Here is a 112,337-nt window from a genome sequence, read left to right on the forward strand (position 1 = left end):
GGTATGGAGATCCAAATTACGGAAAGACCCCTTATCCGGAATACCCTTGGTCCCGAGCATTCTGGATAATGGGTCCTATACCTGTAAATAGACATATTTACCCATTTTTAAATTGTCAGAATGTGTTTTTCCCAACAAAATGTATGTTTTTCTGGGATAAACCTGTGGGGTTTTGTTTGGCCTTAAGACCGTTATTTTTTTTCTCACCATTTTAGTTTTTTTGCACTTAAAATACAATTTTTTTTGTTTAAAAAAACATACATTTTTTACCATTTATTATGTGTCAAAACAGTGAAAACACGAATTTAAAAAGTCAATGGGAGTTTACCTTGAGGCATTCATATTTTTTTTAGGGGGAGCAATCCATGCTATTATGTGCTAAAGGTTTTTACTTTTTTATGCATTTTTGCTTCTACATCTTTTGGGTTTTTTTTTTAATAAACATGGAGACATCCATGCTTTTTTAAAAAGTGAGTGTATTCATTGTAGAAAAAACCCTCTAAAATTAGAATTTTGATAAATGGTCCTTCATGTATGCCGATTTCTGTACCAGTGCCTTGGGAATTTGGTAGTATACTGCTAGTCAGAAATTAGCATAGACTACACATATTAGATACTGAGATGTTTTAGAAACATGGGTCATTCCAAATATATTGTATTTTAGTGCAGAGAAAAAACTATGTAGATAATATAAGTGTTTAATTAGAATATATTTTCCTTTTTTTTGGGCAATTAATTTCAGCATCTTTTGAAAGCTTAGGTTTTCTTGAAAAAAATAATATTAGCGTAACTATTTATGCTCTTCTTTCAATGGACAGTAAACTTTACTACTATAACTATATTATAATTTTCTAATATATAACTTCAATCATTGGTTTTTGCTCCCTTTGCCTTGAAAATTATATGAGCTGTTTAAAAAATAATTTTGATGAAAATCCTGCATGTACAGTAGATGCAAAGGGGGACAGTAAAGAGTAAATTGATTGTTTTAGAAACAGTACATTATACTTAATTGAAAGTTTAATTAAATGTTTTTTAATTACCATGAGATGAAGATTATATAAAATGCTTGTTTTCATGATAGTTTCGCTTAAATAAAAAATTCCCACGAGTCCTAACACTAGTGCTTTACACACAGTTATAGCTTTATAGTCAGAGGAGATGGAATTCCATATAAAATAAGGCTTAGATGTATTTTCTCTTTATTTTTATTTACAAAATCTGATAGTTGACAATTTTATGCTTCCTTAATTATGCCTTGTAAAACCAACATGAATTTGCATATAATGGTTCTTGTATAATTTGTAATCATTGCTCACTTCACATCATATCATAAAGTGTCATTTATAGGGCTTAAAATGGGAGGTAAAGGTAATATCATTGTGCTAATTTGTTAGGCACGCAACAATTCGTTATTATAATTGCTAATCTGATACACAGGCTGGGGGGTGAGAATATAAATGGCAACCACTTGGGGCTTTTGAATGTTGAAAAAAGTTGCAGGTAAAATGTAGCCCTTTTGAAAAATGCATTATAAAATAGTAGAAAGCAAATAAGTCCTTTTAAGTCAGTGTAGGACAGGCTACAATAGGGATTACTGATGTAGTTGGCCAGCTTGAAAAGATATTTCAATACACGGACAACACTCCCTGTTTTGTTTAAAGGCGAAGAAATATAATAGTTAAATGAGAAAAATATCTTAATGTCATTGATATATTAAAAATGATTGCAGAGGGTTTTTTTCTATGTCTGTATAACTTTTGTGGTCATACCTCTAAAAATTATTTTTATTATTTTATTATTTTATTTTTAAACATCCACAAAAGTTGCAATAGAAAAATAAAGCATTTTAAACTAAATATGAATACATACATAGTAATGCAACACCTTTACTGTAAGGACATGTACAGTAGGTGGTGGAACTATTAAAAAAACTGGGCAAGGTACAAAGCACAGTCACCTGTTTTTCACAATATGCCCAGATCCAGTTCTGGCAAGATGGTAGTCTTAGGCATCATAAGAAAATCACAAGAGGGACATAAATGTGTATGTGTAAGACTACCATAGTTAGTAAAAATACTTATTTTATTCATGTATACTAATTATTCTGCTAGGTTTGCACAGCTTTTTACTTACTTACTTACATAATTAGTTGGGCCTAAATAACAAATATCACACAAGACATTTTTTAGTCAAGATCAAATGATTGTTACTTGCCTAAGGGTTGTTTGGTACTGACATAAATAAAAAGCACTGCAGATTTCCCTGGAAATAGGTGCACCTCTAAAAATGTGGCAACTACCCAGTCAACCTGTTGGGTTGTATGAGGTGTTTTGAACACTTCTAACATTACTGCTAAAGCCCTAATTTCATAGCATTATGAAAAGTGTTTAATGGGTTCATTAACAGATGTAAGTCATAAATAAATCAACTTCATTTTGAATGTATTCTGGAGGGGGGTGAACATTGTTTGCATCAAATGCATTTGTCATGTCCCAACCATTTACAAATCCAACATTTAGATCTTTAAAGATAAGTTCAAATACAAAGTAGTGAACAAGACCATGGAAATCGGAATTTAATTCATGAGTAATGCTTGAAGACATAAGGTTCTCTGCTTTAAGTATAACCTTAGTTTGAGGGCTTCGTCGGAAAAGACGCACCAATGCCTTTCGAATGTTGATGAGTCTCCTGATGAAGTGGTGAACTGGATAAGACCTAAAATGACAACCTATATTAAGGACAATTACAGTTTTATCATGTCCTCCAATTAAGTCGATTTCTCGTGGAATGGTGCGATCCTCTCTGCAAGACTGGTATGAACTGCTAATGAATGGGTTGCCATGTCTTTTCCAGCTTATTCTCATATTCCTCTTTACATCAATGCCCCAAATCTTTTGTGCCCAGCCACTTTCATAAAGGTTCAAAACTGTCAATTCTAAAATAAAAAAAAAAAGAAATAAAAAAGGTATGGCTATTGCATACATTTTTCAAGGAAAGTTGAAAAAATGTCTCTATAATAGCAGAATATAATCTATAAATGCTTATATAGCATCATTTACCATCTAAACAAAATTCATATTTGGTGCCATCTGCTGGCCACAAACTGCAGGGGTAGGTTTGCCACCTCAATCCATTAAATAAATACATATATTTAATTCACATGACATTGCGTATCAGCAATTAATTTAGATGCCTGCTGCAAATAGTATTGGTTTATATGCAGGTGTCTATCTAAACTGTGAATTATTTATATATATAGTAGGGATGTTACATGAGTAGAATTTTAAAGTGGTTTGGGAGGAAAATAGCAAATGAAGGAATGTGTAGTATTGAACTTAAGCAAGTGCCCTGTAGACCTTACCTTCAACATGTTGAGAAGTTACATAGCTCCATAGATACATATAGTTACATAGTTACATAGGGTTGAAAAAAGACCAGCGTCCATCAACTTCAACCTTTCCAAGTGAACAAACAAACAAACAAACCTATACTGACCTATCTATATACTCACATACATAAACCATACAGTATATACCGACATTAATACTACCTGTAGATTTTAGTATCACAATAGCCTTGAAAATTATGCTTGTTCAAGAAATCATCCACGTCCCTCTTAAAGGAATGAACAGAAGGGCATTCCCCAACCTCACTGCCCCACCTATGCTGCTTCAAATAAAAGTTCTGTTCCTCTAATCTAAAGGGGTGGCCTCTCGTGCGCTGCTTATTTTTATGGGTAAAAAAAACATCCCCTATCTGCCTATAATCCCTTCTAATGTGCTTGTACAGAGTAATCATTTCCCCGCACAAGTGCCTTTTTTCCCCAGAGAAAACAACCACAACCTTGACAGTCTAACCAACAAAAAGAAATCTTCAGCACGCCACTTACATACATACTCTCAGAGGGTGCTTGACTTCCTCAGCCACTCCCAAGCCTTTTTTTTATGTATCTTTGTAAAGGGAAGAAGCATATCAACATGTCGGCAATGCCTTTAACTCATTTATTGCAGAAACAAATAGCACAAGCCCCTTCTTCAGGTGCAGTACACACAAGTAAACATTTTGCTCATTAAATACCTTAACAGATCATGTGATGCTACCATGTGACCCATTAACCCCATCACGGTTGCAATATCAAACAGTCCCAGGCAGCCATTTTACCACTCAATTATATGTGAAATGGCAATCCATTTCAAAGGAGTCTTTATAATTCATAGTCTGTAAAAAATATAACCATTAATACAAAGTATCACATTAAAAAACAATTATTCAAAGTATCCCACAGAAAACAGTTTAACCTTGTAGAGAAAGAGAATCCAATTTTTAAATCCACACTGCCTCCCTTTTAATAGTTATTTAGTCAAATTTCCACCTCTGAGTAAGTGGACTTGTTCTAATACTGTCCATCTCATTTGTGCAACAGTATGCTTAGCAAAATAAAAATTTTGGCCACAGATAACTCAGATACATATTTCTTTCCACTTTCTTGTTCAGATTTTTCTTTTTCTCTCTCTGGGGTACAGTTTTTTTATATTGCTTTTATGTTAATTTAAACGCGTTCTTATTGTTCTAGCTGTCTGCCCCACATAGGAAAAACCACATTGGCATTTTATCATATAAAATACTCCAGAGCTATTGCATGTAAAATGTTCTTGAATTTGGACTGGTGTACCTTTAGTGGGATGGGCAATCGGATCACCTTGTATAATACCTGTGCAATACCCACAAACACCACACACAAAGGTACCTAATTTGAGGGCTGCTAATAACACACTTTTCTTTTCTTTTTGTAAAACCTTTTTGGATAAAACCTGTCTTATCGATTTCCCCCGCCTATAAGAAAATAGTGGGGTTTCTTTAAACAGTTTGCCTACCTCACGATTGCTTTGCAGCATGTTCCAATGTTTTAGGATTATTTAATTTATATTAGGGGGTGTAGCTACCAAAAGTTGACACAAAGGCCACTCTGTCAGATTTAGTTTTCTTAGGTTGCATTTTCTTAATTAGTAATTCCTAATATTTCACTCCTTTTAAATCTTGTTTAATTTGCTTCTCATTATAGCCAATTTTTTTAACCATACCTTGTGCTTCCACCTCACAAAGCTCCACACTAGATGTAATCCATCTCACTCTACTCAACTGCCTATATGAAAGGCCTTTAAATACACCAGGAGGGTGGCAACTATTGGGCAATAAAATAGTATTACAATCAGTGGGTTTATAATGCATGGTAGTCATTATTTCATTATTTACAATTTTGACCTTAACATCTAAGAATGATAGTTCCTGCTCAGATTGTTCCAATATAAATTTAATGTTACCATGCACCTGATTTAACTCTTGTACCATCAATCCGAACTGTTCTGATGTTCCATTCCAAAGCAAAAAAATGTCACCCACATAGCACAAATAATGTAGAATGTGCTCATTCCAGTTCTTATTTTAAAATGAATTTGTTCTCAAACATATACATGAACGCATTCGCATATATAGGTGCCATGTTTGCCCCCGTTGCACAAGCCATCCGCTGTACATAGTACATAGTAAGTAATTTTTAGTTAATATTAATTCCAAAACATCACATGCAAAATTAATTTCATACGTTTTTAAATTCAGCTTTCTAATGCATTCAGTTTCACCTCAGTAAGTCTATTAAAAAAATCTGTGGTGTCAGACAGGTATGAAGCAATTTAAAAATTGGCTGATATATATAACATCCAAATATATTGCTAATGGTTGAAATATAGATCCACACCCTGAGACTATTGGTCTCCCTGGTGGATTCTGCAAAGCTTTGTGGATCTTGGGCAAAAAATATATGTATGATATTTGTGGCCAATCAACCATCAGGACTGTAAATAATTATTGCCTAATAAAACCATCACGTAATGCTCCTTCTAGAAAATAATCCACTTCCTTTTCTAAATAATTCTGTAGAGTTAAAAGTAAGTTTTTTATATTGAGTTTTATTGTTCAACTGCCAATGGGCTTCATTTATATATGCTTCATGATCCAAAATTACTATAGCACCATCTTTATCTGCTGTTTGCACTATAACATCATTGTAAGATCTTAAATCCATCAGCGCTCTCTGTTCCTCCTTGGACATAAAACCATTATGAACCTTATTAGTTGGATTATTCATTAGTTTTGTTAAATCCTGTTTGACCATAAATTCAAACATCTCAATGCATTTGGGGGTATAGTTAGGGACAAAGGAAGATCTTACACCTAATTTCTTCTTTATCGCCTCCACATTCTTATGTGGATTGTGGATTAAAAAATTGGATTCTTTTTCTCTACAAGGTTTAAATGAAAGTTTTCGCCTGAAATATTTTTAATAGATTTTGCAACTGTTTTCTGGGGGATAATTTGTATAATTGTTTTTTAATGTGATACTTTGTATTTATGGTTATATTTTTTACAGACCATGAATTATAAAGACTCCTATGAATGGATTGTCATTTCACATATAATGGAGTGGTGAAATGGCTGCTTGGGACTGTCTGATATTGCAGCCATGATGGGGTTAATGGGTCACATGGTAGCATCACATGATCTGTTAAGGTATTTAATGAGCAAAATGTTCACTTGTGTGTACTGCACCTGAAGAAGGGGCTATCCCCCAAAAGCTTGTGCTATTTGTTTCTGCAATAAATGAGTTAAAGGCATTGCTGGCATATTGGTGTGCTTCATTCCTTTACAAACATACTTGCCAGTCTAACCTCATAGTTTAAATCTTCCATTCCACCAGTTTATTTGCACATCTCTGCACTCTCTCCAGCTCATTAATATCCTTCATAAGGACTGGAACCCAAAATTGCACCGCATACTCAAGGTGAGGGCTTACCAGTGACCTATAAAGAGGCAAAATTATGTTTTTATCCCATGAGTCAATGCCCTTTTCATGCAAGACAGCACTTTATTTGCTTTAGTAGCCACTGAATGACATTGCCTGGACAACTTGTTATGTATAAACACCCCAGATCCTTTTCAATTAAGAATCCCCCCAAAACACTACCATGTAGTGTATAACTTTTTAACATTTATATTATATATAATATTATTTATATTAACATTTATATTATTTCTACCAAAGTGCATAGTATTTTTCAACATTGAACCTGATTTTCCATTTTGCTGCCCAGTTTTCCAACTTTGTCAAATCGCTCTGGAAAGTGGCAGCATATTGCATGGAACTGATAGTTTTGCACAATTTAGTATAATCTTCAAAAATAGAAACAGTACTTTGTATACCCACCTTCAGGTCATTAATAAACAGCAAAAGGACCAAGGACTGACCCCTGCAGTACTCCACTAACAACACTGGCCCAATTAGAAAATGTTCCATTTACCACCACTCTTTGCAATCTAGCCTTCAGCCAGTTCTCTATCCAAGAACACAAATATTATGTTCTAGGCCAATATTCCTCAATTTTATCATTAAATTTCCATGTGGTACTGTATCAAATGCTTTAGCAAAGTCCAAGTAGATGACATCCACTGCCACTGAGGTTCCTGCTCACCTCCTCATAAAAGGCAATTAAATTAGTTAGTTATTAAATTAAGTTAGCTATGAGGGAAGGTGGAAAAATCATTAGGCAAGAAACTGTAGTTTGATTTCACTTTTGACAAATTATAATAAGTACAAAAACACTTGTTTTGTTGAAACAGTAAAATTTATGAGGAGTGGGATGGTGGGTTATGTTCCTCTCCCAGGATTACCACCTAAATCCTATTAAAGCAAATAAAATATTTGAATTCATTATGAGGGAAATGGAGCACCTTCCCTGGACTAAATGATTTTTCTTTAGGGTGAGCAAAAATTAGAAAATAAATAGTTTTCAGGTACAATAATATCCAAGTTTTAATTATGTGAATAGTAAAAAAATGAAGCAAGAATGGGTGGAAATCTTATTATCATGGGGGGGGGCTAAGTTGGTTGATGAGAACAGGGAAAAAGCAGAAATTTGGAACTCTTATTTTTCATCTGTATATACAACTGAGGAGCCAGCTAATGAAGGCTTCCCTTTTAACAAAAGCATACAAAAAAGAGAAGGGGATTGATCAATGCACATTCCCTGGTCCCCTGTTTCATAAGTAAATTATCTATGTTAGTGCATGTATTTACAAAAAACAGGGGTTTTTAGTTACAAAATCATGATCATAAGATTGGTAAACCACCATACCACCACGTATGGTGGTCCTATCTATTTACCTCTGGTCATATTTTTCAAAGGCTGGCACTCCCGTTCACAGTAGCCATTCTTGACCTGGGAGCTGCTTTGAGTCAGAGGGCTTAGTCCACCCCCATGCCTTTAGCTTTTATAGAGAGAGATTGCCAAGACCACTGCATTGGTTCTACAGGCTTAATCCTCCCCTGCTTGCAACTTGTAAAGTAGAAGACTGCCCATTAACCAACACCCATTAAAGGTGGTCTTGGCAATCTCTCTCTATAAGATTGCTTTTTAACTTGTTTATGGTGGGCATAGAAAGTACTGTTTCTATTTTTGCTGACAACACTAAATTGTGCAAAACTATAAGTTTCATGCAGGATGCTGCCAGTTTTACAGAGCGATTTGACAAAACTGGAAATCTGGGCAGCAAACTGGAAAATGAGGTTCAGTGTGGACAAGTGCAAAGTTATGCACTTTGGTAGAAATAATATAAATGTGAGCTATCAACTAAATGGTATTGTGTTGGGGGTATCCTTAATGGAGAAGGATTTGTTTTTTTTTATAGATAACAAGTTGTCTAATTCTAGGCATTGTCATTCTGTGGCTACTAAAGCAAATAAAGTGCTGACTTGTATACAAAAGGGCATTGACTCAAGGGATTAAAACATAATTTTGCCTTATTATGGATCTCTGGAAGGGTTGAAGTTGATGGACTCTGTTCTTTTTTCAACCCTATGTAACTATGTAACTATCTGTAAAATGTTTAATTGCCAATGCATATTGATACATTACTATTTTGTTGTTTTTATCTAGTTCTCATTTAATCTGTTCAGCCCCAAGTAATCTCTCTAGCATGGCTGCAAAGGATAGCATACAAAATTGTTCTGCTAACATTCAAAGCCCAGCTCCTTGCTACATTTCTTTATTGGTCTCCCTGTACGCTCCTGATCGTTTCCTCCATTTCTCTCACAGAGTCTGTCTTTTTTCACCATCCACACCCACTGCTCTCTCTCACCTTTCTATCTCGCTGCTCCTTTCCTCTGGAACTCTATCCCTGAATGCCTCCATAGGGAACACTTGCTCACTCTCTCAGATGCTACCTTCTGGAGCACTAAAACATTATTTTGTCTAGTCTTGCACTTAAGGGCAAATGCCCATGCCTTTTGCACTCTTACCTCTCAATTTGTGCCTGTATGTTACCCGACCACTTAGATTGTAAGCTCTATGGGGCAGGGACCTCCTTCCTACTGTGTCTCATACCACATGGCACTTAATCTCTCTGTATTTATACTTATTTTTTGTATTTATCATAACGTTTGTCCTCCCGGTGTGTAATTGTGTATATGGTAAGACTGTACAGCACTGTGTATCCTTGTAGTGCTTTATAAGTAAAGTTATACATACATACATATTTACATTTATTTAAGGGATTTCAGCAATTGATGAAATTGTTTGTGAAAATAGTTCTCTGCTCCAGAAAATCTCCAGCATCTTCCTCATTATGGAAAATGTTATAACATAATTGAAATGGTACAAAACAAAGTCAATTTTAGTTGCTTTTTAAAAATGGTATGGAATTTTAATTCTAATATCAGTTACTGTTATTCTTTCCTTTATTTTACTAAAACACTTTTCAATGCTTTATAAACTGGCAAGTCTATCCCTGCAACCCCTAACTTTGATTTTGACAGACTTCAATCATTTTATAAATAAAGCACAAAATATTTATTGAAGAAATGTTAAGAGTTAAAATACATTTGATGTTTTGGCACCACTCACCTAAATGTATTTACGAACCTCTGTTACAACAAAACATATACAGTATATATGCACCAATGAATACAACAGGAAATCTTAGACACAATGCCTACTCTTTATACTCTTTTACCCATCTCACTTAATATCTTTATTCTCCTAGTCTTTCCATATACTAAAATCTATCCTTCTGTCTATTTCTACCCTTTTTTCCATACAGAAATAGCCAATGCCCATAAAATAGGGCTAATAATTTGGAGCATTTTATATGCTTTATCTATAGATGAAATTTTAAATATTCAGTCCACACAACTTCCATGAAATATTATGAAATCTGTTATAGCAAGGAAAGTATTAGGCTATAAGGCTTCATTATAACTTGCTATATCCCTGAAAATTAGCACATATAGTATCAAATATCTTCATTTGCGTGTATACACACACACACACACACATACACACACTGGGGTTTATTAATGAACACCGGACACATTTGTACTTCATCATGTACCCATGACAGCCAATTAAATGTTTTGATTTATTGTTCTTACTGCATTTGCCTGAAAAAAAGCCAGTCACTTAATATGATTCTTGAAAATGCAGTACTCACCATTCAGTTTACTTTTAAAGTACAACATCCACTGTCGCAGGGTTGAATCTCCCAATATGTATATAACCTTTCCTTGCATGCATGTATTAAGTTCTTCCAAGTTGTGGTTAGTCTTCATGCTACATGCATGAGGTATCCAAACATTATTCATAGAATGACCACTGGGATATTCTAATTTCATTCCAATCCTACATCTTTCCTTGTTTTTGGTGTCTGAATTATCTTGAGGAAAAAAGGATTTTTATTAATGTAAAAGCAATAAATAACATACACACTAAAAGTGAAAACATTTATACCTATATAAACCTACCGTCTAAACAGTGGTCAGTAAAAAATGCACTTTATAAAGACCCCTTAAATTTAAAAGATGACTTGTCATCCACATGAAGGATATACAATTATTTTATAACAACTAGAAAGGGAAGTGTGAGAACAAACTTCATGTTGGTTTGAAAAACGTGAAGTCACTGCATGAAATCTGATCTGTTGTTGGCTCTGCCCACTTTTTCTAACCTTGGACCACAGTTATATAGTAAAAACCACTGTGCAAACTTTGAGACCCTGGTTTTAATAGTGTCTGAATGGCAGCAACTTAAATTTCCCCACTGAAAGTCAACAAGTGACATCTGGTTGGCGGTTGGTGGCTGCAAAGTTTAGGGACCATAGGATTAATAGTTAAAGAATGGCAGCAGTTTAAATTTAAACCAATAAAAGTCAATAGGTAAATTGTGATTGGCGGTTGTTGGGTGTGCTCACTTTTTCTAACCTTGAGTCGAAGTCACCCAGTGACAAACAATGGGCACCCTGGCATAAATAGTGTGAGAATGGCAGCATTTTAAATTTAAACCAATAAAATTCAAAGGATGAAATCTGATTGGCTCTTAGTGGCCCAAGCCACTTTTCCTATTTTTGAACTGCAGTTCCCCAGTGACCAACTTAAAAATTGTGAGACTGACAGAATTTTACACTTAACCATTCAAAGTAAATAGGTGAAATGTGATTGGCTGTTGGTGGTTCCGCCCACTTTTTTCTAACTTTGAATGGCAAACACCCAGTGACTAACTCTGGAAAGTTTAACAACCCTGGAATTAATTTTTAACTAATGGCATAAGTTTAAATATAAACCAATGAAATTTAATGGGAGGAAATGGATTGGCTGTTGGTGTCTCTGCCCACTTGTTCTAACCCTAAAAAAATTTAGTTAGCCAGTGACTGATTGTGTAACGTTTGGGAACCCTGACATAATAGTGTTAGAAAGGCAGAATTTTAAATTTAAATTAAAAAAAATCAATAGATAAAGTCTGATTGGCTGTTGGTGGCTCCGTCCACTTTTTAAAACCTAAAAATGCACTCCCCTAGTGACCCTGGTGTTAATACTGTAAGAATGGCAGCAGGTTGAATTTCCCCATTGAAAATCAATAGTTAAAATCTGATTGGCTGTTGGTGGCTCCACCCACTTTTTCTAACTCTGAACCGCAGTTACCTGGTGACAAGCTCTGCAAAGTTTGGTGACTTTAGTATTAATATTTAAAGAATGGCAGCAGTTAAAATTTAAAGATATGTAGTCTTTAGGTAAAATCTGATTGGCTGTTGTTGGCCCTACCCTAAACTTGTAACATAGTCACCCAGTGACTGACTGTGCAAAGTTTGGGAACCCTGACATCAAACCAATAAAATTCAATAGGTGATGTCTGATTGGCTGCTGGTGGCTCCACCCACTTTTCTAACCTTGAACTGCAGTTACCTGGTGCCTAATTCGGCAAAGTTTGGGGACCCTGGTGTTATTACTGTGAGAATGGCAGCAGGTTGAATTTCTGCCAAGTCAATAGGTAAAATCCGATTGGCTGTTCACAGCTCCACCCACTTTGGGGCAGCCAACAATCATCATATTTCTCACCCCATGAGTATGTGATTAAAGTTTGAGGAGTGTAGCCTCAAAGCTGTAAGATTTGCAGCAGTCCCAATTTTCCCATTAAAATCAATGGGCGAAATTTGATTGACTGTTGTTGGCCCTTCAAATTTTGCTTTTTTAAAGGTAACTTGAATGTGTAGTCACCCAATGACTGACTGTGCAAGTTTAGGAACTCTAGCATGAAACCAATAAAAATCAATAGGTGAAATTTGATTGGCTGTTGGTGGCTCCGCCCACTTTTCAAAACTAAAACTGCAGTCCCCTAGTGACCAACTGTGAAAAGTTTGGGGACCCTGGGGTTAATACTGTGAGAATGGCAGCAGGTTGAATTTCCTCATTGAAAGTCACTAGGTAAAATTTGATTGGCTGTTGTTGGCCCCGCCCTAAACTTGTAACATAGTCAGCCAGTGACTGACTGTGTAAAGTTTGGGAACCCTGGCATCAAACCAATAAAATTCAATATGTGAAATCTGATTGGCTGTTGGTGGCTCTTCCCACTTTTTCTAACCTTGATCCGCAGTTACAGTTACCTGGTGCCTAACTCAAAGGCAAAAGTTACCTGGTTTGGGGACCCTGGCATTATTACTGTGAGAATGGCACCAGGTTGAATTTTCGCCATGTCAATAGGTAAAATTTCATTGGCTGTTCACAGCTCCACCCACATTTGGGCATTCAACAATCATGATATTTTCATTCAGGCTGACCCCATGACTATGTGATTCAAGTTTGGGGAGTGTAGCCTCAAAGCTGTAAGATTGGCATCAGTTTCAATTTCCCCATAAAAGACAATTGGTGAAATTTGATTGGCTGTTGTTGGCCCCTCCCACTTTGGTGGTCATCCAACAAAGTTGCTGTTTCATTCAGGGTGACCCCATGATTATGTTATTCAAGATTAGGGGGTGTAGCTTCAAAGCTGTAAGTGTGGCAGCAGATTAAAAATCTTCCCTGTCAAAGTCAATGGAAAAATTGGGGTGTTCGGAGCAGCGCCACAAAACAATGGGGGTGGGATCACTTAGAAAAGCACAAGCAACCCACTCCGCTATAGGGTGAAGAAGTGTGGAGAGTTTGGGCGTTGCACCCCTAAAACTGTAGGAGGAGTAGCGTTTAGAAAATGGGGGCGCTAAGAAGAAGAAGAAGAAAAAGTGGAAGAATAAGCTGATGTTGAAGAACAGTATGTTGGGTTTCAAACCAACACAATAATCAATACTAGTGATGAGCAAATCTGTCCTGTTTCGCTTCGCCATAAAATTCACGAAACAGCAAGAAATTTTTCCGTTGTGAATTTTCACGGAAGTTTCGAGAAACAATTCGCCAATGACCAAATGCGGAAATTCGCTCATCACTAATCAATACTACAGAGAGCTGATAGACATGCATTTGCTTGCTTCTTTCTCCCCCCAGCACTGTGCAGAGGACCAGCTTCAGGACCCCTCCAGTGATATATAGCCTATATTTACAAATTTACAGATACTTACATACAGTTACACAAACATTTGTAGTAAAGATTCCTTATTTTTTAATTTACACACATTTTCACGCTTATACAGTAAACACAGTTATTCACTATTGCACAACTTTTAGAATTGTTCACAGATGTATACACAAACACTCAAAAACATGTTTTCTTTTACTTATTAATTTTACCGGTTTGTCATTTGTTTGACAGCAGGGCTGTCTGATAAGTTATTTGCCGGTTTTTCATTGATTTGCACAATTTGTGGTTTTACGCATTTTTATCACTGTAATAATGTACCTTATGTGTTTTTAGCATAGCTTTGCAGTTTGGTATTTTGGTGTAAAAAAAAAACATTATTTATGCATGTTTAATTTTTCAGAGTGTGCACTTACCAAAAATATATGGTTTTCTTAGGGTCTTTGTACAATTCGGGGGTCTTATGACACATAACCATGCTGCAGAGGCTCTGTTTGCAAAAACTGACTTGGCAGGCAAGAAAATTCATATGCACTATTTTCATCAGGGGTTCATACATACCACAGACTTTTGTATTTCTATGCATATTGGGCCTCAAACTTTTAAGTAGAGCTCTGACATTCATATTTATGGTGATTTTCCATTGTGTGTAAAAAATTGTGTGAGATTGTGTGAACTTTAGGAAAACTTTGCAGTTTGGTAATTTAGAGTAGAGAGACATGTAAATTTTGGGGAATGTGTACTAGTGATGAGCAAATTTTTTTGCCAGGCATGGATTTGCAGCAAATTTCTGTATTTCGCCATTGGCGAATTGTTCCACAAAACTTTTTATTTTTATTTTTAGACAATTAGAAGCTTATAGAAGCGGAATTACACCTCAATTCTAGCATATTTTGAAACTGTAGGTTGTCCTTGAAAAACAATATATTGTTTTCCTGGGTAAAACTAAAATGCACAAAATGTTCAAAAATTGTCTGGCATTAAATTTACAGCAAATTAAAAAGTGCTCACTGTAGGGCTATCACCTTACATTCATATGTGAAAGAATTATATTATGTCATATTAAGACATACCCTTAAATCCACTTGCCTCCTCCTCCCCTGTGGATAGCATAGCAACCCCCAGCATATAATTACATACCTTAAAAAACCATAAAATGACTATTTCTAGCCCTGCTAACTGCTAACAAACTACCAGAACAAACCCCTGCCAGGTTCACCTCCCACAGGAATCATAGGGCAGGCAGCATATGGCACACACAGGCAGAATAGGGCAGGCAGAGTATGGCACTCACAGGCAGCATGGGGCAGGCAAAGTACTGCCTGTGTGTGCCATACTCTGCGTGCCCTATCCTGCCTCTGTGCCATACTCTGTCTACCCTACCCTGCCTGTGTGCCATACTATGCCTGCAGGCAGTACATACAGTGACACAATCCTGGCTCTGCTCCTACAGTCTGGCTGAGGTATGAACAGGTGAAAAGTGTGGATGGTGTGAACAACACAGAGGTTTAAAGGTGCAAACAATACAGGGGATTACATGTATAAACAATACAGGGGTTTACCACCTGAATCTAAGATGTGAACAATGCAGTGGGTCAGTTAATTTCAGTACTTATACCATTTTAAGGTTACACAAAGGTAAGCAGTAAATGCAGCCAGATAGGTGGGGAGCCACACAGAGGGGGGTCGTGGGCTGCCAACTGGACAGCTCTGTACTAGTGGAACAGGCTTTACTTTGAAAAGTGTAAAAAAAAAAGAAAATAATGGTTGCACCTTCCACATACAAATATCAAATCCAATGATATGATTGCACCTTACACAGAAAAAGAAGGTGTCAGGTACAGTGAGGATAGGAGGGTGGTGTGCATGCAGAGTGTAAGGTAAGTAAATGCAACAAAATAAAAGAACACAGCTTGTGTGATCTTAATTAGACTTCGTTTATTTGCACCATTCCCAAAGACGAAATGCTAAAACTTAACTTTTATTTACAAAATAAAATAAAAAATTCACAATCTGACTACATTAAAATTAAAAACCATGTGGGGTGGAATAATTAATCATTAAGGGGTAGCCAGAGGTAATCAAGGGAAATAAGATAATCAACTCAGACCCTGCCTGCCTTCCATCGGAAACCAGTGAGACACAGGGAGGTGGCTAGTAAATCATGGGGAGAAAGAAGATATTACAACAGGATATCTCCAGCTCACACTTTTAACCCTTTCCCTGCCAAGCACGTAGCTCCTACGTGCTGGCATAAAAAGATGTTAAATGCCAAGCACGTAGGAGCTATGATTTCTTTATCTTGCGCTCATTCTCTGTGCTCCCTGCTTAATCCGAGTGCAGAGAGCGAGCGCAGGGTAAAGAACCCCCTAAGGAACGAGCAGAAGTGGGTAAATAGTGGCCCCTGGGGTGCGATTGCCCAGGGGCCCCATGGGGAAAGGCTGCTGCAGCTTTTGCTGCTCTCCCCCCCCTTCCTGTGCTCCCCCTCACTTCCTGTGCCGCCCATGCACTGGAGCGGACTGCTGCTGCTGTCCCTACGATCTTCTGTCTCCCTCCTGTGATCTCCAGCTGTTTGTGCCCAGGTTAGTGCCAGATACACACACAAATACACAATCACATACTTATTACACTAATACACACTTATTCTTACTCTTATACATACACACTACACACACACTTACATTTTGGGGGGTTGGGGGGTTTCACACATTCACAGCACTCACACTTACTTGCACACTCACACACTTGCACACAAAACACATTTTACCATGTGTTACACACACACTTACACACTTATGCAATTTAGTAATTTTTTATCGCATTGTTTTTTTTCTTGCCTGAAAAAAATGTTTTATTGCCATTGCGGATAGCATATTCACTAACCGCACTGCACAATACCTTTTGTGTATTATTTTTGTGTTTTTGTTAAATTTTCTGTGATTTTGGTGCATTTTTAGTCATTACATTATGCATAGTTGTTGTTCACTTGACTTTGTCTGTAAAACTAATTTGCCCAAGCCAAAATACTCAAACTGTGATTCTGACTGCAGATATCACTAGGAAGAAAAAAAACATTGATTTTAGTTTTTTTTTATTTTAGCAATTTTACGGCATTTCATATTGTTCTTTGTTACTTGTCTTTACACATGGACATTTTGTCTGCTGTATTTCAATTTGGCTTCCTCTGTACCTCACATAGTTTGGTAAATCTATGCATATAGGGCATCAAACTGTTCAGTAGACCCCTGGCTTTCATATTTGGAGTGTTTTATGTTGGTATGTTATGAAATGTGGGTACATAATGGGGCAAAATGCAAGCTTTGTGACAATTTCCAGAAATGTTATAAAAACCATTCTGTTTAGTATAGCTTTGTAGTTTGATAGTTTGCAGTAGAAAGATGTATTTACCCATTTTTGTTTTGTCAGAATGTGTACTTTCAGAAAATGTATGGTTTTCTAGGGTCTCCATACTGTTAGGGGGTCTTATGGCACATAATACACATACTGGGTGCAAAAACTGCACAAGCCGGAGCATCATTTGTGAAAATTCATATGCACGATTTTGATTTTGGTGCCCTTGTACTCCGCATAGTTTAGTAAATCTATGCATATAGGGCATCAAACTGTTCAGTAGACCCCTGGCATTGATATTTAGAGTGTTTTATGTTAATATGTTACAAATTGTGGGGGTACATAATGAGGTAAAATGCAAGCTTTGTGACAATTTCCAGAAATATTATAAAAACCGTTCTATTTAACATAACTTTGTAGTTTGCAGTAGAAAGATGTATTTGCCCATTTTTGTTTTGTCAGGATGTGTACTTTCAGAAAATGTATGGTTTTCTAGGGTCTCCATACTGTTAGGGGGTCTTATGGCACATAATACACATACCGGGTGCAAAAACTGCACAAGCCGGAGCGTCATATGTGAAAATTCATATGCACTATTTTTATTTGGGTGCCCCTGTACTCCGCATAGTTTAGTAAATCTATGCATATAGGGCATCAAGCTATTCAGTAGAACTCTAGTGTTCCTATTTGGGAGATTTTCCTTGTATGCAAGAAATTGTGTGAGATAAATGCGGCAAATTGCAACATTTTTAGGCGATTTTCTGAAATGTCATAGAAACCACTAACTTTAGGAAAGCTTTGCAGATTGGTACTTTGGTGTAGAAAGGACTCTTTACCCATATTGGTTTTGTCAGAATGTGTACTTTCCAAAAATATATGGTTTTCAGGGGTTACCATACATTTCTGAAGTTTCTATCCCACATAAAACTGCCATGTGTTTATGAATTAGGTAAAGGTAAGCCATGAAATTAGTATGCAAAAGCTATATTTTGGGGTCTCTAAGTGCCATGTGCTTTGATAAACTTATGTACAGTGGGCATCAAACTGTTCAGTAGACCCCTGGAGTTCATATTTAGGGTGTTTTATCTTGGTACCTAATGACCTATAGAAAATAAGATGCTGCATATTAAGTTTTGAGGTGATTTTTGAAAATGTCATAAACTTAGGACACCTTTGCGGCTTGGTACTTTGGAGTAGAAAGACATGGGTACCCATTTTAGATTTCGGGGAATGTGTACTTTCTGGGGTGAGTGTACTTTTTACTAACTTTATCCCACATAAAATGATGTAAATGTGTTGATTTTGCTGAAGCTGAAATGACAGAAATGATAGATCATATGGGGGTATGTTCACATTGGGGCTCCTACATGCCACATACTTAGGTAAACCTATACATATTGGGTATCAAACTGTTCAGTGGCCCCCTGGCGTTCAAATTCAGGGTACCTAATGATACGTGGGAGATAAGTTGCTGCAAACTGGAAGCTTTGAGAGGATTTTTGGAAATATTATAAAAATTGCGAATTTCGGAAAGCTTTGCGACTTGGTACTTTGGAGTAGAAAGACATGGATACCCATTTTAGATTCGGGGGAATATGTACTTTCCAAAAATATATGGCTTTCTGGGGTGAGTGTACTTTTTTTTGTAGCGTTGTCCCTCACAAAATGATGTAAATGTGTTGATTTTGCAGAAGCTGAAATGACAGAAATGGCAGATCACATGGGGTATGTTCACATTGGGGCCCCTACATGCCATATACTTATGTAAACCTATACATATTAGGCATCATACTGTTCAGTGGACCCCTGGCATTCAAATTCAGGGTGTTTTATCTTGGTACCTAATGATACATGGGAGATAAGATGCTGCAAACTGGAAGCTTTGAGAGGATTTTTGGAATTATTATCAAAATTGCTAAGTTTAGGAAAGCTTTGCGGCTTGGTACTTTGGAGTAGAAAGACATGGGTACCCATTTTGAATTCAGGAGAATGTGTACTTTCTAAAAATATATGGTTTTCTGGGGTGAGTGTACTTTTTGTAGCTTTATCCTACATAATATCATGTAAATGTGTTGATTTTGCAGAAGCTGGAATGACAGAAATGATAGATCATATGGGGATATGTTCACATTGGGGCTCCTACATGCCACATACTTAGGTAAACCTATACATATTGGGCATCAAACTATTCAGTGGACCCCTGGCGTTCATATTTAGGGTGTTTTATCTGGTTAATTTATGACCTGTAGGAGATAAGATACTATAGACAGGAAGCTTTGAAGCAATTTTTAAGAAATTTCACAAATTTTGATAAAAAACAATAACTTTAGGAAAGCATTGCAACTTGGCAGTTTGCAATAGACAGGCAGTTCTACCTATTCTGGATTCCCCAGAATCTGTTCTTTCTAAAAATGTATAATTTTCTTGGATAAACCTTCTGTTAGTGGAATTTTTTACCTTGAAATCTAAAGTATGCAGCTTTCTGGAGCAGTGCTTTGGAAATTTGGTAGTGTACTGCTGGGAGTTTTTAACCTGTACAAGTGAGAAATCTCCATAAAAATATATACATTTGGTATTGGCACATTCAGGAGACATGGGACTTTCCAAATCAGTTGTATTTTCATGCATAAAGTCACTTTTGTTTCTGGTGTATGTGTTTATATTATGGAAAATATTATTTTTTTCATTAGACATTTAGAAGCCTATATCTTGTTACAGAATTGGAATTACACAAAAATTCCACCATATTTTGAAAGCTTAGGTTGTCCTGAGAAAAACGATATATAGTTTTCCTAGGTAAACTAAAAGTCCCCCCAAGGAAAACCCCTAAAGTGAAACAGTGCAAAATGTTCAAAAACTGTCTGGCAGTAGAAGTTCCCCTTTGGTTGGCAGTGAAAGGGTTAAAAGAAATTAATGCTACTCTTATCGCCACCTTGTTTAGTAACAATTGTATCTGTTCGCTTAGAATTCCCCACCCATATAGCGAGTGTTACTAATGTCTCAAAACATAATCAGTAACAAATGTATCCAACTCATTACATCAAGTGTGGAAGTTAATAAATGTTGCCAAAGCGTCTCTCAGATAGGAAAGCCAGAAAATAGTCCACCCATCTAAATTCAGTGATGACGTATTCACCTGTCCTGGTGTTATCGAGTTGATCTGAATGGAATAGCGATCCCCCCTTGTATCACACACCCACCCTGATAATTCAGTACTTTCATAGGCAGCGTCCCCTTTCCCAACCTCATACCCCACAACTAAAGCCACCCACACCATTACAAAAGCCCAATAAACACCTTTCAACCTCCCACCTTCCCACAGATTGCACTGCCTGACATGCATTTTGCTCCACAACTGGGAGCTTTGTCAAAGACTTACACACGCCCCATCAGTCCTCTTCTTTTAAATCTATCTTAAGCCATTCATTGGCGCACCGTTCACACAGTCCGTCCACACCCACATTGCGCCATGCAGGAGTACGGACATCTCCTTATTGGTATCACAACGCCCTCCAGTGAATAAGAAGCTACTCATTACTAGCATCCAGCACTTTCCAATAGGTATAGGAGACACAAAGATAGAGGACGGGGGGCACCAAATCAATTATAAAATCTTTATAAATTCTTTTTGTAAAAGGGCTTTATCAAGGTTACCACCTCTCAGACCTAAATTAACACTGGAAAGACCTGATATCCTCAGCCCTGCACTGTTCCCATCATTTGATTCTAAAAAATGTCTCGCAATAGGGGTCAGTTTGTTGGTAACAAGGGCATCTTTCTTCGATTGTTCAATATTTCTTACATGTTCCAGAATTCTTTTTTTTATGATACGTGCGATTTGCCAACATAGAATTTACCACACGGGCATGTGAACAGGTATATGACACCTTCCATTCGACAGTTGAAATAATCATTGATCACATGTCTCAGATTGAATCTGCCCATTATATTAGATTGTAAATTCTAAATGTGTCCACAGGCTTTACATTTACCACATATATATGTTCCTTTCATCTTATTTTTACCTGCCCGAGCATTATATTGGAAATGGCTTGAGACCAATTTATCTTGTAATTTGGGGATCTTCTGCAGCAAGTTCTTGAAAAATCTCCCTCATATGTTTGCAAAGTTACATCAGTGCCAAGAATATGCCAATGTTTTCTCAGGATTGTAATAATAAAGATTAAGAGATAAAGAGATTGAGGATAAATTACAGGGACAGATTCAATCAGAGACATGTGATCAGTGATTATTTCAGCTGTCGAACAGAAGGTGTCATATACCTGATCACATGCCCGTTTGGTAAATTCTATGTTGGAAAATCAGTGCGTATGTTAAAAAACAGACTTCTGAAACACAAGCTTTGTTCTTTTCTTTTGTTGCATTCACTTAGAAAAATCTATCCAAAATCAAATACAAAAGAATCAAACAGCTCCAGGCAGCATTTCAAAACTGCAATGCTGTTTTTATTAGCAGTGTCAGCACACTATGGGGCAGATTTATCAAAACACAAGTTTGAATCCTGAATGGGAAAAAACGGATTGGAAACGAAAATTTCTGAAGATCACAAATATCCCGAAAATGCTTTCGAAAAAATCGTGTTAGTCACGATAATATCGTATTGGCGATCCAAAAGTCACAAAATTTTCATGCCGAATGATTGAAAACAACGGCAAAACGCTAAAAATATGGAAAAATCGTGCAATCATTGAAAAAGTTGCGCAAGGTACGAAAAAGTCGCGGAAAATACGATAAGACCGATCAAGCAAACGGTCGGAGTGTTTGTGGATAAGTAAATGTGCCCCTACATGTTTCGGGTAGAAGCCTTTTTCAAGTGTGTGTTGTGGGGCACTTTTAGTGAGTTTGCACTGCAGGAAACCTTAGATTTATAGTAAAGCACTGCAGAGCACATATTTCATCCCAAGATGGCTGCTGTATAATCATATGCACCGTCTGAGCAGTAACCATTTATTGTAGCAGCTTTACAATGTTTCTGTTTCCAGTTTAATGGGGGGCAGTATAAGTGTGGGGGGGCACATGCAAATTCAGGTATGATTGCTATTCTAAAATTTGTTTCCACATATTATATTTTTGCGTACTCAGGTGAAGTTGGGTTGACATGCGACAAAATTTTGAGCTGTGGGGAAGATGTTTTGAGTGTGCTGATATTTTTTTGCTGTATTTTTTTTTTGTGTTAGTGGGGGTTTGTGTGCTTCGAAATTCCGTTTGCTTTTTTTTTTTCCTCCAGAATTTTGAGGGGGTATTGTAAGGAAGAGCACTGGGGTCATCAAAAAAAAAGATGGCTTTTAAACTCTGAAAAAATTAGTGTTTAAACTAGACAAGGGAGGGGTGGGTGGGTGAGCTAGAGTTTTATGGGAAAGCTTGTGTAAAAGGGGCAGTGGGATTAGCAAAGGGTCGTGGGGGAGGAGTGAGGGGGGCATATAGTTTATCGAATAAGGAGATTCCGTTGTTACAAGGGAAACAGACTAATATTCACCTTAGCTCTAACTCTCCGTTAGCTAATGTAAATATCAGAGGGAGAAGTAGTAATCTCCACTGCATGCTGGCTAATGCACGGAGCTTGTTGGGTAAATTAGGGGAGCTGCAGGCTATTGCATGTGTTGAAAATTATGATTTAATTGGCATCACTGGGACCTGGTGGAATGAAAAATGCAACTAGGCTGTGAATTTAAATGGTTACACACTTTTTAGGAGGGACAAAGGGATTAAAAAGGGTGCAGGGGTTTGTCTTTATGTAAAGTCAGATTTAAAACCGTATAGTAAAGACATTACCAATTAAAATGTTGAATTTCTTTGGGTAGAAATTTCAGCAAGGCTAAAGGTTACAAAGAAAATGATAATTGGTGTATGCTATAAACCCTCGTCCCCCACATTAGTGTGGGGGATGAGGCCCAGTTACTATTGCAAATGGAGGAGGCTACACAACAAGGTCAAGTTGTTATTATGGGGGACTTTAATTATCCGGACATTGACTAGAGTAATGGGGTGGCTAAGTCAGAAAAGGCTAGTAGGTTTGTAAATATGCTAAATTACAACTTTTTATTTCAGGTGGTTCAAGAACCTACTAGGAATGACTCCATTTTGGATCTGGTTATATCTAATAATACTGAACTCATCTCTAACATTTGTGTGGGTGAGCATTTAGAGACCAGTGATCACAACATGGTCTCCTTTGAGATAATGCTGCAGAGACAGCTCTATAAGTTATTAACTAAAATGCTCAATTTTAAACATGCAGACTTTGCCAGTATAAGGGCATCTCTGCAATGTGTCAACTGGGAAAGGCTTTTCATAGGGTTAGACACAGAAGGAAAATGGAACATCTTTAAAACATTGCTTTGCAAGTATATGGATCAGTATATCCCCCTTGTAAGCAAGGAGAGGTATCGAAAAGCAAAACCTTTATGGTTGAATAAAAGTGTTAGTGTTCAGGTTGGTAAGAAAAAACGTGCTTTTAAAACATTAAAGTTAGCTGGGACAGTGGAAACTTTCATCAGGTACAAGGAAGCAAATGCAAAAGGCAAGCTAAAATAAAGATGGAAAGGGGTATTGCAGCTAGGAGTAAAAAGAATCCAAAATTATTTTTGAATTATGTGAATAGTAAAAAAAAATGAAGCAAGAAGGGGTGGGAACCTTATTATCACGTGGGGGGGGAGCGTAAGTTGGTTGATTAGAACAGGGAAAAAGCAGACATTTTGAACAATTATTTTTGATCTGTCTATGCATCTGAGGAGCCAGCTTATGAGGGCTTCCCTTTTAATATGCCAAGATCTAGTAATATACCTAATGATGCATGGGTCACTTGGGGGGGAATTCCAAAGAGACTTGAAAGGTAAACAAAGGTCCAGGGCCGGATGGTATTCTTCCCAGGGTATTAAACGAGCTTAGCGCTGTGATTGCCAAGCCTCTTCACTTAATTTTTCAGGATTTGTTGAGGTCTGGCATGGTGCCGAGAGACTGGCGAATTGCTAATGTGGTGCCATTATTTAAAAAGGGATCCCACTCTCATCCTGAAAACTATAGGCCTGTTAGTCTGACATCAGCAGTGGGAAAGTTTTTGGAAGGGGTAATAAGGGATAGGGTACTTGAATACATTGCAGTTCACAATATTATAAGTTTGTGCTAGCATGGTTTTATGCGTAACAGATCTTGCCAGACTGCCAGAGTGTTTGAAACAGTACCTCACAGAAGGTTAATGATAAAACTGAGAAATATTGGCCTAGAACATGATATTTGTAATTGGATAGAGAACTGGCTGAAGGATAGATTACAGAGAGTGGTGGTAAATGGAACACTTTCTAATTGGACCAGTGTGGTTAGTGGAGTACCACAGGGGTCAGTCCTTGGTCCTTTGCTTTTTAACTTGTTTATTAATGACCTGGAGGTGGGCATAGAAAGTACTGTTTCTAGTTTTGCTGATGATACTAAATTGTGCAAAACTATAAGTTCCATGGAGGATTCTGCCACTTTGCAGAGTGATTTGGAAAACTGCACAGCAAACTGGAAAATGAGGTTCAAAGTTATGAACTTACCAAAATTTTATCTTGCATGCATCTAGCCACCATCCACCTACTACTATCAGGGGTATACCATACTCTCAATTTTTGAGAGTTATTAAGAACAATAGCTCCAAAGAAACGGCCAGCCTAAAGCTCAATGAAATGTATGACAGGTTCCTGGAATGAGGATACAAAGAGCACCAATTACAGGAACAACTACAATGGGCCCTTAACCAAGAGGACTTGCTTAATAAATAGAACCCACAAGCCAGTCTACCCACTCCTCTAATTTTTACCATGACGTTTTCTTTAACATCTCAACTATTATCCAAAAGTATTAACAAAAACTGTCCAATGGTAAACCAGGATGAATTGCCCACACTAAACCAGGCTAATATACCAATATTAGGGTACAGAAGAGGCAGCAGTTAAAGAGATTTCCTGGTCAAGACGGATTTTAAAAAATCAGGAAGCGGTCAATGTGATTGGCTTTTTACATGGTAAAAACTTGGATGCTACAAATGCCCTGACTGTTACGTGCAGGTGTCTCCTCACCAGCCCAGATTAACTTCAGACTAAGTTGTCTTTCAACATATGTCATTTACAGATGAGGCAGTGGGACTAGTAAAGGGTTGTGAGGTAGGAGTGAGGGGGGCATATAGTTTATCAGATATGGAGCTGACATTGTTACAAGGGAAACAGACTAATTTTAACCTTAGCTCTAACTCTCCGTTAGCTAATGTAAACATCAGAGGGAGAAGTAATAATCTCTGCTGCATGCTGGCTAATAGGCAAATTAGGTGAGCTGCAGGCTATTGCATGTATTGAAAATGATGATTTAATTGGCATCACTGAGACTTTGTGGGATGAAAAATGCGACTGGCCATGAATTTAAATGGTTATACACTATTTAGGAGGGACAGAAGGATTAAAAAGGGTGGAGGGGTTTGTCTTTATGCAAAGTCAGATTTAAAGCTATGTAATAAAGACATTACCAATGAAAACGTCAAATCTCTTTGGGTAGAAATTTTAGTGGGGCTGAAGGTCACAAAGAAAATGATCATTGGTGTATGCTATAAACCACCCCGTATAGATGAGGGGGATGAGACCCAGCTACTGTTGCAAATGGAGGAGGCTTCACAACTGGGTCAAGTTGTTATTCCACACAACAGTATATTTCCCTTGTAAGCAAGGAGAGGCATCACAAAGCAAAACCTTTATGGCTGAATAAAAGTGTTAGTGTCCATGTTGGTAAGAAAAACATGCTTTTAAAGCATTCAAGTTAGCTGGGACAGCAGAAATTTTCATCAGGTACAATGAAGCAAATAAAGCATGCAAAAAAGCTATCAGGCAAGCTAAAATAGAGATGGAAAGGGATATTGCAGCTAGGAGTAAAAAGAATCCAAAATTATTTTTTAATTATGTGAATAGTAAAAAAATGAAGCAAGAAGGGGTGGGAACCTTATTATCACGGGGGGTAAGTTGGTTGATGAGAATGGGGAAAAAGCAGAAATTTTGAACTCTTATTTTTCATCTGTCTATACATCTGAGGAGCCAGCTAATGAAGGCTTCCCTTTTAATATGCCCAGTTCTAGTAATTACTACTGACGCATGGGTCACTCAGGATGAAATTCAAAAGAGACGTGAACATGTAAAGGTAAACAAAGGTCCAGGACTGGATGGGATTCATCCCAGGGTATTAAATGAGCTGAGCGCTGTGATTGCCAAACCTCTTCACTTAATTTTTCAGAATTTGTTGAGGTCTGGCATGGTGCCGAGAGACTGGCGAATTGCTAATGTGGTGCTGTTATTTAAAAAGGGATCCCGCTCTCAGCCTGAAAACTATAGGCCTGTTAGTCTGTTAGAGCTTTTGGAAGGGGTAATAAGGGATAGGGTACTTGAATACATTGCAGTTCACAATACTATTAGTTTGTGCCAGTGTGGTTTTATGGGTAACAGATCTTTCCAGACTAATTTAGTCGCATTTTATGAGGAGGTGAGCAGGAACCTAGATGCTGGAATGGCAGTTGATGTTATCTACTTGGACTTGAGGAATATTGGCCTAGAACATAATATTTGTAATTGGATAGAGAGCTGGCTGAAGGATAGATTACAAAGAGTGGTGGTAAATGCAACATTTTCTAATTGGACCAGTGTGGTTAGTGGAGTACCACAGGGGTCAGTCCTTGGTCCTTTATATTTTAACTTGTTTATTAATGACCTGGAGGTGGGCATAGAGAGTACTGTTTGCTAATGACACTAAATTGTGCAGGATGCTGCCGCTTTACAGAGTGATTTTGGAAAACTGGGCAGCAAACTGGAAAATGAGGTTCAATGTTGACAAGTGCAAAGTTATGCACTTTGGTAGAAATAATATAAACACAAACTATCTACTGAATGGTAGGGGGTATCCTTAATGGAGAAGGATCTAGGGGTTTCTGTAGATAACAAGTTGTCTAATTCCAGTCTTGTATAAAAAAGGGCATTGACTCAAGGGATAAAAACATTATTTTGCCTCTTTATAGTCCCTGGTAAGGCCTCACCTTGAGTATGCGGTGCAGTTTTGGGTTCCAGTCCTTAAGAAGGATATTAATGAGCTGGAGAGAGTGCAGAGACGTGCAACTAAACTGGTTAAGGGGATGAAAGATTTAAGCTATGAGGTTAGACTGTCACGGTTGGGGTTGTTTTCTCTAGAAAAGAGGCGCTTGCGAGGGGACATGATTACTCTGTACAAGTACATTAGAGGGAAATATAGGCAGATAGGGTTTTTTTTTTCCCATAAAAACGATCAATGCACCAGAGGCCATTCCTTTAGATTAGAGGAACGGAGCTTCCATTTGAAGCATCGTAGGTGCTTTTTCATAGTAAGGGAAGTGAGGCTGTGGAATGCCCTTCCTAGAGATGTGGTAATGGCAGATTCTGTTAATGCCTTTAACAGGGGCCTGGATAAGTTTTTGAACAAGCAGAATATCGAAGGCTATTGTGATACTAATATCTACAGTTAGTATTAGTGGTTGTATATATAGTTTATGTATGTGAGTGTATAGATAGGTCAGTATAGGTTTGTGTGTGCTAGTTTTACTTAGATGGGTTGAACTTGATGGCCTCTGGTCTTTTTCAACCCTATATAACTATGTAACTATCATCTCATGCCCATGCGTTTTATATTATGTTGGCAAGACTGTCACAACACTGCAAGAACGCATCAGAAACCATCTGCTATCAGCAAAGCTCTCAAAGAAGGTGATTCCATTCAACCAGTTGCCCAACATTTCCTTAAAATGTGCCATCGATTACCAGCACCCCTTGTCATGAGAAGGCAACAGAGGCTTGGACCTTATCCAGAAGAAATCCAGATGGATTTACAGACTTGACTGTGTGGCCCCAAGGGGCCTGAATGAAACACTACCCTTGGGCTGTTTTATTTAGCCACCCTGGTTACTCCGTGGCTTTCTCTGTATCATATTTTGTTTTCAACTAATGTGTCTTTTTCCCTAGGATTGCTGGATCAAGCAACCTAGATCACATTGTTTCTCTTACTGTTTATGATACTTTACTGCTTATGATACTTTGTTTCTTTTTTTTTTTTTCAAGAGTAAATTGCTTTGATTGGCTGATGGCTGCAGGTAAATGCGCTTAGGATATTAGCGCTGATCGGTACGTAGATAATGTATGAGGGGTGGGGGATTTGCCAGCACACTTGGACCTCCGTGGCCCGCACTGTAGGCAGGCCCAGATTTATGGAGAGGCCACAAAGGCCCGGGCCTAGGGCGGCATACCGCCCCTCCGCAACGGAATTTTAAAATTTTTTTTTTAATACGGAGCAGTGGGAACTTCTCCCCACTGCTCTGTATGGGGCTTTAAATGTATGCGCATGCGCACTCATGGGCAAACAGGGGGGACGAGCGGTTGATCGCTTGTTCGCGCATGCACATTGGGGGGGCCAGGCCATTTAACGGGGTGGCCTAGGGGCACCCAGAAAACAAATCCGGCCCTGACTGTAGGCTCCATAAAGTGCTTGCCTAATACCTAAAAATTAGAATACGGCATATGGGCTTTCTTGCTAACAAGAAGGATGGGGCTCTGAGTAAGCTGATTCCCTGCTGTTCCACTTGTCCTGCAATACAAGCATCTTTGTCATACTCTTCTCTAGGTAATATTTATTGGTGTGACATTATTCATTATATAGATTTTGTGTGTAGATATTTTTTATGCTATATATGTTACATAGCATACAACCTTTGTTTATAGTGGTTGCCTAGCAACAGCATTGGCGCCAAACACTTGTAATAAACCTGAATAACTTCTAAACTTTTTGTGTTTTGTGAAAACTCCTGTGAGTGCTGTCATAACTTACAAATGCCTACTACTTCCCAGCACTGGCATGCAGGTATTGTCTGAAGCTAAAGGTGTGCTGTTTAAAAATACTTTTTATATATATATTCAATCAACAGGCACCGCTACTCTCAGGTCTTGTGAAGTATAAACAAATTTAATTGCAACAAAGCCTTTCTCAACTTTGATATATTTAGTCCAAACATGGCGCAAACAGAGAACTTAAGATACTGCCTGGGTGCAAGGTTAGTAACACATAGGTAATAAGCAAAAAAAAAACACTCTTAGGACTCTTGTATTAAAGCAAAAAAATGGTACTTAAACTTAAGCCATCTTCAGGACACACAATTACATAAAGTAATGAAATATATATCTGAGAAGCACACCAAACAAACTGCGCAAAGCCCTGAAGTGTCCTGTGTCCTGAAGATGGCTTATGTTTTAGACGAAATGTTGCATTAAGCTAAATTTTTGGTGCTTTTTTTTGTTTTTTGCTTATATATATATATATATATATATATATATATATATATATATTGTGACATGCTGAATGCCTGTACACGCAATTTTGGGGGAATTAGCAATGGTAGGCAATAAGGCATGCAAAGGATCTGGAGCATAGAGACAGGGACACCAAGTCTTCAGGCAAAGCTCAGGTTTATTAAGGCAGTGTTTTTCAACCTTTTTTGGGCAAAGGCACACTTGTTTCATGAAAAAAATCACGAGGCACACCACCATTAGAAAATGTTAAAAAATTTAACTCTGTGCCTATATTGACTATATATAAAGTAATTCTCTTGAATAGGAATCAAATAAACACAAAGAAAGTAATTTCCGGGACATTTTCTCCACAAACCCACCCCCCCACTGATTTTTTTTTTTTTTTATACACACAAAAATTTTATATTATATATATATTATTATTAATTGTTTTCTTACATGTCAGGCTGCGGCATCCAGGGGTGTCCCGGGATTGTCCTCCAGTGGGGAGTAGGGCGGCTGTGCATGGGCCTGGCCCCTGGTGGATCTGGTCTGTCGGGGCAGGGCCTTGGCAGTTGCTCCCCCCGGTCGGGTTGTGCCAGGGCAGGATAGTGCTGCCTCTCCTCTCTGGTTGCTCCGCCCTCCTGGATCCGATGCCGGATGACGTCACAGGCAGTGACGATTTCCGGGCATCATGGAGCCAGGAAGTGGAAGGTGTCCCAGAGGGGACCGGGGGAGTCTTGTCTTCACCTACGGCACACCAGGCAACATCTCGCGGCACACTAGTGTGCCGCGGAACAGCGGTTGAAAAACGCTGTATTAAGGGCCCATTCTTCCCAACAGAAACATAAAGAGAATAGTTCATACACAGTTCAGGGTTTTGAGATGTCCCTTCTTCAGGGTTCTCACCTTCCAGGGTTATTTTCCACGCTCTGGAACCCTCAGGCTTCACACTAAGCCTTGCTGAGCCCTCTCAGCACTCATCCGTTCGGTCAGCACTCCCTCTGCTTCCTGGCAGTGGCAGGTGGCACCCCCAGCTCCTCTGGGAGTTCCTAACACAGGCAGCCCTCCTGCTCTGTGCCCTGCTCTGAGAGTGACCTTCACTCAGTCAGCGTTCAATTCCAACTCCCACCCCCTGTGTAAATCACACAGCCCTTTTATTGGCTGCTCACCTGCAGCCTAATCAGGCAGCTCCCTACAGCTGGCCAAATCAAAACCTTAATGGGAGATTTCCTCCAACACAGCATTACCTGCTGTAAAACCAGTTATTTTACCTTGGGCCATTTGCATCCCACCTTAAATACTGGTGGAAATACACCAAATAATGACCTTTCCCATTGCATCTCTCACAATATATATATATATAGACAGTCAAGGAAGCCACTCTCACAGGACTTATGAAAAAACACAGATTTTTTATTGTAGAGGTGAAACAACGTTTCGGCTGTCACACCAGCCTTTGTCAAAGTTACAAAGCCAAGTGAAAGTGAACCATAAATACTGCATATGGTGGGAAAAACAAACAGTGATGTGAACAAATGACGTAAAACATTGCAAACACCCCACACCCACGTATCCCAGGGAAGCACATCAACACTCAGGTGAGTAGTCAAGGATAACAGCATAAGAGACCCAAATTCTTTTTTTACAGCAAAAAGACAAAAAAAGAAAAAAGAAAAAAAATGAGCAGCTGTTCCTGACAAGTATTACGAGTAATGAAAATTGAAGTCAAGAATAGAAGAAGTACCCCACATCGAAGGTAGATGCATACAAGGAAAAATAGGAAATGTATGGCCAAAGACCATCACCCGTGTTAGAGCCTCAATATTCTGTGCCGCATCGACAAAGTAGAGTGTGGGGCTAGATATCGGCAAAGTACAGATAACGTGTCCCTATGTGGTAGACACTGGTTTAACATAAAACTGAAAACAATTTAGGGAAAATTTATGTACACTTTTTTTTTATTATACACTATTACAGCTTGGAATCAGAACATCATGTCCCTTGGTTTGTGCAGAGCGAAAGGTACAGGAGAAGGACACCTAGACGGCAGCATGAGATGGACCAGAACGACAAAGAAAGAAAATGAATATAAGAAAAAATAAAAAACAATAAACAAATGAAAAATAAAAAAATCTAAAATAAATAAATAACATGGCAACATCTCAAACTCACATATGTTTTTTGATCCAGTAAAAATGGCAACACCTCAAATTCATGTATGTTCATTTGATCAGGTAGATCATCAGAACCTGTGCTATATGAAATGCAGTATGCTGATGGTACAATACCGTGTCCAGCTTAGGATAAAGGGCTGTCAGTAAAGGCCATGAGCCCAGGCGCAAATATTAAATGTAGGAGACTGGTCCGCATATGTGGTATTGGTACCCTGCACGCGGGGAGGGACATAAAACCAACACATGGACCAGAACGACAAAGAAAGAAAATGAATTTAAGAAAAAATAAAAAACAATAAACAAATAAAAAATATAAAATAAAATAAACATGGCAACATCTCAAACTCACGTATGTTTTTTGATCCAGTAAAAATGGCAACACCTCAAATTCACATATGTTTATTTGATCAGGTAGATCATCAGAACCTGTGCTATATGAAAGGCAGTATGCTGATGGTACAATACCGTGTCCAGCTTAGGATAAAGGGCTGTCAGTAAAGGCCATGAGCCCAGGCGCAAATATTAGATGTAGGAGAGTGGTCCGCATATGTGGTATTGGTACCCTGCACGCGGGGAGGGACATAAAACCAACACATGGACCAGAACAACAAAGAAAAAAAATGAATATAAGAAAAAATGAAAAACAATAAACAAATAAAAAATATAAAATAAAATAAACATGGCAACATCTCAAACTCACGTATGTTTTTTGATCCAGTAAAAATGGCAACACCTCAAATTCACGTATGTTTATTTGATCAGGTAGATCATCAGAACCTGTGCTATATGAAATGCAGTATGCTGATGGTACAATACCGTGTCCAGCTTAGGATAAAGGGCTATCAGTAAAGGCCATGAGCCCAGGCGCAAATATTAAATGTAGGAGACTGGTCCGCATATGTGGTATTGGTACCCTGCACGCGGGGAGGGACATAAAACCAACACATGGACCAGAACGACAAAGAAAGAAAATGAATTTAAGAAAAAATAAAAAACAATAAACAAATAAAAAATATAAAATAAAATAAACATGGCAACATCTCAAACTCACGTATGTTTTTTGATCCAGTAAAAATGGCAACACCTCAAATTCACATATGTTTATTTGATCAGGTAGATCATCAGAACCTGTGCTATATGAAAGGCAGTATGCTGATGGTACAATACCGTGTCCAGCTTAGGATAAAGGGCTGTCAGTAAAGGCCATGAGCCCAGGCGCAAATATTAGATGTAGGAGAGTGGTCCGCATATGTGGTATTGGTACCCTGCACGCGGGGAGGGACATAAAACCAACACAGCATTCCTATTGTATCTCCTACTGTTCCAGACCAATGTTCAAGTAAATAGTGGTAACTGCATTGTTCCACAACTATTTTTGTAATGAGGGATACCAGTGCAAGGGAGAGAAAGGGACCAACAGATCCCGCTGCCAAGCTAAAGCTGCCATAGTCCAACGAAGAAAGATAATAGATATATAGTAACAATTAGAAAAATGTCGCTCTGTTGTAAGCAAGCCAAAAAAATACGAACAAAGTAGCAAAGTATCCACACCTTATCAAAATGTAGCCATTGCCCCTATGGCTAACAGAAAACACACATTCAAACAGAGGAGGTAACACCAACTACAGTAAATGAAAATTGGAAAGAACATTTACGGAGAGCACCAGACAATGTGAAGGTAAGTAGTGTAACACAATGAGCAGCGCAGAACAGAGCACATGAAGAGCAAGCCTAGCGCCGAGGGAATATATATATATATATATATATATATATATATATATAAACAGTTCAAAAGCTGCACACCAAAAGTTTGGAACGCTACCTGGGTGCCTGGACAGTGGAGCAATGTACAAAGCACTCACAGGAAATTTTTCACACTGGAGACATCAAATGGTTTTATCAGTAGTGAGGTTCTTTATTAGTTCGACGTTTCAGTTCCTACAGGAACTTTCATCAGGGACAACAGTATTGTAGTGCAAAGGAACGCTATTTAAGCCCAAAAGGGTGCCAAAGTGGTTGCTAGGCAACAAAAAACATACAATCTTAATGTGAAAATATAGACATACACCATAGATTAGACAAACAGTATGAGGAGCATGGACTCCTTCGGTATGACCTCCTGAGCATTTAATAGCGCTATTATAGTAGCGCTCAGGAGAATGTGCTGTCTGATTTTATGTACCCTCTGTATTGTTATTTTTGTTTGCCTCGCTCAGGAGGTCATACCGAAGGAGTCCATGCTCCTCATACTGCTTGTCTAATCTATGGTGTATGTCTATATTTTCACATTAAGTTTGTATGTTTTTTTGTTGCCTAGCAACCACTTTGTCGCCCTTTTGGGCTTAAATAGCGTTCACTGTGCACTACAATACTGTTGTCCCTGACTAAAGTTCCTGTAGGAACTGAACGTCAGACTAATAAAGAACCTCACTACTGATAAAACTATTTGATGTCTCCAGTGTGAAAAATTTCCTGTGAGTGCCGTTCTTCTCTGCTGCTTTATATATATTGTGAAGAATGCAAGGATGACATGGTGGTTTCTTTCCTTGAAGAACTTCAATTTTACGGTAGAACACCGAGCAGGCCAACTGCAAGGTAATGCAGATGCATTATCAAGGTCCTACTGTATGGTGGTAATCAGTGTCCGAACCCACGGGCTCGAACAGAGGGGGGAGGTATGTTACAAAAAGGCTTGTCTCAGTGAGACTTGGCTGTTGGATGGCAGATATATAACACCCAGGCTGAGGTACTGGCTCCTTTAAATCTCCAGGGCAGGAGAGGCTAGGACCCTGAAGTATGGCTAGGGATTGCTGGAGCCAATTAGGGAATGCTGGAGCCAATTAGGCAACAGCTGAATCATTTAAGGTGAGCCTGGCAGCAAGGGGTTCAGTTGCTGAGAGACTTGGAGGTTGATCCTTGTCTGATTGAAGGTCACGCTCAGAGCAGGGCACAGAGCAGGAGGGCTGCCTGTGTTAGGGACTCCCAGAGGAGCTGGGGGTGCCACCTGCCACTGCGAAGGAGCAGTGGGAGTCGTGACCAGATAGTTCAATTTCTGAGAGAGACTGAGAGGGGCAGGCTGGACTGATGACAAGCTCCCCTGATTCTGGGACTCCAGAAAAGGACTGCCGGGCATTGGCAGTGAGGATTTGGGTATCCCGTTTGTTGAAACTACAGTCTGGTGAGACTTATGTTTTCTTGAACTGTTTACTTGCAAATACCAAGTTGTGATATATACTGCTTTACTGTGGAAAATAAAGCACAGGCAGGAGCCTGATCATTTTGGTTGCAAACCCGAGTTGTCTGTCTCATCTGTGAAGCCCAGATTTCCATCCGCTACCGGCTGCTACCAGCTAAATCCCCACAATATATATATATATATATATATATATATATTTATATAAATATATATCACCCTCAAATCTGTTCTGTTGTTTTCCTTTTTTCTTTTCAAAATATATTTTTCTAATTTTTTTCCCTCACGTTTGAACTCTTTTGAACCATTCCATATAAGACATGAATGTACGATGCTTGTAAGTTTGTAAAATTGGATAAAAAAAATCCCTGATAAACAATGAGTGCAACAAACTATTGTTAGCAATTGACAGTAATTTTGGGTAAAAGAATATTTTCTTTTTAGTTCTAGATATTTCGAATAATACTTTCAGCTCGAAAAATTTGGGATTTTCGAATGTTAACTCAACATTTTATGAATACAACATTGATTTGGTTTAATTCAAATCTATACAATGTCAAGTTTATGAACTTTAAAGGCCAGAAAAAAATAAATTCTAGTAAATCAGTATTAAGTAGTTTACCATGTACTTACTCTTACAGTTGGTTACAGTAACACTCTCAAAGTCTTTTAGTATTTCCACTCTGAGGCTGGACCTTCAAACAGGAAAATAATTTAAGTAATATGAATATTGAAATGTAAATGATGATCAAGAACCTCTTGTTTTTAAAAAGAGTACAGCATCATACTGACACAAGCTAAAAAAGCTAGTAATGTGCTTTTTAAGGTTGAAAAGACAAACAAAATCATTAATCAACAAACACAAAATATAGGACATAAATATTAAATATAAAAAGAGAAAACAAAACATGAAGGCACATTAGTGCTTTAATAATACCGGTATTAATATTTAAGTTCTTCTTTCCTATAGTAGCTACTCCAGGACCACTGGCTACCCCTTATAGCCTGTGTTGGCTGTGGCATTAAGAATTTAATGGATGGAGGGGACCTTCTCTGATGTTCTATACTGTATAACTATATGTCTCACATATATTAAAATACCTAATAACCTTTACTAACATTTAATTGAAACAAATCCTTTTGCCAATATAGTACTTATATCAGCAGGCTCAAGCATTCCATCTAGTGGACCTAAAAGAGATCTTTTATTTGCTACTTCTTCCACCATTGTACAAATATTAGGAACTGACTTAAGCAGTGGTGGGCTAATCTAGCAGGGCGCCCTAGGCAACCCAGGTGGCAACCTTTCCCCCCCCCATATATGCAGTGATGTTGCGGATTAAATTGATCACCATCTTATGCAGTGGTGAACAACTTCATTCTTCTTAAGTATTCAATGCTTCACTTAGATATAGCATTTTGCCAAAATAGAGTAAAGCCTTCTTCTTTTGCTTTTTAGATTACTTCTCCCTCCCATCTTTAAGCATATAATTAGTGATTATCCAGGCATAGATTCACAGTTAATTTTCCACATTTCGCCATTGGTAAGTTGCTTTGTGAATTTTCTGTGAAAATTTGGCAGAAAAACATTTGTTGCATGTCAAAAAAAAGTTGTGGTCACATCAAAATAAGTGTGATCACGGCAAAATGGGCGTGGTCCTGTAAAAATTGGGCGCAGTTGTGTCCGAATGGACGAGGTTGCATAAAAAAAAGCAGTGTTTGACAAAACAGTTGTGAACACCAGCGTTTCATGAATTTTCACCATTTCGTGAATTCTTCCTGTAGTTTTGTGAATTTTTCACCGAAACAAAATGGTACAGGTTTGCTCATCACTACATATAATGTGTAACCTTGTTCTACATAATTTAATTTAGTTGAGACTGTTAGAAATATAGGTTTAGAGAGCAACAGGTATTTATTTGGTACAATATTTTATTATATAAATACTAAAATAGTTTGTTCCCACATATTAGATAGCTCCCTCTCTACACACAATTTAAGCATGGCTAAAAAATGCGTGGCATTTCATGGCACATAGCCACTTCCTCAGAAGCTATATGGTTACAATTGAAGGAGGTTCTTGTGTGGGTATTTAACCCTACTTGAATTGTAATCATATATCTTCTGAGGAAGTGGCTATGTGCAATGAAATGCTTCAAGCCAAGCTTGTGTTTTTTTTTAGGGTGAAGCCTGCTACATTTCCCTGATGTTTTTATGTGAACAATAAAATTCTTTATTTTAATCCATCTGGCTGGTGCTGCATGCTAAGGACCAGGGGCAGGCTGAGCTGACCGGGCGCCCTAGGCAACCCTTACCTCTTACATAGTTACATAGGGTTGAAAAAAGACCAGAGTCCATCAATTTCAACCCTTCCAAGTAAACTCAGCACACACAAACCTATACTCCCCAATCTTTACACTCACATACATATATACAACCATTAATACTGACTGTAGATATTAGTATCACAATAGCCTTGGATACTATGCTTGTTCAAGAACTCATCCAGGCCCCTCTTAAAGGCATTAAGAGAATCTGCCATTACAACATCATTAGGAAGGGCATTCCACAACCTCACTGCCCTCACCATGAAAAAGCACCTATGCTGCTTCAAATGGAAGCTCCATTCCTCTAATCTAAAGGGGTGGCCTCTTGTGCGTTGATTGTTTTTATGGGAAAAAAGAACACCCCCATCTGCCTATAAACCCCTCTAATGTACTTGTACAGAGTAATCATGTCCCCTCACAAGCCCCTCTTTTCCAGAGAAAACAACCCCAACCTCGACAGTCTAACCTTATAGCTTAAATCTTCCATCCCTTTTACTAGTTTAGTTGCATGTCTCTGCACTATCTCCAGCTCATTAATATTCTTCTTAAGGACTGGAGTCAAAAACTGCACTGTATACTCAAGGTGAGGCCTTACCAGGGACTATAAAGAGGCAAAATCATGTTTTCATCCCTTGAGTCAATGCCCTTTTTTAGACAGCACTGCCTGGAATTAGACAACTTGTTATCTACAGAAACCCCTAGATCCTTCTCCATTAAGGATACCCCAACAAACTACCATTCAGTATATAGTTTGTGTTTATATTATTTCTACCCAAGTGCATAACTTTGCACTTGTCAACATTGAGTCTCATTTTCCAGTTTGCTGCCCAGTTTTCCAATTTTGTCAAATCGCTCTGCAAAGTGGCAGCATCCTGCATGGAACTTATAGTTTTGCACAATTTAGTGTCATCAGCAAAAATAGAAACAGTACTTTCTATGCCCACCTTCAGGTCATTAATAAACAAGTTAAAAAGCAAAGGACCAAGGACTGACCCCTGCGGTACTCCACTAACCACACTGGTCCAATTAGAAAATGTTCCATTTACCACCACTCTTTGTAATCTATCCTTCAGCCAGTTCTCTATCCAATTACAAATATTATGTTCTAGGCCAATATTCCTCAATTTGATCATTAACCTTCTGTAAGTTACTGTATCAAATGCTTTAGCAAAGTCCAAGTAGATGACATCAACTGCCATTCCAGCATCTAGGTTCTTGTTCACCTCCTCATAACAGGTGACTAAATTAGTCTGGCAAGATCTGTTACACATAAAACCATGCTGGCACAATCTTATATTATTATGAACTGCAATGTATTCAAGTACCCTATCCCTTATTACCCTTTCCAAAAGCTTTCCTACTACTAACAGGCCTATAGTTTTCAGGCTGAGAACTGGATCCCTTTTTAAATAATGGCACCACATTAGCAATCCGCCAGTCTCTCGGCACCATGCCAGACCTCAACAAATCCAGAAAAATTAAGTGAAGAGTCTTGGCAATCACAACACTAAGCTCATTTAATACCCTGGGATGAATCCCATCCACCCCTGGACCTTTGTTTACCTTTACATGTTCAAGTCTCTTTTGAATTCCCTCCTGAGTGACCCATGCATCAGTAGCTAAATTACTAGAACTGGGCATATTAAAAGGCCATCATTAGCTGGCTCCTCAGATGTATAGATTGATGAAAATTAAGAGTTCAAAATTTCTGCTTTTTCCCCGTTCTCTTCGACTAACTTACCCCCCTGTGATAATAAGGTTCCCACCCCTTCTTGCTTCATTTTTTTACTATTCACATAATTACAAAATAATTTTGGATTATTTTTACTCCTAGCTGCAATATCCCTTTCCATCTCTATTTTAGAATGCCTGATAGTTTTTTTGCATACTTTATTTGCTTCCTTGTACCTGATGAAAGTTTACACTGACCCAGCTAACTTGTATGCTTTAAAAGCACATTTTTTTCTTACCAACATGGACACTAACACTTTTATTCAGCCATAAAGGTTTTGCTTTGCGATGCCTCTCCTTGCTTACAAGGGGAATATACTGTTGTGAAAACCTGCAAACCAACAATTTAAACATGTTCCATTTTCCTTCTGTGTCTAACCCCATGAAAAGCCTTTCCCAGTTGACACAATGCAGAGATGCCCATATACTGGCAAAGCACGTCTAAAATCGAGCATTTTAGTTACTCCCTTATAGAGCTGTCTCTGCAGCATTATCTCAAAGGAGACCATTTTGTAATCACTGTTCCCCAAATGCTCAACCACACAAATGTTAGAGATGAGTTCAGTGTAATTAGATATTACTAGGTCCAAAATAGAGTCATTCCTAGTAGGTTCTTGAACCGCCTGAAATAAAATGTTGTCATTTAGCATAGTTATAAACCTACTAGCTTTTTCTGACCCCGTTACTCCATGTCTGGATAATTAAAGTCCCCCATAATAACAACTTGACCCAGCTGTGAAGCCTCCTCCATTTGCAACAGTAGCTGGGTCTCATCCCACTCATCTATACGGGGTGGTTTATAGCATACACCATTGATTATTTTCTTTGTAACCTTCAGCCCTACTGTAATTTCTACCCAAAGAGATTCAACGTTTTCATTGGTAATGTCTTCATTACATGGCTTTAAATCTGACTTTCCATAAAGACAAACCCCTCCACCCTTTTTAATTTCTCTGTTCCTCCTAAAAAGCATGTAACCATTTAAATTCATGGCCCAGTCGCATTTTTCACCCCACCAGGTCTCAGTGATACCAATTAAATCATAATTTTCAATACATGCAAAAGCCTGCAGCTCCCCTAATTTACCTGACAAGCTTCACACATTAGCCAGCATGCAGCGGGGATGACTACTTCTCCCTCTGATTAGCTAACTGTCAGGATCAGATCACTGCTTGTTGTGTTGCTTGCAACATGCATTTACCTCTTGAGCCACTGGAGGCATTTTGGGCTGATCCTGACTAATTCTCCTGTCTGTCTTTTACTATTCTGTCTGCTCCCTTTCCTTCACCCACCTCATTATCCTCATGTGTTTCCCATCTTCTAATCTTGACCCTTTATAAGCCTGTCCCTGACCATTGCACCTTGCTTGGTCATCAAGCTGTTCCTGTGACCCTGCCACTGTTTCCTTTGTTCCTGTATTTATTCTCGTGACCCCCTTCAGGTTACAAGCTCCAGATTCTGTGTCTTGTTCCTGCTCTCTGCCCTGTTCCTGTTCTCTGGTGCCCTTCCTTGTTCTGTTCTGATTCCCCGGTCCTGACCTTGGCCTGTCCTTGACTTCACTTGTTTGCTGCTACCCCTGACCTTTGGTCTGAATTGGATAACATCTCTGCCTGCTGTTTCAACTATTTAAGTGTGTGTATATCCATAGTGTGCACTGTTACCTACTTCACTACGTTCATTAAAGTTCCTTTCACTAATCATCATGGCCTCTGACACCAGTTCTGTTGTATACGGTTACACTCCGGGTTACCCAGTCTTTAGGAACCCAACTTCCTAGTACTCCACAGCATTTCCTCAGGGAGATTGTGACACTAGCGTATAGTTAGAGCTAAGGTAAATATTAGACGGTTTCCGTTGTAACAACGGAAGCTCCTTATCTGATAAACTATATGCCCCCTCACTCCTCCCCCACAACCCTTTGCTAATCCCACTGCCTTATCTATATTAGCTTTCCCATAAAACTCTAGCTCACCCACCCCCCCTTGTCTAGTTTAAACACTCCTCCAGCCTCTTAACCATTCTCTCCCCTGTCTTAGCTTCTAAATGATCCTTCTGCATCTTTTTTTTTATACATGTCTTTTTTTTTATGCGACTGCACCTATTGGTGAAATGGTGAATGGTGAAAATTTGTCGCACGCCAAAAAAAGTCACCTCATATTGGTCCAGTCACATCAAAAAATCTTTTTAATGATTAGCAATAAAGGTTAAGTTTTATTATCATTTTACTATAACTGACTCTGTATCTGATCTGCCTGATATTAATTGGGTTAATGGTGCAGTAATTTGAAGTCTTGATTGCGACCACCTGCTGTGGTGTTTCCTTTTCCCTTTTCCTTTCATTTGTCTATACTTCATTTACACATTATCCCTTGGTCCTCATTCCAACCCATCCAATACCAGGAGGGGAATACTGATGATTCCTTTTTGATTTATGTAACTGGTGTGGACGGTGCAAGCTTTTCCTTTTTTTCTTCTTTGTGAATTTTGACTATGATACTATTGTTGATTGCCTTTTGCCTACCTGACTACTCTCTTGGATCATCCTTATATTGTACTTCACTTGTGCCTTTGTTTACCTTTGCTGACCCCTGGCCTGATTGTTACTCTCCTGAATCATCCTTGTACTTCACTTGTGCCTCTGAATACTGTTGCTGACTCATGGCCTGATTCTGGATTTGATTGTTGTTACTGCCCAGTGTGCTCACTCACCTAGTCTTCATTACTGACCTTGGCTTGTTCGACTACTTCTGCCACTGTTAACCCTACTTGAGCCTCCACCTCCAACTACTCCACTCCATTTAGATCCTCATTGGATCATTATCTGGGCTCTCATACCTCACCCCACTTCTCTCTCTCACCCTCAGCCTAGAGATTACCAGTGGGGAGCTGTAAGGGCAGTCCTCCTCGGCATTCAGGATCCTGTACTTGTTAAGCCTGACAACTGCACTCTGTTATAGTTAGCAAGGGCAGGCATAGTTGTCCATCTATGGACTCTACTTAGCCAGATGCTTTTCTGCCTGCTGTGTCAATAACTCCTGCACAAGTCTTTAGGGAGTAAATACATCAAAGAAGGCTGGACAGGCTAGAGATCCATTGCACTGATCATCCATGATTGCGAGTCTAATGGCTTTATCCCTTTGGCCTGTTGAGTATATTTTGACTAAGCAAATTTTAGAGCAGGATCTGCCACCTATGGCTTCTTTGCAGACATCTGTGCCTTCTGTGACCTCTTGGGTAGTTGTAATGCCATGCTCGCAAGCACTCTTGGTGTGAGGTAATTCCATGGGGCTGGACCAGTGTGTAAAGCTGTGTGTTATGTGTGCTTTCACATTCTGTGCATTTTAAACTGACAATCCTTGGTGAGGTGAGCTGTAAAGGAGCAGCATTGTAGTAGATGCCATTTTCCTTAAGGAAGGCTTTGCGGTCCTCTATGGATTTGCTCTGAAGGCTCTGTATTTCAGAAGAGGGTGAGGCTTTTGGGGTAAGGGACACTGCTTACCATAGCCTTTGTTCCTTGTCTTCTCCTGAGAGCTGTCAGCAGATCTGTGGTAAGAACCTGTAGAGTAAATATTAGTATTGTGAACTGTTACTGCTTTGCGAGTATTAGATACTGTAGCGTCACCATGTGGCAGAGTGAGATCATTCCTCATCTTGGCTTGGTGGTATACAAAGTCCACACAGTGATGGGAGGAAACGTGGCATTGTATGCTTGTTTAAATTTAGACCCATGTGCCATCCACCTTCCTCTCAAGTTGTAGGGTAGCTTTTGCACTATGCGGTTAACACCTCTGGCTGTGTCACCCCTGCTGAGCCATAACACTCAAGTCTGTTCCAGATCATTTTAAAACCAGTCTCTGGGTGGTTTATGTTGATCACCCTGATCCTTTCGGCATGCTCTGCAGACTTAGTCTAGTATTTGAGGAGTAAATAATCACTCCTAAACCCAGCGCTTCTTGATGACAAAATCCGTGTATATCAATCTTCAAAATGGTGAAAATAAATGTGAATCACGTGCTGCTTTCTCCTGATGTCAGCTCACCTTTAGATGAGCCTCAAAATATATGTGCCGTGGTGTAGATGGAAGCGCATAAAGTTGAGAAAACAAAGTAAAAGTGTACACTTTATTTTGCTCCTGAGGAAGCGTGCAGAGAGCACGCGAAACGCGTTGAGCTACCATTGATTCTGTTTTCATACTACTACTATATTGTAAGTAGCCTGTATTGTGCAGGATTTTATTACATTAAACGTTTTTACACTATATTTGCCTCATCTTCTATCCTACATATATTGTGATACTGGGTTCCTCTTCAATCAATGCCCGGCTGGGATTCACCTATATGCCTCCTACTAAGTTGATCTGGTGAGCAGTTATAACATCTAAATTGGGGTCACCTTACCTAGCATTGGTGTCTTATTTAACATACACGTTCTTAATTTGTTTTGATCGTTTTATCCCATTGATCTGCACTATATTTTTACTTTGTTTTCTCAACTTTATGCGCTTCCATCTACACCACGGCACATATATTCTGCAGACTTAGTGCCTAAGTATCTGATTAGGAGGTCTATCTCCTCACTGTATGAGAGGTCTAAGTCTATGATAGTGTTTTGAAAGGAGGATCACCAGGCTCCACTCCGGGTGGTTATTAAACTTTACAAGTCCTTTGGTGATTAGCTCACGCCGGGCAAAGAACTTGGCAAAGTCCATTGTGGCCTGGTTGGTACCAGGGTAGGTAGGTGGATGAGTGTTATTGTGAGAAGATGTTGTGTAATCATACCAGTCTGGAGGTTCTCCTTTAGGCTGATTTGTGACATACTGCTTTAACATAGCAGAGAAAGTGGTTGTAGGGTTACCAGTAAGCTTGGGTAATGACTGATGTGGGATCCATAAGCAGGATAATTTTGCTCTGTGTTGTCTTTTTGGTGCACTTGTGACTTGCTGCTGACTTGGTTTGGCTCATGTGTAGTGTGTTGACCTGGTTCTTGCGCTGAAAGAGAATCTGTGTTTTGTTTGGAGTGCTGGTGGACATACTCAAATGTCCGCTGCAGCGGGTTTTGAGTTTTAAACTTCAGATCCAGTGCCCTGCTGTGTCTTTGAGTTTCAAACTTCAGATCCAGTGCCCTGCTGTGTCTTTCACTGTCAGGGTATATAATTGTCTCTAGAGATTAAGCTTCAGCAAAAAATGCTGCACTATTTCTGCTTCCCTCTCTATGGCCAGCTTTTCCAAAGATGCTTCTAAGCATGCATTCTCTGCATCTAGGCGTGCTTTCTCTATTTTTGCTTCTATCTCCCTTTCTGCGAAGGAGGCTCAGGCCTTGGCTGCTTCTTCACAGGCAATGGCAGCCGCATTGATGACAGAAGAGTGCTGTGAGAAACCCAAAACTTGGGACCTGGTAACTAGTAAAGGTGTCCCCTCCTGTGACATTATGCAGTGGTGGATAAGCCTTTTGCCTGATGTAGCTGTATTTAAATCACTGGACTGCTTGAAAGCTGCTGTTTGGCATGCTTGCAGTGTGGCTCCAAACGTGCTCTGCCCACTGTGCAGCCATTGTTTCACTGTTCTGTTCTCACTAAGTATTACCCTGAGGCAGTGTATTGTTTGACATACAGCTAAACTCCTTGCTTCATCAATTCACTGAGACATATTTATAGGCTTTAGTTTATTAACAAAGGGGAAGGTGTGAAACTGGGAGGAACAGAAAATATTGCAGCATTTTCTATACAGCATAACAAAGTATAGTAAACAAAACATAGTGGTTCATATAATGTAAATAAAGCATAAAGGAAAAGAGACATCTGAATAGGAGGCCTAGATGCCTGGGCAAGAACAGATGTGCCATGAGGTGACTGCACAGAAACAGTCACAAACATGAATTAAGTCATAAATAAAAAAAAATCTGTTTGTATTAATGATCTAGGGGCTAGGAGTAGATAATACCTACCAACGATGCTTCCACGGGGATGGATGGGGTACGATTAATGTAGATTGACTATTAAGCTGTTAACACTGCTAAAATGGTAGCTATAAAGATCCTTTTCCTGTATTACACATGGTCACATGCTAAAGTATGGTAAGCTGAAAAGGACATTTTTTAAAGCAATCACAATTTAAGCATTAAGAAACCACTAGGTGGGGAAAAAAACAATAAAACAGTGCTGGAAGCATAACACTCAATCATGCAGGATTACTGCACTTTTTGATTTTTATTATATATGGGTTTATGTGAGCTATGTAGTAGGTCCTAGCCACCAGGTAGCCTAGGCATTAGATGTTATGTGTCAAACATTTGGCTTAATCACAAACAGATTCTTGGATTAAGGAATGCCTACCATATACTACTGCTATTATGAAATAGGAGAAAATGTATATTTCTTTTGGTAAAATTATATATATTGTCATTTTTAGTGATGAGTGAATGTGTCCTATTTCACTTCTCTTAAAAACGTGCAAAACTGAAGAAAAATTAATGAAAAGCTGGTACCACGTGATTTTTTTTTACGTGACCTGGATTTTTTTTTCGCAAAACAATTTGCCAATGGTGAAATGCGGAATTTTGCAGTGAATCCATGCCCGTTAAAAAAATTTGCCCATCACTAATCATTTTACCTAATGTTTATAAAATGTCCTGCTTAACCAAAGTCACTAGCTGTAATGGTAGCTCTCAAATAAGGAAATTTTAAGATGAAGATTGTCTTTATATTAATTTTAATGTTATATATAAAGACTTATTCTAAGGAACTTTTTAATAAGTATAACATTTTATTTTGAATAGTTTTTGACATATTAGCTTGCTTATTCATCTTTTTTCAGCCAGAAACTGAAAATGAAATCTATTTGTCACTGACCCTGAAAACCAAAAAACAGACTAACTTCAGCTGAAAACAGACTTCAGTTTTGTTATTCATATTCTTAATTGCTCATCTTTTTATCCAGACCCTATCCCATTTATGTTATATTCCAACTTCCTACTTGCTGCCTGTTAAGTGATATATGCTGTGGCTGTTCTGTATTATGTATGCATCCATAATGTCTCTAACAATAGAAGATAGATGAAATGCAAGAGCATATACAAACATTGTCATAAGTGAAACCACCAGTCAAAAAAGTAAAGGGTGTTTTTATCAAAGAGTGAAGTTAGAGCTCCCTACAGTCCACTATAATGAAGTGTCTCCACTTTCCATTATTTTTATAGCATTTTTAAAGAAATATTTATCAAAGGGTGAACTTTCACTTTCACTCATTGATAAAAACTCTTTTAAAAATCCCATAGAAATGGAAATGAATTCTAGGAAAAAAAATTATACCAACCCACATTCAACATACTCATGTATTAATCACATCTGGGTACAACAAATTTTACTTTACCGTTTGGTCGGATTATTCATTACTTTCTTTGACCCTGCGAGACCTTTACTACACATCCCCAATGAGAAGACTTTCTAAAACTCCCACAGACTCTACAAGTAATACAAAATCACTTAGATCAGCTAAAGCAGCTGCCACATTACAATGGAGAACCCCAAAATATTATTCAACAAGTAATAACCCCACCACATTACTAGCTAAACAACAAAAAAAACCTTCAACCCCACACACAGCTCTATATACAATTAGAACCTCTCAAGGAGAGATTTCAGGGAGCCTAGGTAAAATCATAGAAAAGTTCAGCAAGTTTTAAAAATCTTTATTTTCCTCAGGCACACCGTTCCCCAGGGAAAAAGCAGATAGTTTTTTAAACTCCGCATGCCTCCAAAGCCTGGCGGAATTTCAAGCTAATCTACTGGAAAACATAACCCGGGAAGAAGACCAAAAAGCGATAAAGCAATTAAAAATATCAAAAGCACATGGCCCAGCCTTATATTATAAAAAATACAGACCCAATAAATTGTGCCAACTATAGGCCAATCTCAATTATGAATATAGATGTAAAAATGTTATCAAAAATACTGGCCGAACATCAGGGGCGGGCCGTGATGACCGGGCACCCTAAGCAACCCAGTCGGCCACCTCGCCCCTGCACCTGCGTCACGCAGCACCTCCGACCCCCCCCCCGTGTATTTTGGTGCTCATGCGCAGATGGAACACGGGGGGAGGGGGGGCGGCGATGTGCGATAAGAAGTGATGCGAAACAGATCGCAGAAGCGGCGCTAGGCAAAACTGATTGCTTACTAGGGGTAGGCAGGAGAGGCTCCTGCCTGCCGCCCCCCAGTCGTTGCGCCCTAGTCAGCTGCCTCTTCTGCCTACCCCTAGTTCCGACCCTGCCGAACACTTGAATACTTTCTTACCCACAATAATTGACAGAGATTAAGTGGGCTTTGTCCCCAAACACCAGGCATCAGACAACATAAGTTGTCTAATTCCAGGCAGTGTCATTCTGTGGCTACTAAAGCAAATAAAGTGCTGTCTTGTATAAAAAAGGGCATTGACTCAAGGGATGAGAACATAATTTTGCCCCTTTATAGGTCCTTGGTAAGGCCTCACCTTGAGTATGCAGTGCAGTTTTGGGTTCCAGTCCTTAAGAAGGATATTAATGAGCTGGAGAGAGTGCAGAGACGTGCAACTAAACTGGTTAAGGGGATGGAAGATTTAAACTATGAGGTTTGACTGTCGAGGTTGGGGTTGTTTTCTCTGGAAAAGAGGCGCTTGCGAGGGGACATAATTACTCTGTACAAGTACATTAGAGGGGATTATAGGCAGATGGGGGTGTTCTTTTTCCCTATAAAAACAATCAACGCACCAGAGGTCACCCCTTTAGATTAGAGGAACGGAGCTTCCATTTGAAGCAGCGTAGGTGTTTTTTTTTCATGGTGAGGGCAGTGAGGTTGTGGAATGCCCTTCCTAGAGATGTGGTAATGACAGATTCTGTTAATGCCTTTAAGAGGGGCCTGGATGAGTTCTTGAACAATCAGATTATCCAAGTGATACTAATATCTACAGTTAGTATTAGTGGTTGTATATATAGTTAATGTATGTGACTGTATAGATTGGTAGGTGTGGGTTGTGTGTGCTGAGTTTACTTGGATGGGTTGAACTTGATGGACAATGGTCTTTTTTCAACCCTATGTAACTATGTAACTATAAGAAGGGCCTTGACCTTCATACACATGATTAAATCCAAGGCTATACCTGGGCTACTATTATCCATTGACATAAGTAAAGTCTTTGATTCAGTCTCATGGCTATATCTGCATACTAGATAAATGGGGTTTTAAACAGAAATTCCAACATGTTATCAAAGCTTTATATAACCGCCCCCAAGCTGATGGTCGGTGGGGTCCATACTTTACAGACACCTTCCCACTATCAGGAGGCATGAGGCAATTATGCCCATCATTCCCTATTTTGTTTCTTTTAGCCCTTGAACCATTGGCTGCACAAATCTGAAATAACATAAATATTATGGGTCTAAAAATAGATTCAGTATTAATAACCAGGTCATTCATCACCCTACCTAACTTGATTAACATATTACATAAATTTGCAAAACTATCAGGACTCAAGATAAATTATGCTAAAACTTATGCAATGAGTATTAATCTTTCCCTCCCACAAATCAAGCTTCTTAAACTGAATTTAGGGTTAGATAAGGTGCCCTTCAGGTGGTGGGAAGCTAAAAGTCTTACAGCACTAAGACACCTGTATTGAAGATCTGCTCCCTTAAAGTGGGACAGACAACTTTACTCTCCTCCGCCCAGATAACTATTGAGATTCATGCAGGTGCAACACTACATAAGATCTAAATTTAAAGATACAAATGTACCACCTTCCATGTATCTAGAATCAATATGCACAAAGTATCCAAATTCAAAAGGAGTGCTATCAAGACTATATCATATCCTATTTGAGACTAGCCTCCCACCAACCATACCTTATGTAAAAACCTGGGAAAAAGACCTTGGTCAATCATTAGAGGAAAATAAATGGTTTTAAAGAGGGGGCCAAGTAGCACATAGTTCAATTAACACCTCCCTGCTGGAAGCAGGATACAAAGTTTTACTACATTGGTACTTGGTCCCAACTAGACTTCATAAAATAAATCAATACAACCCACAATGCTTTAAAAATTGTGGAGGGGAAGGCATGATTTATCACAAATGGTGGCAATGTCCCAGGGTACAAAGATTCTGGACTGGACTAAAATGATATTCTCAGTCACAGGTATAAACCTGTCTAAATCTCCAGATTGCATTACTGGGGAAAAAATCTCTAATGTAAACAAATAGGCAAGGATTTTAAGAAACCAAATTGCCATACTGCAATTAAAACAATATCAATTGGATCTTCATTAATGAAAAAATAACCAGCTTAATGACAGGCAAGAGGGGGTTCAAAAAGGGTGGGTCCCTGGGTACAATATTCCACCCCCTTAACTTGAACCATGCCCTCTCCTCACATAAGACAAAAGAAGAAAAAGAAAAAAAAGGGAAAGGGAAACTGAGGTGAGTAATGCTACCGAAAGTCCCAAGGGGCACTTGGATGATGGCAGAACTGAAACAGAAAATGTAACCTTTTAGGTAGAACCTGGATCCCGGGGAGAACAGAGGCACCCCACCCTGCTATGTATGGTTTTGGTTTGATTAGTTACAATACCATTATTTCCCTCTTTTCTTAACTTTTTATTTCCTGTTATGCTGGGACTCTGAGAAAGCTAGACCCCGACTTGCACATTCCCCTTGCTACCCTCCCTTACCTATTCTTCCCTTCCACAAAGAATAATATGCAAGAATTATTTTTGGTTAATAACTTACAGTTTATTGATGCAATTATATATAACTTTATGTACCGTTGGTAACATTGTTATGTAACATGTCATTCTCAAAAAAAAAGTTAAAGCTAAAAAAAAAATCCCAACGACATAATAGAAAGTGGCAGAATTTCACTCTAGTGAACCGTGGTGGGCTCTAACTTCACTCTTTGATAAATATACCCCTAAGTCTCCCAGATTGATTTAGCCATTTTCTTACAGAACTTTGGGAAATGATAAACCATTTTGTTTTAATATTAAAGAAAACAACTTTTTGGCTTACTTGTCAAAGAGGCTTGCTTCATGCTCTGTCAGTTTCGAACGACCAGTAATCCAACTTTTCATCTCTGTAAGCATGTCACACTCAAAGTTCGGAGGTTTCATACAGTAAAAATATTCTTCATCTCTATGGTCATTATATTCACAAAGTTCCTCTGATTTATTGAGATCAAATCCACACTTTGCTTCAGTTTGCTTATTTTGATTTGTAAATTTGCCACTGTAATCTACATTACCATACCAAGAGTTTCGTATATTCCAAAGTACTGATATTGCTTCACTTGGGTGTATGAGAAGAATAGACAAATCAATTTTACCTTCCCAATAGAGAGTGAAATGAACATGGTAAGTTCCATTATGAAAATCTTCAATCCTTCCACTTGCTCCTGCATTAAGAACTTTTGTAAAGATTCTTGCTCTTAGGTAGTCTCCTCCATATTTTTTTCTGTTACCCAAATAGTCAAACATGTCAATTTGTACAACCAGATTGTCCCCGACACAGTAACTGTTTTTAGGATTTACAATGGTGGCTTTGCTTTTTTCAGCACATGTGGTGTTGTCCTTATGCAATAAAGTAACCTTTGTTATCATGTTCTCTATTTGGCTTAAAATTCCATCAACCTTCCTCTGGATTTCTGAAGTTTTTGGGGGATTTTCTGTTGGGATCTTCATTGTCTTTCAAATAGAAAATAGAATTATAGTTAGTTTGTGTGTTTGCAACTATAATATATTAAAATTAATATAATTGATATATTTCTTACCCTGATATCAACTGATGTGGACAGAAGAAGTAACCTTACAAAATGAAAGCAAGGTTTAAAAGACAAGGAAAAGGCTTTGTCTATATATTGTATTCAGTTCATTCTTCTGAGATGTTATATTTTATCCCTTAAATTGCTTCCAGTAAGATTTACCTCTGCACTAAGTGATCTTTCCTTTTAATGCAAGTGCTTTCTGCTGTCATCTTGGTGCTGTCTGTAAATGCTACACCCTATTGTGATTCAGGCCTCATTTCAACTACACCCTCAGTTTGGCCCATTACTGCCTTAGTCTCAGGCCTTTCAATGGCCAGGGTAAAACTTCATTTGGTTGCAAACTATAGGAAGAAGGTGACTGGGCTGTTACTGTTGGAGACCAGGAAAGGGGGGGACCCAAAAACCATGGTACCAAGTAGTCATCTGTTAACCTTCTATAGCAGTGTTACTTATAGAAATTTTGCAAAATTACAGCTGTAATTATGTAAACCCTCTATAAAATTTTAACATTGTGCCTCATAAATCACCAAGATAGGGGCCAGTAGAGTGAAAAGCCAAACTTCAACAAAGAATCTATCTTTTTCACTCTACTGTGCATGTGCTGGCCCCTGGATTCAAAAGATAAATGAGAGAAGAAAGAGGATCCCTTATTCGCAGCTACCACAGGCTGGTGCATGTTTCGCCTAACATGAGAACCAACCTAGGGTATAAGGTAAGTGATTACAATTACTGGGGTGTGCCTAACATTTTTGCATCCCCCAATGATTTTACCTTTCTTTCTCCGTTAACCAGACTGTTAATTTGTTGATTTCCCATTTGCCTGCTTCCTTAAGATATTCTAGATTATTTCAGATGACTTTTTTCCAGTATTAATAAATTAGCCCCTAAACTAAAAGCACTTTCATTTAATCCAAATCTTTTTAATGAGATCATTGAACCTCAGTGACATGTAGTGCCACCTAATAACCTAATAATTACAGTATGTGGTATATTATATTTTATACAGTTCTAAACTTTGTTTACAGTGTAATTGTAGCAGACAAACATTTCTCAGTAATCTCATTTTGTTACATAGCAAAAAGGTCAATAATGTTGTGCTAGTAGGGATAATTCTTAATGTGAAAGACTCATAGACTCTATATCTATAATTAAATGAACATTTTTGTTTTTTTCTACAGTGTTGTTAGGGTAAAGACAGAAAAAGCCTTTTGTTGCCTGCAAAAAAGTGCACAAAAATAAGTCCCCCTTTGGATCATTTAAAATCACTGCATATCACTTGCCTTCTTCCACACTTTTGCATAATTATTTAGGATCAGTAAATAGTTTACATGAGGCATGATTTCAATTAATCTGGATGGGAATCTGCAGGAGAGAAGATTTCAAGTGGGAGGCTAAGCACCAGATCTGTCTTTGGCCTTATACAGGATGCTTCCTGATTTAGATTGTCATAACCGCCTATTTGCAAGTTTAAAAACAGATAAAAAATATATGATTTGTGATAAATTCTCACAGTGGATACTTATGGAATATTTATACTTGGTGAGAAAACATTTCTTAAGCCTTTTCATGCAAGAGAAAATGATTGCCTTCAAAACTAAATGCCTTAAAACTAAAGATTTTTTTTCTATATATTAGATTTTTAAATTGATACATAGATATAAAGTTTTCTTGTCTACATCATTATAATGGTTTAGCAAAGTTTGCGACTAGTCCAGTCACCAACGGTACCAGGAAGCATTTACTGGTGACCTATTTAAAAGCAAACAACATGTTGGTTGATATGTGTTACTTGCATCTGGACAAACATAGTGCCTTTTATTACAAATGGGGGTAAAGATTTTACACCTGGTAGGAAAATCTGACCAGATAAGGTAAAGTTAATGAAAAACACATTCTAACTTTTCTCTTTAATGAATACGGCTAAAAATAAAGTGCTAGGTAGAATAAAAAAAGAGCAGTATTAGTGATTTGTAAGAAAAAAACAGTGTCTACTGTAAAATACAGTGTAGAAAAATATGTCCCACATATACATCTCCTGTACTTCTGTAAACTGATTACCTGCTCTAAACACTACAGACCACTGTTTTAGCAATAAGTGCATATAAAAATGGGACAATGAACTAATGAAACCCTTGTCTGCCCATATTTGCTCCATGGTGTAAGTACACGAAAAGGCTCAATGTAGGCCTGTCGTATGTATGTATGTATCTATCTATCTATCCTTTAATTAAGCTTCTATTATTTTACCTTATATTCCTTGGACACTAAGAAATAGACATTGTTGCATCAGTCTATTCAAAACTAAAATGTAATTCTATTTTTTTAGTGCTAACACATTTTAGGTCCCTGGTAAGGCCTCATCTTGAGTATGCAGTGCAGTTTTGGGCTCCTTAAAGGCATATTAATGAGCTGGAAAAAGTTCAGAGATGTATGACTATACTGGTAAAAAGAATGAAATAATTAAACTATGATGAAAGTTGGGGTTGTTTTCTCTCAAGAAAAGAGGCTTATGAGTGGACAATTACTCTTTACAAGTACAGTATATTAGAGGACATTATAAACAAATAGCGGTAATCCCTATTTAGACAACAAAGAACAAGAAGAGGCCACTGCTTTAGACTTTAGCAACTGAACTTTTCCTAGAAACAGTGAAAATGGTTCTTTACAGTGAGGGCAGAGAGGATGTGGAAGTACCAGGTCATGTTATGATTCTAGTTTGCCTTTAAGAGTGTCTTGGATAGGAGAGGGTGTGTAGAATGACCTACAGGTGTAGAGGAATATGCAGGTTTAAGGATCGTGGATAATGTAAATAGGCATTTTTGCTTGATGGTACTTTCCATTTAAGTTAATTCCCTATGAGCAAGAGGTCTCTGGAAGGTGTTATGGTTTTTGTATATGGTGCTAGATATATTTGGCATGTAACCACAATGCTCTAAGCATTGTGAATAGTAGTAAGATACCAGTCTTTATGGAAAAGGGAAACTTTATTATACATAGAACTTTTTTTTTATCAATATGTATCAAGCAGCATTACAGCAAAAGTAACATTTCTTTATTTTGTTATTTTCTTTGCTGGAACAACTAACTTGTTTGTATTAAAATTATTTTCCACTCTGGAGGTATTCATTCCAGTGTATAAAGTATTTTTATGAAATCTGTTTCCCCACATGTAATATGCATTGCTGTTCAGCACTGAACACTATCATTCTATAGACCAGAATGGTGCTGGACTGTTGAGGGTAGTTACATTTAGTTACAGGCACATTTTAATTTACTGACACAGGTAAACAGGTATGTGGTTTAGTCAATGTTTCAATTTATAGAGGAAAGTTACATGGGAAACATATAGAACTACTGGGAATCCTTCAGGATATTTGACACTGCATATTAAAGGAAAAAGAAATGTTAGATATGTAATCGCTTACCTGATACATTGGGCACACCAGCCTGGGGTACTTCTCAGGGAGCAAAATAGAACGATCAGCTTCCTGCCTTTTTCCTACTTCATGCAGGTGTGCATGCATAGTAAAGTAAAAACCTGGCTTTTTCACACTTCTGGGCATGCACTGGCATAGAGCATTGAAGAAAGAAGAGGCTTAAGGAGATGATTGCTCTGTGGTTCTTGCTGAAAAGTACCCCAGGCCAGTGTCCCTGCGAAAATTTGCACCAGCCTGTAGTATCAGGTAACTCATTACTAGTGATGAGAGAATTTTTTTTTAAACTCTGCATTTCGCCATTGGCAAATTGTTTTGTGAAACTTCTGCGAAAAATTGTAGTCACGTTAAAAAGGTGTGGTCATGTAAAAAAGGGCACGTCCATGTCAAATCCATTGTACGGTACCCGCATTTCGCGAATTTTTCAGATTCACTTATCGCTAATCATTACAATCAGTGGGAGGTGCCTAATATTTAGCACCCACCAGTGATTTAGGCTTTCCTTCTCTTTTAAAAGTTGAATATAAATCCATTTTTTCTCTTAATAAAATGTTAATTCTTTTTTGCCTTTTAAGGATTGGAAGGATTAATAAAGTGTATGATAGCAAAATACAATTAAATCAAACAAATTATGCATACCTTGTGTGGAATTGAGTAATACCAGAAGCTTAAACAAAAGAAAACTGTAAGTGTCCCAACAAAGGCCCCTCCTCTCTTCAGTTTATAAAGTGCCATAGTTATCTGTGTGGTTAAACAAAAAAAATTAAAAGGCTTAAAATATTCATGGTTCGCTTCAATACTGTAAAAAAATTGGGGGGGGGGGTGAAAAACTGCACTAAGTGGCACATCATAAAACAGAAGACAGAGTTATCTTTTTGCCCCAATGTATTATGGTTTATAGGATAAGCAGATGGAGAGGGGGTTGTATTTGACTAGGCTCTTGGATTTAGCCGGACATCTAATAGATAAACCAAAAGTAACATAGCATGAGTTTTATCTCATCTTTTATCACATGAAAAGTCTACTGAAGTCTATGGAAAAAATTGGACGTGAATTAGGAAAAAAGTTTTCTCTCCTAAAATTGAATCTCAGCCCTTGCGTATACAACCAGAATGTGCATTATACTCTTCAAAATATAAAGGAATGTGCTTAGAAAAGTTGTTTTTCAGGCTGATTTATTGAAAATTGCAGCAAACTATTTTTTATTGAAAAGTCAGCAGCTAGGTGGACCAGATAGGGAACTGAAGCTTGTTATTGCTTGTGTGACTGCAAGGCTAATATTGGCTATCCACCCTCCTTCTGTGCTTCTGCCAGAGATGATTAGGATACACACACTTCTCATTTGAAACAGGGACAGGAGCTATAGTGGATATAAGGGCCTTGTACTTATGCTATATTGTCCCTTTCCTCCACCCACCTCATTATCCTTAAGAGTTTCCTATCTGGTAATCATGACCCTTTATAAGCCTGTCTCTGACCATTGCACCTTGCTTGGTCATTGAGTTTCTTAAGCTGTTCTGTGATCTTGCCTCTGGTATCCTGCCCTGTTCCTGGTCCCTGCCTTCCAAGGTTCTGTTCCTGGTCCCAGACTTGTTTGGATTCCATAGTACTGACCCCTGGCCTGTTCATAACTTTGTCTGATTGCTGTTTGACCCGACCTCGGTCTGATTCTGGATTGTCTCTCTACCTGATGATTTCTATTATTCAAGTCTGTATAATTAATCATGTGCACTATTACTTATCACTTCATTAATTAAAGTTCACTTTCATTGATTATCATGGCCCCTGACATCAGTTCCATGGTATATGGTTACACTCTGGGTTACCCAGTCTTTAGGCTTCCAACCTCCTGGTATTCAACAACGTTTCCCTAAGGAGATCATGACAGCTTTAAAAGAGAACTAAACTCTAATAATGCCATATTTTATTTAGTAAACTTATTGAACCAGTCTGAAGGTTCAGCATCTCTAGTAGTAATGATGCAGTACTTCAAAATTGTCACAATGGGTCATCATACTGGAATCTGTTAGAAGTGTCTGGGACACTCACATGCTCAGTCTAGTTTGAGCAGCTATTGAGAAACTAAGCCTAGGGGTCATAGCAAATTATCAAGCAGAAAATGACGTTTGTCTGTCATAGAGGGTGATGCTACAAGGCTGATTATTAATTTCTGAAGTTAATTGCACTGGTTTCAGAGCTGCCATGCAATAATAATCTATATTATTTGCTAATCAGCCCTATATTGTGACATTTATATTCTGTGTATACAGTATATTGCGAGTACAGCAGCACAGAGCATATGCAGAGAAGCAGCAGAAAAAGAAGATGGGTAGGTTCTGGGGGTATCTTCAGAGGCCCTGATCCTTACTGCTAAAGAGCTGTGGTTGCCTTGGGCTGGTTAAAATGTTAAAACATAATTTGCAACATTTCTAGCTTTTCTAAGTTAACCTATAGTACAGGTATAGGACCCATTATCCAGATAGTCGGGACCAAGGGTATTCTGGATAAGGGGTCTTTTTGTAATTTGGATCTTCATACCTTAAGTCTTCTAAAAAATCAATGAAACATTAATTAAACCAAATAGGATTATTTTGCATACAGTAAGGATTAATTATATCTTAGTTGGGATCAAATACAAAGCACTGTTTTATTTTTATAGAGAAAAAGGAAATCACTTTAAAAAATCTGAATTATTTGATTAAAATTGAGTCTATGGGAGACAGGCTTTCCATAATTCAGAGCTTTCTGGATATCGGGTTTCCAGATAAGGGATCCCTTACCTATATGTTATAAAGTATCCTATTCTTAGCAACTTTTTAATTTGTCTTCAATTTTTTTGTAGTTTTTAAATTATTAGTCTACTTATTTCTAGCTGTCAGGCAGGGGGCAGGAACACAACTATTGCTCTGTAAGTCTACAAAGTTATTGTTATTGGATAAAAATGAAAAGAGTAAAAGGAGCCTTTGATAGAAAGCATGAATTCGAGTCCAGATTTTGTGGTAGGTGTGGCTATTATTGTGTATTAGGTGTGATATTTCTTTGAGTTTTCTAACTTATTCTACTTTTGTTGACCATTCCTTATATGTTAGTGGATTTCCATTTCTGAGGAATCAGCGATTTTGCAGCCTGCAGGAGATGTAAGGTAAGTGGATCTGTATGTGTTATCTTTTTCTGGTATAGCATATAGCATTATAATAAGAGCATTTTCTATTTTGATAGAGAGCTGGGTTACTGTGTTTATTGTCTCCAGTACTCTATTCTAGTATTCATGTATTTCTGGGCAGCTCAGCCATATGTGAGTGTGTGTACCTTCAGCATTATTGCACCTCCAGCAAAGAGGGGAACTATTAGGATAAAATCTGTGCAGCTTGGCTGGTGTGTGGTGCCATCTAGTGATCAATTTGTAAATTGCTTTGTTGGTTCTAGTGGCTCTAGAGCTAGTTTAAAGACAGTGGGGTTGATTCACTAAAGTGAGATAATTTTTATTGCACATTTTTTGCGTTAAAATAGACGCGATAATCAGCGCGCGATTTACTACAGTATTATCGTGTGCGTTACGTCGCATATCGCATTAATTAGCGCGCAGAAAAGAATACTAATGCATGATTCACAAACAGTAAGGTGCACTAAATATCGCATTAGTCTATGCAAAAATTAACACCTACTTCAGGCAGGCGATAATTATAGAAAAGTACAGTTAATGAGCTTTTGGCAATAATATATGGACTTTGCAGTGTTATTTATTCAAGTAAGTGTTTCCCCTAGAGTGATGCAGCCACCAGTTTGCAGCAAAATGGTCATTTTTAATACAGTAATTTTCCACAAGTATTGGCGTGTATGGCTAACATGGCGTGCGTTTATTCGCACGACTATTTATATGCGGCTACAAGTGATGAAATGTTTCACCAGGCACGGATTCGCAGCGAATTTTTGGACGTGTGGCAAATTTTTCTGCGGCAAATTTTTTCATGCGTTTCGCAAAACAATCTGCCGATGGCAAAACACATGAAAAAATTTGCCACGCAAAAATTCACCGCACATCCAAAAATTGAATAATAGTCGCGGCAACAACTTTTTTTTGGCCGCTCAACATTTTTGCCATTTTGTGGATCTTTCAAAAGATTTGCAAATTTTTCACCAAAGATAACCAGAACACATTTGCTCATCACTAGCGGCTACTATTTACAAGCATCTACTATTTATATGCTACCATTTATATGCTACTATTTATATGCGGCTACTATTTATATACATTTTACAGTCTCCCAAAGAGCACCTGGGGAGGTTGTGGCAGAGATATTATCCTGTATTGTTTGGATAATGCATAATCTGATCTCTCAACTTTTCTTTATGTAATAGGTAATCATTAATCCGCCAGGTAAATTCTGGTTTAGTTGTTTTGGGGATGACATCAGCGAGGGTGCATATTAGTTCTCCCAGATGAACCTTCCTTCCTTATCTGCTAGTGTCGCTATTTGTTTGAAGGGGAGGTCCTTACGTAACATGGAAATAACTCCTGTGGCTTTTTTCTCCAGGTTGTTACTCATGTAAATATGGGGGTAATGTTTTAAATTAATCGTGGGGGTATGGTTCTCTTTAAAGTGACATTCTTTTAGCATTACACTTTTATATCTGGCTTTCTTACATTCATTAAAAATTTAAGCTCTTTTAACCGGTTCAGAGCATCTGAGCTTACTGTATCTGTCATTGTGATGGTGTAGTATTGTTAGCATTTACATTTAACATATACTTGTTGGTAGCTTGGTAGATTACATAGGGGGATGAGAGAGGGTTAACAGGGAGAAAAACATTAACTTGTGGAAACATATATACAAGTATGGTGTGCACCGTTTGCCACAGTAGACTTACTAGGGCATTGCCCTTTGGCTGGTATAGTTTGACAGCAGCGTGAGTACTATGTACTCTTGTCATGGGGGGTACATGGTTGAATGGAGGGGTGGAGAGTTGTGGTTTTAATGCTATAGCTTACAAGCAAGTTCCTGATCCCTATGTCTCTTTTAAGATAGAGATGGGGATTTATAGTTTTTTGTACTTATAACTTGATGGTCGTAGGCTTTGGGTATATCAAGTGTTGCTGGGCCGAGTTACACTTGTCGCCCGGATTAGTTATTTTTTAGAGTTACAGTAAAAGATCTAGGAGGACCTATTACTTTATCTAATAAAGGTAAATGTGAAATATAACTGTAAATAATAGCATATCACTATGAACTCTTTTTTTTTGTAACTCTTAACCATAATCTCTTAAGGCCTATTACTAGTTAGGTATCATTCCTGTTGAAGATTTACCTCTAGTCAGTTACCCAAATGTCAAACTTAAATGTGAAGGAGATCAAGCTTAGCTTGTTGCTTTCCTTCCTATCCGATCTCACCAATTATAAATATATATTATTATCTAAAGTCTTTAAGATCAGTTACCATCCTTATTAGTTGTGGTTCAGTCTTGTCCTGTTCCTTGGTGTTCTCAGAGTATGTGGAGTGCATTTGGGGGTTGCCTGAGACCATTCTCCTTGTGGATCAAAAGATAGGTTTGGAATTTTCCCATGTTCTGGTAGCCATCCTGGGAGTTCCATCTCCTCAAGGTGTAGCTTTTTGATAAAGTTGACAGTGATCATAGGTGTACGAATGATCGCCAGGGTTCCATCTTTAGTAGCTGTAAGGGAGAAGGGGTATCCCCACCTGTATGGAATATCGTTTTCATGTAGTGTATCAGTCAGTGGCTTTAGGAGTTTCCTCTTAGTCAGAGTAGTTTTGGAGATATCTTGGAAAAGAAGTTTGATTGTACTATCCTCAAAAGGATAGGAGGATTTCTTCTTTCAAGGCAAAGTTGTGCAGGCAGCGTAGGATGTCCCTTGGAGCATTAAGGGGTGCAGCTTTTGGTTTTTGTACCCTGTGTGCTCGCTCAAGGTTCCTTTTTGAGGATGCTATTGAATATTTGCAGTAGAACAGTGCGAATTTCCTCATTTTGAATTATTTCTGGTAATCCCCTTACTCTGATGTTATTTCTGCCTCTGGAGTTCGAGTATAGTGCAGTCTTGTTGCTGGATATTAGGGATGTAGCGAACTGTTCGCCGGCGAACTAATTCGCGCGAACATCGGGTGTTCGCAAGTTCGCAAGTTCACGAACTTTCAGCGATGTTCGCAATTTGGGTTCGCCTTAGCTGGCGCCAAATTTTGACCTCTCACCCCAGACCAGCAGATTCATGGCAGCCAATCAGGCAGCTCTCCCTCCTGGATCACCCCCCACTTGGACCACTCCCTTCCAAATATAAACCAAAGCCCAGCAGCCATTTTACATTCTGCCTGTGTGTGCTTGAAGAGCTAGTGTAGGGAGAGAAGCTGTGCAGTGATTTGAGGGAGTGTTTAAGTAGGTTTTCTGGCTAGTAATCTACTTTCTACTGCTCTGTATTTGTGTAGGGAGAGAAGCTGTGCAGTGATTTGCGGGAGAGTTTAAGTAGGTTTTCTGGCTAGTAATCTACTTTCTACTGCTCTGTATTTGTGTAGGGAGAGAAGCTGTGCAGTGATTTGAGGGAGAGTTTTAGTAGGTTTTCTGGCTAGTAATCTACTTTCTACTGCTCTGTATTTGTGTAGGGAGAGAAGCTGTGCAGTGATTTGAGGGAGAGTTTAAGTAGGTTTTCTGGCTTGTAATCTACTTTCTACTGCTCTGTATTTGTGTAGGGAGAGAAGCTGTGCAGTGATTTGAGGGAGAGTTTAAGTAGGTTTTCTGGCTAGTAATCTACTTTCTACTGCTCTGTATTTGTGTAGGGAGAGAAGCTGTGCAGTGATTTGAGGGAGAATTTAAGTAGGTTTTCTGGCTAGTAATCTACTTTCTACTGCTCTGTATTTGTGTAGGGAGAGAAGCTGTGCAGTGATTTGAGGGAGAGTTTAAGTAGGTTTTCTGGCTAGTAATCTACTTTCTACTGCTCTGTATTTGTGTAGGGAGAGAAGCTGTGCAGTGATTTGAGGGAGAGTTTAAGTAGGTTTTCTGGCTAGTAATCTACTTTCTACTGCTCTGTATTTGTGTAGGGAGAGAAGCTGTGCAGTGATTTGAGGGAGAGTTTAAGTAGGTTTTCTGGCTAGTAATCTACTTTCTACTGCTCTGTATTTGTGTAGAGAGAGAAGCTGTGCAGTGATTTGAGGGAGAGTTTAAGTAAGTTTTCTGGCTAGTAATCTACTTTCTACTGCTCTGTATTTGTGTAGGGAGAGAAGCTGTGCAGTGATTTGAGGGAGAGTTTAAGTAGGTTTTCTGGCTAGTAATCTACTTTCTACTGCTCTGTATTTGTGTAGGGAGAGAAGCTGTGCAGTGATTTGAGGGAGAGTTTAAGTAGGTTTTCTGGCTAGTAATCTACTTTCTACTGCTCTGTATTTGTGTAGGGAGAGAAGCTGTGCAGTGATTTGAGGGAGAGTTTAAGTAGGTTTTCTGGCTAGTAATCTACTTTCTACTGCTCTGTATTTGTGTAGGGAATGAAGCTGTGCAGTGATTTGAGGGACAGTTTAAGTAGGTTTGCTGTCAGAAGAAATTGATGCATCTGAGGAGAATGATGATGAGGAGATTGATGTTTTGTGGGTGCCCAGAAGAAGAGAGCAAGAGGAGGATAGTTCAGATGGAGGGACGGAGAGTCAGAGAGGCAGGAGGAGAATAAGACTTAGAAGAAGCAGGGACAGCTCACAGGGAACAGTAGGGCAACAACATGAATCGGCACCTGTGGTCAGCCAGCCAACGCACCCGCCAGCTTCTACTGTTACCGCTAGAAAGCCCGCATCAAAAGGCTCAGCAGTGTGGCATTTTTTTAATGTTTGTGCCTCTGACAAAAGCGCTGTAATTTGCAATGAGTGCAGTCAGAAACTGAGTCTTGGGAAGCCCAACACCCACATAGGTACAACTGCTATGCGAAGGCACATGAACGCCAAACACAAAGCACTATGGGAGCAACACCTCAAAGGCAGCAGCCAAACTCAAAGCCACCCTCCTTCTGGTCCAGCATCTTACTGCTCTACCTCTGCTGTCCTTGACCCATATCAACCACCCTCCACTCCGCCTTCGACCTTGACCACCAGTTCCTGCTCATCTGCCCCCAGCCAAGTTTCTGTGAGGGCCATGTTTAAGCTTAAGAAACCAATGCCTCCGAGTCACCCCCTTGCCCGGCGTCTGACAGCTGGCTTGTCTGCGCTCTTAGCCCGCCAGCTTTTACCATACCAGCTGGTGGACTCTGAGGCCTTCCACAAATTTGTAATAATTGGGACACCGCAGTGGAAGGTACCCAGCCGCAATTTTTTTCCCCAGAAGGGAATACCACACCTGTACCAGCATGTGCAGAGCCAAGTCACCACATCTCTGTCATTTAGTGTTGGGGCAAAGGTCCATATGACTACTGACACATGGTCCTCCAAGCATGGCCAGGGCAGGTATGTCACCTACACTGCCCACTGGGTGAATCTGGTTATGACTGGGAAGCAGGGAATGCGTGGTTCAACAACAGTGGAGTTGGTGTCACCGCCATGGGTTGCATGCGGGTCTGCCACCACCTCTACTCCTCCTTCGCTCTCTAACTCGTCTTCTAACTTGGCTTCTTCCTCGGCTTCTTCCTCCCCTGCTGCTGTGTCCTCCTCCACACCTGTGCACCCCCAGCTCCCCATAGGCTATTCGATGCGCCAGGTACGCCGTTGTCATGCTGTCTGGGGCATGATGTGCCTGGAAAGCAAAAACCATACTGGATCTGCACTCCTGTCATCTCTGCACTCACAGGCCAATCGGTGGCTGACCCCACACCAACTTAGGATCGGAAAAGTGGTGTGTGACAATGGAAGCAATCTGTTGGCAGCACTTAGACTGGGCAATTTAACACATGTGCCCTGCATGGCACATGTTTTAAATTTGATACTCCAACGGTTTGTCTCGAAGTACCCAGGATTGCAGGACATTCTCAGGCAGTCCAGGAAGGTGTCTGGCCAATTCAGACGTTCCTACACAGCCATGGCACGCTTTGCTGACATTCAGTGGTGGCACAACAGGCCAGTCAGACTTGCTGGAATTCAACGCTCCTCATGTTTGAACGTCTGCTGCAACAACAAAGAGCCGTCAACGAATACCTGTTTGAACTGGGTGGTAGGACTGGATCTGCAGAACTGGGGATTTTTTTCCCCTGTTACTGGGTGCTTATGCGTGATGCCTGCAGGCTCATGCGCCCTTTTGACGAGGTCACAAATATGGTTAGTCGCACCGAAGGCACCATCAGTGACCTAATACCCTTTGTGTTCTTCCTGAAGCGTGCTGTGCGATGAGTGACAGATGAGGCCGTAGACCAGCGTGACCAGGAGCATGAAGAGTACGATTTGTGGGTGGAATCACCAGAACGAGCCCAGGCACCTGCTGCAATGCAGGGAGAGGTGTCAGAAGTGGAGTCAGAGGAGGAAGGTGGCTTTGTGGAGGAGGAAGACCAACAGGAGCAGGCTTCCCAGGGGGCTTGTGGTCACCTTTTGGGGACCCCTGGTCTTGTACGTGGCTGGGGGGAGGAGACATAGTCCTTGATAACAAGGAAGGGGAGATGGATACCTCTGCATCCAACCTTGTGAGAATGGGGTCTTTCATGCTGTCATGCCTGTTGAAGGACCCCCGTATCAAGAGGCTTAAGGAGAAGGACCTGTACTGGGTCGCAACACTACTAGACCCTCGTTACAAGCATAAAGTGGCAGAAATATTACCAACGTACCACAAGTCCGAAAGGATGCTGCATTGTACAATGCTTTTAAGGGTGATGTCACTCCACATTCCAGGGGCAGAGCTGCCAGTAATCCTCCCACGAGCACACCTGCAAGGACAATACACTTTGGCCAATCTGTAACATCAGACATGCAAAGTTTTTTCAGTCCAAGGCAGCGCCAGAACCCTTCTGGATCCACCCTCAGAGAATGCCTTGACCGGCAGGTAGCGGACTACCTGGCATTAACTGCAGATATCGACACTCTGAGGAGCGATGAACCCCTGGACTACTGGGTGCGCAGGCTTGATCTGTGGCCAGAGCTGTCACAATTTGCCATAAACCTCTTGTCTTGCCCCACCTCAAGTGTCCTCTCAGAAAGGACCTTCAGTGCAGCAGGAGGGATTGTAACTGAGAAGAGAACTCGCCAAGGTCACAAAAGTGTGGATTACCTGACCTTTATTAAAATGAATGAGGCATGGATCTCGGAGGGTTACTGCACTCCGGAAGACTTGTTCTGACTCCCCATGCAGCTGTCCTTCTCTGCACGCCGCATGACTCCACACACAGCTGTCCTTTAGCGTCCTCCTTTTTGAACAGGTAAATCCTGAGTTTTTATGGCCTCTGTGCTTCAGTGGCTTTCACAACAAAAAAACAAAGATTTTCAACATTTATCTAACATATATTTGTCCAAGCTTTTACATTCCCTATCTGATCCCCCATGTCCCTCTATGAGGCGGCCATATTTGTGCAGTAGATGTCTGTTAGCATTAGAAGCTGTAACTGACAGGCTGAGAAGGGACAGTCAGGCTGGCGTTGGAGTTTTCCAATGTGCAGCTATCGAAATTCGAGTCGCTGTTAAAACATGGTTGATCAGTGCTTGGTACGCTATATTAGTTTTTGGAAAGAGTTTGCAGAGCAAAATATGCTTCAGTGGCTTCCACAACAAAAAAACAAAGATTTTCAACATTTATCTAACATATTTTTTCTGTCCTCTGTGCTTCAGTGGCTGCCACAACAAAAAAAAAGGAATATTTTCAAAATTTATCTAACATATTTTTTCTGGCCTCTGTGCTTTAGTGGCTGCGACAAAAAAAACCTAATTTTTCAGGAATGTACACATTCCTGATTTTTCAGGGTTCTGCAACAGCGGCAAAATCGTATCTTTTATGGTCACCGCAGGTGATCAATAAAGTAGGCCAAAACTGGGCCCACACTGCAGAATCAGTGTTTTTTGGTTCACTTCACTGTACATTGAATTACCTCTGCCTGATCGTGCACGTGCGCACAAGCACGGTGACTGCTAAACACACCACTACAGAAATATTCCCACCGACAGGACAAACGTCCTGGAGGTGACAAGCAACTAGTAAAAACTATTATTCGCTCACTTGACGGTATCATTAAAGCTTATTGCGTTTTTTTTTTGTTGCGGCGTTTTGTCTTTGCGTGTGAACTGGCTAGTAACCTTTACACGACTTGATTGGCATGTAGACGCTGGACATTTTAAAAGCAGTTACACAAGTTTAGAAATGTAGTGTGATTTCTGCCCTTTACAGCACAAAACGCAACGCTATGTCAACAACGTATTTTTCAGATAAATTTTTGCCCTTGATCCCCCTCCTGCATGCCACTGTCCAGGTCGTGGCACCCTTTAAACAACTTTAAAATCAGTTTTCTGGCCAGAAATAGCTTTTCTAGGTTTTAAAGTTTGCCTTCCCATTGAAGTCTATGGGGTTCGCAAAGTTCGCGAACGTTCGCACTTTTTTGCGGAAGTTCACGAACGGGTTCGCGAACTTTTTTTGCGAGGTTTGCAACATCTCTACTGGATATGTGTATATATTGCTTTTTGATTTGCTTACAACTTGCTCTGATTCACCTCTATATCATCTGCGCGCATGGACAGGGATATCATGTCTTTTTTGATATCAAGTTCTTTTAGCGTAGTTGTTACCTACCTAATTACCTTGCAGCATTTCTTTTATGTCTGCCTTGGAGGGTAAGTTAGCTAGGTATGCAGGTAGATTGGGTGCCTCTTCTGAATCACTCTGTTGTTCAGACGGCTCCCTGTTAGTTTCGGATTCCTCCTCTATGTCCTCGCGCGTGGGAGCCAACATTGTTGTTAGTTCAGTTTGCGATAACTGTTGTTTTTTCCCTGAACCTCTCTCCTTCTCTGGTTGGAATTTTTGTGGTTTGCCCATCTCTATTGATGTGGGTTCTATCAAAATTGGGGAAATGCTTATGGAGCTCTGTGATCACGCTGCCATTCAGCTCCAAGGCAAGCCACGCCCCCCAAGAATTTGACTCTTAAAGTTACCAGAGGTGACTTTTTGCTGCCCCTGGTAACTGGCTGCACACTGCCACCTGAGGCAAGGTTTTCATCTTTCTGCATGGCAGGAGCAGCCCTACCTCCGGAGCCACAAAGGCCCTTCCTAACTGTTAAGGTACAGTGTAAGCAAGATACTTTCAAGATAGGTCTGTAAGAAAGATCATTTTACCTAAAATTCTATAATTATTATAGCCCTTTCAAGCAGTAAATAGTCCCAAGTCCCAAGCAGTACACTGGTAACTTTCCAAAGCATTGCTCCAGAAAGCTGCATACTTTAGATTTCAAGGCCAAATATTCCACTTAGAGCAGGTTTACCCTATAAAGCTATACATTTTTAGAAAGAAAAGATTCTGATGGATCCAGAATAGGCACAACTGTCTTTCTACTTCAAATTACCAAGTTGCAATGCTTTCCTAAATGTACCAGTTTTTATAAAAAATTGCAAAAAGGAATTCTGGGAATGAATTCCAAACAAGCTCTTAGAAAATCCCATTTACATGGGTTTATTCTATAGACTAAAGCTCACCCACTGGGTTTTAAAGCAGGAGCCAGGATAACAGCCGATCAGATTCCCAACTACAGACCAGTTTCGCCTTTCTTGAGGCTTATTAGTGTACTGCAGGGCTTTCTGATCAGCTTAGGTAGAGTCACTGTGTGGATTCACAAACAAATCTTTAGCCTACAGGATAAACCCATGTAAATTGGATTTTCTAAGAGCTTGTTTGGAACTCATTCACAGAATTATTTTTCTTTATTTGTATATGTATGAGGCAGTCTCCTCAACCCTAATGATTTGTTTATAAAAATTTGTGAAACTTGAAAAAAAATTATTTCAAAGCTTCCAATCTACAGCTTCTTTTCTCCAACATATCATTAGGTATCAAGATAAAACACCCTAAAATATAAATGCCAGGGGTCCACTTAACAGTTTGATACCAAATATGCACAGGTTTACCTAAGTATATGGCATGTGGGGGCCCCAAAATGAAAATACCCCCATATGCTGTATAATTTCTGTTGTTTCAGTTACTGCAAATTCAACACATTTTCTGCATTTTATGGTGGGTAAACCCCTAAAAAATGAAGTTTACAAAAAAAACATATATTTTTGGAAAGTACACATTCCCCAAATCTAAAATGGGTACCCCTGTCTTTCTACTCAAAAATACCAAACCGCAAAGCTTTCCTAAAATTAGCAATTTTGATGAGACCTGAAAGCTTCCTACCTCCCACATACTATTAGGTACCAAGATAAAACATCCTAAATATGTACCCCATGGGTCCACTGAACAGTTTGATGCCCAATGTGAATAGGTTTACCTAAGTATGTGGCATGTAGGGGCCCCAAGGTGAAGATACACCATATGATTTCTATCATTTTAGCTATTGCAAAACCAACACATTTGCTGCTTGTTATGAGTGGTAAAGCTAGAAAAAAGTACATTCACCCCAGAAAACAATATATTTTTTCGAACGTACACAATCCCCCATATTTCAAATGGGTACCCATGTATTTCTACTCCAAAGTATGAAGCTGCAAAGCTTCGAAACTTACGAAAATCACCTCAAAACTTCCACTTTGCGCCATCTTTTCTCTCACAGGTCATTAGGTAACCATATAAAACACCCTACACCAGGAGTCTACCGAACAGTTTGAAGTCCAATATACATTGGTTTATCAAAGTTCATGGAACGTACAGACCCAAAATATACAGTGTGGTCAACACATGGGCAGTTTTGTGTGTAGTAAAAGAGGCAAAAAATTTAGGCTTATCCCTGAAAACCATATATTTTTGGAAAGCAGACATGCAGACAAATCCAAGATGGGAAAAGACGCCTTTCTACACAAAAGTACCGATCTACAAAGCTTTCCTAAATTTAGCATTTTTTATGTAATTTCTGAAAATCACCTAAAAATGTTGCAATTTACAGCATTTATCTCACAAATTTTTTTACGTACAATGGCAAATCACCCTAAATATAAATGCCAGAGGTCTACTAAACAGTTTGATGCCAAGTATGCATAGATGTACCAATGGATGGGGTATGTACAGACCCCAAATGTAAGTAATGCAGGTGAATTTTCTAGCCTGCAAACTCAGTTTCTGCAAAGAAAGCCCCCGAGAGCCCCCTAACTGTACAGAGACCCCCATAAAACCATATATATTTGCAAAGTACACATTCTGACAAATCAAACATGGGTAAGGACTTCTTTCTACACCAAACTACCAAACAACAAAGCTTTACTAAATTTATCAGTTTTGATGACATTTCTGGAAATCACCTAACGGCAATTTGGCGTTTTTATCTCACACAATTTTTTCCATACAATGGGAAATCACCCCAAATATGAACGCCAGAGGTCTACTGAACAGTTTGATGGCCAATATGCATAGATATATGGCCTCCTCTGATGAAGCACCCAATGGTGCGAAACGTGTTAGGAGAGTGGGTGCCATGAGACACTGGGATGCACCTATCCATTGTTTGGTATAGTATGTTTACTGCTTAATTTTGTTTACTGAAATATGTTGTTATTTGTTAATATGCATAGATATACCAAAGTATAGGGTTGTGTACGGACCCCAAATAAAAGAAGTGCATATGAATTTTTTCACCTGGGTAAGGACATCTTTCTACACCAAACTACCAAACAGCAAAGCTATGCTAAAAGAAAAGCAACAAACAATAATGCAAGTGTAAAACTGCAATAAAACCACAAAAATGAAATACAATTAGGCAAATCAATAAAATAACAAAATCAATTATTTTACAGCATGGTTAGTGGTCAGAATACCTGATCCAATGGTCACACTGTGAAATAAATAGTTTTTAGGGGAAAAACAAAATACAAACTGATATAATACAAAGCAAAAAAAAGTATATGTGTGTCTGTTTGTGTATATTTGTGTGTACACATCTAAAAAGTGTGTGAATGTGTGTATATGTGTATGTAAGTGTGTAAATATGTAAAAAAGCAAAAAAGCAAAAGAACTCAGAAAAGCAGAAACAAAAGCTACATTTATTTAAAGGTGTTGTGTGTGTGTAAATGCATGTACGTACGTGTGTGTGTGTGTGTGTGTGTATAGGTAAAAAAAAAGCCCACTTACCTTTTTTGTGAACAGAAGGGTCCAAGGGGCTGCACTAGGAAGCTGTTAACAGCAGACACATGCAATCCATGTCTGCTGTTAAGAAGTCAGCCCTGTGACAATCACATCGCAAGACCAACTTGCCAGCCCCCTTGGGTCATTGCCAAGGGGGTTGGGGGCACATCTAACTCTCTACAAAAGCCACTGGTGCAGAGAGAATCCCTTTTCTACCAATAACGTAGGTACTATGTTGTTGGCACATAACAGCTATTTTTAAAACTACGTAGTACCTGTGTTGTTGGAAGGGAAAGGGTTAAAGGGGTTGGTCACCTTTCAGTTAACTTTTAGTATGATGTAGAGAGTGATATTCTGAGACAGTTTGCAATTGGGCTTATTTTTTTTTATTATTTGTAGTTACTGTATTTAGTTATTTCAGTTTTTGCTTAGCAACTCTCCAGTTTGGAGTTTCAACAGCTATCTGGTTGCTAGGCCCAAATTACCTTAGAAACCAGGGAGTGGTTTGAATGAGAGGCTGGTGTATGAATATGAGAGGGTCTGAACAGAAAAATAAGTAATAAAAAGTAACAATAAAACTGTAGCCTCACAGAGCAATAGTTTTTGGCTGGCAGGGTCAATGACGCATTTGAAAGTTGCAAGAGGAAGAAGAAGGCAGATAATTAAAAAAAACTATAAGAAATAAAAACTGAAGACCAGTTGAAAAGTTGCCATTCTGTAACATAATAAAAGTTGAATCAAAGGTGAACTGCCCCTTTAAGTATTCTCTTTGCAGCCACTCCCATGCATGCTCCATATTTTGACACTGTTTGGGAGTTTTTAGGAGTCAGGGAGACTGCACAAGGCTTGGAATGCTTGCACTGAACATGATATCACCTCCACCCTGCACATTTTGATCTAAATCAGAAAATTTGTTCATTTCCCTCTGCTGGTAAGGAAGCAGAGGTTAATAAAATGATAGCAACATCTGGGGAACCCATAGTGTCCTAAAGTAAGTTATAGCACATAGTCCTTGCTAATAAATGACAACTAAATTTCACCTCTACTTCCATAGCACCTTCATTCACCTTTTTCTAGGTAATGAGCAGAGCAGGGTTGCCCACAATTGTTCACTGCAACAGCAGCAAATACACATAAACCACCACTGGATCCTGGAGCTTTCTGGGGAACCTTTTTGTAAAAAAACTTTACCAAGTGAGGAGCATGAGTGTCTCTAGCTGTCACCCAGAATCTCTCACCAAACCCCTTCTAATTAATAAGATATTGAATGTTACCTGTAAATTTGCGAGAGTCCACAATCTCCTGAACCTTAAATTCTAGATAGAAACAGAAGTAGAAGAAGGAGAGGAAGAAGAAAAAACATTACTAACCATCAGTTTAAGGAGTGTGATGTAGAAGGAGTTAGAAATATTCATGGGAGAAAGCTTGAGCTTAACACAGACAGGATTGATTGTTTATTTGATTTTAAAAGGGCCACTGTAAGGAGGATCAATTAGAGGAAGGAAAATGAAGTTTGCTATTCTTTAGTGCCTCGGGGGACTAATTATTTATGTATATAGTTTTACTTTGGTTGCAGTAGGCACAAGGTATTTATATATAGATCTGTCATTGTATTACAGTGCCAATCCTCACAGTGAAGAGGTCTATGCATTCCAGCAGCCAATGGAGCCCAACTGTATTCACTGGCCAATCAGAGGAACTAAAGAGAAGAAGCTGGTGACTGGGGACTTGCAAGTTGGAGTTTTCAGTTAGGAGTTTTTCTGAGATTAAACAAAGGAGTTATTTCTCTTGCAATTATGGTTGCTGGTTAGCATTCATTAATTACCATGGTACACATACAGAATCTTCAACCCCAAATCAAGTCTTTGATGCCTGTTAGCTGCCTTCTTTTAACAGGCAGAAGCCTTCTCCAGGTCCTGATGAGCAGTAGACCAAATAGATTTAAAGTCATGAATAGCAGCTTCAGAAGCAGGTACATCCACTTTAAGTACAGAAGAAGGTTGAGAAAGGGGATTCTGTCCATAAACACAAACAAATAGGGAGAAACCCAAAGCTTTGTGCCTGAGATTATTATGAGCAAATTCAGCCCAGGGGAGAAGTTCTGACCAGTTGTTGTTATTTTGAGAGATAAAACAGTGAAGTAACTGTTCCAGGACTTGATTGTCCATTACTTTGTGGATGATATGCTGAAGAAAACTTTAGACCAATGACCAACAATTTACAAAAAGCACGCCAAAAGCGGGAGACAAATTAGACCCCATTGTCAAATACAATAGATAAGGGAAAATCATGGAGATATACATGCAAGGAGAGCCACAGATGCTAGCTTTTTACTACAAGTAAGAAGTGAGCCATCTTGGAAATTCTATCTAGAACCACCAGAATTGTGGTAAAATCTGCCCATTTTTGTAGATCTATGATAAAGTCCACGTATATATCTGACCAGGGTTGGCTTTGTAACAGGCAAAGGATGGAGGAAACCACAGAGGAGACAGCAAGGATTCTTGGGTAACATCCTGGATGAGAGGAGGCCACCAGAAATATATGGAAATGAGATTGAGTGACCCCATGAGAGGATCTGAGATACCTTAGCTTGCGGGACAAAAGTCTTACCAGGTGGGCACTAAGGGGACTTCAGAAACAGGCCACACTAAGGACACAGGAGCCACCACCTGCTCTGGAGGAATAATTGCATACGGAGGGACTGTGGATGTTTCTTCAGAAGTCAAGGATCTAGATAGGACATCAGCCTTGACATTTTTAGACCCAGGTCTATAGGAGATGATGAAAATGAACCTTGAGAAGGATAATGCCCATCTAGCTTGTTGAGGATTCAATCTTTTAGGAGAAGAAATGTTTTCCAAGTTCTTACGGTTAGTAAGAATAGTAACAGGCTTCAAAGCTCCCTCTAGTAACACCATTCCTCCTAAGCCAACTTTATGACTTTATGGCCAGTAACCCCAGATTGGCAATTTAATTTCTCTCAGCAAATGATAAGTTTCAGAAGAAAAAAGGCACAGGGGTGAAATCAATAATTTGGGATAAAATAGCACCTACCCCTATATCGGAGGTATCAACTTTTAAGGTAAATGGTCGAGATGTATCTGGATGGGTCAGAACTGGAGTGGAAGCAAAAGCTGACTTTAAGAATTTAAAAGACTTATGGGCCTTTGGAGACCAGAGAGACTTAGGGGCTGATTTACTAATCCACGAATCCAAATCCGAATGAGAAAAATTTGGATTGGAAAACGAAAATTTTGCGACTTTTCTGTATTTTTTTGCGATTTTTTCGTCGCCGTTACGACTTTCCCTTAAATTGTAGCGACTTTTTCGTAAACGGTACGACTTGCGCGAATTGTCGTGACTTTTTCATAGCCAGTACAAATTTCGTGAATTGTCGCAGCAGAATAGCCAGTAGAAGAACAAGATTTTCTGATGAAGCCTCTGGAAAGATTCTCTTGAATGTATTCTTTCATGGCTTTGGTCTCTGGGATGGACAATGAATAAGTTCTACCCCTTGGAGGAATAGTGGAGTAATAGCAAAAATAAGTTCAGTAGGGCAGTCATAAGGCCTATGGGGAGGAAGAGTCTCTGCATTCTTTTCCTCAAAGACATCAGAGAATTCAACATAACATTTATGCCATTTATGCCATTATACTATTGATTGTAGCTGTCTTCCAGTTAGCAGCAATTGAGATCTGGACTGCTGAGAGTACCTGGTTAACTAATTTTTGTGTCTGTTTGGAAAGCTGCTTGGAAGGTTTTCCTAAAAGTAAGATAAGAATATTTTTGCCCAGGGTTTGAAGCGTGATCTGGTACAGTAGCATCAAGATCTCATCCCAGAATGACTGTATTTGGGGACAAGTCTAGAATATATGGGGTGAATCTCCATGTTGCCCGCAGCCTCTCCAGCAATGGTGCAAAACTTCTGGGAACAATGCATGGAGCTTGGCTGAGGTGTGGTACCAAAATGTTAGTATTTTGTAAATCTTTTCTTGTTGTCTAACACATGTGATCCTTCACTTGGTATTATCCTATATAACTTTCCATTCTTTTTCATCAATTGTTCTCCCAATGTAGGTGTCACGCACAGTATCCCAAAACTCAGAACAACAGCCAAGGTCCCGGTCTGAGGTCACTCTTCTGCCTATAACAGCCACCTTTGGCTTCGGGAGGAGCCCTCCACTACTCGGGTGCCGCCAGGACTTAATGTGAGAGGACCAGGGCAGATGTTCTGAGCAGGCTAGGGAACTTAGCGTTATGCAGAATATTGGGGAGAAGAGACGAAGTGATCAGGCCGAGGTCAAACCAAATGGGCAGCGAAGTGCAAAGTCAGATTCCAGAACCGTAGTCAAAAAACAGGCAGAGGGTCAGTACAGGCAGCAATCAGCAAGGTCAGAGTCAGGCAAGGGTCAAAACATGAATTAGAATCAGAATCAAGCAATAGCAGGAACTAGGAGGCGAAACCGAAGTTGGGCACTGAAAACAACCACAAGCGCCTTTAAATATTTGAAATTCGCGCCTTGCACGATGACGTCATGCGGCGCGCCGGTCTTAAAAGGAAGCGCGCGCACTTCCGCGTTCCACAGCTCCAGGACGCGCGCATCGGCGCACACGACAAGGCGGGCGTCCCCGCCTAGAGAGCAGCGGGCATCCCCGCCAACCCCCTAGACCACCAGGTATTCTTACAGTAGGTATTGCACTTTTGCATGTATTTATCTTTATAGCTGGAAAGAAAGGCCCAGGGCTTTATCGTTTAGGGCTTCTCATGTAAATAAAAACTACCATGGACCAGGCAGGTCATGTCTCGCAAAGTAAAAAGAGGAGTATGTTTCTACGGTTGCCTTACGCATTTAGGTCCATCTTTCCCCAGAGAAAACCAAACCCATGCATTGGGGTGATAAGGCAGGAACTGTTGTGCCTTAATGTTCATCCATATAATATCAGAGGACCAGTGAGATGATGCCAATAATTGGTGGATCTGGGCCGCTTCATAATAGTATTGGAGTTTCTATTAGTTCTATGCCTCTTCTTTCCCCAAATAAAAGCATGAAATATAGTTTGAAGTGTCTTTAGTGTCACAAAAGGGACAGAGATAGGCAAAGTCTTAAAAAGGTAAAGAAATTTTGTGAGAATGGACATCTTCAAAAAGGAAATCTACCAAACCAAGTGATAGGGAAGTTTATCCATTTATAAAGCTTAATTTTTTTCTCCTGTGTTAAGAAGGGGAAATTATCGATAAAAAATTTATCGGTGTGATATGCATGCCCATATAAGAAATATAGAGCCTTTTCCATTTATATGGGGTTGAGGGGAGGATGTGCAAGGGAAATGCTTCTGTTTTTAGTTACATTAAGTTTGTATCCAAAAAGAGCACTTTAGATATCCAGGAATTTATGTAGTGGAGAAAGATAATAGACGAAGAAAAGCTTCCAAGCACTCCGAACCTTCTGAGTTAAAATCTCATCTTTATTAGTCCATTAAAATACAAATGCCTAACGCGTTTCGTGCGCATGCGCACTTAGTCATAGGCTAGTGGAGGAAGATAGACTTGAGGGTTGGTTACTGTTAGTAGAATGTCATCTGCAAAAAGGGCAATTTTATAATGTTTGGATCCTACTTCTACTCTTTGATATCTGAGTGATTGCGAATGTTGGCAGCTAGTGGTTCTATACTAAGGGCATAGAAAAGAGGTGATATGGGGTAGCCCTGTCTTGTGCAATTTGATTGGGTTGTTAGAGTAATTTTAGGTATATGGCAGGGTCATTATATAAGGCATGTAAAGCGTAAGGTAAGTGCAACAAAGATTGAGATGTTGAAGAAAGGCAAATAAATAAGACCAGTCTAAGCAGTCGAACACCTTTTCTGCATCCAGACTTAAAATTATTAGGGCCTTTTTTTGCCAATTTAATATATTAAATATATTAAATTAACAGCTCTTCTCGTATTATCTCCAGCTTGGCAGCCTAGTATGAAACCTACCTGGTGGGCACTGAGGTTTGTGAGAATAGAAGCCAGACAATTAGCTAGAATTTTAGAAAATAGCTTCAGGTCTGTGTTCAGTAGACTGACAGGTCTATAGTTTGTAAAGATAGTTTAATCCTTTCCCATCTTAGGGATCAGGGTAAGGAAAGATGTGAAGTCTGTGGAAGGAATCAGGGTTCCTTGAAGATAGCAAAATTTGGTGAGATATGGTAGAATAGAGTGGTGAAATTGTTTATAATATTGATAGGACAACCCATCTGGGCCTGGAAAAGATTTTAATAGTTATAGATACCTATTGCTGTGTAATTTTTGCATTTAGGAGTTCTAAGTCAGCTTCTTTAAACTTAGGCATGTTGGCCTGTTATTTTTTTAGCAACAATGAGGTTCTGCTGGAGGGGTTCATATTCTAGTTCTGCCTTAGATTGTAGAGTAGAGTAGAGTAGAGAAGTATTTGTGGAATTAGGCTACTATGTGATCATGGTTGTAAATTAAATCTCCAAAATCATTTTTAAATGCAGTGGGAGCAGAAGCCCCTTAAGCACCATGGAAGACATCCAGTTGGAAGGCAAAAAACTGAAGGGACTGGGATAGGTGAACCTGTTGAGCCTCTTGGATCACTAGACGCTTGAGGATCACTTCTCCAGGGCATTTTCCAAGGAGCCAGCAGTAGCAATGTGAAAGGGTATTATGTTGGCCCAAGCTAATCTGTTACTGACTAACAGTCAAGGTTAATCCAAAAATGCAAATACCAAAAGGATCAGGCAAGACAAAGAAGACAGGGAACTACTGAACCAAGTTGGACACCAAAACAAAGAAAGGAAACCTTGTTTTTTTAAATTGATGCCAAAGTGACAATAGTACATCCACTGACGTCACGACATGGAGCCGAGCAGTGACGGTGTTGTTGTGCATGCGCGTATCCGGACACGCGCCGTGTCAGAGCACACCTGCGCAGAGGATCCCGGGGACCAGCGCGCCTAGAGGTAGGAATTCGAGCCAGTCTCCTGGTGCTCCTAAAGAAAATTTTTGTCATTCCAAGGGGCATTTTTATAAAGCTGTGTAAAAAAAAGGTGAAGTTGGATATATCCCACACATTACAAATGTAACCTTGTGCTGCACAGTGTAAAATCTTATGTATTTATTAAGCTATGTAATAATGTGAATGTTAAAAACAGTGTACCATTTTTTTCTTTAAAGGACAAGTCAACCCAGAATATAGTATTTTGCTTAATAAAAGAAAACATAATTCTAAGCAACTTCTAAGCAAAATTTATATATATATATTATATATATATATATATATATATATATATATATATATATATATATATATATATATATATATATATATATATATATATATATATATATATTAGGAAAAAATATATCCCGCAAATTTTTTTATTGGCAAGTGAGTAACGTTTTGGCTGACACAGCAGCCTTTCTCAAAGTGAGTGTGAGGCAAACAAATCCCCCAATTAAACCTAACAGTGGCACCAAAACCAGTGTGACGTCATACACTGGGAGTGTGTCTAAATAAATGATCAAGTAAACTAACAAATTAACCAAAGAATAAAAAGAAATTGGGGGATCAAGGGCAAAAACTTCTCTAAAAAATACTTTGTTGGCACAGCGTTGCGCAAAATAAAACGCAAGATATTCTAGCGAAAATACTTGGCTTTTTTTCTTTCGCGCTAAACACCATGAAAACGGGATTTGTTGGCGAACTTTCAGCGTATGTTCGCAGTTTGGGTTTGCGCTGCGTTTTCCGCGGTTTTTTTATCGGCGCAAAAAATATTGCACAAATCACGCATGGCGTTTTTCCGCAATTTTTTTTTTCAGGTTCGCTACATCCCTAAGTGCCGATCCTCTTTCACTGGCGGTCCCGTGGGTCTAGTTGTGACCGACTACTCTCCTGACATGTGCTGCCTGCCGCCAATGTCCCCGTTCTTATGATCCTTACTAGACTTTGCCCCTGTGTGCTTATCTCTGTCTGGCAGTACACTTTGGACAAAAGGTGCAAATTATAGTTCAGTACATGTGAGTACAAGCGCTTTTATAATCTAATATTCTCTTCACTTCTACTTTCTCCTACACTGGGTGTCTTATCTAGCGTAGCTACACTTGTTTCACCTTTTCTTATTTATTTTCCTAATTTCTTTTTATTCTTTGGTTAATTTGTTAGTTTACTTGATCATATATTTTATGTTTTGGCACCACTGTGAGGTTTAATTGGGGGATTTGTTTGCCTCTCACTTTGAGAAAGGCTGCTGTGTCAGCCGAAACGTTACTCACTTGCCAATAAAAAAAATTTTTTGCTTTCATAAGTCCTGTGAGTGCGGGATATATTTTTATATATATTTATTTTATATTATATATATAGATATATATAGAAGTCCAAGAATTGGGTGCACACCAGGATATTTTTTAAAAATTAAAACGTTACTTTTATTTAAACATGCTGTTAAAACAGGCCAACGTTTCGGTCTCCTCCTAAGACCATTATCAAGATATATATATATATACAAAATGTAGTGACAGGCACTCTCGACAAACAAAGATCAAAGATGCCTGGGTGCAGTCCAAAATGAAATAATGTAACAAAAAGTAACTGGTACTGCACTCACAGGAAACAGGCACTCATAGAAAAGGACAAACAAAAACTGCTTTTAATAGCTGTTATATATATATATAACAAAATATATAACAAAAAGTAACTGGTACCACATTAACAGGACTTATTAAAGTACAAAAAAAGTTTATTCAAAAGTTGTGTCTAACGTTTTGGCTACCACTGCAGCCTTTCTCAAAGACAATGTGAGTACAAGTGAATACACACTAATAAACACAAAATGGCGCAAAAATGGTGACGTCATAGTGTAGGGTAAATACACAGTATACATTACATGAAGAAATGGGTGAGCAAACTAAACAAAAATTGCAGTTACAAAGAATAAAAATTGCAGTTACAAAGAATAAAAGTTAAAAATCCAAATCAAGTAGAAAGAAAGCAAATCAATAAGAAAAGATCAAAACAGAAAGCCCGAAAAGTCACCCGGTGCACATTGAGGTCTAACTGTAACTCACCCTCAACTGGAGCTAACCTACACGATAGTGGGAAAATCGCATGTGGCAAATGTCAAACCGAGTCACAGGATGAGGGCTCAGGCACTGATAGGAATAAGAAAGCTGGTGTAGCGCTTAACGATCGGGCTGAGCGGGCCGATCACCGGAGTATTTCATTCTCACAACAGCAGTGCTTATACTGTAGACAGCGCAGTGGGTGGGTCCCATATACAGAGGACATACTTAGAGTTAGAGCCATGCAGAAATGCAGCACAAAGTTATGGGACTCAGTATACTTACTAGTAAAAGGTGATTGGTATACAGTTGGGAAAACGTGTCTGGTTGTCTTGCTCGTTTGGAAAATACCAATCAGAGTGGGTGGGGCTATGCAGTCATGCAGGGTTGTCAAAGATGTTATCATACGAAGCCGGGGTTTCACATTAGGGGATTACTGTGGTGTAAATAAACCACTGTTGGCACATATCATGCAGCATAATATTTTAACAGGGGTTACTTGGTATTATTGGGGTGCAAGTAATCCACTACTGACCCATACACAGCAGATTATTATGGTGGTGTCTAAAGATCACTAAGGATAAAACATATCAAGTGGTATTAATAAACCACTACTGGCTATAATAGAAGCCACAGTATTCAGGTGGTGTCTGGTCCACAAGTGCGCACGGTGGAACCTGTAAGATGTACGGTCCACTTGGCAGCACCATGTTCACTATCAATGCCATACCCTCCGTAGGAAGAATACCACTCAAAATATATATAAACAGGGGGACATGACTGGTCACCAGTATGAGATTTCGGAACAGACAGTAGTTGCTGTCCAGTACTCAGTACCGGATCCACTATAATGTCGTAATCACCACCAAAAGAGGGTCTCTGTTGTAGAGGGATAAATAAAAGACAGCCTATTTTTTGGTACAGTAGTGAAACCGAGATATACATGCTGCATACCCATATCATAGGAATTAAACTATTATTCTCTCAACTAGGTTAGAAATATTGAGGTGAGAACCACAGTGCACCTGTGAAGTAACCAAAATTAAAAAAGAAAGGAAGAACAGAGTGCGAGAAAAGAGCAAAGTGTAATAAAAACAGAGTATAGGAGATGCTCAAAAGCAATAGCTCCTAGTTATCTACCAAGAAAGGAACAAAGTGTAATAAAAACAAAATATCAGGTATAGGAGATGCTCAAGAGCAACAGCTCACAGTTACCTAAATTATTGCAATAAAGTTACAATACATATGAAACTTCTGGGCCCATAATCTGAGGGAAAAAGGAAAATAACAGATGTAGCAAATACTAGACTTCCCGAGGAAATGGCATCATTTTAAGTAAAAAGAAGCATAGGATATTAGTTCATTCAGTCCGTGTGGGCTAATGGTGTTCAGTCTGTGTATCCATTTCAGTTCCCTTTGTAACAGTAGTTTCTCTCGGTCTCCACCATGTACCAGAGGAGGTACAAAATCGATAACCATACAGTGTAAGCTGGCCAAAGAATGCTTGTGTGCCAAAAAATGGGCAGCTACGGGTGTGTCAGCTTCACCAGTTGCCAGTGCCAACCTGATTGCTGACCGATAATTGGCCATGCGGTCACGAAAGGTGGTAACTGTCTTGCCAATATATAGCAGTCCGCAGGGGCATTTGATGAAGTATATTATAAACTTAGAAGTGCAGGTGAACCTATGGAGAATTGGAATAATGCGACCAGAATGAGGATGGTTAAAGGTGGCTCCTGTTATCAGTGAACTACATGTTGTGCAGTTGGGGCACGAGGCTTCCGTATTCGCAATATCCCCACCATTGGACGGAACAAAATAGACTTTTGCAAGAAATGGTGCCAATTCCTCAACAAGTGTTCAATGGATCTTATGCTGCTAGTCATCAAAGAAGTTGTAAAGAATCTGAAAAGCACATGGACAGAACCCCCCACAAGAGGACGCGGCACCAGAAGAGGCAGGGCGATACGTTTCATTCCTGGGTTTTCACAGCCACATACACCCAACACCCGCTCACGCGTTATGGCCGCCCCCCTACCTTTCTCGGTAGATAACTAGGAGCTATTGCTTTTGAGCATCTCCTATACTATAATATGTTTTTATTACACTTTGCTCTTTTCTCACACTCTATTCTTCCTTTCTTCTTTCATTTTGGTTTCTGCACAGGTGCACTGTGGTTCTCACCTCAATATTTCTAACCTAGTTGAGCGAATAATAGTTTAATTCCTATGATATGGGTATGCAGCGTGTATATCTCGGTTTCACTACTGTACCAAAAAATAGGCTGTATTTATCCCTCTTTATTTAGACCCTCTTTTGGTGGTGATTACGACATTATAGTGGATCCGGTACTGAGTACTGGACAGCAACTGCCGTCTGTTCCGAAATCTCATACTGGTGATCAGTCGTGTCCCCCTATTTATATATATTTTGAGTGGTATTCTTCCTACGGAGGGTATGGCATTAATAGTGAACACAGTGCTGCCAAGTGGACCGTACATCTTACAGGTTCCACCGTGTGCACTTGTGGACCAGCCGTTCCCTTTCCCATAATTTTGAGCATAGCCTGTAATGGCTTACGGACACCACCTGAATACTGTGGCTTCTATTATAGCCAGTAGTGGTTTATTAATACCACTTGATATGTTTTATCCTTAGTGATCTTTAGACACCACCATAATAATCTGCTGTGTATGGGTCAGTAGTGGATTACTTGCACCCCAATAATACCAAGTAACCCCTGTTAAAATATTATGCTGCATGATATGTGCCAACAGTGGTTTATTTACACCACAGTAATCCCTAATGTGAAACCCTGGCTTCGTATGATAACATCTTTGACAACCCTGCATGACTGCATAGCCCTGCCCACTCTGATCGGTATTTTCCAAACGAGCAAGACAACCAGACACGTTTTCCCAACTGTATACCGATCACCTTTTACTAGTAAGTATACTGAGTCCCATAACTTTGTGCTGCATTTCTGCGTGGCTCTAACTCTAAGTATGTCCTCTGTATACGGGACCCACCCACTGCGCTGTCTACAGTATAAGCGCTGCTGTTGTGAGAAGGATATACTCCAGCAATCGGCCCGCTCAGCCCGATCGTTAAGCGCTACACCAGCTTTCTTATTCCTATCAGTGCCTTAGCCCTCATCCTGTGACTTGGTTTGACATTTGCCACTTGCGATTTTCCCACTATCGTGTAGGTTAGCTCCAGTTGAGGGTGAGTTACAGTTCGACCTCAATGTGCACCGGGTGACTTTTCGGGCTTTCTGTTTTGATCTTTTCTTATTGATTTGCTTTCTTTCTACTTGATTTGGATTTTTAACTTTTATTCTTTGTAACTGCAATTTTTATTCTTTGTAACTGCAATTTTTGTTTAGTTTGCTCACTCATTTCTTCATGTAATGTATACTGTGTATATATATATAAAGAGCTATTAAAAGCAGTTATTGTTTGTCCTTTTCTATTCTCTGTCCTGGTAGCTCTGACACAATATAACACAAGCCAGCAGATTAACAGATCTGTCTTGCTGGAAGAGACCTTTGCAACATTGTTTAAAAAGAAACAACCAGGAGTTCAGCAAATGCTGCTTTCAATAGTGTTTACATTAACAAATAACTTTAAAGCACTGAAAATTTGTTAATAAATTCATATTGGAAAGTTGCTTAGAATTATGTTTTCTTTTAGTAGGCAAAAACTTATTTTGGGGGTTGACATGTCCTTTAGGTTGCACCATTTTTTTCTTTCCCTAAATGTGTTCCATTGTTTTAACTCTTTTACTGCCAAGCACGTATGGCATACGTGCTGGTAGTAAAAGGCCTTAAACGCCAACGATGTGTCCCATACGTCGTTGGCATTTAAGGTCTTCTCTCTGCAGCGGCGGCCTGTGCTGCCGCTGCAGAGAGTTTCTATCGATGACAGCCCCCCTGTGCAACGTGCCAGGGGGGCTGTCATCAGGGTCCTGTGAACCGATGTGTCGCAGGACCCTCCAGGAAGCAGCAGACGCGATCGCATTGCTTCTGCTGCTTCCTGCTTCCTATCTTGCCGAGGAGCACCGGCCCACTGAAGAGGAGGCGATCGGGTCTTCAGGACAGGTAAGGAGTTTGTTTTTGTTTTTGCATTTATACACACACACACTTATATACATTTATACACACTTACATACATTTACACACACTTACAGCACACATTTTAGCATTTTTTGTTTGTTTGGTTTTTTTTTTTCATTTTTCACACTTTTATATACTTATTTACACTCATATACACACTTACACACTGTCACACAACTTTTACACATGTACACACATGTATACACAAACACTTTTTTTTCTTTTCATTTTACCACTTTGTTTTTAGTTTCTTTTACCTAAAAACTGTTTATTTTGACAGCGTGACTATTGGATCAGATATTCTGACCACTAATTACACTGTCATGTGACTTATTTTGTTGTTTCACTGATTTGCACAATTTTTGTGGTTTTATTGCATTTTTATCCCTGTATATGTGTTCCTAATCTGTTTTTAGCGTAGCTTTGCCAGGTGTAACTTTGATGTACAAAAATAACTTTACCTATTTTGAATTCATCAGAATGTGTACTTTCCAAAAATATATGGTTTTCTGGGGGTCTGTGTATAGTTAGGGGGGGGTTACTGCACATAATACGCTGACAGGGGGCTCTGTGTGCAAAAGATGAGTTGGCAGGCGAGAAATCCATGTGCGCTATTTTCGTTTTGGGGTCAGTACATACCGCAGACTTTTGTATATCTATGCATATTGGGCATCAAACTGTTCAGTAGACCTCTGGTGTTCCTATTTGGGGTGACTTGCCTTTGTATGCAAGAAATTGTGTGAGATAAATGCAGCAAATTGCAACATTTTTAGGCGATTTTCTGAAATGTCATAAAAACCAATAACTTTAGGAAAGCTCTGCAGATTGGTACTTTGGTGTAGAAAGGACTCTTTACCCTTGTTGGATTTGTCAGAATGTGTACTTTCCAAAAATACATGGTTTTGTGGGGGTCACTGTATAGTTAGGGGAAGTTTTGGCACATAATACGCTGTCAGGGGGCTCTGTGTGCAAAAGCTGAGCTGGCAGGCGAGAAATCCTTATGCGCTAATTTCATTTTGGGTTCAGTACATACCTCATGCATATTGGGCATCAAACTGTTCAGTAGACCATAGGTGTTCCTATTTGGGGTGATTTGCCTTTATCTGATCTTTATCAAGAAATTGTGAGAGATAAATGCGGCAAATTGCAACATTTTTATGCGATTTTCTAAATGTCATATAAATCTGCAAACTTAGGAAAGCTTTACAGCTTGGTACTTTGGAGCAAAAAGAAATGTTTACCCATTATAGATTCGGGGGGATGTGTATTTCCAAAAATATATGGCTTTCTGGGGTGAGCGTACTTTTTTGTAGCATTATCCCACATAAAGGATGTAAATGTGTTGATTTTGCAGGAGCTGAAATGATAGATCATATGGGGGTATGTTCCCATTGGGGCCCCTACATGCCACATACTTAGGTAAACCTATACATATTGGGCATCAAACTGTTCAGTGGACCCCTGGCGTTCATATTTAGGGTGTTTTATCTTGGTGCCTAATGTTATGTGGGAGATAAGATGCTGCAAAGTGGAAGCTTTGAGGGGATTTTTGGAAATGTCATCAAAATTGCTAACTTTAGAAAAGCTGTGCGGCTTGGTACTTTGGAGTAGAAAGACATGGGTACCCATTTTAGATTTGGGGGAATGTGTACTTTCCAAAAATATATGACTTTTTGGGGTGAGCGTACTTTTTACTAGCTTTATCCCACATATAATGATAAAAATGTGTTAATTTTGCAGGAGCTGAAATGACAGAAATTACAGTACATATGGGGGTATGTTCCCATTGGGGCCCCTACATGCCACATACTTAGGTAAACCTATACATATTGGGCCTCAAACTGTTCAGTGGACCCCTGGTGTTCAAATTCAGGGTGTTTTATCTTGGTACCTAATGCTATGTGGGAGATAAGATGCTGCAAAGTGGAAGCTTTGAGGGGATTTTTGGAAATATCATCAAAATTGCTAACTTTAGAAAAGCTGTGCGGCTTGGTACTTTGGAGTAGAAAGACTTGGGTACCCATTTTAGATTCAGGGGAATATGTACTTTCCAAAAATATATGACTTTCAGGGGTGAGCGTACTTTTTACTATCTTTATCCCACATATAATGATGTAAATGTGTTGATTTTGCAGGAGCTGAAATGACAGAAATGACAGTACATATGGGGGGTATGTTCACATTGGGGCCTCTACATGCCATATACTTAGGTAAACCTATACATATTGGGCATCAAACTGTTCAGTGGACCCCTGGTGTTCAAATTCAGGGTGTTTTATTTGGTTACTTTATGACCTGTAGGAGATAAGATACTATAGACTGGAAGCTTTGAAATTTTCATAAAAACCAATAACTTTAGGAAAGCATTGCGACTTGATAGTTTGGAGTAGACAGACAGTTGTGCCTATTCTGTATTCCCCAGAATCTGTTCTTTCAAAAAATGTACAATTTTCTGGGATAAACCTTCTGTTAGTGGAATTTTTGGCCTTGAAATCTAAAGTATGAAGCTTTCTGGAGCAGTGCTTTGGAAATTTGGTAGTGTACTGCTGGGAGTTTTTGAGCTGTACAAGTGAGAAATCTCCATAAAACTATATATATTTGGTATTGGCACGTTCAGGAGACATGGGACTTTCCAAATCAGTTGTATATTCGTGCATAAAATAATTTTTGTTTCTAGTATGTGTGATTATGTTATGGAAAATTTGATATTTTTTGCATTTTTAGACATTTAGAAGCCTATATATTGTTACAGAATTGGAATTACACAAAAATTCTACCATATTTTGAAAGCTTAGGTTGTTCTGAAAAAAACGATATATTGTTTTCCTGGGTAAACTAAAAGTCCCCCCGAGGAAAGGCCCCTAAAGTGAAACAGTGCAAAATGTTCAAAAACTGTCTGGCAATACAAGTTCCGCTTTGACCAAAATGGCTGGCAGTAAAAGGGTTAAAGCAGAGATGGCGTAAAAAGATGGTGTAAATGTTCACAATATTTCTCATTGCACTTTTTTTCCTAAATTTCCTTAACAGGTTGCACCACCTTTGAGGTACAGTAGTGTAAAACTATGCAGTTTTTCAAAATACAGGGTATCATAATACAAAGAAACAAAATAAACACTTTGATAACTATAATAAATTTTAGCTTTGTAATTGACTTTCTGTTTTTTTCAGAATTGTGATGGACTGTGTTAAATTGTGAGTAAGGAAAATAACACAGCTTGATAAATATCATTATTTTTACATTGCTTTTTACACTTTTCTGATGCAACACATTTACAGAACTAGATAAATATGACCATTTGTGTGAATAAGTCACATGCAATATTTTCATTTTGGGGTCTATGCATACTTTGGTCACCTTATGCATATTGACCATCAAACTGTTTAGATATATAGAATTCATATGTATGGTGTTTTATCCATGCATGTTAGTATATGCTGCATATAAGATGCTGTCAAATGATATCTTTTAAAAAAACTGTTAAATTCAGAGCAGACTTGCAGTTTGGAAGTTTGGCGTAAAAAAGATATATTTACTCATTTTGCATTCATAAGAATGTATACTATAAAAATATATAAGACTTAATTTGTCAAATTCCTGTATACAAGTTTGTCCCTTTATTCTCGGTTATAGAGCAGTGGGGATGTCTGTCTATGTATTGTATCCAGTATATACATAGTACTTTACTGGCAGTAAAGAGATGCAAAAAAAAAAAATAACTAAACTTCTTTACTCACATTAATTGTATGCCTTTTTCTTTTTTCTTAAGTGTTCAGTCTTAGGACTGTGTTGATACCAAACTCTGGCTTCGTCCGAAGTTACAGTAAAAAAACTTGTTAAAAAAACTGATCGGACTTGTTCAGGCAGGTTGTCTCCGCCTAGTTACAAACTTAAACAAGAATACATCAAATAATTAACCCTTTATGTGCCAGCAGAATTTAACATTTCAGTCATACTCAGTGCCAGAAGTTTTTTTAACATTTTGTGCAGGGGTCAGTTTAGGTAGCACAAGCAAAAAGGAAAAACAGAAGACCTTTGTGCTTATTAATTACCTAATATCCAACAATTCGGCTTCCACATGGTGTTTGCAACCTTAATTACTAGACTCGCAAATAAACAAAATTTCTGTGTTTGTGCCTTTAATTAAAAAGTTAAATTTTATTTAGTATAATTAAAAATATAATTACATAACACCTACTTTATATTAAATAAATACTTAAAAAACCACATGGCAATATTCGGCCATAGTAGAAAAATCCATTACACACCACTAGTGCGAAAGGAAAAAATCAGCAAAAGTATTTAGGTTCTTATAGTAATCACAAGAACAGAACATATTCTTAGACGCTGAGATTTCCTGAGAGGAGGTGAAAAGATTGGGAATAGTGAAGGGCGAAAAGTTTCGCCAGGCATGGATTCGCGGCGAATTTCCGCGTTTCGCCATTGGCGGATTGTTTCGCGAAACGGATGAAAAATTTCGCCACGGAAAAATTCGCCGCACGTCCAAAAATTGTCGCCGGCGTCAAAAAAGAATAGTCGCGGGCGACAAAATAATAGCCGCGGGCGACGAAACAAGAGCCGCGCGATGAAACAATAGCCGCGCGACGAAACAATAGCCGCGCACGACGAAACAATAGCCGCGCACGACGAAACAATAGCCGTGCGACAAAATAATAGCCGTGCAACAAAATAATAGCTGCGGGCGATGAAATAATAGCCGCGCGACGAAACAAGAGCCGCGGGCGACGAAACAAGAGCCACGCGCGACGAAACAAGAGCCGCGGGCGACGAAACAAGAGCCGCGCGACGAAACAAGAGCCGCGGGCGACGAAACAAGAGCCGCGCGCGACGAAATAATAGCCGCGCGACAAAACAATAGCCGCGGGAGACGAAACAATAGCCGCGCCACAAAATAATAGCCGCGGGCGACAATTTTTTTTGTCGCACGACATTTTCGCCGTTTCGCGAATTTTTCGCCGTTTAGCGGATCTTTTCAAAGATTTGCGAATTTTTCGGCGAAGCGAAACGGAACAGATTCGCTCATCACTAATTGGGAAAAACGGGGGAGGGAGAGAGACCGTGGTGGGGAGAGGGAATAGCCCAGGAGCGTTTGTTAATTCCTGAAAAATCCCCAATTCAATTTTATTAGAGGTTAATCAATTCTTATAAAACTGCTCAATATGCTAGTTGCATTTATCACTGCTGGGTTAAGCTGCACTCAAAACAAAATATAGTTACAAAGTATCAGAGACATGTTAGTACTCGCACTCAGCTGTGGACATAGCAACACCAGCGGCAAATTGTATCAGAGGCTCCGCTGCCGTCTGCTGAGGCTTTGAAAAACTGATACTATGCAAGGTCGCGCTTGTTACAAATCATGCGCTTGTCAGCCGGCTCCCAGTTAACATCAATCATAGCTTGAGGGTCCGTGCTGATACCCGCCCGCTCTACAAAGTGCCGTGTGCTGAGACTGAGCGTTCCCTTTGATTACGGGACATACGTTCTTTGCCTCGCACCCCCCACACCCAGACTGTTAAAGGAACAGACCTCCCCCAGCCCTCACGGTGCGGCTAGCGCTCGCCGCAAAACCCCCCCGGACAGATCAATCCTGTCCCTGAGGAGAAGCTCTCTCCGTGTCCCCCGCCTCCCAATCACCCACCAGTACCCGCCCAACGCGTTTCGTCACGTGACCCGTGACTTCTTCAGGGGCAATCAATGAATGACTGTCTCGCTAACAGTGGTATATATACATAGTGTATTAGCGCCATCTATTGGCCACAATATAGAATCTTTAATAGTTTTTTTCAGACCTGCTACTGACATCTAAGTGCACAATAGCTCTCAAAGGGGACAAACTCATCTTTTCTGTATAAACGGGGTAAACGTAAATCCCTCATTTAAACCCATCGGTGCTCTTGATTTCAGTCGGTAAATCCGTTCGCATTCTTTTTTTAGCAACAGATTATCAATATTTCCCTTCCTTTGTCCTAGCTTAACTTTTTCAATACCGAAGAAAGATATCGTGGTCACATGTGAACGATGAAAGTCTCTTATATGTCTAGCGATGGGGGGACACGGAGAGAGCTTCTCCTCAGGGACAGGATTGATCTGTCCGGGGGGTTTTGCGGCGAGCGCTAGCCGCACCGTGAGGGCTGGGGGAGGTCTGTTCCTTTAACAGTCTGGGTGTGGGGGGTGCGAGGCAAAGAACGTATGTCCCGTAATCAAAGGGAACGCTCAGTCTCAGCACACGGCACTTTGTAGAGCGGGCGGGTATCAGCACGGACCCTCAAGCTATGATTGATGTTAACTGGGAGCCGGCTGACAAGCGCATGATTTGTAACAAGCGCGACCTTGCATAGTATCAGTTTTTCAAAGCCTCAGCAGACGGCAGCGGAGCCTCTGATACAATTTGCCGCTGGTGTTGCTATGTCCACAGCTGAGTGCGAGTACTTACATGTCTCTGATACTTTGTAACTATATTTTGTTTTGAGTGCAGCTTAACCCAGCAGTGATAAATGCAACTAGCATATTGAGCAGTTTTATAAGAATTGATTAACCTCTAATAAAATTGAATTGGGGATTTTTCAGGAATTAACAAACGCTACTGGGCTATTCCCTCTCCCCACCACGGTCTCTCTCCCTCCCCTGTTTTTCCCAATCTTTTCACCTCCTCTCAGGAAATCTCAGCGTCTAAGAATATGTTCTGTTCTTGTGATTACTATAAGAACCTAAATACTTTTGCTGATTTTTTCCTTTCGCACTAGTGGTGTGTAATGGATTTTTCTGCTATGGCCGAATATTGCCATGTGGTTTTTTAAGTATTTATTTAATATAAAGTAGGTGTTATGTAATTATATTTTTAATTATACTAAATAAAATTTAACTTTTTAATTAAAGGCACAAACACAGAAATTTTGTTTATTTGCGAGTCAGTTTAGGTAGGACAACTATACATCATTTTTTTTTCATGAGAACCTGAGCATTCTAAATCTGCCCAAGTGTTTGTGTATTTTGCTATTTTTCACGATATAGGGATTATACCAGAATTTTATAAAAATGTACAGATCACAATAAAATTTTAAAGTAACTTACATAAAAGTAAATTATTTAAAAACTTGTGACCATTCACTTCGACATCATAAAAGTTCCCATTTTACTCCCTTCTTTTTGTCAATTAAAAAATATAAATGCATTACGCTAAAAGCCATGCAATCATTCATTAAAATTTCTTCTGAGTTATAATGCATCGTGTTCAGAATTCTCCAAAAAGCTTATTGAAAAAAATGTATAATTTTCCATAAAACCATAAAATGAGCCTGTGATGCACATTGCATGTGTCCATAAAGAATTACATAATAATCTATTTTTAAGTCCCCCAACCAGCTTTAATAAAGGGCTTACTTTTCTCTATAGTTCTTGTGCATAAAAACAATTCCAAAAGAGGTATAATACAGTCTCTTACTGAAAGCAAATCATTCTAGGGCATTTAGGCTGTGGCAACACACCTGGTAGGGAGACATTCATGCACACAGGCCCAAGCCAAGTCTTTATGGCTATTAAAAAACTGTTTGTGGCACACCCTGGCCCATACACATTCTGTGTCTTTCACATTTAAGTTTAAAATTGGGGTCACACTCTCCAAGACATAAAAGAATTGTTTCATTGTTAACTTATTTAAAAGTTCCCCATGCTTTTGTTTTGCAGACTAAAATAACTTATGGTGGCTCTTAAAATCCCGTAAAACCAGGAAGGGCTAAAACAAACAGGGTTTTTAAGAGATAAAATACGCCACCCATGTCTCTTGAAAATAAAGCCTGCAGAGTATTGGATTAAAAAGGACCAGTAATTGTTGGGATGATAATTCTTAAGACATAAAACCAAATATTTTTTGTATAAAAACCATTTTATGTCTACCATGCCTTTTCCACCTTTCTCAGGGGGTTTCATCATAAAAACTCTTTCACTCTCTATATTCTTGATGCCCATATAAAAACAAAATATGTTCGTATTATTTGCTTTAAAATCAACACAGATGGGGGATAGATAAGAGCAATATACAATAAAATGAGCATTAAAACCATTTTGATCAATAAGACCTTTCCCTCCATAGTAAGGTGCCTTGTGGTCCATGACATAACTAGTCCATTTACCTTTTTCAATATTATATGCCATGATTCTTTCTCATCATTCTGTGAATTAAAAACCATGCCTAAAATCTCCCTTTGCTGTATTAGGCAGTCTTACAAAGAGTCCCAGTCCCTTACTGTCAGCATGCAGCTTTTCTTAAAATTAAATCTCAAGCCAGAGGCGAACCACTATTTTTATAGATAATGCGGGAGGAGGGGGTTACTCTTCCCCTTTACAGAGTGCTGGTAAGGCCCCCATCTAGAATATGCTGTTCAGTTCTGGTCTCCAGTGCTTAAACGGGACATTATTGAGTTAGAGAGGGTCCAGAGAAGGGCAACTAAGTTGGTAAAGGGTATGGAAAAGTCTCAGTTATGAAGAAAGACTGGCCAAGTTGGGTCTGTTTACACTGGAGAAGAGGCGCTTAAGAGGTGACATGATAACTATGTATAAATATATAAGGGGATCATTTAATAACTTATCTAATGTTTTATTTACCAGTAGGTCCTTCCAATGGACACAAGGGCACACACTCAGTTTAGAAGAAGGGAGGTTCCATTTAAATATTCGGAAAGGTTTTTTTTACTGTGAGAGCTGTGAAGTTGTGGAATTCCCTCCCCGAATCAGTTGTACTGACAGATACATTATATACCTTTAAGAAGGGGCTGGATGGATTCTTAGCAAGTGAGGGAATACAGGGTTATGGGAGATAGCTCTTAGTACAAGTTGATCCAGGGACTGGTCCAATTGCCATCTTGGAGTCAGGAAGGAATTTTTCCCCCCCTGCAGCAATTTAGAGAGGCTTCAGATGGGTTTTTTTGCCTTCCTCTGGATCAACTAGTAGTTAGGCAGGTTATATATAGGCATTATGGTTGAACATGATGGAGGTATGTCTTTTTTCAACCCAACTTACTATGTAATGCATAAAATAATATTGTCCATGTACTCAGTCACTTTTGTCTGCAACGCTCCACCACCCGAGACATGGACTCCACAAATCATTTTATAATGTCTTATGGAACATAGAAACAGTTCAATGGCACAGATAAAAAGCAGCGGGGTCAAAGTACAACCTTGTTTTACTCCACATTTTAAGTTAAAACATTCAGTAATGAAACCATTTACTAAAACCTGGCTAGTGCAGTTATCATAAAAGGCTTTTAAGGATGATAAAAAACCTTCAGGGAGACCCATTTTCTTTAAAACACTAAAAAGATACACATGGGATATGTGGTCAAAAGCCTTTTCAAAATCAAGTAATAAAATTGGCAGTTGCTGCCCACAGTCGTTCACATACCAAATACTGGGCCCGATTCGCTAAAGTGCGATAAAATTTATTGCACGCTTTTTTGCGTTAAATAAGTCGCGATAATTAGCGCGCGATTCACTATAGTGTTATCGCGTGCGTTAAGTCGCCATTTTCGCATATGGTATTTTTCGCTCTAGTTTTAACGCATGCGTTAATTTCCGCGCTGAAAAGAATACGATCGCATGATTCACTATAACTTAGGCGTGCTAAATATCGCATTCGGCTATGCGAAAATTAACACCTACTACAGGCAGGTGAAAAATTTTAGAAAAGTACAGTAAATGAGTTTTTGGCAATAAAATATAGACTTACAGTGTTATTTATTCAAGTATGTGTCTTTTTACTCAATTTCACTAAAGTCTTGGCATGTATGGAATTTCGCAACTACTATACAGTACTATAGAGTACTAGTCGCCAAAATATACAGTACACTAGTGGTAAATATTTAGTCGCGATATTATACAGTACTATAGCAATGAATATGTTGTCGCGATAATATACAGTACTGTAGCGGAGAATATTTTGTCGCGCAAAATACATTACTATGTATATTTTGGCGATTTTTTTTGTCGCGACTTTGTAATCTCGCGACTTGCAGACATTTTGTTGCAATTTTGTAATCTCGTGACATGTGCGACTTGGGGCCATTTTGTGTCATTGAGCCTGCAGCCACACTACAGAGAGGATTATGCCTGGGGTTTCTTATCTGCTACCAGGGGAGAGGCACTATATTATCAGCATGCTCCTGCGCTCAGGATATGACGACCCACCGCTGGGGTCCACGAGAGGAAGAGGGCAATCCTGGGTGAGCTAAGAGAAGGTTTGCTTGCCGGGTTTGCCCTTGATGTGGACCTCCGCCAGCTCCAGCGTCTGTGGTCTGACCTGAAGCGCAGGAGCCCAGAACTGGTTGCTGAAATTGCGGAAGGTAATTATTGTACTTTATTATGCTTTTACAGTATACGTTCAGTAAAAGATTTAGCAAGTAATTTGAACTAAAGGTACAAATGTAACAAATGTCAGTTATGGTGAAAGTAACATAGTAACATAGTAAGTTGGGTTGAAAAAAGACATACGTCCATCACATTCAACCATAATGCTAGTGAGGAACTGAAACGTTGGTCACAATAAACCTCTGAATATTATTTCACATTTTTGTGACTCCTTGTGAAAATCCTGTGTGTGCTGTCACCCCATGCCTGTCTAGATTTTGTTTTGCCACAGGCACCCAGGTATTATTGTTCCTTATGGTGTGCAGCTTCCCAGCACTTCGTATTGTATATATATATATATATATATATATATACACATCTATTTTCAAATACATATGCATAAATAAGTTTAAAGTAGGGGGGAAGCAGCAGGTAGCGGCCCATAGTGTGAGTCATTTGGGGAAGGGCCACGAAGGTTTTAGGGGGCCCTGGCTAACAATGTTTGTGTGACCTTTGTATTGATGTGAGGGTTCACAGGGGGAGGGGCCATTGGGGGCGTGGGAGCCCCAAAAAATGTTGTTGTGAGAGGCCCCGTTATTGATGATGGTGTATGAATGTATATATATATATATAATATATTACACAAAATAACATCTTGCAATACTATCTCACAGAACTTCAGCTGGTGCCTCCTCCCCAGGCACAACCCCAAGCCCTCCAGGCTCCTGTGGCCCAGCAGGCTCCTCCGACCTCCGGCCCCCGAGGCCCGACCTGCTACCCCAGAGGCCCGACCTGTGGCCCCCGAGGCCTGACCTGTGGCCCCAGAGGCCCGGCAACTGGCCCCCGAGGCCCAAGAACTGGCCCCCGAGGCCCCAGGACCATCGGCCCAAGAGGCTGAAGAGGCCCCCAAGGCCGAATATGCCCCTGAGGCCCCCGATGCCCCAGACACCCCCCCTTGATTCCTCCCCCAGTTTCCCCCCAGTTTCCCCCCAGGCCCTTGAGTTCTCCCCCCAGGCCAAGCGCTGGGTCCCAGGTTCTCCTGCGCACGAGAGACCATCAGTGCAGGAGGACCTGGCCAACATGAAGGCCGAGCTGGCCCAGCTCCGGGGGGAAGTGGGACAACTAAAGAGGGACATTAGCGAACTCAAGGGCAGCAAGCCCTAAGTTTTTCCCCCCCTTTTTTATTTTATTAGATTAAGTAAAAGTTTTTAGTTTTCTACTTTTGAACTGAGTAATGTCTCATTATTTTTCCTTCCTTGATATGGTATTCTATACTTTCATGTAGTTTCTCCCACACTCTTACATTTATCAGTAACAGCATCAATATGCTATATGGGTTAAATGTTTGCAAATATTCTGGCAACAATTTTGTCTTTAGCCCATTTTGCTGAATAGTAAAACTTGCGTTAATTAGTACGTAGCGTATTTTCTGGCGAGTGTGATAACTGCCAATCCAATGTTTTGTTGCCAGAATAATTGCAATATTATATTTGTCCCCGTTTAATAAAGTGCCCATAAAATATTTGCCATTTATTCTGTGTCTAAATTCTCCCACTTAATTTAAGCCACTTTAGCAAACGGACCCCTAAGTATTTGGCTAAATATTGTTAAATGCCCCCCCCCCATTTTATTATCTCTAGCACTTCTTTTTTTTGTTACTTATATTTTTATTGGGTTTTTGGGGGTTTTTTTGCAAATAAACTTTTATACATCATCTCTCTAGCACTCTGTGCTCTCCCAGCGAAAAATGTCATCAGTTTTATGCTGCCGATTGTCGCGACAATTAGCACATGCGATAAATAGCGTGCATGCGGAAAATACCGCGCACGCTATTTATCACGACAAAATTATCGCATGAAATACCGCGTGTAAAATAGCGCGAGTATGCTTATAGTGAATCGTGCGAAAAGTCGCGAAAATTAAGACACGATAAAAATTTTAACGCACACTAAAAATAGCGCACGTTAAATCGCACTTTAGTGAATCGGGCCCACTGTCTCTTATTAAATTAGTTATTTGGTGGATTGGGCACCCAGGGATCCCACCCACTTGATTGCTATGGATGACCTGGCCTAAAACCTCCTTTAATCTATTTGCAAACACTTTGGCAAGGATTTTATGGTCAGTGTTAAGCAAGGTAATAGGCCTCCAGTTTCTCAAGTCAAGCTGGCCATACATGTGGCGATCTGACGATGTTTCGTGCGATCGTCGCAGATAAGGAGGTAGAAACAATAGGATTTCTACCTCCTTCTGCCGATTCAGCCCTGACGGCAGATTTTGGTCAGACGCCTTCTATGGCGCCCGATCAAAATTTTCTAACCTGGCCGATCGGTGAGTCGTCCGATATCAGCAGCTTCCTGCGATATCGGTCGACGTGCCGACATGCCATACACGCACCGAATATCTTACGAAACGAGGTTTCGTACGATAGTATCGGTGCGTGTATGGCCAGCTTAAGTCTTGTCGCCTTCCTTAGGGAGAAATTACCCCTTTTTGCCAGGAGGCTGGCAGCTTTTTATCATAACTTTCTAAGGGGTAGATTTACTAATGTACAAATGCATTCAAACGCTCCGAGCGTATTTTCACTGACTTTTTTTTTTCACTGTTTTCCAGCTGTTTACAATCATTCGGTATGAAAATTTTGTGACTTTTTTTTGGATCGCCAAATATTATCGTGACTAATACGTTTTTTTCATAAGCATTTTCGTAATATTTGCGATCTTCAGAAAATTTTTTATCCAATCCGAATTTTTCCCATTCGGGATTCGAACTCGTGATTTGATAAATCTACCCCTAAGTGTCTTAAATTTAATGTAGCTTTGTGACATCCAAGTAGAGATCGCATACAGGCAGGAAGATACCTGAATTAAGAGCTATGGATTGAGATCAGGGGAGGACAGATAGATTTGAGTATTTTTAAAATAGAGGTGGTATTGAAAATAATATGAGTTAATTAGTTTGCCAAGGGAGGAAGTATTTAGAGAAAATAATAAGGGGCCTAGGACAGAGCCTTGAGGACCCCCAACAGAAAAAGGTAAGGGAGAAGATGATGCTCTGAAACAAGGCAGTATCACAAAGACCACCTACATGAACTCTAACGCCATACTAGTTAACCCTGACCTTATGTCTCAGCCCTCCCTTTCAGAATTTAAGCTCTTGCAAGCAGGGCCCTCCCCCTAGTGTCTCCAATCCTCATCCAATGTAACTGCAAACCATTTTTGTGAATTTTTATATGTACATGTTAACTGTTCTGTCTTTTGTACCCCTCTATTCTGTAAAGCGCTGTGTAAATTGATGGCGCTATACAAATAATAATAATAATAAAGACAATACAAATGGAGGGACTGGAGGAGAGGGTGATTCACAGTGTCAAAAGCAGCTGAGAGATCAAAAAATATTAGTAGTGAATAGTGGTATTTGGCTTTAGCTGATAAGCTAGGTTAAAGCAGTTTATATGCAGTGTTATTATCTAAAACCAGAGTGTAGCAGGTCCAGCAGGTCCAGCACTATTTAAAGTGATACTGAGTAAAGATTAACTGTCTGCCTAAGAAACCCAGTGACTCAGGCAAATAATTCAGTGAATTATGTCTCTTTCCATGTAACAGTGGTTGATGGTTTTTAGCCTCTGCCCCCACATACAAACTGATCAGATGAGGTTGATAAGAACCACACCTTGCCTTTGTTCAGTAACTGTCGAGAAGGCTTCTTGCATCCAGTAATGAGTTTTTATGGCTCCAGTTGCCAGCATACTTCCCAACTGCCATTCATAGAAAAACCCTTTGATATGGAGATTTGGCTTCAGGAGTGACTTGGACAACTGGTTTTTAGTAATCAGTACAACTACCCATACTCAGTGTATAACATATAAATATGTATAAAGCTACAAACACATATGTATATAACATAATTATTGGCACCCAAAGATGAGCAATTTTTTACAATGGGTAATGTGTGCAGAGTAGGAGAGAGCAGTCTGGTGAATGGAGTAACAGAAGCAGGTAGCAATACAGAGAGCTTGTGATTATGGTGCTACTGATTTCTACAGCAGTCCATCAGACAGTACAGAGTTGCAACCGTTACTATCTACAGTGCAGTCCAGAGAGATTGAGAGAGAGAGCAAAGTCAATGGGCAAGGTCTACCAGGTAAAATCACACCAGCGATGTACCAGGGTTTAAGCAAAAACTGTAGTCTAGGAAGAAGCCAAGATACACACACAAAACTGAACAACAGTCAAGTTAGATTGCTGTTCTACACAGAACTCTTGCTATACTGGAAACCAAACTGCTTTGGCAACAATCATTGTCAGCCAGGAGTTTAAAAAAACCTGTTTTGTGAGCTGATCAGAAGTGTGTCAGCCCTACCCAAATATCTGTACCTCCCTCAGTACTGACTCACATTATCCAGCAATCCTGACATACTGTTGTGATTTTAATGGTGTAATTTTGAAGACTATATTGCACTCATTGTACATTGTAAATCATTCTATTATTAAAAATTGTTTTCTCAAACCAATAAATGATTTTTTTTATTTTAATAATTTTGTGTAGCTTGCCATCTCAGATTCTTATGCACAATCCTGTGATTTCAGAAACAGTCAACACAGCACAATGCAAAGGTGCCATTTTATGCACCTTTCTCTCACCTATTCAGTTCCTATTTCGCAGTTTTGAGTAATGCTCCTTTCTCCTGCTTGGGTGCTACACTCACATCTAGCACTAGGTGAAGCATGGGGGTATTTTTAGCAGTATAGAATATTTCTGAGTTAATTTTAATGAAAACAATAAATAAACCTTCTCAAGCCTTCAGATAACATGTTTTCAAAGGGTAAGGCTTGAATTGTATCTCAGTGACTTTGGGGCAAAGTTTCACTGGCATTAATGTATTTTGTTTGTCACTACCATTTTCCTTGCACTATATAACATCACTAGGACTCTGGCTGCAGTCCAGACACAAGGATGGCAGACTACAGCAAAACAGTAGTAAAAAGGAGCATGTGGTGTTTGGGGTAAAAGCAAAGACATTTGAACAGGGAAAAGGGGAAACAATTGGGAATGTCACACAAATAGAAAACAAGGGAAACACACCAAAAGAGAAAAAAGAGGGAAGAGAATAATAAAATAGGTCCCCCAGAGAAACTGTGAAAAGTTTGGAGATAATTGCATTAAACATGTGAGAATGGCAGCAGTTAAAATTCCCCCATTGAAATCAATTAAAGAAATGTGACTGGCTGTTGGTGGCTCTGCCCAAATTTTCTAACCTTGAATACATAGTCACCCAGTGACTGAATGTGCACTATCAGTGCGTATAATGTGTCTGAGGGAAAACCACCCACTGCCTCTCACTGTGTATTACATGCTTGTTGTAGCTGTATCGAATAACACCCTATAGATGCTGTTTCTAATTGGTGGTGGAGATGCTATCCCATTGCTCTCACCTTATAAGATGCTTTAGATTCTATTCAGGACCTCTGCTTCAGAGAATGATGGAAGCTGTAGTTTAGCAAAATCTGGAGTACTGTTATTTTACAATCTCTAATGATATCGGACAACTTATCTGGTAAATGGAAATTACTTATGAGGTCATCATCAAAAGTGGGTGTGGGCTTATTCTGCATATTCTGCATTGCTGTGAACTGTAATTTTGGAATTCGAAGTGATAATAAGTAAATGGAGGCTTTTGTGTTGGGAAACGATATTTAACTCTTGGTAAGCACACACCCATGCTGTTATTTTGCTGGATTCACATGACTGACTATTACATCAGCATGCATTTACAGCATATGAACGGTCACTGCACAGCACACCCATAAGTTTTATCTAAAATTTCTGTTTTATATTTATGACTAGAATAGCAAATATCAATCATAAAGGACATTGATATTTCTGTTACCAGTCATTCAGTGCTTCTTCTAGTGCAGACTACACCCATGTGTAATGCATTGTTTCATTACACAGAGCTCTCACACTTAGTTATGCATACATTTATTGTGGACTCCACTGTATAGAACTTGTCTGCGGAGAGTACAGCTGACACTTAAACAATCAGATAGGATTTTGTTTCAGCTAGTGGTGAAAGATTCCTCTCCTAAAGAAAGGGAATTCATTTATAGAGTGAGGAATAAATGAAGGGAATTCATTTTTAGAGAGAGGAATCTTTCACCACCGTCTGGAACAAAATCCTATCTGATTATTTAAATTAATGGAGTTAATGATTGAATATAAAAGTAAACTGCATGAACAGTATATACTTGAATTGAAAAAGGTTGAAAAGGATATTGACCAATTTAAAGAGTCTACACAATTTGATGAGATGCATGATTTAGTTAAAAAGAGAGTCAAGAAATTGCAAAGCTTTGGAGAATAAAAAGAGAAAATTTGGTAGAGAAACTAAAGACTATAATAGTGATCAGGTTTAAAATTGGGCACAGATTAGAAGAGATTTTAGGAAACACAATAGTTCCTCATATAGATCTATTCTTGGAGACATCAGTACTCCTAAGAAAGTGTCTTTCACAAGTTTTGAATGTGATGCCTTCTCGGACAGTTCTGTTGCTGGCTCTTCTCCTGTTTCTTCACAGGTAAATCGGATAGAAAAAGCACAAGAAGTTTTTTTAGGAGAAAAGGGGGAAAGCAAGCCACTAAACAGTCAATGGACTAGAGGCAGAAAAAACAGAACAATCTGGAAAGAAAAAAACAACCAAGAAGAAGTAACACTCTTCGGAGGAAGTCACAGAGAAAGTATTGAATTTGTCATCAAAATGTCTGACTTTTGCACAGATTAGAGTATTAAGTAAGGGTTTATTGTTTTCGCCCAACAGGGGTTTTGACATTTTTGAAAGAGTTTTAGATGTGAACCAATTTGTTAGAAAAGTTGTGCTTAAGAAATATTTTCTATATAGCCCTAAGGAAACATCTATGACATTAGATACCAATGAGGCAAAAATGTGCAGTGAATGTGTTGACACTACTAGATTTAGAAATCGGAGCAGCTTTTATCCTACTCACTTTAGGGGTCCCTTAGTGGAAATCTACCAACAAAGAGTTCAGGAGGCCTTGTGGCAACTGTTTGAGCAAACCACCAGCTCCCACCGAGGTTCCCCTAATTTGACTGAGATGCTAGCTTTGAAAGAACTATAGGATGATAAATCAATAGTTATTAAAAATGCAGATAAAGGGTGTATGGTAGTGGTTTTGGTTTATAAAATTGAGACACTTAGACAATTAGGAGATAAAAAGACTTATTTGCCACTAAAGAGTGATCTCACTAAGTTGTTTAGGAATGATCTGACTACATTGGTAGATAAAGCTGTAGAACTTAATCTTGTTAACTAAGGAACTCCCTATATCTAGACACCCTAGGATTCTTACATTCTATCATTTATCAATTGTAATAGTTCAGCAGTGATATACTTCCTAACTTGTCGGAAATGTTGTAAACAATATGTTGGCTGTACAGTACAGCTTCCCACCCTTTAATTAAGGGTGGGAGGGATTGGTATTTCCCTCTATATTTACCCTTGGGATATGGTGTTCTTTTGGAGCCTATGATTAAGTGCTGGGTAAGCATGAAATGTGTTAGGCCTTATCTGTAAGGGGTTACTAATGTTTTCAATGTATTGAAATACATTGTTGGTTTTTTAGTGGCTTTCTATTTTTCTTAGTTGTTATATTCTTCAATGATCACTAGGGGGTGTTCTCTATATGCCACATACCATAATATCTACTTTTCAGAGTACTTTTTTAATTCTTTGAATTCCTTGTTTTGAGTTTTTTGTTTTCTTCTTTTAAAGGACAGGGAATGACTTAAATCAGCACACCCAATTGATTATTATGGCTAATCTCAGATCCTGGTCTGGTACTCTTCTTTGCTGAAAAACTCACTGCCTCCTGGTACTAGTCTAGTGAGCACCACACCACCATGTTGCCTCTTGTCCCAGCTCCCTTGTGGCTACCCTAGATTTTACACATTTGCATTAAAGTAAAAATTCCAACTTTACTCTACTGCTCATGTGCACAGCCCGAGGCAGCCTTAAGGGATCACTGGGGCATGAGGTAAGATGGCAGCATGGCGCTTATTAGAATAGTACTCTGGGCCCATGTGTTAGAGATAATAATCTCCACTTTGTTGAGTCATTATGACACTATTTTAGCTATTGTTTTACAAAAAAAAAATTGTCATGTTTTAGGTTAACAATACATAGGCAACAAGGAACCATGCAAATTGGCAGGTTTTTGTGTTTGCACCATACCACGTTATTTGAACTACGTGTTTAGGAAGTAGCAATTGACCTAATGCATTTTGTGCGGGGCACTTACTCATAGGCTGTCTATGAGTAAGTGCCTCACAGGCACAAAACACATTAGGCCAGTTCCTATGTCTTAATAAAGCAAAGCAAAAAAAAAATAGTTTGATTGTTGTTGCATTTGATTGTTATTGCTTGTTTGACTTTTGAAGGCTTTCACACAATTTTCCTTTTTCCAATATTGTTTCCTTATGACTGGGGTCCCATCGGTGTATTCATCTCCACATATTGACTTTTTGGGATTAGCTAAAAATGTGCTTCCCCCATAAATAAAGTACTACTCTTGTTTGGGAATACAGTATTCATGAGTGGTGTGCTGGTAGAGACTCCCATGCTGGCCTTATTCCTGCAATGTAAACAATGTAATTTGGAAATAAAAATCCAGCTGGAAGGGCTACACTAATTGCAATTTAAATTCCCTGCAATGTGCATTTATTAGATGCAGCTAATATTTTCAAGTGCTCTTGTAACCCCATCCTACACTCGCTACTTAATTAAGCTTCTTTTGCACCCTGCTGTAAATTTGTTTATTGAAACTTTCTTTTAATATTTTAAATGCTCTAGTCTTATTAAATTCCTTCTTGAGTCAAATAGCCACCTATACACAGCTGTCCTCTGATACAAAATTTTACACCTGCTTCTAAAAATATTTTAGTATTTGTTTTACTCTTATCAATAAGGATGGATTTTTGTTTCATATTCTACTTGTAGATTGTAAGCTCTTTTGGGCAGGGCCCTCTTCACCTCTTGTATCGGTTATTGATTGCTTTATATGTTACTCTGTATGTCCAATGTATGAAACCCACTTATTGTACAGCGCTGCAGCATATGTTGGCGCTTTATAAATAAATGTTAATAATAATAAAAATACTTGCCTGGTTGCTTTTTTGTATTATTGGTTGGCTTTCTTTTATATGTCCTGATTAATATGATAATACTTATGGGATTAGTCACACCTTGATACATTTATCTCAGCAATAGTGATGGGCGAAATGTTTTGCCAGGCATGGATTCGAGGCAAATTTCTGTGTTTTGCCATTGCTGGTTTTTTTTTGTGAAACGGATGAAAAAATTTGTAGTGCATCCAAAAATTGTTGGGCGCGTCCAAAAATCATCGCCTGTGGACACGCAACATTTTCGCATTTCACTAATCTTTTGAAAGATTCTCTAATTTTACGGCACAGATTATCTCATCACTACTCAGCAACATAATCTTAAAGGAGAACATGTTTTCATCACTGTTCCCTAAATGGTCTCCTACACTAAATAGTGTATAATTTATGATTTGGCACACAAATAGGAACGCATTGTGATGATCGAATCTGTCTCTTTTTGCTTTGCTGTTAAATGGCCAAAAATTAGCAAAACCGAAAATGACACATGTAAAAAAAATGACATGTGCAACAATTGTATTTGACGCGCTGCTAATTTTTTGAAAAATTTTATGACCGTTTTGTGAAAAAAATGCCAATGGCACAAAGTGGAAATTTGACATGAATCAGGGCCTGCCGAAAAATTTCACTCATCACTAGAACCCACAAAAATTGCCATCACTCTCACACGGCAATGAGAGATCTCACAAACTCACATACCAAACCTACTCTGTTTTATAGCAGTGAATGATGATTGCATACTTCTAAAATAGTTTTTACCTTTTTTTTTTTTAAAAATCCCCTTACAAAAAAATACATAGCCAGTACGTTACATATACAGAATACAGCGCTAGCGTGATATACAATACCCCAAGAACATGCAAGGTTAAATGCACTGCCAGTTTAACATATAAACCACCAGAACACGTGGCATGGTAATTGCACAACCATATATTGTACCCCAAGGGAACATGACAGGGTATTTCATGTATTATATACAATACACCAATATACAGTAAATGCAATATCAATTTAATTAAAAAAAACATAGAACACGTCAGGATAATTGCTGTGCCAGTCCATGAATTATACTATATATATATATATATGAATTGTAATGCAGTGTAAATATTGAGCACCACCACCATGACAAACCATGACTTTGTGACTCCAGGGACATGTCACAGAATGATATAGTGACATGATATTCCATCCCACTATGAATCAAAATAGTCCTTCATTGGAATGTAATATATAACAATTAGCAGCTTTCTGAAATTTGAAATTAACCTCTGCATTTTTTTCTTTCCCCTGACACTTTCCATTGCTCTGTAAATTTTATTCAGAGCTATATAGCCATGCAGTTAAAATGAGAAATATGTAAAACATAGAACACGTCAGGATTATTGCAGTGCCAGTCCATGAATTATACTATATATATATATATATATATATACATGAATTATAATGCAGTGTAAATATTTAGCACCACCTCCATGACAAACTACTACTTTATTTAATGAATATTTCTGGACCTTACTATATTTCTATATCTATAGCTGGAGAAAAAGTAGTCACCTCCCTTCATAGAAAAGATTTTATAAACACTATAGTTTTGAATACTTCCTCCTCACACCCCCAACATTTGATTTGTAATGTGCCTATTGTACAGTTACAGTATGTCATCTCAGAGATTTATGGTCTGCCTTTTACGATTTTGTAGCAAAATTTTGGGAATCAAGAGACTACTTAAATGTGGTTACTTCATGTCTACTCCGATTAAGGCCTTTTCCAGGGCTAGTCACACTCCAAATGCTCCCCTTTTTTCTGCTGGCTTTTTTCAAAACAGAAACCCTCCAATTTTCTCCAGTTTCCAGCTTAAATACCTTGAGTAGTTCAGTAACTTGAATACTTACCTATAGTTCACAGTACAATGAGCCATTTTAAAAACCGATCCCATCCTGGATAATATGTTTCAAACAGGTTGCCGTTTCGTACCTAGAAAGTCCCATAGCCTTAGAAATATCTTATTTCTGAGTGACATCCATACCCTAATTATTGAAAATAATGTGTGGCTTAGTTTCATGGAAACATTTAGATGTGGTGCCCATAGATGTGTACCTGTAATTTATCAAGGAGAGGAACACATTTTTTTCCAACACTACTGGGAATATATACAAAAATAAACAATACATCAATTGTAAAACAAATCATTTTGCAAATTTGATTTCATGTGAGAAGTGTGGGAAACAATATATGGCCCAGACCAATAAAACTTTAAAGAAATGAACACAGCAACATATAAATAATGTTAAATGCATATCTGAGACTAATCCCAGACTCCCACCTCTCTCCCCATTCAATCCATCTTAAACTCTTCTGCTAGGATCCTCCTGCCCTCTCCTAAGAGGGAACCAGTTCAACCCCAAATAATCTCTCTAGCATGGCTGCCTGTTAAACGAAGGATAGCATATAAAATCCTTTTACTAACATTCAAAGCCCTTCCCTCCCCTGCTCTTCACTACATTTTTTCACTGGTTTCCCTGCAGTCATCTCCTCCACTCCTCTCAGAGCCTCCGCCTTTTTACTCCATCCACAGTAATTGTATATATTGTAAGATTGTACAGTGCTGTGTATCCTTATAGAGCTTTATAAATAAAGTTATACATACATACATACATATATAATGTAGCAAAACATTCCTCAGAGTTTGCTTCTTCAAACCTAAAGGTATTGAAAGAGTGATCCTGGATAGAAGGAGTGATTTGAGTTTGAGGAAACTACATGGAAATACATACTTCCCATATGGTATCCCCTTGGCATGAATAATGAGTATGACTCCACCTCCTATGCCGGCTTCCTCCACCTTGCACCCAGCGATATAGTCTCCCTTCCTTGTAGTCTTGGATAACCTTAAGGCTTTTGGAGTTCTTAAAGGCCAAAATCTGCCTGCAGGCATGCTTTACAATCTCCGCCTTTATCATCTTGCAGTGCGGAAACATGCGCTGACTTGAAGGAGGACAAATCACTCTTGACTATCTTAAGCTCCCGACCCACCTCCTCAATCACTGGGAGCATAAGGTCCAACTAGCATCAATCAAGGATATTACCCCAACACTTATATAAGTCCGGATTGGCCTTTCCTATTCCACATTCCTTGAATAGCAATTATATTTTTATTTCACCATCGTGCTGCAAATTCCAATGTTTTAGTCCCACTGGGGGACGTTTATCATGGATAACACACAGCGAATACAAAGTGTTTATATAGATAAACACTTTGTATTCGCTGTGTGTTATCCATGATAAAGGTCCCCCAGTGGGACTAAAACATTGGAATTTGCAGCACGATGGCAAACACACCAACTGGTGTGTTTGCCTCAGAAACACTACTATGGTTTATATAAAGAATGCTGATGTGTAGCCATGGGGGCAGCCATTCAAAGGAGAAAAGGCACAGGCACATAGCAGATAACAGATAAAACACTATTGTATTATACAGAGTTTATCTGTTATCTGCTATGTAACTTGTGCCTTTTCTCCTTTTTTCCAGCTTGAATGGCTGCCCCCAGGGCTACACATCAGCTTATTATATATAAACTATAGTATAGTTACTGTAGCAAACACACAACTTTTACCAGTGCAGGGCACTAGTATATTATATTTTCTTTACTTTAAAACTCTATAATTTTTTGGTGTTACTGTTCCTTTAAGATTGTCAAGAGTGATTTGATTTCATATATGCAGAAAAAAGGTGCCAAAATGATGTCATAGAGCAGTGCATTCACCATGGCAAGTTAGCCACTTAAAGTGTTACAAAATAGTTACAAAACAATCAGGAAATAAAACTTGCCTTTATGTGTTCACAGTCCAATCTAGTGCATCATTTAGAAACAAATCAGTTAGCTGTAGTTATAAGCGAAAAATTTGCCATGATGCGGTAAACTTTTAAGTTTCAGCGAAGGTTAAATTTTTCGTGAAGTAGCGTCAATTTTTGCCACATGTCCATAAAAAAAAACAGAACGCGCGACAAACAGAAACTTCATTTTAGCCTTGCCCTTTCTTACTACAACAGCCATTGGATCTGAGCCCTCCCACTGTCTATATAAAGAGCTGCAGAGGCCATTAGTGCCATTAAGCTTCTGCTTAGGAGTGTTTTTCTTGTTTTGTTGAGCTAGAGTAGGTGTTGTTGGAGCTAGCTTTCTGTGCAAGTGGAAGTTGTGGATTTCAGTTTACTGCTTTCCCTCTTTTGCTTGCCTGCTCCCCTGTGAGACTCAATAGCCCTTGTTAGGGCTACATTTGTCTGTTGTGAGTATCTCTTGTGGGTGCACAGTCTTTTATTTATTTATCCTTACCTTCCCCCAAATATTTTTTTTTTGTTTTCTAGTTTAGGTGCAGTCCAATGTGAAGGGCCGTGGGAGAGGAAGGGTGAGGGTGGGAGGCAAGGATGGCATGGGAGGTGTGGGTGGGAGAGGCCGTGGTGAAGGTGGGAGAGGCTGTGGTGCTGGCTGTGGGAAAGAACCCAGCACATTTCAGAATTTCTCATTTCAGGTATCTTCTCCAAAGACTTTCTTACTATGTTTGGTGGCCATTACATCATTCTCTCTTGTCGTATTGTCTGGGTACTGCAGATTAACCCTTTTTAAAGAAAGCAAAGCCAGCTTGTCGCACAACAGTTATATGCACAACATGATATAACTAGAAAGGGATGTTTGAGAACAAACTTCATGTTGGGTTGAGTCACTGAATGAAATCTGATCTGTTGTTAGCTCCGCCCACTTTTTCTAACCTTGGACCACAGTTATACAGTAAAAACCACTGTGCAAAGTTTGGGGACCCTGGATTTAATAGTGTCTGAATGGCAGCAATTTAAAATTCTCCACTGAAAGTCAATGAGTGACATCTGATTGGTGGTTGGTGGCTCCGCCCACTTTTTCTAACCTGGAACTAAAGTTACCCAGTGACTAACTGCAAAGTTTAGGGACCCGAACAGCAGCAGTTTAAATTTAAAAGTCAATAGGTAAATTGTGATTGGTGGGTGTGCCCAATTTTCCTAACTTTGAGTCGAAGTCACCCAGTGACAAACAGTGGGCACCCTGGCATAAATAGTGTGAGAATGACAGCATTTTAAATTTAAACCAATAAAATTCAATGGATGAAATCTGATTGGCTGTTAGTGGCCCAACCCACTTTTCCTACTTTTGAACTGGAGTCCCCCTGTTACCAACTTTGCAAAATATGGATGGACTGACAGCATTTTACACTTCGCCATTGAAATTAAATAGGTGAAATGTGATTGGCTGTTGGTGGCTCTGCCCACTTGTTCTAACCCTGAATACGTAGTCAGCCAGTGACTGACTGTGCAAAGTTCAGGAACCCTGACATAAATAGTGTGAGAAACATTCAATAAAGGACTCTGATTGGCTGTTGGTGGCTCTACCCACTTTTTAAAACCTAAACCTTTGTGTTAATACTGTGAGAATGGCAGCAGGTTAAATTTCCCCATTAAAAATCAATAGTTAAAATCTGATTGGCTGTTGGTTGCTCCACCCACTTTTTCTAACTCTGAACTGCAGTTACTTGGTGACTAGCTTTGCAAAGTTTGGGGACATTAGTATTAATATTTAAAGAATAGCAGCAGTTTAAATTTAAACATATGGAGTCTATAGGTGAAATCTGATTTGCTGTTGTTGGCCCCGTCCACTTTTCTAAACTTGAAACATAGTCACCCAGTGACAAACTGTGCAAAGTTTGGGGACCCTGACATTAAACATATGAGAATGGCAACAGTTAAAATTTCCCCACTGAAAACAATAAAAGAAATGTAATTGGCTTTTGGCGGCCCCACCCACTTTTTCTAACCTTGAATACGTAGTCACCCAGTGACTGAACAAAGTTTGGGAACCCTGGCATCAAACCAATAAAATTCAATAAGTGAAATCTGATTGGCTGTTGGTGGCTCTGCCCCCTTTTCAAACCTAAAATTGCACTCCCCTAGTGACCAACTGTGAAAAGTTTGGGGACTCTGGTATTAATACTGTGAGAATGGCAGCAGGTTGGATTTCCCCATTGAAAGTCAATAGTTAAAATGTGATTGGCTGTTGGTGGCTCCACCCACTTTTTCTAACCTTGAACTGCAGTTACCTGGTTCCTAACCTTGCAAAGTTTGGGGACCCTGATGTTATTACTGTGAGAATGGCATCAGCTTGGATTTCCGCCAAGTCAATAAGTAAAATCTGATTGGCTGTTCACAGCTCCACCCACTTTTGGACATCCAACAATCATCATATTTTCATTCAGGCTGACCCCATGACTATGTGATTCAAGTTTGGGGAGTGTAACCTCAAAACTGTAAAATTGGCAGCAGTCTCAATTTCCCCATAAAAGTCAATGGGTGAAATTTGATTGGCTGTAGTCGGCCCCTCCCACTTTGGGGTCATCCAACAAATGCCACTGTTTCATTTGGGGTGACCCCATTATTATGTTATTCAAGTTTGGGGAGTGTAGCTTCAAAGCTGTCAGAGTGGCAGCAGTTTGAAAATCTTCCCTGTCAAAGTCAATGGAAGAATCGGGCTGTTTCGAGCGGCGCCACAAAAAGACAGGGGTGGGATCACTTAGAAAAGCACAAACAACCTGCTCTGCTATAGGGCGAAGAAGTGTAGAGAGTTTGGGTGCTGTACCCCTAAAATTGTAGGAGGAGTAGCGTTTAGAATATAGGGAGGCGCAAAGAATAAGAAGAAAAAGAAGAAAAAGCGGAAGAATAAGCTGAAGTCGAAGAACAGTATGTTGGGTTTTTCAATTATTTAATTAAATTATATATATAATTTCATTTTCATCTGAGACTGAGCCACAGCACAGTGATAGATGGTGTGTGTGTGAGAGCAAGTGGTATAAAATGGCTCTGCTTCAGTGTGGGTGAGAGTTGCTGAATCTGTGTGAAAGAGAGACAGAGTTTGAATCACGTGCATACTGTATGTGTGACTGTCCATTCTTGCAGACCAGTAAATGGTCAGCTGCACTAAGAAAACCTGCCAAATAATAATAAGTAATGGTAAGTTTTTTAATATAAAACATTAATTAACAATCAAATATATATTAAACCATGGCCAGCCAGCTGTGGACTTTTTAGACTTTATATATGTTTCAGTTGGGATAACCTCAAATACATATTTTAGTTTATGATTAATTGCTTTTAGCAATTTATATCATGTTAATTTTTTTTGATAATAGTTTTTATTTAAATTTTGCAGTATAACAAATGTAATAGACAATAAAGAAAAAGAAAGTAATAGCAGAGTGATAGATGAAAGAGCACTGACGGTAGGGGTAAGAGATAAGAAGTAGCTATTAAGCTATCAAAAGGTTGCAGAGGCAGCGCTGTGACAAAGAATAAGTCAGCTAAATAAGAGAGGATGTCATTTTCTTACTGCATAGCGTCCCAGATGATTCAATAAAGAGAAGGTAAGTTTCTATATCGACACAGTAATTAGCACATATTCCAAGTTCTGTGATATTTTTTGAGGTTACTGTTGGCTAGAGCCAACTTATATTCAAATCTAGAATGTTTATGGGTTGTGGAGATTAGTTCTGCCATTTTCTAGCATTTTTAATATATAAAAAATATATGTAGGTATACGTGAGATCCAGGTGTAGTGAATAGTAGCGGGGTAAGAATAAAGGTTAGTTCAATGACTTTGTGTATTAAAGAGGCTACTGCTCTCCAGAAAGGTTGAAGAGATGGGCAGTTCCACCAGATATGTAGAAAGTCATCTCTATTTCCACAAGATCTTCAGAATTGGTCAATTATCTGGTGGTAGAGGTGATGTGTAGTACCATAAATAACTAACATTTTAAAGGGGAAGGAAATTCCCTACCATATTATGATTTCCCTCTCCTACTGTCTCAAGACAGTCTTAAGCATAAGGGTGAAGACACACAGAACTACTAGTAGCAGCTACTTGTTGTGGCTACTAAGATAGACAATGCTGATCATTTACTCATAACTGTCTCTACGTGTGTTTTAGCAGAGGCAGTTCTCAGTATTGTCTATGGCAAGGTATATTCTGGTGTTTAGTAGACGTGAAAAAGTGGCTGCTACTAGTAGCTCAGTGTGTCTTCACCCTAAGACATAATGTACTTAGTACTTAACTGACCACAGATATGTGGGCCTTTTGTACAGTATTTGTACATGCAACTTCATGCAACATCATTTGAAATTGCAATTGCATTTCCTAGCTCATGCTGCACCCCGAGGCCCGTTACCTGTGCTGTGCACTTTGTTGAGCACAGGCAATGTAATATTATTTCAGTTTTCTGGACATCTGTGAATTTTAGGTACTGTATAATAAATATACTGTTTGGTAGAGTTTTGGGCTATTTTTTGGAGCCTTGGCAGGTTTGTAGTTTGGAAACTAGTCAAAGTTTTTTCCTCTAGTGTGCCTGTCCCACTGCATGCTGGATAATGTAGTTTGTATCTAACAATTAGCCTACAGCTAGGTTTAATATAAAGCTACAATACCCAGCATGCAACTGGACAGTATAGACAGCGGTTCTTTTTTGCTCTTTCATGCTCAACTTGTCTCTTCTACAACCTGTTCCCTGCGCTATTGGGTATTTGATTGTACTATTACTTTCTGCCTTCATGTGGGGGCAGTTCTGCAGTTGATTATTAAGCAATAACTTTCAGGATATCTTGGGGCTGTTAAGAGTTGTAGTCCATTTGTATATCATGTCTGGGGTTAATGCAGCATTCTGAATCTATTTCTGTAGTGACTTCCCAGCTGGACTGAGCACAGAGGGCAGGGAATTATCAGCCAACTCAGTAACTGTGTAGTTATTATACACTTTAAAAAGATATATTGTCCCATATATACTTTTTTTTTCATTGCGAATAGTGGGCTATTTTTGGGCTACTTTCAAGTGGCTTTTTGCTAGTTTTGGCCTGGTTTTAGAACTGACTTTGGCTGATTTTGCAAAAAACAAATCTGCCAACCCTGAAGCCAGTATACCTGAGTGAGGATTTTTTTAAGAAACCCTTTATTTCATGTTTCAAAAACATTTGCTCATTTGCTGCTTGGGTTCCACATAAAGGTCTTACTAGTACCCCAGTTCCCCTACATGCCCCTCAAATAGATTCCATGAACTGCAGCTGTTAGGTCTCGTTATTGTGGCTCGATCACACCACATTAATGATGGCAAATGATATATCTCCAGCTTTTTAATGGTTTTTGTCTTTTTTTTCAGGAGCAGCCCCAGGATGTCAGTGGGGCAGATATGTCTGACCCTGTTCAGTCACCAGGTAAATATTATTTGGCTGATTGTTTAACAAAACTGCCAATTTAGCATTTTCTGCAATGTATTCTTAAGTCTATGCACTATTTATATTTTTCAGAATATAAAGCTGGACCTTCCTGCCAGTCCTTGTCACTGCCACCTGTGTCACCCCCAGGCATAATTAACCTCTCTTGCACTTGCTGGTATGGTCAGTGACCCCCATTTAAAAACTGCAAAGAGTTTGAAAAAGAAAGACCATAATTAAAGTATAACAAATAAAAAAGACCAGTTGAAATATTGGTTAGAATTGGCCATTCTGTAACATGCTAAAAGTTAATGTAAAGGTGAGCCACCCCTTTTCCAGACATGCCAGTCTGACTGCTTTAACTTGGCATGGGGGAAGGTGAGCTGTGGGTGTTGATGACATAGTAGATCAGTGCTGTCCAACTGGCGGCCCGCGGGCTGCATGCGGCCCTCGACCCCCCTCTGTGTGGCCCCCCACCTGTCTGGCTGCTTTGATGGCTTAACTTTGTGTTAGCCTTAAATGGCATCAGTACTGTGATTAACTGGCCCCCTGCATGGTTATCACCTCAGATTAAGGCTGCAATCCCTCTGTATTGTTTAAAAATGTAATCCCCTGTGTTGTTCACATCTTTTAATCTCTGTATTGTTCACCCCCTGCAGTATTCACACCTCAGGCTCAGGCTATAATCACCCACATTGTTCACCTCTTCACACCTCATTGTATGTACTGCCTGGCCTATGCTGCCTGTGTATAGGCAGCCTCATTGTATGTACTGCCTGGCCTATGCTGGCTGTGTATAGGCAGCCTCATTGTATGTACTGCCTGGCCTATGCTGGCTGTGTATAGGCAGCATAGGGTAGGCAGAGTATGGCACATAGGTAGCATAGGGCAGGGAGGGTATGGCACCCACAGGTGTTCAAGTCTCTTTTGAATTTCCTCCCGAGAGACCCATGCGTCA

General features: G+C 39.2%; 1 protein-coding gene across 2 annotated transcripts; it reads right to left on the minus strand.

Annotated features, from left to right (window-relative positions):
* Positions 1–965: 965 nt before the first annotated feature.
* LOC101734002 (NXPE family member 4) lies at positions 966–86,370 on the minus strand. Of its 2 annotated transcripts, XM_031906408.1 has the most exons (6): positions 86,282–86,370; positions 54,857–54,958; positions 50,033–50,703; positions 35,579–35,640; positions 10,546–10,767; positions 968–2,938 (listed from the first exon to the last, which is right to left on the minus strand). In XM_031906408.1, the coding sequence occupies exons 2-6, from the start codon at positions 54,950–54,952 to the stop codon at positions 2,403–2,405; spliced, it is 1,587 nt and encodes a 528-aa protein (XP_031762268.1). In that variant the 5' UTR covers positions 54,953–54,958; positions 86,282–86,370; the 3' UTR covers positions 968–2,402. The 2 variants fall into 2 exon arrangements, with proteins under 2 accessions (XP_031762269.1, XP_031762268.1); XM_031906409.1 differs by lacking the exon at positions 54,857–54,958 and having other exon boundaries at positions 966–2,938.
* Between the last annotated feature and the right edge of the window lie 25,967 nt (positions 86,371–112,337).

This window comes from Xenopus tropicalis, chromosome 7 (assembly GCF_000004195.4).
Source record: "Xenopus tropicalis strain Nigerian chromosome 7, UCB_Xtro_10.0, whole genome shotgun sequence".
Classification (NCBI taxonomy): domain Eukaryota; kingdom Metazoa; phylum Chordata; class Amphibia; order Anura; family Pipidae; genus Xenopus; species Xenopus tropicalis.

Excerpts from the sequence above, each read along its gene's own strand:
- LOC101734002 (XM_031906408.1), bottom strand. The coding sequence starts at position 54,952 with ATGGCACTTTATAAACTGAAGAGAGGAGGGGCCTTTGTTGGGACACTT. Across the intron at positions 50,704-54,856 it reads ATTACTCAATTCCACACAAG|ACAATGAAGATCCCAACAGA; the intron begins GTATGCATAATT and ends TCTATTTGAAAG. Across the intron at positions 10,768-35,578 it reads TACTGTAACCAACTGTAAGA|ATAATTCAGACACCAAAAAC; the intron begins GTAAGTACATGG and ends TTTTTCCTCAAG.